At 36.5% G+C, this 144179-nt stretch overlaps 1 protein-coding gene and 1 non-coding gene across 2 annotated transcripts; both read right to left on the minus strand.

Annotated features, from left to right (window-relative positions):
• Window positions 1-10423: 10423 nt before the first annotated feature.
• HAPLN1 (hyaluronan and proteoglycan link protein 1) lies at window positions 10424-84788 on the minus strand. Its single transcript, XM_090278985.1, has 5 exons — window positions 84729-84788; window positions 41633-41758; window positions 20815-21186; window positions 13169-13471; window positions 10424-11175 (listed from the first exon to the last, which is right to left on the minus strand). The coding sequence occupies exons 2-5, from the start codon at window positions 41730-41732 to the stop codon at window positions 10886-10888; spliced, it is 1065 nt and encodes a 354-aa protein (XP_090135111.1). The 5' UTR covers window positions 41733-41758; window positions 84729-84788; the 3' UTR covers window positions 10424-10885.
• On the minus strand, window positions 22113-22302 carry LOC150008639 (U2 spliceosomal RNA). Its single transcript, XR_016511516.1, has one exon. It is a non-coding gene; the product is annotated as a U2 spliceosomal RNA (small nuclear RNA).
• Window positions 84789-144179: the final 59391 nt, after the last annotated feature.

Below are 144179 nucleotides of genomic sequence, written 5' to 3' on the forward strand. Positions count from 1 at the left end.
CAAGTCCTAGGTCAGAACACAGTTATATTCGTTTGTCTGGCAAACGCTAATTTTAGATCTTCTAAAAATGATTAATTAGAACCCTACCCCTAGAATCTCCTCTTCCATTAACTACCCAAACGGCATTCACTTCGCTCCACTGAGAGTCTAGTCTATACCAACACAGGTCCAGTCAACAGGTGCCCCAGGGTTATTACTTAAAGATATATCAAACCTTTCATGGATATAGTTGACAATGTACAATTTGAGATATTTTATTCTAATTTTGAATCCTAGAAAGAGGATCTTCACTTAATGAATAAAAAGCTTCAGTTGCTACAGAAAGCTTACTAAGCCATGAAAAATTATTTCTGGTTCAAATGTCACTGGTCTAATATTTTAAGAAACTTCAACTGCTCAGCCAATGCAGAAAACTTCCAAAGGAATATGTATGGCAAATTTTACATTGTGTTTGGTTTTACAACTCAATACATTTTTTAAAAGCATATATTTGTGCATAATTTTTGTAATTTTTTTGGGAAAAATACATTACCAGGGACAGAATCATTGTGTCAATTAGAAGTATGGGTACTACTTACAATTTTGACTACTGGGCAAGACTGTTGGCCTTAAGTTGATCATCACAGATTGACGAGAATTAACTTGCTTTATATAGAGCACGGTATATAGTCGACTAAGTGGTAATTATTATAAGCTTCCAGGCTCTAGTCTTTGGATAAAATTATTTGATATACAGTGCTTGGAAAGGAAATCACAATTCATGATGATGATAAAATTATTGATGATGAATATGGCATTTATTGAACAGTTACTAGTGTTACAGAAACAGGGGAGTCCAAAAATCCCTGGAGTTTGTGGCTGGGGGATGGGGAGAAGGAAGCAGCTTTCAGAATGCCTCCACACTCCTGAGGCTGGTGGCTGGTGTCTTTCATTATGCAAAATTGCTTGGATGCTTCCAAGGCCTCAGGTGGATGGGAGGAGTCTTGAACCAGGGGATGGTATGGAAAGCACACAGAGCCTACGTGGGGTTCTGTGAATGGTCAGAACTGTTGGCAACACCCACTGCGTCAGAGGACGCAGTCAGGGATATATAGGCAGCTGCGAACACTTTGGGGAGGGCACGCTCTGGGGCTGTCTCCCTTGCTGGCGGGTGTTTGCAGGGGTGCTCTGGAGAAGGAGAGGAGATCCACGCGGTTTACAGAAAGAAGACGGTTTGCAAGGAGGCTGAGAATCCCGGCGGTTTTGTATTGAGAGCTGAAGGGCACCACAGCACAGAAAGGACCTCCCCAATCAGATTGAATGATTGGCAGCCGCTGGTAAAGCTGAACTGTGTTTGGGAAGTAGGGAAATGGTGTTTCTGACCTTCCTAAAACTGGCTAGGTTTGGTAGGGAGGAGGCAAGGATATGTGTAACTGTTAAATAAACAATTTTCTTTTCACTCAACTGAAGTATTAAGAGTTGTAATTCTGGCGGCGGGCAATCGGGCCCCTAACTAAAGAGCCCATGGGTTTGTTTTCAATTGGAGCGGCCCCGGGGTTCTGTAACATTAGTGCCAGCCACTCTTAGAAGGACTTACGCATATTAATTCATTTAACCAACAGTAATCTTAACCAATGAGATAATCGCTGCAATGAGTTTCTCTCCTTATCTCGAACACTCATAAAGTGACTCTAGCAGGTAAGAGATTAGTATTGAGTAAAAGAGCCAGGGGATTCTTGGAGAAGTTCAACCATGACTGAGCCCCAGACATGTGGCTGGTTTAGGGAGGAGTGTACCCTTCCAGCTCTGGTGGACGTTATGGCAGGAGCTCGGTTGCAGCCACCTTATAGAAGATGTGACAAAGCCCCACTGGGGAGCATTACAGTTTCCTTTCCTTTCTACTCTGATCATCTGCCATGTAACAGAAGACGCAGGCATTTCTCAAGAAAGTCACTATTAGAGATTTAGGGAAAAGTATGTGGCATGTTTTGAGTTGTTACAATGATTAGAAGGGAGTAATCACCAGTAATGAGTGGCTGGAAGAGTGAGGAATGTTAAGTGCTTGAAAGGTGAGATAATCCCAAACAATAAAGGATCATTTTATCCAAAATGCCCATGGCACTTCTTGAGAAAAACTAGAAGTGATTCAGATCCTCACCAAGAATATCCACAAGGCTTTATGGTGGCAGAACTGGAACAAAGTATGATGAGGTGGGGAGGAATTTATAGAATCAAATTTGAAATATTTTCCAATTTGGGGGGAAATTTTTAGGCTCTAATGGGAATGTTAATATTGTGGCACATTAATTTCATAAGCATTTAAAAAAATAATATACCTTTGCTGTGGAAACTTTAGAAGAAAGAGAAATGCTAGTCCTCATGAACATGCTATTGTATTGCCTTTCAGGATTTACTAGGCATATGATTGCTTGCAGATAGTTGAGATCATAAAGACAACACACATATTTAACTGACATTTTTCATTTTTTCATTAAAGGAAATGTTTTATAACTTCAGATCATTACTGTATGCTTGTAAATTTTAGTTTTTTTAAAGGCTTCTATATGTGAAAAGTGATTAAATATTTACATTTCAAATAGAAGTAAGCTTTAATTATGTTTTAAGTGTTTTATTTCTCCCTGCATTACTTCAAACAACATTGGGAAGAGTTTATGTTACATGTCAAAACTGACTTGTGAAGTAATTCTTTAGCAAATAAGAGGAAGCATTTCTTCAGACCAGCTGTGACAAAGGCAGGTTTCCTCCATGGACTCTCTACACTATTAGGCAGCAGTCTCTAGACACTGTTATGCTGTACTGATTGTGTTTCTAAGTTTCCAAAGTTGACCCTGCTTAGCGCCCTTCCACCAAACCCTTCATAACCTGATGCCGGAACTGTCCAACACTGAGCCTTCACAACCAAGCCAGTTCTCAATGAATTTGTCATACGTCAGCAGTTTTCTGTACCTTTTTGGTGTCAACTGTTATATTGTTAGTACACTTTTCTAATTAATGTCCATTCTTTTTAATCTAGTTACATTATTATCTCTTTTTCTTTGGAATTTAGAATTATTATTCCTAGTGGAGGGAATACAAAATAGAACTTTATCCTTTTTGTTTTTTGCAATGGAGTATTCTGGTAAGAGGCCTTCTTGTTTTTAGCCACTAGTCTTTCTTTTATGTTGTCTTAAGCTAGGGAAGGAAAGAGCAGGTACTATCCCCTCTGCCAATGCTAGGCCATTGGCCTTTGTGCTCTCTGCAGGAGCCATAGAATTAAAGAAGCTGACAGATAGTAACAGATATTTCAAGCTAGTTTATTATTAAATTGTATTGCTCATATTTTTCACAACTCAAGTTGCTATACCAGACACATAAGCTGATTAGGAAATGATTATAATTTTATTATGACATAGTTGATACATCCTATATTTTAAAGAGTTGATTATTCAATTAATTAATTTAGCAGGTGTTTAAAATCTATATTGCTGATCTAATTTTTATTAAAAACTATGACTTATTCACATACATAATAGAAAATATGATATTATTAAACAAAATCAAACTTTATTTTTTCCCCTGGGTATTTGGAGTCATATTTCCTTTCTTTCTGTTATTTGTATTTTCCAGTATTTTTACTATAATTATTTATTAGTATGTGATAAGAAAATGTTATTAATTTTTAAATGACATTTATAGCACTATGCTGGCCTTTGAAAAGAGTGGAGAATTATTAAAATAATGTTAATAGTCTGTGCTTTTGTAAACTTACAATTTAGCTTAATGACCAAAAGTATATGCAAATAAAAATATTAATTATATATAAGATTTACATAGTAACAAAATGAACCATAATGATACTTCAAGGTAGTGTTTAATGATGTGTGATACTGAACTTAACTTCAAATAATCTCATTTAATTATGAAAAAAAAACTACTGTTGGTACTCTGATCTCTTTTTTCAGATGAGGAAACTGAGGCCTATTTGTCTATTTGACTTGTGTAGTGAAATGTATAGACTATAATATAATAAGATCTAATACTTATAGAGTGTTTACTATGTACTAGAAGCTGTTCCATCATTTTCTATGAGGTTAAGTATGGTGCAGTACTTAAGAGAGAGACTCCTTCAACCATGTCTTGATTTAAATCTTCACTTTACAAGAAGCAATGTTACTCTGAGCAAGTCCTTTAACCTCTTTGGGCCTTTGTTTCCTCATTAAAAAAAATATAGATAACAATATCTATGTTACAGAGTTAAGAAAATTAAATAGTGTATGTAAAATATTTAGCACACTATGGTATATTGCGTTAGCTATTATCAAAATATATTAACTCATGTAAATTTTATAACTCAATGAAGCAGACATTAATGGGACAGGGAAACCAAGGTCAAGAAACATTCTGTGATTTGGCCAGAGACAATATATGGCAGAGCTGGATTTGAACTCCAGCACTCTGGCACTAGAGTCTGTGCTCTTAACCACTGTATTGAATAGGGTCTTCCGACTATAAAACAGCTCAATGTCTTTTATTCAGTGAGTGAATTAGTGAATTAGTGATAAATAATAAGGAATGCATGTTTCCATATGGATGCCCCATGAAATAAATATGCTTTTGGAAAACAGCAGATTTATACATTTATATATTTTAACCTGTATACTTAGAGTATTAAAAAGTAAGACAGTTGTCTCTGACACCTGGTATCTTTATTTCATCAAACCATATATCTTTACTCAAGACAAAGGTGGATTTCTTTCTCCTCTCTCCACCTTCCTCCCTTTTCAACCATCTTCCTCCTTTTTTCCTCCACCGTCAATCTTCTTGTCTATTTCACCTGCATCGTGTTAGCTTTTTTTTTTTTTTTCTTCCAGTCTGAGGGTCCATGTTTTTAACGTGAAGTTCATAGTGGAACTAGTTCCTAGTTCTTTTATTTCTGAGATATAACTGAATCTCAGAAGCCATTGACTTTCATGTGGAATTTGATTCTTTTCCCCAAAATGTTTTATACATGTATTATAACCCCTGGGTTTTAATACTTTAGATGGGAAACAGTTTGATACCATAATAATATATAAATGATTTAAAGTCATTTTTACAGAAGTGACAATAATAGGGCAGGCAGATAAAGAGCTTATTACACATTTGATCATGGGAACTATCACCAAAAAAAAAAAGTAAATCAAATAAATCAAATATTTACGTTTGAAGAATATTCTAAGTTCAGTCACATTTACACATATTGCTTTAAAATTACTTTTAATTGTAAGCTATTAATATCAATATAATTCTATATCAATCAAATGGTTTTAATTTTTTTCTCCTAAATCTATTAAGACCAGCGGTTCTCAACTGTGGCCTCACATCAGAATTCACTGAGATTGTGGGAGGTTTAAAAAAATCATTATGTCCAGGTTGCATTGTTGACCATGATCTGTTGAGGAGAGACCCAGGCCTCAGTGTTCTTCTAATTCCCCCAGGTGATGTAAATATGCTGAATACAACTGCTTTTATTAGGTTACTGAAATTCCATGTATATTGAACTTAAAAACTGGCTTTTAACATTCTTTCAGAACAGCATAATTCTCTTCTCAGCCACTTGAAATTTGGCTCTCATCACAGGAGTATCTTTCCATGGAGTAAGGATGTTCAATTTGGCAAAAGTAGAGCACAGGAAGAACCCCAAAGGACTTTATTTATCTTTTCCCTGGGCTCACAGCAATCATTACACAACATGTTTGTTTATCAGAATAATAAATCAGTGTTCTGCAGCTCTGTTTTAGATTCACATGCGAAATTCTCAGCATCTTCAAAGAAGGGCGTTTCAAAGACTAAAACCTCAAACCCATTTTTCCTGCTCTCCACATATATAGTATATGAGTTTTGGAAGGCAGTTTTCATTGACAAAAATCACTGGGAGAAACATAAAAACAAAACAAAACATATTTCAAACAGGATGAAGAACTGGTGTTTGAGTCCCTTCCTTAGGAGAAAAATTACGGGAATAAAATATTCTTAGAATTTTTACATTTGTTGATAAAGCCAATAGTTTCATTGTTAGGTAATGGGAAATCTGAACTTTCTCTCCATCCAGGGGGATGCCCCAGAAGAAACAGCCCAGGCTGCAGTCAGATATCAGCTAAATGAAAGAGCCATCTCTTAATAGCTGAGGCTGGTAATACGGCACAGCCCCTAGGGACAGAGATAAGCTGAGAAAGAAAATTGGTGGATTTCAAGAGTGACATGGAATCACCCTCTGGGCTGACCCATGTTGTTTCAGATGATGAGTGGCCACGAAGGTGACAAAAGTTTATTGGCCTAAAAGAAATATAGAGAAAATAAATAAGCTTTATTTGGTTCTCTGTGACAAAAAAAAAAAAAAAAAAAAATGTGTGTAGTGCATTTCCTTTTAAGACTAGGGGATGTACCCTGCTGTCAGTTTCCTGATATGTCTATCACCAACAGTGAATCAAAGACTACAGGGACATTTTAAGATGTGCATCTAAATAATCCTAAATGGACAGCCCAAGAAATCATAACAAAAAGGGGAATATCTTTTTCTTACACTTTCATTGTCAGTTTCTTCTTAGTTCATCCACGTCTCCCTCATGTTCCCCAACAATCTTTTGCTTTAATGACTGTCCTTGCATATCTGACTGTCCTGGACAGGGTGCATTTTACTCAAGAATAGTCTCAGTATTAAGCTTTGTTACTTGGTTGGGAACTAAGGACATCACAACTAAACAGTTTAGCTTGTTTTTATTTAAGTATAATTAAACTCAATTGGACTCTTCAGTATTAGTACCAGGAGGTTTTGTGTATAACCACGTCGTAACAATAGATAAATTTGCTGGCAAGGTAAAAATAATATATTTCATCTGTGTGAGAATTTAAACACTAAAAGAAGATGCTTTAACTTTTGGACTTTCTTCTCAAGATTTTTTCATTGTATTCCAAAAAAAAAAAAAAAAAAAAAGGAAAAAATTTTAATGCATTTTCTGTTTGAATGTCAATAATTCAAAATGTTTTGGGTATATTGTGTTGAAGTCATTGAACCAGTAATAGACTCTTGCACCCAAGAATCCATTTATATATGCTAAGAAAATCCAAAAACTATTTTCTACATTGAAAATTCAAGAAAAGGATGAAAATATTTTAAAAAATATTCCTTGTTATTTGAGTGTAATGAATTTACTATGAAAACAAAAATCTTTTAATTCAGTACTAATAATTGAAGTCCTAAATTATCTCAAGTATTTTAATCTAATTAATACCACATATTTCTGGAATTGTTAACCAATGAGTAAAATAAATTATGCTTTGAATCATGTAAAAAGGAAAAAAAGAAAGCCAAAAGATTTTGGGATAGTACTATTGCCAAGTTAACACCACCATAGATGTACTTTTATTTTCCTTAACTTTACAAAAATCCAGAAAATGGAAATTTCTATGTGTTTGTAATTTGAACTTAAATGAATTAGAACAAAATTGGTTAAATATCTTTTCTTAAAATAAAGTATTTATAGAGTTTGACACAAAGAATAATAGCTAAGGTCATACAACTCAGAAGAATCAAAAGATACTTCAGTAACACAAAATTGTCTTTTAATGTTTATCAGTTCATTGTATCTTACAGAAAATGAAAACATTTTTTTTATGTAATACAGATTGGTTCTTTTCCTCAGATTTGTACTCAGTAGGTATTAAATGCTGATTTTCTTTTAATCAGATGGCTTAATGACTTTTTGTATTTTTTATTTTGTTGTACATCATTGCTGCTCTGGCAGTAGTGAGCTATGATACAGTTAATTTCTCAACAAAACTATCAGTTATCCACTGATTGTTCTTGATGCACTCTATGCTGAAAACTGATAGTAATTCCCTTTTAATCCTCCCCTCATGGTAGTCAGCTACTCCATGAGACCACCATATTCTTTGGAGCACTGAAATCAAGAAACCTAGTATGGCTGCCAGCAACCAAATTGGAATCTTTTTTGAGTCTACTTTTAATTGCCAAAATAATAAGCGACTATATCATTGCATAAAATAAAACGTTAACAGGTACCGGCCCCCTTTCTATGAGAGAAAGTTTAAATTTACAAAAAACATATCTGACTAAAAATTAATGTGATAAAATATGGCAGCAGTCATTAAAAGATGGCTTCCAGTGTTAATATGATTCACTTGTTTCCATTCCTATTCCCTTTTTATATGAATCATTTCTTATTGATGAGTTTTTAAATGTAGGTGTCTCAGTCAAACTTGCAGATAAACTTTGGTGCTTATATGGGCCACAAATGTTAATTATGGACAAAATGTTCAAAAGAAGGATTCCTAACCCAGAGTCCCATCTTATCTCTTCTTGGTAGTCTTGGAACCCAAGTTTGAGGGGCAATTTCTGAATTAGACAATGTTGTATTGACTTTCTTTTAGTAATTATATTAGGATAACTTGTCTTTTTCCAACATTCTTAGTGAAATATCTTGGACAATGAAGTAGGAAAATAGATATTTGATGAGAAAATGGCAAATGATAATATTAAAAAAAAAAAATACTATTCAAGTAGAAGTTCAAAGGGGTAAGGGAATCCTCATCCTTTAGGGGAAAGTCAGGAGATAAAAATTCTGCCCGGCAGTTTTTATTTTTTAAAGTATTTTTTTTTATAAGCTTGGAAAAATGGTGTGCAATCAATGTAAATTTTAATCAGCTAACAGTCAGTCCGGAGTTTTGGATCAGCACCAATTCCTATACTAGTAAGTATTCAAAAGTTAAGAAATGCTAGCTACTATGCTTAATATTATAAAGGTAGAGTTTTGCAGCAATAACTGAAAATTATATATCTGTTCAATATAAATTTGTTCCCACTTGCATTTCCAATAAAATTCTTGTAACGTGGGTAATAATCATTCAAGTATAGGCTTCCTCCAATCAACTCACCTCCATAGTTGAGGTGTTAAGAGTCACTCTTTTGGAGACAGTACCATCTTTAAATAACATATTTACCTTATTTGAGACCATTCAGGTATTTTTTAATTTAAAAGTTCAGGTCCTATTTATATCAGCAGTGTTTGAGTTAAACCTCACAATCTCTTTGGATTTATAATTGTAAGTTTTGTACAATTTGCACATCCAATCTAATGAAAAATGTGCATGCATACATTGTTATCTTTAATAATTAAAGCATCTGAAAATTTCCAGCTATGTTCTTGATAAAAGAAGTAATCTACCTTTATTTACAATATTTTGTTTGGATAATGTATGAATACAATTATGGTTTTATGGACCTCCAATTATTCTATACGTTCTGCAAATGTAACTCTATATTTAGAGAGTAAATTTATTAGAATTATTACAGCACTTTAAATGCAACCACAATCAATTCAGGAAACAGATTTATTTACTCATGTTCATGGGAAGAAAATCTACATAAAAACATTCATGAAGGCATGCCAGCTATGTCATACTTGGATCGTTATACTAAATCCCATTTATTAGAATTTGTGAAACAATGGGAAACCATAAAATGTAATTTGAATACAAATATTGGTCCCTGTGGGGTCTCAACAGTCATAAAAATATAGGAAAACAGAGCTTTATTTAAGATTGGAGCTGCTAATGCAAAAGTTGTTTTTCTGAAGCTATCTTTTTCCTTACACTCACAGCCCTGATGATTTTAGTGTAAACTCTTTGATGACAGCTTCAGTGTTTCATTTACACCTAATGATGACCAGTAAGGAGAGTGACTTCATTGACCAGGTTTTCTTATGGAGGAAGGTTTAGAACTACTGTGTGGACTTCCTTTTTTCCTCAACCACAGGCACCAATTGAGCTTTCTAGTGTAAATACAAATAAGAAAAATAAGAATTTTGAAAGTTGGGTGCTTATTTCTTGATTAGGAACATGTGTAGTTACTTATTTCTTTTATGAATTAAATTTTAAATGTAATGTAAATAAGAAGGAAATATTAAATAGTTTAATGTTACTTTTATAGGACAATAACATTTCATAGGCTAACATAAAATCAAGCTGCTAAATTTTACAATATTTCTGTCCAGCAGTTTATCTATATAACTGCCCTGAGTAGATACTAAATGCTGCTTAGCCAATGGCCCTTAGAATTTAAATATAACTCAGTAAAGCTACTCAAAAGATAAGACAATTCTTCTTAGACATGTATAATTTTATAAAGAAGAAGGTAGGAGTCTCTCATTGGTTAAATATTATCTGCTTAAATTTCATACTTCATATAAACAGGGTTATTAAGGAGTTTTAACTGTGCTTATTACTATGCATTGGAGTCCATATGAATTTCTTTTACTTTTTTTTTTTTTTTTTTGGTCAAAAAGGCAGGATTTTAAAAAGTAAAACATTCTATTGGAGACTTGAAATATTAACTTTTAGAAAAGTGTAATTATTTTCTTGTGAAACTGAGTTTTGTGCAACTTCTCAGAATCTCAGTTTATGTAAAGAAGCCTGCATTTCAAATCTGTTGCTTTAATTTGTTTATTGTAGTGCATTTCAAAATTGTACAAATGTGTAAAATTTGTGCTTGTGGAAGCTGCTGCTCTGAGTAGCTTTACTTTCCTTAATCTAACCCTAGCAATCCTCAGGTTGTCCTACGCCCAGTTCATAAAAGGATACTTCATTGGGATGATGTAGCCTAAACAGTTTGGCTCTAAAGCCTTTATGTAGCGCTTCCCTTAAAATTATATTAATTTATAATATATATTGAATGATAGCTTTACAAAAACAAATTAATGAATTGACCTTTATGAAAATGACTCTTTACAGTAAGTAAAAAAAGGGTTATCACAGTTTTGGTAACTTGCATGAGTTCATATTGAAAAAAAAAAACAAACCTTTCACATGTTCTTAATGACTTTGAACTTGCCGTGCTCTGGGGGCACGCTCAGTTGTATGCTCTGAAGCAGTAGACACCATACAGCTTATGCTTTTTGTCTGGGAAACCCACGAAGCGCACTGCAGCCTCAGTAGGACTGCAGCGCCTTCTTGGCCGAGAGATAGGGTAGCGGACACTGCCGTCCTCCAACCAGCCCGCATCGCAGCGGTCATAGCCCAGAAGTTTCCAGGCAGCGAATATCTGGCCCACTTTCGCAATCTGAGCACCGTTGTTGAGACACGCTTGCACCGCTTCATCATAGGTCAACTTGGTGGGGTGGATCAGGTAATAAACACGGCCTGCGGAGAGAAGGAGAGAGGTCAATGGGCCTGCGTGCGACTGAGCCACGCAGAGATGGAAGGGGCCCCAAACACAAGTGTTTCTCAGTGAAGTGGGAAATAGAGCCATGTCTGCAAAGTTTTTGGAACCTAGGATGTTCAATCAAATATAACCCCTAAATTGCTCTCCATTAAGTTAGGTGTTTTTTTTTTTTTTTTTTTCTGGCCCCTAATACATGTTCAGACATGCCCCTTTATAGCTTTAAAAAAGAAAAGGGAAATGACAGATGCAGTTTCTGTTCGCTAATTAGCGACTATAAGGGCCCTTCTGTGGCAATAGAGAAGACAGAATTCCATGTTAAAAGCAAATCCTATTTAAATTCTAGCAGTAGCAAGACTGAACCCCAGCACAAGTTTCTGGAGAGGCAAAATTTGAATGTGAAAGGATCAAAAAACATTCCTGACATAAAAGTCCATTAAAAAAATTCAAAGGCCCTCAAGTCCTTTTCATCACAGGTATCAATAAGACATTATTCTTATTCAAAGACTACAGTATGAAAATGAAAAAAAAAAAAATACAGGAAGACACTTGCCATAAATAATACTGGCTCAGAATGTGAACCTAGTCTGTTCACTCACTAGCAAAGAGGATGAATTTATTTATTTTCAACTTTCCTCTGTGGTAGCCTGATATCTAACCATTATTTATTTATTTATTTTTAAATTTCATAAGAAAGAACAACTTAGTTTCACCCACTTATTGAATAGTGTTAATTAGTAAGATTCCTTCAATATGTATTAAATATCCATAAAATGTATAAAATATGACATCACTGTCTGAAGTGATACATGCCGACTGAAGATTTTCTCAGACTTTTTATCAGATAGATTATAATCACTCTCTTATCTGATTACACATTAAATATAGATTATTGATGTATAAATTAATGCTTGCCAGTTTTTTTCTAGACTAAGATGATATGATTTGGAGAAAGGGTAGAGGCCATTGGATATTAGCTAGTTCTATCATCTACACCAGAGGTTGGCAGACTACAACACCTGAGCGAAATGAAGTTTTATTAAAACATAACCACACTCGTCTCCATTAATACTGTCTGTGGCTGCTTTTGTGTTACTATGTACAAAGCTACATTGATTGAGTAGTTGCGAAAGAGACCATGTGGCCTACAAAGTGAAAAATATTACTATCTGGCCTTTTACAGAAAATCTGTTGATCCCTGATTCCTTGCTATTTTTTCCAAAGCATGTCACTAGGGAACTAAAATATAATAATAGATAGGGCCAGGTTTTGCTTCATGGGTGTGTGACCTGTGCAGTTAGGCATGGCCTTGTGATTGTTTTAATGCCCTGTTGTCACTGTCTTAAAATTCTCAATAATTTTGGAACAAGGAACTAACGTTTTCATTTTGCACTGGCCTTCCTTTATGTAGCTGGTTCTAGATGGAGCAAAGTAAGGTCGGGGGTTATGCTGAATACAAAGCATCAGTCATCAACAATGAGCCAACATGGACCTCTTTTCTTCTGCTTTCACCTCCAGTGTTATTTCTACTAATTTTTCTTACAAGGTTCTTTTCATTCTGAACTTTGCTGATCATTTGTGAATATACTGACATTATAATTTAGTGAAAGAGAACATGACACAGAAGCCACGCTTACTACAACCGGGAGGACTATATCCTAGGGAGTGTATACAGGGGCAGCATCATCTTTGGCAACAGGAAGCAGACCCTAGACACCATCACATAATAACTAGTTCATAATAACAGGCAGATGCAATAAAACCTAGGAATAGTGAAAATACAGTTTTGCTTGACTTCTGTCAATTAAAAACAAATTATGACATCAAAAACTTATTACATCTTTTCAAAATGGAGCACTATGTCAAAGATTTTATCTTTTCTTTTTAAGTACATTAGACTGAAAATCAAGTGTAGTGTCATAGCACATATTAGTCTATGGTATAGAAAAGAAGGCAGCGTGGTTCTTATCTTACCATTGAAGTTGGATGTAAAACAGAACACATCATATCTGCTTTTCTCTTTATCCCAAAACCCGTAGTTCCTGACGCCCGGCACAGTGTTCTGGCCTCCGCAGGGCTCCCTCGGCTTGGTGATGGGGTACTGCACAGAGCCATCACTGAGCCAGCCGGCATTGCACCAGTCCAGTCCACCCCGCCAGGCATCATACAGCTGGTCGAAAGAGGCAATCACAGCATCCTGGTCCAGACAAGCCTGCTGTGCCTCATGGAAGTTGAGATTATAGCGCCCCAGTCGTGGAAAGTAAGGGAATACCACACCTGTCCACAGGAAAAAGCACGGGATCATTAGTGGCACAAAAAGTAACAAGTGTGAACAAATCCAACTTGACTGGTGAAAAAACATGATAGACTCTCCCTTGGATGAAGTATTTGTTTTTGGTAACTTGCAGTGGTTTCTCATGGTCTCTTTCCCCTTCAAACAGCCTCTCATTTCTGACCATGTCACAGCTCACTATGTGAGTTTGACAACTTCAGTGATTTACCTCTTTTGCTGAATTCAACCTGAACCTTGAAATTCTCCTTTCTAAAATAATTCACCTGCAGATTATATTTTCCACATAGCCATCCTTGAGAATTTACCATCTGCTACTGGTTACTAACCCTAAATATATATTCCTGAGCCCTGTTTGGGTAAAGTCAATGTTGAAAACTAAGCATGCTAGGGGTTGCAGAAATAGTGCTGAGAGAAAAGTTAACACAATTCATAATTTTTAAAAATTTCCTTTTTTATTTTTCTATTACAATTGTCCCAACTTTTCCTTATTGCTCTCCACTGAGCGCCCCCACCCCCTTAACTCCCACAGTCAATCCTCACCCTGTTGTCCATGTTCATGGGTCATTTATATTAGTTCCTTGACTAGACCCTTCCCCTCTTTCCCCTCTTCTTTCCCTCCCCTTCTCCCTCCCCTCTGATCGCTGTCAGTCTGCTCCTTGTTTACTTGCCTCTGGTTCTGTTTTGCTCTTTTGTTTGTGTTGTTCATTAGTGTCTTGTATTAGGTGAGATCATTTGTTATTTGTCTTTCTCTGCCTGGCTTAGTTCACTAAATGTAATATTTTTTCTTAGTAATTATTCTTATATACCTAGTAATTCATTTTATATTGTATTTTAAATCTATAAACAAACATGTTAAATTACTCATATGCTTTCTTTTACACTTGCTCCTAAAAATTTGCATATAAGTAACTAGTGGACATCTGATTTGGAGACACCCCTAAGTGACATCCTTTGCATATCTAACAAAAATCTAATTGGATGATCTTACTTCATCTTAATAAAGCAATTCTTTACAGTGAGTAACATTTCCATAAAAACATCATGGCTCTCTTATTTGTTTGTTTTTACTATAGCCCTTAAACATTTTTTTTTCCCTGTTCTTAAATAATGAAAATAAAATAATGGCTTTAGTTAAAAATATTTCCATTACTGTTTTTCCATTTTCATATTCATATACTGAAAACCAAAACTAAGCTTTTAAAAACATTTTTATTACAAATAGGAAAAGCAAAACAAAACTTCCCGATGCTTGCCTTATATAAGGTAGGTACAAAATAGACATCTGTTGATTAAGTTAAAGGCATAGAATTAAGTTAAATATCTTTAAGGCAAAATCCTTAGCAAATGTAAGTGGTGTGATTTGGCAGTTGTCCCGCCTGGGAAGATAAAATGGTTTTCCAAAAGCATTCTTTTTGGTCAAATAATCATGGGAGGTGATCAAGCTGTCTTATAACTTTCTGCAAAATTTCTTTAAAGGATAAGAATTACTTAAAAACAGTTACTTACAAAAGAAAGTCCACATTTGCTGGACTTTAAGAAGGATGCTATATCAAAATGTTTCCTCCATTGTTGATAAAAGACAATTTATTTAGTGTGATTATTCAAGTCCTTGCCTTGGATTTTTAAAAATATAATTAGAAACAATATTTTAGATGTGAAAAAAAATCCCACTGACAGAAATTTGGTGAATTATATCTCTTGTGCTATTTTTTTTTTTTTTTTTGAGACTGCAGACCCTATTAAAGATGAATGTACAATTCACTAACAGCGTAACCAGTACACAGGAAATGTTTTCTTTTATAAGTTGTCCTGGAAGACTCTACAAGAAAAAATTTCAATAGCCTAGATCAAGTCACATACACCGAAGGCCTCTGCAGGACAAGTTTGTCCCTCGAGGGTAGTCCAGCTGGCACTGTCCACTATAGGCAGAGATCCAGGAAGGCTTCCTGATCTCATCCTGCCTTCTCAGGTTCTTGGCTGAGCGATCTGTCAGCTGAATCAGAGCCAAAAGACAGGAGGAAAAGACTCTCTGGGTTGCCAGTGCCCCCTGCAGAGATGATGGAAGGGAAACCTGGAGATGGCTCTATCTAAGAAGAGCTATGCCCAGGCATCCAGCTAAGAACCCAGTTAGTGCTGGGAAGGAATTGCTACAGTGCTCCCTGTGCCATTGTGCCTTTCATCCTCTTTATTCAGCAACCCCACGAATGCCACTGTAAAGGAAAATAATAACTTATCCATTAGAGATCTCCTTGGCAGCTGGATATCAAGTAAGAGAAAATTTCAAATATGTCCATGTGTAGAGAGAAAGAAACCATATGGGTTGAATTTTCTTTCCCAAGTGGCTCAAGATGGTAACAGAGGAGAATGTAGAATATTTTTTTCCTTTTTTTATTCTTATTCTATTATAGTTATCCCAAATTTTTCCCCTTTGCCCTCCTCTGCCCAGCCCCCCACCTACTCCCACAGTCAACCCCATACCATTATGCATATCCATGGGTCATTCATATATGTCTTTTGACTAGTCCCTCCCTCTTCCCCCTTTGGCCTCTGTCATTCTGTTCCATGTTTGTTTGTCTTTGGTTCTATTTTGATCATTAGTTCATGTTGTTCATTAGTTTCCTCTTATAAATGAGATCACATATTATTTGTCTTTCACCGATGGGCTTATGTCACTTGGCATAATATTCTCCAGTTCCATCCATGCTGTTGCAAAAGGTAAGAAGAGTTCATTCTTTCTTTCTGCTGCTAAGTATTCCATTGTGTGAATGTACCATAGTACACTTAGGCTGTTTCCAGCAGTTGGCTATTGTAAACAATGCTGCTATGAACATAAGGGTGTGTAAGTTCTTTTGAATTGATGTTTCAGGATTCTTAAGGTATATTCCCAGCAGTGGAATCACTGAGTCAAAAGGTGGTTCCATTTAAAAAAAATTTAAAGGAAATTTCACTGTTTTCCACAGCGGCTGCACCAGTTTGCATTCCCACCAATGATGTACTAGGGTTCTTTTACTCCACATCCTTGCCAGCTCTTGGCGTTTGTTGATTTATTAATGATAGCCATTCTGACAAGAGTGTGGTGATATCTCATTATAGTATTATTTTCAAGAATACTTTAATTTATAATAATTTTAAAAACCAAGTAAATCTTTCAGGTTTAAATTCACTGCAGTCTATTTAGTATACTTTCATGGACATTAGAAAAAAATTAAAAAAATAATTTGTCCTTGATTAATCACTGAATGTTGCTGAAGTATGATAGACTCAGTCCCAAATCCAGTATAATATGTTCTTATTTGAGTTCCTTTCAAACTTAACATAATTTCAAGCAGGCATTTCCTAAAGTCAAACTGAAACCATATATCAAAATTTCACTATTTTTCCATCATAAGAATAAATGATCAACTTACTATTTTATTAACTTAAAAGATTTACGTACATTTTAATTAATATGTGATGATGCTGGAAAGAACACATTCCAAGTACATCAAGGTCAATTTCCATGTTTTACTTAGGCAAAATTTTAAAAGCTTCATTGTATTACACACATTTAGTGCATACATTTCAGATGTTTCTTAGAAGCAGGGGCATTTCTGGAACTACATGTTTTTTAGCATTTTAAAAATTTACTTATTTTACTTCCAGCTTGTTAAGAATTCAACATCTATGACTATGACTACAGAAACCTTCTTGGCTCTTTGGGAAAATGTGCAATTCCTACAGCTGAATTATGGAGCTAATGGTGATTGCTTTCATCCAGCACTTAAAAAAATAAGAAAATCCAAACTTCCATGGTTGAAAAGAAGGTTTAGTCATTTTCCAAGTATAATTATATGTCAAAATATAATAAAAAGCTCTTTACTTTTCCAAAAAGGTCTGGTATCCATCACTACAAAAGGGATTAATAAGGATAATACATTGTCACATAGAAATGAGTAAGAACAAATGATGTGCATAGTTTCACCAGTCAAGAATGTGTTTGAAAACACATTCTTCACTATTTATAATTTCAGAGCCTATTTCACCCTAGTTGCTGGCAAACATAAATTGTTAGATATATGAAAGGTTTTCATACCATGGTAAATATAAAAACTAAAGTAAATTTTCACAACTCCATAAAGTAAATATGTTTACTAACAAAAAGGCAGAGACCATACAGCACAGTTTTATCCTCCTCTATGCCTCTCATAGTGCCTAACAGTGCTGTGTACATATATAAAATTATTTTTCTATTTCTGAAAGTCCTCAGATGATATTTTTGTGTATTTGGCCTCATATCCAATGTTCGCAGATAATAATTTGAATCAGTAAAAACTGAAAGCACAAGATAACATGCATAGGGGGAAAAAGGGGATAACTGTAATAGAAAAACAATAAAAATAAATTATAAAAGAAAAGAAAAATAAAGCATTTGCATTAAAAAAAAAAAGATAACATGCAATAAGGTGTCAAGAATGAAAACTAGAACTTCCGGCTAAGATGAGGCCTAGACTGACACGCTCCACCTCCCTCCACAACTAAGAAGGAATACAACTACTGCAAAACCAAAAATAACCAGAAGTTCCAGAAAATAAAGCTACATGGAAGTCCAATGGATGAAGTTATAAACAAGTAGTGCTCATCTGGGCGGGTAGGAGGGGCAAAGCCAGGGCAAAGAGGTAAAGCTGTGCTGGCAGCGGCAGCTGCGGCAATGGTGGCATGACAGCGGTGAGCACAGACACCTGTATTTAAGGGGAGGCAAGAAGAACCTGGGGAGCACCCCCAGCTGCAGACCAGACCTGTCAGCTTGCAATTCCAACATGGGGGAAGGCAGACCCCCATTGCCTCAGATTGTGAGGGCTGGGGCTAGGGGGTGGGGATGAAGGAGGAGGCTCCTGGTCTCTCAGCAAAGAGTGAATGGCAGGAATCCACCTTGGACCCCCGCTACCACATGAAATGCCACAGTGTGGTGAGAAGGGTCACCTGGTAGTGACGAATGCACGGGGCTCCACCTCCTATAGCGTAGGAGGTGTGACAGCCCTGTCCAAGAAGCAAAGTTAAACACAAAATGGTCAGGATGGCACAAATCATGATAGAGATCCCAGTGATGCAGCTGACCAGACAGCAAATATCTAATCTAATGAAGCAGTAGATAGCTAATCTTTCTGAGGCATAGTTCAGAGCTCTGGTTATAAGAAAGCTTACACACCTAACAGCAGATCTTAAACAAGATGGGGAAGGAATGAAGGGTATTCCTGCTGAAATGAACAAAAATACATATGAAACTAGTGGTGAAGGAAAGAAAACCAGGGATCAAATCAACAAATTGGAACATAGTCAGCCAGTGCAGAAAGAGGAAACAAAAAAGTGAGGAAAATGAGGAGAGGCTCAGAAACCTATGGGACAGCTATAAGTGGGCCAACATCCAAATCACAGGATTGCCAGAAGGTGAAGAAGAACTAGAAATTGAAAAATTATGTGAAAAAATAATGAAGCAGAACTTCCCTAACTTGGGGAAAGAAATAGAATTACATGTCCAGGAAGCACAGAGTTCCAAATAAACTGGACCCAGGGAGAACCACACGAAGACACATTATAATCAAAATGTCAAAAATTAAGAATAAAGAGAGAATCTTAAAAGCAGCAAAAGAGAATTATGTACAAAGGGGTCCCAATAAGACTATCAGCTGATTTCTCAAAAGGAACTTTGCAGGCAAGAAGGGACTGGCAAGAAATATTCAAAGTAATGAAAATTAAAAACCTACAACCACGATTACTCTATCCAGTGAAGCTGTCATTCAGAATAGAAGGGCAGAGAAAGTGCTTCCAGGACAAAGTAAAACTGAAGGAGTTCATCAGATCCAAACCACTGTTATATGAAATGTTAAAGGGACTTATTTAGGAGAAAGAGGATCAAAACTATGAACATTAAAATGAAAACTGTATCACAACAACCAACAACAGAAACTAGGGAATTGAAACAAAGGCAAACTAAGTAGGCAACGAGAGTGGGAAAAGAATTATAGGTATGGGGAACATATTGGGGAGAGGCCAGCTGGGAAGGGGAAGGGGAGAAAGGGAGGGAGATAGAACAGGAATTAAGAAGCATGTTAGGAGGGAGAGGAGTGGATAGGAAGATGTTGAGAAGAACTATATGCACAACCAATGGTCATGGACTAAGGCGGGGGGGGCAACTGGAGTGAGGGGGGTCACTGGGTAGAGGGTAACAAAGGGAAAATAAATTGGAGTGAATGTAACAGCATAATCAATAAGCATATTTAAAAAGAAGAATGAAAACTAAGAGAGAAGAGAAGGCATAAAATGTATTTTATGACATCACATAATTTATTAGATACATAAAGCTAATAAATCTCCATACACATGACAGAGTTCTAAGGGTTCAGAGGTCAAATCTTCAATGATGTGCTAGTGGACTGAACACGTCCTTTTCCAAAGGCACAAATCCATCCTGGAATGTGAAAGGAGAATCTAACAAACCCACAGTTATAATTCATGTGCACAAGGAAGAAAAGTACTCTATCAATGCAGCCAAAATTCATCCTTCAGTGTAAAGAAACTCAGAAATTCATGAACATAAGAAGTTTTGAGATATGTGAGAAACCATGGAGAAAAGTTTCTTCACTGGTAGGGCATTTAGAGGATGAGCTTTGGGCACAGGAGACACAGGATGACAAAGACACTTTTATTGTTTAGCTTTCTATCTATTTTGGGTTTTGAACCTACTGAATGTATTACATATATAATAAATAAAATCTCCCTCCCAAGTGACCTGACCACTTGGTGTTCAATATCTATGAGAATCTTGACTGTTAAAACAAAATGACTCCTTTTCAACAATAGTTAAATAAATTTGGAGGTTACTTGTGTATTAAATTAAGTTTCACAGTTCCTTGACAGAATACAATTACATGTATTTTAGTTAGCAGATGTCCTTCACAAAACTTGCCATTATTTTGAAACTGAGATAATTTTAGAAGTACAATAACAAAGCATTGACTCTGAATTTCTCAATAACCATTTAATGAGATTTAAATTTTGAATAGCATAGGCAGTTTTTGAATATTATTAATTCAGTCCCGCTGCATATTTCTTCTTGCAAATAGCTTCAATTTTGCACATAAGCATTGTGTGTACATTTCAAATATGAAAGCTGGAAGCATAGACAGACTACAAAATACAAAATAATAGAAAAACATGCTATTCATGGACTTTTGGTTTCTCACACCATCATTTTGGTAACCACTAGATATCCTTAAAAAACAAAAAAGATATCTTGAAAAAAAAGAAAAAAATATAATTTCTAAGTCTGACATGATTTATAGATACTTACCTTGTAAATCTAATGCTACCACAGCAGTATCATCTTCTAATCCTTCAATCACCTCACACTTGTATTTCCCATAATCCTCTAGGGTGAGGTCTGTGATCACCAGAGAAGCATCATTTTCACTGCCTCCCTTCAGAAACACTCTCTCCTGGTAGCCTGCATAGGCTTTCTTGTGGTATCCCATTGAGACAAAAACATCCACTTCCTTAAGGTAATCTGAAGTTAGCTTGGTCCACTTAATTCGGATTTTGTGGGTTCCTGAGCCAAATGCTGTAGGGTCTCGAAAAAATTTACATGGCAGTGTAACATTGCCACCTCTATGTGAGAACACCTTGGCTTGTTCTGCTTCCACATGGAGATGGGGGCCATTTTCTGCTATAATTTAAAAAGAAAGAAAGAAAAGAACCATTAATATGCCTTTAGACATTTCTCTAGAGTGAAATATGCTACCTCTACAAGGTATCTGATGTACAGTAGCATTGGGTGATAAGCTTCTCCACATTTTTGGACAGTAATCTCTTTGAACCACATGGAAAGGTACCTCTGATACTTAAGGGTAGTCTATAAGGTGGCCATGTCTTTTAAGCCATTGAAAAGAGGAAGCATGTGCATTATTATCATTAAGAAATATTGGATAGATAATTTCATAATAAATTTATTTTTTTACATTTGAATGTTAAATATATAGAAACAAGACCAAGAGAAACGATAATGTGTCATGATTATTTCATCAATATAAACCAAAAAATTTGTAGGCAAGCTTCTCTCTTCCTAGGTGGGCTTTCTAAAATAACAAATTTGTATTACATTTATGGAAAAGTATAAAACAACATGATCAACTTTTATTATACTTCTGGTCAAAGAATTTAGAATAGCCTCACCTTTATGGCCTTTATTCAAATACATACCTGTGATTAAAATGCCATTCTAAAGCATTTTAAGCAATATGCATACATTTAATTTTCACAAAAGGCTAGATATCACAAAGGTATTTTTAGTGAATGCTTTATAAAACTTCCAGATTTCAAAATATATTCCTCAAAACTTGAATGTTAAAAGTGTATCCAAAATTATACTTATTTTCTGACTAACCAAATAATTACTTCTTTATTTTCTTAAATCTCCTTCTTCTCCCTCTCTTTGCTTCCTGTTATTTCTTTTTTCCTTCCTTCCTTTCTTTTTTGCTTTTCTTCCTCCCTCCCTCCTCTCTCTCTCTCTCTCTCTCTCTCTCTCTCTCTCTCTCTCTCTCTCTCCCTCCCTCTCTCTCTCTCTCTCTCCCTCCCTTCCTCCCTCCCTCCCTCCCTCCTTCCATTATTCCTGGAAATACTGCAATATCAGGTCAATGTGTGGAGTGGATGGAAAAAGCTCCTATTCCAACTCCTAGTTCCACAAAAATCCACTTAATATGTCATCCTCGGATAGAGGACATATCAGATATTAAACTGATAAGAACAGATACACTTGATCTTAGCCAAAAGGCCGAGAAGTGATGCTTTCTGCTATTTCTAATTTAACAGTTATCACATCCACCTTTCCTTGCCTTGCCCTTTTGTGTTCCTCCTCCAAGGACTTTATTGCCTTCCAAAGAGTACCGCAGCATTCCAAGCTTGCCAAGTCAGCAGGGCTACCATTCTCTTGAGAACCAGCTGTTATTTTCAGATTTTGGCTTTCTCTGGGGTTTCCCCTGGTTAGCTCATTGTGCTTCTGACCTTGACAAGGTCTCTTGAGGATGTGCAAGATTTGAAAATGAGAAAGTAATATAAGGGCTCCTGGACACACACAGCTTCTCATCTATATGCAGCTTTCAAAGGCTACCCAAAACTGCCTTTCCTGTAGCCCTTCCTGCCTTAGGCAGGTAGGTACTGTGTAAATCTGGGCCATGAATCTTTAAGATCCCATGAGTTGTAGCCACTCACCTCCAGACAGATCTAAAACTCAGCTATTTAATGGCATAAGTAAGATTCAGATTGAAAAATACAAACTACAGAAATAGATATAGTGGTTCTATTTTTATCATATAGCAATCAAAATCAGGTAATATTGAAAAATAAAATAAATTTCATGTATAAGTCACCCTCAGTCTTCAGAAGCTGAAAAGTTTAACAGTGCTGTCAATACCCCCCACTTTGGAGAGAGAGAGAGAGAGAGAGAGAGAGAGAAAGAGAGAGAGAGAGAGAAGCATAAAATGACTTAATTAAAATGAATCCAACTCATTAAGCCCTGCCTTCAGATTTTAGTTTTTACCTTATTTAGGACCACTGAATTTTAAGAGATGAAAGGTAATCTATCCAACTCTACCCTACATATAATTTTCCCCTACAATATGCCCAATGACTGCATCTAAGTTATACCTAAATATCTCTAATGTCTTCTTTCTGGGAGGAGAAAAAGGAGCTATTGACTAAGTTTGCTCAGTTATGCCTGAGGGCCATAGGGAACATCTCCTACCCAGACCCTTGGGAGGACCCCTGTGAGCTGGACCTTCTCCTGTTGGAAATTGAGTTTAAACATGACACAGAGCTACGAGAGGTTGCAGTTTTATGATTCTTTCAAGCTTTTTAAAGTCAAAACTGATGTCCAAATGCACTGGGGTAGGGGGGTATTAGTAGTTAGGAACAAGGACTTTAATATGATACAGACCTTGTTCTAACTTCACCTTCCTTACTTACTGGTTCTGGAGCCTTGAGCAAGTTGTGCAACTTCTAAACCCCAATTTTGTTATATGTGATTTAGGGGTAGTTGTATCTACTATATATTGCTGACCCAATAGACATATAAAGCACTTAAAATGATGGCTGACCCAAAGTAAGTGTCCACTTACTGCTAACTGTTCCTATTGTATATATACATTTTCCACAGTATTTCTCAAATATGATACTGCCTGATACTGAGCATAATTTTGGCATATATTAACCTTACTAGTTTCACTTATTTAAACAGTTTTTAACTACGTAGAGTAAAAATATACATAAAATGCCACTGGTGTTATATAGGAAACATGAAAATTATTGTATGGTTTAGCGTAATCATAAGGTGTTCCAGAATGAATACAAGATCTGAGTGTTTTATAAATTAAAGAGTTAAAGCAAAGATCAAAACTCCTGAGCAAAGGACTGAGACTTCTAATTTTTTTCTGTGGTTAACTGTAAATCATCTTGTAGTACTTTAGAAGTACAAGTTTATGATTTTTTTAGGTACTATTTACTTTTACTCCAGTATTGTGAGTAGATGATGACTTATGTGGTATAATACTGAGAAGGGAGCAGACACTAAAAATGCACTAGCTTTCCTCAAATAATGTTTCTAACAAGCCTGCCAGAGTATATAAATTTCTACCACTTTATTTTTACTTTGGGAGGACTGAGTGTTGGGCTAATAGATGACAGAAGTCCCTGACTGAAGTTCAAAGAATCCTAAGAAAGTATGTGTAATGTGTAACACATTTAGTGACTGAGATCCATTAATCTTACCCTACACCCGTAACATGGCCTGCTGAGAACACTGTATTCTATTTGCTTGTTTTTATAGAAGATCCACAGCACACATTAGACAGCATTGAACATTGATGGGGAGTGGCCTATTGCAGAACATGTATGATGTAGGCATGAGCACTGACCAGTGAGTCAGGAGCTCTGGGATCTATTACAGGTTCTACCAGAACTTAGCTACTTGAGTGACAGGTCTATGTCATGAGAACATTGAGTTTAAGAGTTTCAGATTCTTTTAAAATATTTTTTAATTAAAATAATTATAATCCTTACCCAAGGACATGCTCACTGATTTTAGAGAGAGGGGGATAGAAGGAGAAAGAGGGAGAAAAATATCAATGTGAGAAACAGCAATTGGTTGCCTCTCTTACGCACCACAACTGGGGACAAACTCACAACCCGGGCATGTGCCCTGACTGGCAGTCAAAACTGCAATGTTTCAGTTTACTGGGCGATGCTCCCACCAACTAAGCCACACCAACCAGGTGAGTTTAAGATCCTTATCAGGCTGACTACAGCAGGGTCATGATAGAGATCAACCAGGAAATACACTAAACTGGAGAGGAAGAGGGAAGTCACAAAAGGCAGAAAAGGGAACTGACATAGCTGATGCCAAACTTTTCGCTGTTTTGTCAAGAAGTCTTGAATCTGATCATTAGATACGAAAACCAGGATCAGTTTGAAATTTATGTTTAAATCAAAATTATTTGATCAATAATCAGTTGTAAAGCAAATATAATAAAAAGATAAAAATAAACCTTGATAATAAGAATGAGTATTGCTTGTTTTCCTTAAAAAAAAAAAGCAAAAAAAAAATAAACACAGGCGGCATATATATGCTTATTTAGGGAGGTCAATTTTTTTAAGTTCAATTTCTAAGTTGCTGAAATTTCATATTTCTATTAATGAGTTTCAGTGACAGTGACTTGAAAGATTTGATGTCCTTCAGATACCACAATTATCTCCAGGGGAAACAGCAGGGCCCTGTTATTATTTTACAACTTCTGCTGTGAAATCCAGGATGTGGTTCAATTTAACCAAATTATAAAAAAAAAATAACATGACCAATAACTGATCTTTATAGTACTATATAATTTAGATGATGTCTTTTAAACAATAGAACAAAAACAACTAATTATAGAAAAACAATATAGAAACATGATATGCACTATTTATTACCTATTGTTCTTAGTTCTATTAAAATGTAACCCCCCCTTTTTTTATTTTGGCCACTCCTTGTTAAAAAATACACAGATATTTTCTTTTCAAAGTGAATTGTACATTGTGCAAATAACCAGTCTTGGCTGGTTATTTGCTCACTGGTATGTAGATGAAGTAGACTACAGACTTTGACTTTCTAGACCAATAAAATGTACATAGACAAACAAAAAATTGGGGAATGTAATATGGCTAAATAGGTACTAAACTAGGACATTAAAAATATTCCCCTCTACCACCATCACTTGAATTTTTATTGTGATAAAATATACATAAGAGAATATCTGCCATTTCAACCATTCTTAAGTGTACGATTCAATGGCATTAATTACTTTCACCATGTTGTGCCACCACCACCACTACTTATTTGCAAAACTTTTCATCACGTCAAACAGAAAACTAATTTCACCCTGACATTCCAAACTGAGAGGCAGAGACTCAACTGTTAGCTCCATGATGAGTCATTTGAACAAATTGCACAGGTTTTAAAAATAGTTCCTTATTTCTGTGACATCTGTTATCACCGTGGTGGGTTTAGATGTGTAAGACGAACACTATGAAAGCTGTTACTTTCATGAGGGTAGCCAAACCTGCCTGAGGATGAGGAGCCAAAATGGATTGGTATCCTTACTGCTGTGCTTGCCACTGTCTACTGAAAACAATCACTGTCTCTCCTGCCATGTCTTGTCACATAAATAAGTCAGAAAAAAATGTAGTATCTTACTAATTAAACTTTAAGTGTTTATAATTATTTTGTTTCTCTCAAATTGGAATGAATAATTTTTCCTGAAGTTGCTCACCTGGAATCAGAAGTTCCCATCATTTGGTTATAATTCTGGCATGTCTGGTCAGCTTTGCATCAGAAACTTCATGAGGGTTCCCATCCTGGCCCCTGCCACCCCCTATACTATACCCACCTCCTATGCAGCCTTTACTGTCCTTTTGGAGAGCTGATTACTTTTAACTTGTCAGAGACAGAGCTTTCATTTTCCCCCTAGCTTCTCCTCAATGCAAAGGACCCTGAGCCTCTCTATGACTCGGCACCTCAGGAAGGGCGGGCCTGAAGTGGGCAGGAGAAGAGCTTTAATGAGGACCCATTTTGTTCTCTGCCCTCACCTACTTGAGTTGAGTTTGAAACCTTTTTGGATTTGTCCCTAGCCCATCTTTGTTTTCTTTCTTTCTTTTTTTAAATTTATTTTTTTATTGTTGTTCTATCACAGTTGTCCTATTTTTCCCCCATTACTCTCCCCTGCTCTGCACTCCTGCCCCCTCCGCCATTCCCCTCCCCAGTCAAGGAATTAGTATAAATGACTCATGGACGTGGACAACAGGGTGGAGATTGACCATTTTTGTTTCCATCTGAAGTTCAAACTCTGCCCTAAGAGTATGTGGTGCTTCTCACCATTTGTGTAAATTCAAAAGAAATAGTTATATATGCATAAACTATATTTGAAAGAATTCACAAGAAACTAACAACTTTGGTAGCCTGTAGAAAGCTGAGGTAGATGTCTGGGTACAGGAATCTTGGGAGACTGTCACTGTGTATACTTCCATATTTTTAAAAATGTGGACCATGGCAATGTATCACCTGTGCATAAATTAAATGAAAATGGCATAAAAATTAATTAAATAGTGGAGGGGATTTAACTAACAAATAAATAAAGCAAAAATCCTTATCTAGAGCATCTCCAAAAAATATACTAAGGAGCAGCAGCCAAGATTGCAATATATTGTTATCATTGAAAGATAAATTGAAAAATTACATTTTTTTTTGCAGAAGACCTATTGCTGTTAATAAAAATGCTATCTTTAAACATGTCTTTAAAACATGCAAAAGTTATCTCATAGTCTCTGTTCCTTAAAGATGCTGTTGTCAAATGTCCTGACTATTGTCTAGTTTTAAACTATAAAGGAAAAAAACCACATGCTAAAAACAGGGTAAGGACTGCTCTTTGCTCTCAAGTGCTCAGTGACATTTTTCATCATTTGTGACCCTGACTTTTGGTCTCACAGGTTACAAGAATTAACTCCTCTCCTCCACTCCACCCCCTACCCCTACCTTCTCTAACCATTGTAGAGTCTTTATGCCCTGCTAGTTCCCATCAATCTACAGCTGAACCAAATTGCCTAGAACAGTGTTTTCCCAGTTTCTTTAAATGGCATATGTCCTTTCTGTTGAGACCTACATCGCTGACCTGATGTGCCATGCAGCATCTTCCTAGGTATTGCCTTAAGCTAAATTGTTTCTCTAATGGGAAACAAACCAGCACCAAAATAGAGTATTGTTTTGGATGATGCTGACCACAATGCATACCATGTTATTATATGCAAATTTCAGAGTAAAAATTAAAGGATAAATGTTATTACTATATGTTACAGCCTAGAGGTTGATCTATGGCAATACATATTTAAAAAAAATTTTTTTTCTGGAACAGTGGAATTTTTTCTCCCCAAAGGATATTTTAGACAAATCTTTGAAATACAAATCTGACAAAAGGTGAGTTTCTTTGATTGAAACGTGCATCAAGAACCCTGCTAATCACTAGGGGAGAGTCAACTGAACATGGCTTAATAAAAAACCATTCTGAGATATAAAGTTGAAACTCTTAATATCCTGAAAAAATTCTCTTTTCTGCTCTTTTTTCATCTCTTTCTATCAGGGAGAAGTGTGATGAGTGAGTTTAGCTTTGTTCTGCTGATTAAGCTCTTTGTAGGTTTTTAATTTTTCCACATTCACTATTGTTTCATCTATTGTTTTTTTAACTGTGAGTATTTATTGGTTAAGTAAATACTCTGTGCTCCTTACATGGCATCACTTAAGTTCTCTGTGCCTCAGTTTCTTCACCAGCAAAATAGAGTTAAACCACCTTCTTCTCAGGGTCCTGGTGAGGGGTAAAGGAGGTAATGTGTTGAGAACTTCCTCCTGCCTTACAAACTGTGAGTGCCTAGAGAAGCTGGCTCTTACCAACAAGTAGTTACTGAGTATCCCAAAAGTGCCAGGGATATAGCAGCTTCTGTCTTCTATATTGCCTTCTCTCCTGTGCTCTTTTAGAGACACTTCCTCAAAACTACTGGCTCCTGAAAAATGCAAATCTCATCAGCTTTTAATGGTTCTCTGAATCCATTGCTTCTTACTAAAATAAGAGTGCGTTTCAGTACCACCACCGAAGAAGCCTTTCAAGAAAATCTATTTGTACCTATATAATCTAACTTCTTATTGCCGCCTCCTTGATATCCTTGGGGGTTCCAGATAATCATCATTTGGGGATAGGTGTATAATAAGTTTATTTGCAGATGCCACCCCACCCCCACCTTGCTCCACTAATTCCTCTGACGAATCACCATAGTGGCCCATAAGAAAAATTTCTCTGAACTTTTTTCATTGTGATTTGATTTCTCCTAGAACATAATTATGTTAATTGAATGGAATAAAAATGGCCAATTTACCCAGGGCTTCACTTTAAAAGTTCTAAGAGAGGACTTCTGGCCAAGATGGAGGCATAGACAGAGACACTGCATCTCCCTTTACAACTAAGGAATACAACTACTTCAAAACCAGAAACAACCAGAAGTTCCAGAAAAATCAAACTGCATGGAAGTCCAGCAAACAAAAATATAAAGAAGAAATACTCATCCAGACAGGTAGGAGGGGCAGAGCAGGGGTGGAGAGGTCATGGTGTGGTGGCGGCAGCAGAGGTGACAGCGGCAGGCTGGCAGAAAGCATAGTCACACGTTTTAAAAAGTAAGGAGGGACACCGGGGGAGTGCTCCCAGCTCCGCACCGGACCTTGCAGCTCACTGTCCCAGCACTGAGGAAAATCAAGCCTTATTGCTTCTGACTGTACAGACCAGTGGGCATTGGGGTGGAGGCAGAAACTGCCGGTCTCAGCAGAATCCGCTTGTTTAAAGGGCCCCCACAGTCCTAGAATGTCCACAGACCCATCCACTCTGGGAATGACAGCCAGGGCAGCAGCTAGAGGGGCACCATTCTGGTGCAGAAGTGGGAGAGGTGCCTGGAAAAGGGGCAAGTGCTGGGCAGGTGGCATTGTTCCCTCTCAGACCCCTCTCCCACATACAGCGCCACAATGTGGTGAAACAGGTCACCCTGTACTGACGAATACCTTACAATGTAACAGGAGTGACAGCTCTACCTGGGACACAGAGGCAAAAAAACACAGGAGCCTGTCAGAATGAGGAGACAGAGAAGTATGGCCCAAAAGGGAGAATGGATCAAGGTTCCAGTGGGAGAACTAAGCAACGAAGAGATAGCCAACCTAATGAAAGAGGAGATAGACAACTTAACAGATGCAGAATTCAAAACACTGGTAATAAAGATGCTCACAAGCTTGACAGATATGCTTGAGTACAGCAAACACATAAAAGAAGTGAAGGCTATGCTAAGTGAAATGAGGGAAAATCCACACAAAACCAATGGTGAAGGGGAGGAAAACGGGGTTCAAATCAATAATTTGGAACACAAGGAAGAAAACAACAGTCAACCAGTGCAGAGTGAGGAAGCAAGAATTGAAAAAAATGAGAAAAACTTCCCAAATTTTGCGAAGGAGATGGACATACAGGTCCGGGAAGCACGGAGGGTCGCGGGTGAGCTGGATCCAGAGGGGACCACACCAGGATGCATCATATTTGTGATGCCAAAGGTGAAAGATAAAGACAGAGTCCTGGGGGCAGCAAGAGAGAGGCAGAGAGTTGCCTATGGGGGGTGCCTATAGGACTATTAGCTGATTTCTGAGAGGACACTTTGCAGGCAGAAAGGGACTGACTGGCAAGCAGTATTCAATGTGATGAAAAGCAACCTACAACCAAGATTACTCTATCCAGCAAAGCTATCATTTGGAATGGAAGGGCAGTTGAAGTGCTTCCCAGACAAGGTGAAGCTAAAGGAGTTCATCATCACCAAGCCATTATTATATGAAATGTCAAAGGGACTTACTTAAGAAAAAGATCAAAACTATGAACACTAAAATGACAACATACTCACAACTATCAACAACTGAATCTAAAAAATGAAAACAAAACCCAACTGAGCAAACCAGAATAGGAACAGAATCATAGGCATGGGGATCATTTGGAGGGTTATCAGCTGGGAGGGGGGAGGGGGAGAAATGGGGAAATGGTGCAGGGACTAAGATGCATAATCAGTTGGTACAGAATAGAGAGGGGGATGTTAAGAATAATATAGGACAGGGTGAAGCCAAAGAATTTATATGCACGACCCATGGACATGAACTAAGGGGAGTGGGATTGTTGGAGGGAAGGGGGCTACTGGGCAGAGGGGAGCAAAGGGGAAAAAAATTGTAACTACTGTAACAACATAATAAAATATACTTAAAAAAAAAGAAGTTCTAAGAGAAGGTGTAGATGAGGATGTATGATTCCTGTGTGAGTTAGTAGCACAAGAACTGGTCTTCCTGAGTTTGAATCTCATCTTCACCTCATAGTAACCACATGACCTGAGGTAAGCTATTGAACCTCCTTCAACTTCAGTGAGGACAACCACCTTCATATAATGTTATGGGGAGGACTAAATGAGATGACTCAGGGAATGTACTTTCTGCTGTGTATCACACATAGTAATATTAAAATTATTGCCACTGGTAAGCCCAACACAACTGGTCCTAGAACTAGAGGCAATCTTAGTATTTTTGTCAATTCAGAGTTGTCTGCTTTGGTTAATCATTATTAGAATTTAGATTTTTCCATGTTATCAAGGATTTATGGATAAAAAGATACAACTCATTATTTTAGATTTAGAATAAAGGAAATTGTCTATCACAGTTATAGAGAGATTAAGGAATGCATTACAGGAAAATAAACTGGAAAATAAGATTTGAACATTTCACTAATATAGTGAAAGACATTCTTAATATAAACATGTTGTGCAGGATTTTAACTGTAATGGAGGCTTGTTTCTAAAGGTATGGGGAAACCTAAACATTAGCATGAGTCATTTTTCTTCATTAGGCTGTAATTAAGCACACAGTCCTTAATTATTGGAAATGTCTTTATGTGGTAGAGGGGTAGATCTCAAATTGACTTGTCTCCACTCAGACCACTTCCACTTTGTGGTGAAGTATAAGGTCAAGTTATCTGTAATTTACAGAAAGAACATGGTTGGTTTTATACACTGATATGGTTAATGTCTTCACTTAGTATAAAAGACATTAAAATAGTACTGTCCCAGTGAATCCTGGAGGCAGAAGGGATCTTGTGATTTTTTATTTAATAAAGAATTATGAATTGATAGCATTCAATGTGCCTAGTATTAAGTTTATTGCTGAAACAAAAGGGCAGGTAAATCAAACAGAAACGCCCAAGTGTGCAAGGCTGAGGGAGTGGAGAAGGCCCCATAGTGCTGAGAACAGCAGAGGGTGGGAAGGACATGCCCACTTTCAGACCAGGAACCGCTTCCCACTGATGTTGTCCAATGGGAATGTAGGCTGAAAAACAGCATATCTTTGGATTTTTCAACAGACACTAGAAATGCAGACTTCAATGCAAAAGCCCCTATTTAAAAATGTTTTGACAAAAAAAAACGTAGGTTTATAAAAACTAAATGAGAAAAAATGGCCACACATCCATAACGAGGATTCAGATTCAGGAAGCCTTTGCATCTGGGAACCTGTGCACACCCCTTCCCATGCCTGCTGGTGCTGAGGATCTCTAGATCTTAGCCCAGGGTTGGATCCTTGCCTCCATCTACATTTCCTTCTTTCTCAGGTGATCTCATCTAATCCTGTGGCTGTAAGTACCACTAGGTGCTGATGATTCCAAAACTTCCTAGCACTACACTTTCTTCCTGATCATTGGACTTAGTAAATCGAACTACTTGCCAGTTGTATATTGGATGTCAAATAGCTAACTTGAGTCCCCTCTCCCCTGCCCAGATCTGTTCTCCCAACCGTCCTTAGTATAGCTTAACACCTCCATCATCCATCCATTTGTTCAACCCAAATCTAGGAGGTGTGTTTACTGTGTTCCTTTCCCCTTTCTCTGTATCCAAGTGTGGCTACCTCTACCTGCATTTACCCCCCAAATTGGCTCTTTTCCATCCGTTACCATCTTGGTCGACACCACCATGATTTCTCACCCAAACTACCTCATGGCCCTCCTAAAGTTCTCCTCACTGTTACCCACTCAGCCCACCATAATCCACTGCCCATGTGGTCTGTTGTACACGAAAATCATACTATATTGCCCCCTAGCTCTAAACCTTGTAACCACTTTCAAGTACGTTTAGAATAAAATCTGAACTCTGTACTCTAAACCAAACACAGAGTACTATGGTCTCACTCCTGCCTATTCTTCCAATACTGTCTTAAACCACACCCTGTCCATTGCCAGGCTGCAGCTCTTCAGTTTCCTTCTGGTCTGAAAACACCAAGTTTATTCCCATCTCAAAGAATCCAAAGTTCTTACTCTTTCTATCTGGAATGCTCTGTCCCTGACTTTTGATGTGACTGGCTCTTGCTCATTATTTAGAACTCAGCTAAGTTCATCCCACGACCCCCTCAGGGCTCTCTCACAGCATTTTCCCCTTAAAACACTTGTATATTTATTGTTTATATGGTCACTTATCTTTGTGTATTCAATTATGTGTGCAGGCCAAATAAATAGTTCTAAGAGGCCAAAGTTCAGGAAGCTTGATTTTGAAGTATACGTTGTCTTTAATATATTCTGGAAAGTGTATAAAAACTGTTACTTTATCTGTTAAAAACTACTTATCTTTTAAAATTAGGTTTCTATTTACATGGAACCATCTCAATGAAGTATTTGATATCTAATCAGCTTTTTAGTATTTTAAGCTAATTACGACCCCTTGAGTGATAAAATGCAAAGCAAAGAGTAGACACACACACACAAAATCATATGCAGACTTTGGAGATTTAAAACCTGTCAACTTATGAGAAAATGAGAATTGTTTATACCCTACAATATATTGGGGAAGAAAACTTTAAAAATGTACCTCTCTATTGTTAAAAAAGACAGAAACAAAAACAAACAACAACAAAAACTCAAGAAAGTCTTGTGTGAAAGTGTTCATGATCTTTTACCAGCAACATCATAAATCACAGAGCATCATAAACCCGTTGTAAAAAATGTAATCATATAAGAAAATAAGAAATGTGTACATAGGTATTGTAATCCATAAGGAAACCTATCTATCTTTAATACACATCATTTGTTTCACCTGTGCTTTAACCACCATTCAGTAACTCTGAGACAATAGGAAAACATCATTTCCAACGACTTCCAGGAATAAGGCAAAGTGAGGAGGCAAACAAGCACTACAACAAACAGAATCATCTAGAGGTGGAATTCTCATTTCAACAATATGTTTTCAATGGTGTTTTTAAGCTTACAATCATTCTTTACAAACAAGATAATGCTCTTCATTATTTTCACCTCCTTCACCTAATCTACACACCTGATTGTAATAAATGCTCCTTGTTTTAACATGCTTTATTAGTTTTATGTATAACGGATTGTGGCCCTTCTGTATTTTTATCCTTAAAATTTTTGTCCCTTTTGAGTGGACCGCATTTGGAAAAGGTAGGGAAAATTCTTGTTTAACTTACATTTTTCAATACTCTTCACAGCATAATCCTTGAGCACAAAAAACATACTACTCAGAGTCAAACATGTGGTTATTGGGCCCTGAGTAAGCTTTGAAGTCAAGTAACCAACATGTTTAATTAAAACAAGATTAAAATGGCTGCTATTTGTACTGAGTACTTGATAATCATTTTTGAGGGCACACATGTTTAGTCCTACTACCTTGTGGCACTACAAAATACACAAAATGTTTTATAAGTAATTCCGTAGAATTTTAGATTTCTTATGCCTTCAGTGTCTTCATTTTGAAATAAAAAATATTTTTATAACAAAGATCCTCCCTCCCCCCAATATTATCACTATGATAATCTCTTTACTGTATATTTTAACTTCCTAGCCTTTTGGTAGATTTTCTATTCTAAAAGACTCTCCTAAAACAGTAATGTTCCACTTTACATTTAAAGTAAAGAACCAAAGCAATAAAGAAATCTAAATTTATTCTTTTTTGATATCTGGTAAAGTCAGAGAAACATAGTATATGAAATTACTTTAATGGTTAGTCAGTGCTTTAGCTGAGTCAATGTTGGTTCTTGCACAGTTGCAACCAAAGGGAAAGGCTTATCTATTTAGTAAATTTCTCTAGCTTTTTGGGAAAGTTTCTAAATAGTCGCTGGTTTCCTGCGTAGTTTATGGATTTCAGCGCCCAGGAAGGAACAGGGAAAATAATGACTGTTAGTGTGAATTTGTTGCTACCTGAAAAGATGATTAAATATAGGTTTTTATATCTGGAAATATCACAAAATTTATCCTTTTAACAGATGCATTACAAAATAACATAAAATTCAGCATTCTAGGTCACTCAATAATAAGTATAGAAATATTCTTAAGGTGTACTTAATGAGTATAGATACAAAGTTCTTAAGACCTTTTGTTTGGTAACTAATTATTGTTTTCTCCCTATTTCCACCTCTGTTTAACATCTCTTATGTTTTTCTTTCTTGCTACCTTTGTTGCACTGATATTATCAGTAAGCTCACTGAGGAGTTGGTCTGTTTTACCACAGAGAATAACTCAGTGTTTTTTGAAAGGAGGCCAATATTCAACAAATGCCCAAATGAGTAGGTTTTCTCAAAAGGACACACAACTACAAAGAAGACTAGAACATGGGCTAGCACATGCAAAGTTGGTATGAAAATAGATATATTAATGAATATTAATTAAGGGATTTACCAATGTTTTATATCAATCAATAATCATTTCACTCCTTGCCTTTTCTATTTATAATCATTGTGTATGTGTACATATGTATAACTATATGTGTGTGTATCTAGGTAGCAACTACATAATTGAAGAAAAAATACTACCATATTTGACTTATAATTTAAAGCTACTGTTTTTTTGAATGCTTCTACTTAAAGTAGTACCACATAATGTTATCTTCTCTCTGTAGCATGCCACAACTTTCCTCAGAGCAATTATCATAGTCAATAGTTGTATATTTGTAGTAATATCTGTCTCTTACTAGACTATAAGCTCAGTAAAGACAAAGCTGTGTCTTTTTTTTATCATTTTATTCCTAATGGCTATTTATAATAAGTGCTTTCTCTAGACTAAATGTTTGTGCCTACCGCACCAGCAAATTCATATGTTGAAAACTGATTCCCCATGTGATGATATTTGAAGGTGAAGCCTTTGGGGAGATGGTTAAGTGATGAGAGTGGAACCCTCATAAATGGGAATTAGTGCCCTCATAAAAGAGACTTGGGATAGGTCTTTTGTCCCCCTCAGTGATTTGAAGACACAGAGAAAACATGGCCATCTATGAACCAGAAAGCCAGCTCTCACCAGACACCGAGTCTGCCAGCACTATAATCTTAGACTTCCCAACCTCCACAACTGTGAAAAACAAATTTATATTGTTTATAAGTTACCTCATCAATGGCATTTTGTTATAGCAGCTTAAATAAGTATATATATATATATATGTATATATATGAGTATTTATATATATATATATATGAGTATTTTTACATATATATGCTTCTATATAGATTTTCCTTCTTTCTAGGATTCATTTTTTTACATTCATATAGTGATATTCTTGGTTTGACCAAATAATAAACCTGCATTTGATGCAGTAGGTTCTTAAGATCATATTTGGCTTCATATCCTATAGTAAACAAAATATTATAGTTGGTTATCTAATACTCATTATGTTGCTAATTTTTATAATTTCATGATCAAATTCTAATACTTTACAGCTAACAATTTCTAGACAGAATTATTAACATTGTATATATTTATCTAAATGCATTTTGGAAAATATACTTATATTTGTGGACTTTGCATTTGTGGCTACAAATAGTATACTCTGTCTTAAAAAGACAAAATAAGTTAATTTAACTTTTCTTAATAAACTCATAGGATCCAAAGGAGTTTTGAGTGGAAGAAAGAAAATTAAGCTGGATTAACACTTATCTAGTTGTTCCATTAAACTTTGGCTCAGTGGATGTTTTGTGTTCATACATTATTAAATTCACTTCACTTGTTGTGATCCACTCTGCACCACCAGGTCCTGACTCTGCAGATATTACATAAGGAACAGGATAGCATTGCAGTGACCAAATGTAAACTGAACACTCTTCGAAGCTGCATGCACACATTAGGAAGATTGCCACATCCTGCCTCTGGTGGACTCTGGCAGAGGGTAAGATGCTATGTGCAGTGCAGGAACCCTGCATTCGACCAAACAAAATTTTCTACCCAGTCTCATAATCCTCTTCTTCAACTGATGCTTCTCATTCTATGAACTGAACATATTTCCCTAAGATTTGAAATGGCTGACTAGGACTTGAATAGGAACAGTACCCAAATTTTTATCCTGGATTTACTTAATACACATATATCAATCACCTACTGTGTGCCAGATACTGATTTAGGTGACTGGGATACATCAGATATCCCAGCCCTTGTGAGGTTGACATATGCTCTTGTGGCAAAGATGGACACAAATTGTTACATAAAATAAGTAAAGTCAATAACCAGTTCTACAGAGAAAAGGAGAAGATGTGAGAGAAATCCGAGTCCAGAAGAAGGGAAGAGTGCAGTAGTCAGGCAAAATTCTTTAAGGTAAGAAATATGCCCAAATTTGAAGAAGGGGAGGGGATTAGCCAAGGGACACTGTTCTTCATTAAGATGCAACCTGGGACAAGAGACATAAAATCTCTGGGTCTTGATTTCTTCATTTGTACAATGGGTTGGGATATAGATCTGGATGTCATACACTCATATCCTTTTAAGTTCTTAAATTCTTTAAACTATGGTTTAGCTTTTGTCAACATTAGAATGAAATCAGTCATCTAGTTCATGTTCATTAAGCCTATGCAATGCGACATTGTATTGCTAAACGCCATGGATGCCACAGGATTTAAGAAATGCTCGTTATGATACCAATGATTTGGCTGTGTCTCATTACACTCATTTATTTATTCAACAAACAAATACATATTAAGCACCTACTATGTCCAGGCATTACTTTATAGCTGTGATGTTACAAAGCTGAGAGTGTTATGAGGAAAGAGCTATTTTAACAAAAAGTAACATTTTAAGCTGGAACAGAGGAGTTATTTGAGACCCACAGAACAGAGAAATCAACCCAATGAGTGGGGAGTGCTTACTTCTGCCAGGGGTTCTAGGTATACATTATTTTTTCTACCTGTAGAGATAAACTTCAGACAATTCTTTTTCAAAAATATTATTAATTATTGTTTTATCTTTGAGAAAGTGACAGTAAATTTTATTTATTAAATAGAAGGGAATAATTTTCCTCTTCTATTATTTTTTATTTAAAAGAATAACATTTAGCTTATTTGTGTTCACCTAGTAAGTATATTAAAGGAAAACTATTTAAGTTTTGAAAGCTTTTGTTTTTACAAGGAAAGTAAAAGGATCGGATAATGTTTAATTACTATGGGGGAAATTTTAAACTGTGAAACTAAAAGACAAAGAAGGCAATTGATAAAATGTTTACATCATCAGAGCTATGGTTCTGTTATAACGAATACATTTGAAAAGCATGAGCTTTTCCACCAGTCTTTGGGCTTCCTTTTCGGGGTCAGAGAGGAAGTAACAAACATGATGATAGTAACTACCATCTATCGGGAACTGATTGTGTGCCAGGCTCGGTAGAAAGCGCTTGTCCAGATATTATCTAATTTAATTCTGACAAAGCTCTGTGGAATAAACTGTCAGTATGCCCAACTTTATAGATGAGGAAACCAAGACTTGAAGAGATTAATTGTCTAATGCCTAAAGCCAGTAAGTGGAATTAGGGGAAAAACTCTTGAACTTGTCATCAGAGGACCTGTACCTGAACACCAGAGGCAGGAAGCATTGGCTCTCTGACCTAAATAAGGTCAAGCAGTTACGTATTCAGTATAACTATTGCTATTTTGCTTTTTATATTGTTCAATGAGAAAATGGTCATATAATTTCTCTGCTGTCTATGTAAGTGCTTTCCTAAAACTTGTAATTTTATAAAAGTATGTCTATTATCTCTGAACCTCTACTGGTAATTAAAAGTCTACACAAAGAGTTTTTGGATCTGATCCAAAATATTTTTAAAAATACACATTTGTGTGACTTGGTACTCCATATAAAATTCTTCCTAATGGTCTCAAATTTCAGATGATTCAGAAGCTGTTTGACTAGGCATATCATGAAACAAGAGATGTAATGCATTAGTTGAGAGTGTTATAAAGACAGCAATAACAGCAGCTCTCTCTTCCTGTAGCTGTAGTTGAAGAAATTACTATCCCCTACAGTGAGGACAGTATATGATATACAAGGTAATTTCTTAATTATACATTGTTAGCCAACTCAATTGACAAGTAAAGGTTGCTTTCTTGTGTAACCAAATTAAATAAAAAAAAATAAAAGGAACAAATTAGTACATGTGCATTTTTAATCTAAGGCTTTACCTTTCTTTATGGGAGGCTGGGAGAGTTTTCTTTTGTATAACCAGAAAACTGCTTTCACCAGAAACAGGGATCTACACTCGCAATTTCTTTTCTGATAACCTCACTTAAAAAAAAAAATAACAACACAGATTAAATATTTTTGTGCCCACATGTCTATAGACTCTCCCCCAACAAAACTTTGAGAAAGCCTTCAGGTAAATAATTAGGTAACTCTTCTGCACGAGGGATCATACTATCAAAGTGTTGAGCACTAAATCAAGGCAGCTCGGGGAATCTGAGAATGCTGTGCATATTTCCCTGGCGATACTTAGGCCTGGAAACGTAAGAGTATAGGCATAGAAATTTTATGAAAAATGGGAGAGAGAAAAGGCGTTTTTGCAGTAACATGAATTTTGAACAATCTTCTATCACTGAGAGAAGCTCATACTGCTTAGTACAATTCAGGAATTTGAGAGTCAGATTTACTAACTTAATCATTTGACTGCAAAATTCTTATAAAATTTTATGAGGGTTTCAGCTTCTTTAAATTCCGCCTGGGCCATGTTTGATAAATAGAAGTTTAAATATGAGAAAATAAGCTAGTATTTAAAATAAGTAACGCAGGTTATCTGTGTTAATGATTATTATGCTGCATGGTTTATTTTTGCATTATAAAAGAAAACTGAAATTACATCAGGCTACTTGGAGATGTTTCTCTGAAGGACTGAAGAATATGAATGTTGAACCTAAATGATATCATAAAGGAAAAATAAAACTTTTTATTAGATGAAAAGTAACAAAAACAGGTATTTGGAGCAATGTTAAAATAAATTAAGACTTATGGACATAGCATCATCATCCTGACCCAAGTCACATTTCAGTACTAACTTCCACAGGCAAAATGTAGGCCTGTGGTTTTATTACTTGAAAGCTATGAGCAACTTTCTAAGAATCAATTTACAATTAAAATGAAGTGAACTATCAAGTTATTATAAAAAAAAAAAAAAAACACTAGATAGCTTATGCAAACAATCTGGATAATTCTGATACCTTATGTCAGAAATTCCTTTGCATTATATTCCAACAGAGTATATTCGAATGGAAAGGCTGGAGCCACACAGAAGTTTTCCCTCTTGACAAAACTTAAATCTGACTTAGAGGCTCCCCAAGAGTAATTTTTTAAACGTTAGTATACTTTGAAAATAATGTTTTCATAGCCTGGGTGCAATTTAGACTAAATGGTTTGTACATAGCTCATGCTATAACAGGTATTTGTATAATAATAACTTGAAACACAGCTAAAGTTTATTTTACATCAGCTTTGAAATTGCTATCATTAATAATGAGTAGTTATTAACCTTTTGGCTTAATTGAATTATGTGACCGGATGTTAAAAAGATGTTATTTCTCATCATAAATCTCTATGTGTAAACATAGTGTTTAGGAAACACCTTTGAGTCTTCTACTGTATACATTTAAAAAAACTGCTGAGTCAGCAGCTTGCATAGTAAAATGTATGATTATATAATTCCTTTTCATGGCCCAATAGTGAAAAACATAAAGCTTCTGGAAGCAAAAAGAGCTGAAAGAGATACATCTAAAACAGCTAACTGTTGTCAAACTCAGAATTCTATTTGGGCAGTCCTAATATATACAGGAAAATGCTTCTAGCCAGACTTACACTGTCATTTGACCTTCACAAGTCATACTTTTCAACAGAGGATGCAGTTTTCTGAGACTACACTTTTTAATCTTGAAGATATAACTTGAAGTTTTATGTCTCTTAGCAAACTTATAATGCCTCTGGTCCCCCAAATGAGTTCACCTAAAATTAATATCATCATATGTTTAAATGGTTAAATTGTGTAATACTTCTTTTAATTATTTAGCATACGAGGGCAAAGAGGAGCTAAATCTCCTGTAGAACTATCTTTTCCTTCCTTATTGTGTAAGTCTCTTAGCTTTCCGGGAAGGATGTCCCTCATCTGAAACTGGGACTGAAGAAATAGCTGCATTGTACTGCAGCCCCAAATCTTGCTACACAGCTCTAAGGTTTAGGATTCAGCTGAGCTGAAAAGACATATGCAGAGGAATGTATTGGTCTGTCGGAACTAAATATTTACCAAAGGAGTTTATAATGGGGTAAGTTACTTTTTCCTGAGCCTTAGCTTGTCTGAACTTTCATTTTCAGTGTTTTCCTAAAATGATTACTCTAACAGCATGACTTTAAACTGTAAGTTTTACTTCCTATTTTTCCCCCACTCCCATCACCTTGCATTTAAATAACTTTATTAAGCCCTTTGTTCTACTTAAAAGATATCAACTGTACTAAAAAGCCTTGACTAATTGCATCAATTCCTTGTAGTTGGACATTCATAAGCCACTCTGCTTTAATTCCCCCCAATTCTTAATTCTACTGTAATGCTATAACATTCAAAAGCAGGGAACATATTCACCAATTAGCAGAAAGGAAAAGAGAAAGTCAATGCAGCAGAACTGAAATGAAGAAACAATAACCAAGCATCTCAACTCTAAGTAACTTGAAATTCATTTGACTTTCAAAAGAGAACCTGTGTTTTCTTACCTTGGATATGAATAACTCTGCCATGATCTAGAGTATAGTTGTCTGAAGGATGATCAGCCCAGCAGATTGAAATCAGCACCAGAAGAAGTAGGCTCTTCATCTTTATAGCCCAAAGACTCTTCTTCACTGCAAAAGCATCACATACGAAAAGGCTTGTGAGATTTGGAACCCTTTGGAGTGTTGCACTGCACAACTTATTACCGCCTTATCATCATAGAATGGTCTGTAAAAATATTTAACCCAATCTGTTCAGAAAGTTTTTGTAGCTGTCTTTGGAGCTGAAGACTGCAGCTTTGAACAATTCCAGTTTTGCTTATGTAGCCAGAGTCCAAATAGTGTTTAACTCTATCTTTGAAGGATTGTAATATTTAAGACAATATAGTTTTGATAACAGAGTTACAGCAAAGTGCAAAGACATGTGGCAAGGATATAATAGACTTTTAAAATTGTTTAAACCTCTTAAGTTGAAGTACAAATTAATAAAACAACAATTTCATATATCTATATATGAATATCAGCCAGTCTAATTAGAAACAGAATGTTAAACAAGGGCAAATAAAGAATATTTGCATGAACGTTGACATCATCATTCATTTTCCATGTGGCTTCCTAAGCAGGTTAGATTTGCTTGGTCTAAATGCAAGAGGACAAAAAAAAAAAAAAAAAAAAAAAAAAAGAATGATTAATCAGAAGCAGCACATTTGTTACATATTCACTTACCATCTTAAACACTGCTTGGGTCTATGGTGAATAGTTGAAAATTATGGACAAACTAGGTTCGAGTTGTACATGCTATCACTGCAGTCATCCTGATTGATTTTTCATTCATTTCCACCTAAAGTGCTGACGCACCAACTCTGAGCGCCAGGTAGGGTCTCTGCAGTGAGCAGAGCCACGCTGCAGGGAAGTCCCTGCCAGTCTCGCAGGGCAATTAGGCAAATGAAGAGCTGAAACAGACAGTGAGGAGCAGCTCTGGTCTTAAGTGAAAGAGGCAGAGCCATCACTTGGCTGTCGTTTATTGCAAGACCCACTGATACAAGGTAAAAGCGGACGCAATCAACCCCCAAACTTAGTCATTGGAAGGAGCAAAGTCATTCCAAGTGATACAAACCTCACGACCTTTGCAGTTTCTGCCGAGCAAGGGCTTCAGCGTGGCTGCTCTGTTTCAATGTGGAATCCGGGGCAAATATTAACAAGGGCTTTCTTTTTCTCTCGTGCACACAGCAGCCTTCACAATACTTGGCTATTTTTAAAACTGAAATTGCACAGTACTGGCTTCTCACACTAATTTGTTTTTTCCAGGAAAGCCTGACTCCCTGGAATACTTATTAAAGAGCTCTGAGTCTGTTCCTGGAGGTCCTCGCAGGCTAGCCTCTGCTCCAGAGCCTAATGCTCTATTTGCAGAAATCCCCTAAGTCTCCCTTGGGGCCACAGCACCTGTCAGCATTCTTATCCCCTCTAAAAATTGGCAGTATTGTGATGCTTATGGCTTTGGTTTGCTTTAACCCTTTACTTTTTCTTCATTATGCCACAGCAAGAAGATGGTGAATGAGCAAACTGAGAAACTTTTCTAGGAAACAAAGTGACACCTTCCAAATTCTACTGGATACACTCACCCTATTTTCTAAGTTCATTACTGGTTCGTTCCCCTGAGGACTTTTTTGAAAGGGTTATTTCTGATGCTACTGACTTTTGTCCTGGAATACACTTAAAAAAATATTACCTGTTTTGATCCTAGAACATGCTTTGGGTGAACAAATATAATAAAGATGACCATTTTGCAATGTGGGATGTAATTGGGACAATTATATACACAAACATAAGTTAATGGGAAAACCGGCACAAATTTATATATCTCCTTTAATTCCATACCAAAATATTAAAAATTATATCACTAAGGGCTCATTTCATTGAGGTAAGGTATTCACTGTCCAAGGACCCAATTAAATATGCAAACATGGGGGTTATAAATAACAATAATAATAGCAACTTTTAAAATGAATGTCTACTATTTGCCAAGTATTATCTATGCTAAGCCTGGTGCATACAATGGCTCATGGATCCTTTGCAAAAACACTCTGAGACAAATATTTCCAGTTTTCCTGAGGTAGTTTTTTGCTGAAGGTCATGCATCTAGGAAGCGGTAAAGCCTGTATTTGCTTTCAAACAAAAGCAACACCTACTTTGAGTCATGCTTGTTTTTCCAAAAAAGAAACCAGTTTTTTATTTTGTTGCCTTTTTAAATTTAGTCTCCTTAACTTGAACCTACTGTGATCTTAAAATTTTGACTTTTGTTAAATGTAAATATGAGCTCCTTTTCCCAAGACTTACGTGAAAGAAGTCAGATGGTGTTTTGCTTAACAAGACTATTCCTTGCCTGTTTCTAACACTGCCTTGGTGCCATGCACATTTCCTTGGTGGCTCATGGGTGTGTACATACATGTGCACTCACACACACACATCTTCAGTTTTAAAAACGCTGAGGATATTGCACAACTTTAGTGATCTGTGATTAGAATAGAGGCATATATCAGCAAACACTTCCAAGTGACTCAATGCCATTAATACCCTGCCGGTAGGGTAGAGTGGCAATTATCTTTGCCATGCTGGCAGCACAACTATCTCACTGAAAGATCTGAAACTAGAAAAGTGAACTTTAAAGACATAATCTTCAGGTCTTTCAGCACAGTATGACACGAGGTACCACACAGTAGACTGAGTTTCTTGAGGATGAGGGCTGTGACAGAGGGCTGTGCTTGAGTCCTCAGAGAAAAAGGGTGCTGAGTCTTGCTTATTTGCATTTCAGAATGATGTCTTCTCTGAATAGCTAGATATGTTAGGCAAAAAACTTTTATTTTTCGATATGGGTAAAATTTAGGGAAGATTGGGGACTTCTACACCACCAGCCTTGAGCCAGCACTCTTAATTCGCCTACAACTCACATGTTGACAGGATCTCTTTTGAACACACCAAGCCTTGCTGTAGTGATGCCACAGCCAGCTTCACTGTGAGTCCAAACAGAAATGTCTGTATTCATAGTCAAAGGCATATGGCAGGACTATAATCTTACAGTTCAGCTTTGGTAATAAATGAACCACTATTTGGAAGCAAGATACTTTGGACAACATAAAAGTCTAATAGTTCGATGGATAGAAATGAAGATATACTAATTAATACTAACAGTCTAGCACCAAGGTGGCCAATTGCTATTCCTTAACGACCTACTATTTAACATTATTCTATTAGACGATGGATAAATAGGTCCAAGTGGAAGGCATGCATACTTCTTCCTGTGCTTGGAGAGCTAATGCCATGTTTTTCTTGAGCCACTACTTTATGCTAGGCAATGGAAGTATGTATGTTAGAGTAAACTTGTCAGAATGGTGAAGTCCCAGCAGGTGAAGGGAAGTGCTTGGAATTGGGCAATGTACCCCAGAGCTGCACTCTCCACCCTTTCACTGGTGTCCTGTGTACCCCAAGGGATGTTATCAGCTCCCTTAGCCAGCTCTCATGACTCCTTCAAGGCCTTGCTCACACAAGCCAGAGTGCCTCCCCTCATTCTTCTCTCACTGGCTTATGTGCATGTAGCACTGATCGTAGCCTTGTGTGTGCAAGACATCTGTGAGTTCAAGTCTGAATGCTTTCCTCACTGCATGCCCTGCACCCAGCATTGTTTTGTGTGCTGAGAGGGAGACTGAATGGAAAATGGACCTGGGGAAACCGGTTACAAGGACTAAAGGAGTCAAAACTGAAGGGAGGTGTTATTCTGAAGATTGTGTGTGTTACTATATGGAGGATGATGAAAGCTGCTGTTTTCTCCATGGAGAACATAATGACATAAACCTGCTTCAGTTTAGCAGTTGACATTTAGTTTAAACGTTATGAGAATCAATTTAAAGGTTTCTAGAAATTGAATGAGCAAAGACACCATATAATCTCAAACCAAAGCATTTTTTTGGTGAAATTATTTAAAAATGGACTGAAACCTCTCCTCTTTGGTATCCTTTCAGTCTGATCTATTTACAGGCTCAAAAGCATTCACAATCAGTGTCTTCTAAAATCAGTGAAATGAACTGCAAAATGTACTTTTTCCATTGGGTTAAATTAACTCAATTTTAAAAATTGTTCTTATTTATCTGAAGTTACTTTTATTGTCATTTTGCTGTTAGAAAGACCTTTATTTTGTAGAATTATAAATTTTAGACTTTTCAAATTGTAGATTATTTTATCCTTACTTCAAAATTTTTGAAATGGATCATCAGTTGTTTTGTTGCTGGTGGTTAGCTTTGTTTTCTGTTTTGACTGCATGTAGGTAAAATACAGAAGTCAGGTCACTGACCCAAATGATGGCCACCTCAGCCTAATGATGCAGTTGAATTGTTCAGTGTGTGCAGGTACAACTGGTTCTTTATGTAAGCCCCAGGATTTACTGCACACAATGGTAAAGAATGCAGAACTGCTTGGAATATACTCAATGCTCAAGAGAAAAGCCATGACTGAAAAAAATCTTTGTTCAACTATACAAGAATAATTCCCCTCAGGGAGCTGGTCTGTATATACTTCAAGTGAACATAGCGTTCTTCATGTCACCTTGCATTGTTCTATCAAAGTACAAGCTACTGAACAAGCTGAAGGGCGTTTATGATGCCCCTAATTAGATGCCCAGCTGTAGACATCATGGTCACCTCCTCATCTGGTCCTGGTTCCTTGCCCTTGGCACGATCCTTTGGCAACCTGATAAGTGGAAAAAGTCCTAAATCAGGTAGAAGAAAACATGACTTCTACTCCAGGTCTCATATCTATCATATCAGGTCTGAATTTTTTCACCTATAGAATAATAATAATAATAATAATAATAATAATAATAAATTCTTCCCAGGGTGAAAAAGTATAAAAACTAGACAAACAATTGTTTTTGAGCTGGCATAACTGACCTCAAACCTGATTAATTTTTACGGCTAAATATAAAAATAGTGAGTGCACTAAAGATATCTTTGTCTCAGAAGGAGGTGAGTTCCAAAAGTTCACTATTTAGAATGAGTGCAGGAGTTGAAACAAAGTATGCAGTAGAAGCAGTACCAGGAAATGTGTTTAGAAAAAAAGCAAATTCTTCGGCCCCACCCCAAATCTCTGGAATCCAAAACTGGGGTGGGACCCAGCCATCAGTGTTTCACAAGCCCTGCCCTTCCTCCAGGTGAGTCCGACAGGCTCATATTTAGGAGCCACTGGTCTAGGCCTTTAAGGTTACCAGGTGTTCTTCATCTGCAGTGGAGCTTCAGAGTCCATAAATCCCTGGAAGCAATGTTTGTCTATGTTCATTTTTCTTCCCTAATTTTCCTTTTTTCTACAGTGCCCATGTGTTTGTTTTCAAAGTATCACATAAAAACACCAGAAAGTGATGCACGTAACATGTTATTTTCTTAAAATATCAGGCAAATGGATACTGTTACTTTATAAACTTTCATAACGTTGCTATGTTTATAAAATTAAAAAGGCAGAAAACTATGTGATTCAGTTTGGAAAAATGGCTAATGATTCAAAAACTGTATTTGACATTAAAAAGATAATTTGCCATGATTTATAGTCTCTAAATTTGGAATGACTGTCACATTACTAAAACAGTCTTTGATACTTTCTGAGAGAGTCTCTGGACTTTTGACATCTGATGCTGAGGTTCCCATGAAACAACAGCTCTGGGCCCATTGCTTCTCTCTGAAAACAATGTGGTTTCTCTTACAGGCTCATTGTCAAAGAGTGGAAAGTGACAGGGCTAGAGTGAAAAATAGAAGAAGGTATAGAAGAGATATGAGGAGAGGTATATAAAGAGGAAGAAAAGGTCACTCAAAAATAAGAAGGGCAATAAAAAAGTAGCAAAGGGATAATAAAGGAAATATTTGGCACACTGTCTCTAAGTTTGAGGAAATAAAAATGCCACAAGAAAATGAATATTGTATTGTGATTCCTAGATCCAAGAATGCCTAAAGTTGGCTTCTCTAGGAATAAGATTTGTGATACAGCCTACAATTACTGCTGAGGGAAGATCTAAGTACGTACACCTTAGACACCTGTAAAGAAATTGATTAGGTTTAGAGCAAATCATTTTAAAATGAGCACTTTGTTGTAGATGTTTCTACTATTTACTTGTGGTTTCTTTTCTAATTAAAAGTCTCAGAAATCTCAATAAGCCATGGATTTATGCCATGCAGATAAAACTTGAGAGGTTGAACTTAGGATCCTCATGACTGTCAGAATAAGCTGCATTTTAAAATTTATCAGTCCTTTTATTTTTCTCTTCCTCCTCTGCATTTCATGATTAGCCTATTTTTCCATCCCCCCTGAAAAATTTTCCATCCTTTTATTTCTCTCCATATATATATATATATATATATATATATATATATATATATTTCTTCATTCATTACCTACAAATCTGACTCATCCACTCTTCATTTTCCCTATGTTGTGTTATATTTATTACATTATTTGGTATTTGACATGATCACATGCCTTATCTGAACCAGGGCATAGAGTGAACAGGAGAACTATTTATAACTAGATAGGAAAACAGCAACATGTACATCGGGGCTGTCTCAGGGAGAGGAGTAGATATGGACTGTGTGTAATAGAGGAAAGGCAGAATTTAGTTTTATTTCTTCTGCCACTTTCTAGTTTTGGCCCATGAGAGAAGTCACTCAGGTGCTTCATGTTCAAGTTTTTCATCCATCAATTGCAATAGTTGATTACAAATGTCAAAGCCTTACACATATCGTTGTTGTTGTTATTATTATTACTAGAGATATCAGGTACTTCTTTTACTCATATTGCATTTTAGGACTATCCTCCTCAGCAACAACAACAACAAAATCATGGATTTTTAAAGGGATGATAACAGTAATGTTTGTTTAAGGAGTATTTCGATTCACTTATTGCTGTTGGTTGATTATTCTTTGCCAGCTCTCTCTTAGAGAATATTGATAGAGTTTAGAACAAACTCTGCAACCCTACACTTAATCAAAGCACATTTGCTTAAGCTGTTCATTAGTCTATATAAACCTGCTTTCTATAGTTCTTTTTTTTTTTTTTTTTTTTTTTACATTGTAAATGGCATAATCTTTATTAGAATCCCATTCTAATCTAAAAGTTCTTTTTTTTTAAGTAAAGATATATTTTTTTTATTTTTATCTTTTATTTTAAAATGTCCACAGCTGCTGTTGGGCCTTGAGGGTTCCTTTTTTTTTTTTTTTTTTTTTTGAAGCAATCCTTTTTTTTTTTTTTTCAGATTTAATGTGTTTTATTGATTAAAATATTACATTTGTGCCAATTTCCCTTCCCTCTGCTCCCCTCCACCCGGTGGCCCCCCTCCCTCCAGTTGTCCCCCCCTTTTAGATTATGTCCATTAGTTCTTGAGATAGGGGATAAACTTCTCTGAAACCAGCTTCATTAAAGGGTTCCTCAGTGGCTTTGTTTGAATACCTAGAGTGTGGGGAGAAAGCAGTGCGTATACATATTAGTGAGTGCAGAACTTACTGGGACTTACTTTTTGTTTCTGAGTAAATACTAGTCTGGCATTGCTAAATGCATAAATAAATAAAACGCATATAGCAGGATTCTGACACTGCTAGGTTACAAACTTTGTGTAACCCTACCCTAAAAGTGATGCTTAAGTGTTGTAAACATCTCATTCAACATTTATTTACAAATGATACTTTCATTTCGAATTGGATTCTCCAACCCAGTTCATATGAGTTTGGAAATGAAACTTACAGCTATAATAAATAAAGTATTGTAAATTTATTTTATATGTCATTTTGTAAGAGAGTGGACAGAAGCCTCAGAATTTAGAGCATGGGACACTGTGAAGCACATTTTCCTGAGAGATGTCTTTGCATATCTATGGCTGGTAGCTAGTTTCTTAGTTATGCAAATGGCTATGGCTGTTCCACAGTGTTAAGGAGATGGGAGGGGCTTTGATCATATAATGGTGATGAAAAAGCTTATGGGGCTTGCACTAGTGGTCTGGACCAGTCACCACACTGACTGTGTCACAGGCCATGGTTATGATTTAAAGGAAAGGTGGCAGCCATTGCAGGTTGGGCTTACATTATGAAAGACTACAGAGGGACCCCACCAGTCCACCATGAGGTCCGATGGGAAGAAGGGCTCCCGTCTGCCATGAGAAGCAGCACAATGGAAGAAGCATGTTTAGAGGAGCATCATGGAACAGCTAGGTAGCTTTGTAGGAAAGGCGGTCCATTATGAGAAGGAAGATGCAGCTATGCAGTTTAAAGTCAGGATCCAGCCATGCAGCCTGGGCCAGTAAGAAAGCAGACATGCTGCTGCTTTGATCACGCCCACTCCAGCTGACTCTGAAGCTGCCAAGGACTCCACCTTGCAGATCTGGACTCTGTCTGGACTCTTGGAACTCGGGACATGTGGAGAGGACACTCTCAGGATTTGTGCCCTTTCTGAACTTCACCGTGATCCAGTGTAACACGGTACATGCTTTCCTGGACTATTATACAGAGGCTGATGACAACATACTCCAGATTCTGAAGGAGAGAGCTGATAGATAAGGAATGGGAAACTATTAGGCTTGATTTGGGCTTATAACCTTTTTGGGAGCAAGGGAAGTGCTGGGTCTCTGGGGGCGGGGGGGGGGGGCGGCAGGAAACAGGGCTCTCAGCAGGAGTACTCCCAGCCCCACCCCCCAGGATGGACTATTGTAAATAAAGACCTGTTTTACTCAACACTAATTGATGGGTCTTACAGCAAAGTGCCACGTAAAGAAGCCCCACTTTGCTCGGTAACAATTTGACTCATTTTTCCAGCATTAAGAGAGTTAGCAGAGTAAACTATGCCTCTCCAATTTTGTGGTACGTCTTCTTCAATAAGAACTCTCTTCAGATGTGATAATACTATTGGACAGATAGTTTTCAAAATCCACTCATATGACAGGAAAGAAAGAATATAAGTTGTAACTATAGGAAAAATTAGCTTTCTTGTTATTGTATGTTCTTAGTGCCTTTTGTATGTGTAGCCATATCATATGAGTAAGATAGGCTACATACACAGAAACACCAATTCATTCTGACATATCTACATAAAAATGTTTTTTCCCCTATGCACTTAATTGGGTTGTCACTAAGACTCTCTTTTCAGACCGTTTTGAAGAAACTCTAGACTTGCTTTCAATATAGTACAATATGCTTGTTCTAACTTTAGTGGATAATTCACAATCTGTTGGAGAAAAAATATGGTATGATAGTTGGACAAAACTTATGATCTCAAAGCCTTAGAGTGTAGTAGAAGTTGGTACAGTAGTTTTGGTACATTTCTCTGAGCTCTGGCTATTTACTATCTACAGGTATTCTCACTAGCTACTCAAAAGTTCTTCAGTTAAATGAGATTTCTAAGTTTTTAGGGTCTGGAGAGAATCTGTATTCTATAATTAATAGTCTGATTCATAAACAGAGAGTTGTTAGTGGAGTAAGTCCATAAATACATGCTAAGCAGTGCATTTTGATGATAATGGTAATAGTAAAAAGAAATAAAAGTTTTAGCTTCCTTTCTATTTATCTCTGAGGCATTTATTCTACTTTTGATGCCTTACAAATATTGAAATTACCACAAAACATTAAAAACTAAAATATAACCAATATAAATATTGCAATGCTAGATTCTTTAAAATGCATCCTTTAGGGAATGAAAAAGAAAACATACATTTTCTGTCATTACACATAAAAAAAAACATCAAAAATAAAAGCACCTCATGAACTATTTTTAAAAGATAACTAAATCTGTCAGAATATAAATTAATTTTGTTACTTCTCAGACTATCTCATAATTTCTTTATAGTTTAATATGCTAAATGCTGTCACAGTGTATAGGCATTATAACAATTATTAAATTATGGAAATAAGTCCACATGCTAGATGTAATTTTGACTAAAATGAAAAACGAAAAAATTTTCTTTGTTTCTGGCCTAAAGTCAGTTTCACAAACAAACTCTAGCAAACTCTAGCAAAAATCTCAAAAGACTATGCTTTTTAGGCACGCTTGTATAGGAAGGATGTCATCTTACAGATTCATTCTGAATTCCGTGATCAAAGCATTATATTGAATAATATGATATTACACTCTACAACTACTTTTTTAAATGTATGAAATCAAATAGCTCATTGTCATTATTAGTAATAAGAAATTATTTTTAAACACTGACAAGGAATTTGACATTAAATTAAGAACTCTACAAAGGTGTACATATTTCCTAGTGAATTGCAACTCAAATAGAACTTAAACACAGTCATTTAAAAAAGACTGGAAGACCCCTTTTAGCCAATGATGTATGGTAAACAGATTTTTTTGGAAACATTATGAAAGTATGTATATGTATATATAAGGATATTAAGAACTTAGATTGTTATCTCATTGTTTCCTTACTAACAAATAACAAATCCCAAGTGAACACAAGCAAATAAAATAAAACAACTTCCATTTTTATTACTCTTTTACATCATTTTAAAACCATGAACAATAACTTCATGTTTTAAAGTGCAAATATGAATAATACTGAAAAATGTTAGGATTGCTTTTAAATGTAGGTTACATAAAAATGAGTTTAGAATCTAGCTCATATGTGCACAACTAAATGAATAAAAACCTTAATCCTAGGCTTTACAATATAAAACAAAGGTTTTTAAAATAACATATTTAGAAGTGAGGTTTATAGAGCTAGAAAAATGATCATAACATCAATTTCAATTAAATTACTTACAGAAATATTTCTAACTGAGCTAGCAAATAAATATTTAAAAATGCATTATATGTAAAATTTTAGCGTTTCTTATAATGTTCAAAGTTTCAACAGCTGTCAGTTAAACCCGATATTTACATTGGATCTAAAAATACAACTGCAAATCATCTACGACAGCGTTGGTGGCATCACATATGCGACAGTAACATGTTCTCTACATAAAACAAAAGCCCAAGTCTAAGCTCACCACTGCATCCTGTATGTAATCCTAAACTAGTTTACAAACAACAAGAATCAGGCAACTCACATAAGTGTTAAACGGTGATTAGACTCTGAGAAAGTGTAGCAAGATTTTAAATGTATGTCAATTCTGATTTTTAACTAAATACTGATCGATGATTTACTGAGGTATCTGATTGTCCTAAGTCATGATAAAAACAAAAATAAGTCCATTAATGATCTTTAGCAGTAAAAATTTCTTTCTCCTCTCCTCTTAACACAGTTCCCACCCCTTTTGGCTGTCACTTTTAAGCTGTCTTTCAAGACCCTGAAGCAGGTTTACTATTGATCCACATCCTATGTCAAAGCATGATCTCATCAGAATTCAATTTATTGGCTTTTAAGTACCAAAACCTGTTTCAGCCCAAAAGGCTGTGTCTACACAGCACAGAAAAGAAGACTACAATATTCTTCAATCAACTTGACAAATACTGGCAGATAAGCTCATTAAGTGGAGCTTCCAATTGGTTTTGTGATGCAAGACACAAACCAAGTATTTATTTTAATAGGGTTTTAAGTTATAGTAATCTTTAAAAGTTAAAAAAATATTTATTTATTTTTTTGTTTGTTTATTTACTTATATATTTTTAGAGAGAAGGGAAAGGAGAAAGAGAGGGAGAGAAACATCACTGTGTGGTTGCCTCTCACCTGCGCCCCCAACTGGGGATCTGACATCCAACTTTGTCATGTGCCATGACTGGGAATTGAACTGAAAGTTTTTAAAGCTTTTAAAACTCAGCAATCCTCATTTATATCTTTAGCTGAGGAATTTGTTCATTCTGAAAACAACTAAGATCATTTGACCAACCTTTTTTACAGGCTCTGAAGCTCAGTCAGTCAACTCTAGACTCCAAAATTCTCTACATAATTTGTAACTTTTATAAAGAAAAATGCCATTTAAAACTTTTATGTTATATAAGTATTAGGCTTACCTTTGACTCAGAACTAAATAATCATCTATGAGTATAATGCACAAAAATATGGGCAGTATTCTCACGAGAAGTAGGGAAGGTAGGTGTACCTAAAACTCAAAGGCTTTTCAAGTCCTAAATACCATAAAATTGCCACCCCCATCCTTCCCACAGACTCCTTTTCAACCTGGCTCCAAATCCCCACCATTAGAGCTACTAATACAAAGTTCCCCAAAGTCTTTTTTATTTCAAACTTGACCATGATTTTGTAAAATATGGAGAGCCTCAAATCCATGCTAGTGAGAGTGACAGAGTTCCTGGGTGGGTCCTGTCAATGTCAAGAGTAAAAAAGCAACCATAAAAACAAAGTTTCTCTCTTCTATAATTTTTAAACAAGAAATGGTCTTTCATGAAAAATTACATAAAAGATCCAAGTTCTCATCAACGCTGGGCAAGTGACAGCTGAAGTTTATTTGTGTATGAATGATCTTTAAATAAACTCTTTAACATTGTTAACTTTAGCAGTTACAGAGATGTATTTATATCTGGATGATGAAACGGAATCCTGAGAATATAGTCCTAGAAAGCAAGGGAAATGGTAACATATCCTCAAAAAAAGAACTGCTATTCAAACATTGTAGGAAAAACCTGGCATACACAGCTGTCAGTCATCATCCTCAGAACCTGGTAATGGCTGCATACCCAAAAGTAATTTTTAGTGCACACAATACTGCAAGTACTGGGAGAACCATGAACGATGGAAATGCCACGGGAAATATAATGCCGAAGACTGATTCAGAGACTGGCTTCTAAAAAAGGGTGCATTGGTAGGCAATTGTTTAAAAAGAGGAAGTGCCTACCACTGAGAAACAAGCAGAAGAGAACAAGAAAGAAGAGGAAGAAGAGAAGTAGGAGGGGAACAGAATATTGGGGGAGAAGGAAGGGAGGGGGAAGTAGAAAAGGAAGATGGAAGATGAGGATGAGGGGGAGGGGGAAGAAAAAGAAAGTGCAGCATCTGGGAAGAAGAGAAGGAGCAGCGTTCCTTAGTATTAATGGACACCTAAAAAGTCAGCCAGCAGCACAGCTACTGGTAATGGCAGAGATGACTTGAAAGACAGATACCAAAATAGAGAAAAAAACAGCTAGATAGGCTAAGGGAATGATCTGAACAGATGCAGGAAAAGAAAACCCAGCCTTTCATATCTCAAGAGCTCCTAAATTATGTACTATGCCATATGAAGGCAATTCAAGTCATTATCCATTGAGAACCACTTTATGCCAGGCAAGCAGAAAAAGGCTCAGCTTCAAATCCCAAAGTAGTCACTCTTTTGGGACGCTAAGAAGCAGCAGAACAGAGCGGGATGCTAAGGGACTGGGGCATAGTCAGAATGCTGTTGGAGGAAGAAGATGATCTCTCCAGTATACAATGGGAATGACACCCCCCGGAATTGTGCATAGCAGTAGCCTTGGCAGCCCCTCAGCCAGCCTGGGAGGACATAGAAACGGTTTCACAAAGAAGATGATTGCTCAGCTGGATCTGCAAGATGAGAAGGAGATAGAGAGGAGAGGGACAGATATTGCTATCTATTGGAATAACACGTGCAAGGGATATGAGCCGTGAGAGGGCTTTTGGGTTGCTTGTATGACTGCATGTAGCTCCGCATGACTGGAGAGTAGGGTAATTAGAATGGACTGGCTGGAGACCAGGCTGGTGCTAGCAGTTCTTCTAAACCAAGTGCTACCACCACTGCACATTACCTACTTTACCTTTACGTATCTCGCAGTCATACCCTAATAATACATATGTGTCAGAGCACATGACAAAGAGTATTTTCTTAATCATGTCATGTATACTCTGTTTACGGAGGAAGATGAATGCAAAACTAACTGTAAAAAGATTTTCATGTTTTTTTAAATAAGTAAAATGTAAAAATTTCAAAATATAACAGGCTATCTTTTAGTATTGGATTCTCACTCTTTAGAAAGGCCAGATTAATATAAATATTGATATAAATTCAATGATCAGCATAATTGTAGAGCACATCAAGAACTTAATACATTTTCATGTTGAGTTATATCAAAAGGCTGTCAAACCACATATTTTAAACTGGTTCTAGGAATATTTTATGGGATTTGAGAGCAGAATCCAGCCCATTGGGTGGATATATAACTACTGGAATGCAAACTCCAAAATGGTAGAAACTGTTCATCACAATATTCTCTCGCCCACAGTAGGAGGTCAGGGGTGCTGACTGCCCTGCAGGATGAAAGGCAGCCCCCTTGGTCTATAACATGCAACCCGCACAGCCATATGCTGTAGCCCTCTATGTGTTAGACATGTCACACACATACGCACACCCAATGAACAAATAATCACAGTCCACACATATATGGAAAATAATCACATAAGTTTCAAATGAATGAGGAAGCACCCGAAAGTATTTGATTTCATGTTAAGGTTACAAAAGTTTAGTCTTTGTAGTCCTGGCATCTGGTGAGCTTCCAGTGAGTATTCAATGAATAAATAAAAGAGACTGGCATTTCTGTGCTTCTAAACACAGCTGATGCAAGCGTGAATGAGAGTTAACTAAAGTAGTTGCTAGAGGAACTAACTCACTTTGTATTTTTGTTGATTTCTATGCCCCTTTCTGGCCTGCCTCAACCTCAGCTTGTCATGAGCAAATCTTTCAAGTTCCCTGCTCATTTGAAAAGTATAATCTACTCTGACATAAAAGGACCACTTTTGGCCAAGAGCATATGACTCCTACACCTTCTTGCAAGTGTTTCCACACAAGTTCTTGAAGTCCACTTGCAGGAGGACATACAGCATAAAAGCTTTTAAAAGGCACTTCCAGGGGCTCTTGTTGCTAACTATCCACCTCCTCTCCCTCCACTGCTAATCCCCAGCCTGTTTTTTTGATAGAATACTCTCATGCTTCTGGAAACAAACACAGTGCAAGCCAGTTGAAGGCTCAGTGTGAGTGGGATTGATTTTTCATCAACATCTCCTGTTTCATTTCTCCTGGTACTCTGCAGCTTGTTTGAAATTGTAGTACCACCGATGGCAGAGTCAAAACAAAATCAGGGATATAAAGTATAGTCAAATTCAGGGAGGGAAGGAAAGAACAAGATCGGAGGCTGAGTTATGTATCCTGTTTGTTCCTACTTCCTAATTTAAATTTTGCTTAAGGATAGCATAATTATTTGCCTACTATCTTAGGAAAGCTATGAAAGATAAAAAATAAAACAGCAAAAAACAAACAAAACAACAGTTGTGACTAGTGGTAAAAGGGTAGAAGGTGGAACAAGACCAGACTCTAACATAATGAGGCTTTTCTTTGCTGCTTCTTTCCTGCCAAGCTTATGGAAATCTTCATTGGCTTTGATGAGCAACAAAGAGAGTGAAATCTATATACTTTAATTCTTGTCTGAATTGGTAATAGTAATTAATAGCAGCAATGAAGTAAGAAGGTTCAATGTCATTGGACTTTAGGTAGTAATTTCTAGCAACGAATGATTTCAGAGGCATCCACGTCACCTGACCTCTTCATTCTGCTCATGCCGACTGAAGTGTAATGCATCAAAGCCAATGAACACACAGGCATATGTCCTGTCCCTCAACCCATCTCTGCCATCTGAGATACGGTCAGCAAGTGAACGTGGGAAAGCTTTCTGAGTCTACAATGCTGGGCCAAAGGGAGGGAGAAGACAGTAAAGCAGGTGGGTGCAAAGTGACACAAAACAAAAGAAGATGATTTAAATTTTGGGAAGTTCAAGGGCAGGCTAAGTTTATTCTTTCCACATCTGGAAGGGTGTATTTTTTTTGTTTTCATTCCTGAATTTCAATGGAAGATTTTAATACTGTAAAAATGCCATTACTAAAAATAATTAAAGAAGAGGAAATTAATAGCTTACGTTGGCTGTTTTATTTAAGGTAGTTAAGATGACAGGCATTTTGGCATATAAATAAAAGAGGAAATGTACTTAAAATAATATGTACAACATAACTGGTATTAAAAAAGGACAATGGTCATTAAAAAACAGCAAAGGAAAAAAAGACAATGATATCATTGAATCATTAACTTCATGATCCAATCTACTCAAAATCAATTTCAATTGTTAAAACCTGCATGATTGGCAAATATTCTGTCTGTATATGGTGAACGACCTAAGGATGCACTGCTTGCCGTTTCTGCCACTGAGAAGAGAAGCATGGCACTCTATTGGAAACCTCTTGACCACAATGTGCACTTTTAGTGGTAGCTCATGAAGACCTTTGCAAAATAACCCTTACAGAAAAAGTGTAACTTTCTGTTTAGTCATATGCATAGGCAGACAGAATAGCTATGTACTGACATTGTATTTAAAGCATTTATTCAACAGTATTTTATAGGCAAGTACATAAAATGAAACCCACATCCCCAAATATCTCTCACCATTATGGAATGACCAGAACCGACTGCTTTAAATCCCATTTGATTGCATTGGTGGCATACTAATGTGATTAGATACTTCCCCAACTAAGTGCAACTGCCTTAATCAAATCAATGCCTACATTGTATATTATCAGTCCTCGAATCTCCAACATGTGGGCTGGAAGAATGTTCTCATCACTATTTTGCAAGTTGTATCTATCATTTTTAATGTTTGGAACATCATATTGTTTAATCTACATGATGGAAAGAAAAAAAGAGAAAAACATCAAGAATTGATTAATTTTTGTGTTTTTGGTGTTAGAATATTTAAATTCTGAAATGCATTTATAGAGAACATTCTCAATTACTGCTCTTCAACTGAAATATCAAAAGGCTGCTTTTATCCCCTTGGTTTCCTTCATGTGCAAATATTGGATAGATGAGAAATTCTAGGTCACAAAATAGGCCAAATGGGACCAAGTAAATTGGCTCTCATCTCTTCATTTCTTCCCTTTTCTTTCTTCTACTTTCCCTCTTTAGAACACACTGGTATCTGGGACATTTTAGATGCTGACAGACCTGCCTTTCCAGGTTCCCACCTCAGACCTACTGTCAGGATCCACGTGTTAGCTCCTTTCTGACCCTCTCTTTTTTTGAAACCAACACTTCTATTTCTTTAGTCTTCCAATAAGTTCTTGCTTCTGATTCAATGGTTTATCTTCCAGAGTGAGCATTTAGGCAATGGGAGATATATGTTGTCCAAAAAGTCATCCTAATGACCACTGATTCATACCATCCACCTTGGCTGTCTGTTCTAAAACACAAGCTGTATTTATCTCTATGTAGCAGCATAGTCTCTGCCATTCTTTATTTGGTTCTTTTCACAAGTTAAACTTTCTGCACCCACAATGGACTTGGCATGAACTCACTGGCACAGTCCCCATTTTAAGAAGTCCTTATTCTCAATTGTAAAATAAAGTTGCTTCAAAATACTAGTATAATTGGCCAATCAAATTCTTTCCAATAATTAAACGCACATGAAAAGCAAATGGTTGTTGACCTCCTTAGTGGGCACCCATGATTTTTGGATAATTTCCTGGAGTAGTATTTGCCAAATGCAGCTTTCAGTCTTCTTCTTTTTTTTTTAAACTTTGGATAACGAGTATTTGAGGAAAGCTTACGCTTACTAAATGGGAGACAACAATATAGACTAGAGAGACACTAACCCTAAAAAAATGGTGCATTCAAGACAATGGTGAACAGAGTAGGAAACTTCTATCACTTTCTCCTTAAGTACAGTGAGGAATAGCTACTAATTATTCTACTAATAAAGTCATAAGCCAAGAAAACTAAGCTGCAGGCCATGACAGTATTTATTTGCCAACTAATGCCCACTTGGTCAATAGCTGATGAAACTCACCAGTGCCATGGGAAATTTAATTCAATGTTCTGTATTCAAGCTTAAGTATAATTCTCTGTACAGACATTGTGTTTCTGCAGCCAAAAGTTCATTTAGAATGAGCTTGCCTGGAGGATTTGCAAAGTCTACATAAGTGCTTAGTTTGTTTTATTCAAATTCGCTCAGTCTACTAGCCAATCATCCTAATTATTAGGTTCCTATTTGTAGAAGATTTTATTTTTTCATGACAGATTTAATTTGACTATCCTTCCTATTTGGGGTAGGTAGGGAGGGAATGTTTGGGGTCACTGGATTTAGTCAAAGTCAAAATAAAGCATTCTAAAGCCTAAATGCTGACTGTTTACACTGTCAAACTGTTCAATAGATGCAGTCAGTAGAGTAACAAAAATCACAGTTATGAGTAGCTGTGTAGTAAAGATCACAAATACTGTCAGTGTGCCATATGTTTATCTGGAGGGGATGGCAGCCTAAATAGATATTTTTGAGGACAGCAAAATGCAATTTTTTCTGACCAGACAAAAAAATGGAAAAGAAAAAAGAGTCTCTGAAAGAAAATGGCATGCCCAGAAAAGCAACTTCAACTAAGTTAGTATTTTGCCAAGGGCAAACTATTGTGTAATGGGGGTATAATATCAAGAGAACACACAAGGGTAGTTTCAGCCCTGAAAGAATCAAATGTGTGAACTAAGGCTAAGTAATGGTCAATTTTCTCAGATATGGAAAGTGTTTTTTATTTGCTATATATCTTTAGATATTTTAAATCTATTATTCACTAACTTTAATATACAATGTATTAAGTATGTGTGGGTATGCATCTATTTACATATTAAAAAGAAGCAACCCAAGTAGTTTACACACACAAATAATTAAACTTGGTTAATTCTAAGCCCAGTTATATACATATATTTTTTAAATAAAAAGTTTCTTCTATTGGATTTATATAGAATCTTTTCTTCTTAAAAGTCAGAGATAGGAAATTTTATATGAATAAACAAAAAACACTAAATTGCTATTCATTCTTTCTTTGCTTCAAAGTTAAAAGGCTAATGTGTGTGTGTGTGTGTGTGTTTGCATTTACAGTATTATTAGTTCACTACTTTCTTCAAAGAAGTATTTTTAAAAGACCACCCAGAAGTTTCAACTAATTGAGAAAATAATCTTTACCTTACTTATAAAGAAAGGGTGTATGGGACACATTTCTGGCACCAGTACTCTGTCGTATCTGTTTGGGCTGGATATAATGGAAGAGACAGTCTTAATTTTTTGTTCCTAAAACACACAAAGCAAGAAAATAATTTAAAATATCTGATACCTTTTTCAGAGGGATTGTTTCATAATTTGAGATTTAGAAATGCCAGGAAAAAAAGTGAGCCACCCAAGGAGATCATAAAAGCCAAAATCACAGATGTAGAAACAGGTTTTAGGCGTGTGATGAGTTTCTGAGTTTGGGGAACACATAAGATGTTATTCAAACTGGAGCACTTAGGCCATGGAATTCTCATTAGCTCTTTGGTCATGGAAGAAGCATCTATAAATGGGGACTAAGATTTTATAAACAATATTTGAGGAATACATTGGAACCTGAAGTAAGGAAAATGTTGGGTAAGTTATATTTAGAGCTAAGTAAATGCTACTCTAATAGGTACCATTATAATATTTGAGGATTTATTAATATGGGTTTTTTATAAAGAGTCACACGTTTTTCTTTTCAAAACAGATCTTTCCATTTTTTCTCCTAAATTATGATATTTGTGTTCCTATGATTTTATCCTTAGAGGGAGAAGTATCTGATATAATTTGGATGTTGATAAAGAAGTTGTAAACTATGTAGTGATATATTAGATATTGGTCATGGTAATATGATTAATTACCAAAAACATCTGTCAATACTACATTGCCTATTTTATTAAACTAAATCACATATTTTTAATATACTAAGTTTATATATATGTGTATACTATCTTAGAGATATTAGAAAAATAAAAAGAAGCAAAAATGTGAAGATAAAACTATCTACAACTCCAGTTTCTGATGAAGATGGAGAAAGAGTGGCAGGATTTACCTTCCTGTCTAAAACAAAGGATGTGGACAAAAGATAGAAAGAAACAGTACTCAAGATACTGGACATCAGGCAAAGAACAGTACACTGAAGTGAGCCATATAATTATCCCAGTTTATTACCTAAAGAAAGTTTTCGGCACAGAAAGATGGAATATATGTAGGACCTATTGGGCAACTTGCATTGAGGAGATGGAGCCCAGAGTTTGGTAAATCCAAGGAAGCTAGAGATCATAGGGCAGAATAATGGAGGAGAGATGAAGGGAGAGAAGAGTAAAGTAAGGGAGGGGAGGGGAGAAGAGAGTGGCCCAAAGAGAACATTCAGGAGATATATAGAATCTGTCCCTGAAATATTTAATTGAGGACCGGTCAGTGCTTGTGGTTGAGGAATCTGCTCAAATTCAGGGGGTAATCATCCTAAAAGATTAGTATTTACAAAACTCCAGCAATAGCACTTGTCTCCAACAGCTGCAATGGAAAACCTCCTGATTCATTGGGGCATTATTTTAGAGTCTTAAGAAGAATCTTACTCAATAGCGGGGGAAAATTCGTCGTCGTCGTCGGCAGCCGTCCGTCTCGAGAGACGATGGTGTAGCTTCTTAAGTGTCTATCTGCACCGCCGAGAATGGCTGTGCAGTCCGACTCGGGAGTGACACGGCATCTGTCTCCTCCCGTGTTGAATCGACATCTTGCGATGACGCTGGAGTGTCCTCTCCAGTGGAGCTGAAGCTACAGAGCCTGGGCAGGGTGATATGGAGGGTCCGCTGTTGCCCATGCAGCAGACCCCCCCTCTCTTCGCAGCTGAAGGGTCCAAGGGAAAGACGGAGTCGATACAGCTTGGCTTCAGGTGCGCCGCAGGAGTTGCCGGTGTTGACTACAACGTCAAACCGCCTTAGGGACTCCGGCTCCGGATTTTCTGTCGGGGTTTACTCCCTTAGCCTTTCCCCAGAAGAGGTATGCCGCAAGGCAGCGGAGGTTTTTTGGAGTCAGAGTTTTCCTTCTCTGAGCGGGGGAAAATTAACACTAAACTAAATGCAGCTCTAGTACCACCTAACAAAGCTTAAAAGAATGACCTGAAAGAATCAAACATCTAATTACCTTAACCACATCCCCAAACAAAGTATAATAATCTTGGGATGAAAGAAAAATATTCAGTACTAAATAAGGCAAAATTCAAATTTTATGGCACCCAAGAAAAAGCTATAAAGCATAAAAAGAAACAGAAAAATACTCCCCAAAATAATGAAGAGAAAAAATAATCAATGGACTGACCCAGAAATGATACTGATGACAGAATTAGTAGATACAGATGATGAATATAGTAGACAAAATTATTGAAATGCTATTATAACTGTATTCCAAATGTTCAAGAAGCTATAAGAATTATCAAACATTTTAAATAGAGGCTTAAAAAGACATTTATTAAAGACCCAGATAAATTATTTGGAGATAAAAACAACAATGTTCAAGATGAAAAATTTACTGAATGAAATTAATGGCAAGTTAGAAAACAGAGAAGAAAAGATTAATGAAATTGAAGATGTTAAAATAGAAACCATCTAAATTAGAGCAAAGAGAAAATAGACTGAAAAATAAAATAGCATAAACTACAGGCCAACTTCAAGTGTCTAAATAAATGTATAATTTGAGTCTTCAAAGAAGAGGAGGAAGGGGGCAGAAAAAAGTGAAGAAACACTGAAAAAATGTCAAATTCGATGAAAACTGTAAACTCACAAATCCAAGAATATCTGCACATCTCAAGCACCAGAAGCATGAAGAAAATTAAAGCAAGGCAAATAATAATTATATTGCATAAAACCAGTAGTATAGAGAAAAATATGAAAAAAAAAACATAAGAAAAAAGGTACAATATGTACAGAAGAATAAAGGTAAGGATCAAGGCCAACTGCTTGTCTAAGACAAGGCTGGAACAAGCTCTTTCAAGTACTGAAAGAAAATAATGGCAATCCCGGCATTGCAGGGATTGCAGATGTCCTATCTCTGAGTGTCTCTCTCTTCCCATCAGTTTGAGAGGACAGTTACTGGCCTGTAGCAAAACTATTATAATTCAGAATTTAAAAGTATTATCATATTCAGGAATCTCATTCTTAGCATGAATATTGTCATGCTGGTGCAAGCAAGGAGGGATAAGGGTGGCAAGGGTGGGTGTGGGGATTTTTTCCCAAGAATATACAGTAATGTAAATTAAAATCACTTACTTATAAAAGTAAGTTAGTATTTTCCTTTAATGTTTAGATCTCAAACTGGTCCAACTATTTTGTTTTACGTTTGGGCAATTATTGCATTACCATTAATAATAACTGTCAGCCCATGCTAGGTTTTGTTTTCGATATGACCTGTTTAAGGATGCAGGTATTTAATGATGGTACAATGCTCTCCTCATTCTGGTATCCAAAGATCACTTTGGAATAGTAACAATACATCATGAAATAAAGTCACAAGAAGAATGAAGATGATGTATGACTTCTGTCTTCAAAATAAAGGTTTTCAACTCTTCATTGACATTTATTTTCCACATCTCTTGCTGCAGCAGCTATTTGTTTAATAAAAGGAGACTTTTCCAGTGACAAAGACATTATTTTATTCATTTCTATAATTCTGTGAGCACAGTCAATTCAAGAAGTTTGCTTTCAAGTCATGTTATTATAAATGAGTTTTTTCCTTTTAGTCTTAGAATTTCAAGACTCAAAGCTAATACATGGGCTTTGCAATGTGGCTTGGAATCTAGAAAAAAAAATCTGCAGAGTGAAACTATGGGCCTAAAATACACCTTTACAAACAAAACATAATTTTTTGTATTTAGAAATAAATTGCCTGACTATGAACTAGGTAATATATTCAACTTATTCAATGTAGCTTTACAGGGCCAAACTAGAACAAATGAAAGGACACTAAGGAAGTCAATTTTGCACAATGTGAGTAAGAATTTTCTGGTAAGTCCTCTAAAAATGAAATGAATTGCTCCATGAAATACAAAATTCTTTCTGCCACTGCAGGTGTTGAAGCAGATCAACAAACATCTGTCAACTATATTACACAAGGGATTCCTATAGTGTGTGGAAACTTGGAATGGACCAGGTCCTTTGAACTCTGATTCCAAGTCTAACCCTTGAGGTCAGAACTCTGAAGGACATCTAATGGGTTAAACGATCTAACAAGGAGGCTACAAATTAGGAAAAGAGAGACACTTCAATAATTACCTACAGCAGTGATTTACAACTTTTCATCAATGGCACACATAAATTATTAAAATTCTGTTGGCACACCAAAAAATGTTGTTTTCTGCTGATATAAAATAAAAACCAGGTATAATTTTGATTCATTTACACTAGTACACTGTGGTGTTAGTTGTCATTTTTAAAATTTTATTTTATTTGGCAACCTAGGGGAAAAGAGGCCATTGCTCCTGGCTAAATAGTCAGGAATTGCATATTTTAAAAAATTCTGTGGCACTCTGGTTGAAAATTGTTGACTTACAGTTTAAATACATAGAAAATAATGCTAACTAAAGTAATGGTGGTAGGAATATTAAGAAGGGATTGAGAAATAAGTGACTAATTCCAGGTAGCAGTATAATACAAGGTGGCCTAAAGGAAGTATTAATGATACTAGTGTAAGCCCTATCTCAGGTCATAAGGATAAAAGCTAATGGGCTTCTGCCTGACAGAAGTGTTTTGTAAAGAATTAGAGGAGTAGAATTTCTTGAGTATTAGGGGAGAGAAGATAAATATTTTGGAAATGATCATAATCTTTGTGGTAAATTTGCATTTACTACCAAGACCTGCTTTTCAGTAATTATAATACTATAAAATATACTGTATAAATCATAAACTTCTCAATCATTATATTAATTTCCTCTTTGTAATATAAAATAACATGAAATAGTAATAAAGTTACAAAGTTAGGAAGCATCTTCCCTTACAAAAAAAAGATAATAATTTTTCAAGTCGTATACCTAGTTCGAATCTGCTCACAAGATCCATTGGGTCTCTACTTCAGTTCAAATAACTAACTGTAAAATGCATGTGGCATTTTATGTTTTTAGCATTACTTTATTTGAGTTCCATCTTTGAATTATTCTTTTCAGAATTTTTTTCTGAGTAATTGATGTTTGTACTTTCCACTTCTTGAAATATAAGGTATTCCAGATTAAAACAAATAATAACATTTTGCGGGAAAGATGGATGTAAACTTCCCAAACTGCTTCCATAATTTTTTCTAAATAGCAGTAGGACTATACAGCATCTAAAAATATGTTGTAGAAAATGAGTCTCCACTCTAATATTTATCTCAATCCAGCTTCTTCAGAGAACTAGGCACACCAATATCCCTCTGTGCTTGAAGATAGCTCTTTCAGAGAAAGTAGAACAAAGCAGATAATATCTACACAGAATATAGTCAAGCCAACCTGCTGATTTCTGGCATTTCCTAAAGTGGAACAAAAAAAAAAAAGAAAAATTTTCAACTAGCCCATTTTGCCACTTGCAAGTTGATCTAAAGTCTCATGTTTCTGGAACCTTTTAAGTGTCTCTGATTTGAAATCAATTTTTCTATGCCATGTCTGGGTATGGATTTTTAAATGTTTTTGTTACTCATTATTTATCCAGTTGGAGCTGTTGTACTTCTTGAATCAGTGACATGAAGAGTCACAAGCTATTATTCCTAAAAGATTGTTTCTGTCCCATTTACTATTTCTTCTTCTGGAATGCCAATGTCTCTATCCCATATACTGTCTTTTACTTCTTCCGCCACCTTTCATCCAGTAGTTTTGTTCTTTGTTCTCTCAGATTTCAGTCTGGGTATTTTTTTTTTCAAACCTATTTTCCAGTCAACCATCCCTTCAATGTGTCTAAATTTTTTGAGAAACTCATAATTTTAGTTGCTATATTTCTCAGTTCTAGAATTTCTATTTGATTCCTTTTCCTGCAACCCGTTGGCTTTGGTCACCCTGCTGTTGCCTTTTCTCGCCAGGGCCATGGCGCTGCCGTGGAGGCTGCGGTAATGGAGACCAAGCCTCATGGGGTTAGAGGCGGAAATGCTGGAATTCTCTTCTATTTCAACGTTACAGTCAGGATGAATAAATTCAACACATGCCCACGCTAATGCAATATTAAATAGAAAATAATGTGAAATTAAGTGGATATTACAAAAAATGTAAGGAAGACTCACAGAAAAGGACATTATTTAACATTACTAATTTTCAAAAGGAAATTAACTCAATTAGAACAAAGACCTCCAAATGAACACAAGATATAAAAGCTAAATATTGAAAGCCTGTTTAGGAGTACTTAATTTATATCATTTTAAGTTGTTTGGAAAATAAAGGTTTCTAATAGCAATATATAGTAAATATAAAGGCTCAAATCATATGCAAAAATCAGAGTCTTACCAAGGATTTACTAAATATTTCAAGTCTACACATAACTCCACATCAGAGAAGGAAAACTCTGATTCCAAAAAACCTCCGCTGCCTTGCGGCATACCTCTTCAGGGGAAAGGCTAAGGGAGTAAACCCCGACAGAAAATCCGGAGCCGGAGTCCCTAAGGCGGTTTGACGTTGTAGTCAACACCGGCAACTCCTGCGGCGCACCTGAAGCCAAGCTGTATTGACTCCGTCTTTCCCTTGGACCCTTCAGCTGCGAAGAGAGGGGGGGGTCTGCTGCATGGGCAACAGCAGACCCTCCATATCACCCTGCCCAGGCTCTGTAGCTTCAGCTTCACTGGAGAGGACACTCCAGCGTCATCGCAAGATGTCGATTCAACACGGGAGGAGACAGATACCGTGTCACTCCCGAGTCGGACTGCACAGCCATTCTCGGCGGTGCAGATAGACTCTTAAGAAGCTACACCATCGTCTCTCGAGACGGACGGCTGCCGACGACGACGAGTAAAATTCTCTCACAATCCAATTTCTTAAATATATTACTCACATAAAATCTGCATCTGAGAACTCTAATATTTAGATCTCCTATTTATCTGTTTCTATATCTTGTCTTGAGTTTTTTGGTTATTTGATCCTATTAGCTGGTATGCTGGAGAATTTTAGATGAGGAGAGTTGAGTCTGAGAAGGTTAGCTACAATTTATCACTGAGAACCTTTAAAATGGTATTAAATAATCTGGACTAAATTTTCACTGCCAAGAAAGGCATTGAAGGCTTAAGTAGACAAACATTTCCAGATTTACACTTTGGAAAGGCCACTCTGTCTTCAGTGTGGGGGAATGCATTCAAAAGCTACATGACTAGAGACACAGACCAATGGGTAAGATTTGTAGGAATTCAGGCAAGAGAGGATAAGGTTAATGGTAATAGAGATAGAAAAGGGGGTGTGTGTTCAAGAGATATGTATGAGCTAAAATCAATGTGATGATTCTCATGTTTCTGGTTTTGGAAACTGAGGCAAGAGAAAACTGAGCCATTTATTACACTAGATAAAATTGCGGTAAGTTCCAATTCAAGAGAAAGAAAAGTTGTTCCTTTGGGACCTACAGAATTTGAGATGTCACGAGTCCTCCTAGCAATAAGATGTTTGTTGTTTGGACACTCTGGAGAAAATTCTGGACAGATAACAGCGATCTGGGAGCCATTGGCACACAGGGGATGCTGGTGTGATGCACAGAGGATATGCAGAGTGAGGGCAAGGCCTCCCGGGCTATTAGAATGCAGGCTGCTGAGGGGCAGGTAGGCTTCTTCTTAGACACCTGAAGTGGAGATGGAGATTGAAGCATCAAGGACGTCTATGGAAAATTAGGAGAGTGTGATGTCACAAAAGCAAGAGTGTTGTGAAGGGAATACGGTCACCAGCACAAAATGCCACTAAGAAAACAAATTGAAAACAAATCTCTGGCAAGTTTCACGAGGAGCATTTATTTCAGTGGAGCAGGTAAGGAAGAGAGCCCATTGCAGTGAGATGAGGGGTGGAGTGGGTGACGTGTTAGAAAGTGAGCAGAGTAATTCACGAAGTTTGCTCCGGTAGAAGTAAGATTGGTGGAATGTATGTGAGAGTAGGAAAAGTCGTATATTTTTAAGACAAAAAGATTTGATCATGCTTAAATGCCAATAAGAAGAAATAACCTGAGTAGGAAAGGTTGAAGAAACAAGCGAGAAAGAGGCTAATTTATAGGGAATGATTTTGAGAAAATCAAGGATAAGGAATTTAGAGCTCAGGAGCAATGCTGTTTAGACTCTCAGAGATAAAGAAGACTTTTTTTCCCCCCTAATAGAAGGAAAAAAAGAACATAGGGGGCTGCTAGAGATCAGGGACTAGTCTGGGTGGCAAGATTGTAAGAGGGTAGTTCTTTACAGATGGCTTCTATTTTCAGGATAAAATAGGGAGGCTTGGACCTCTGCTACAGAGTTCAAGAAGCAAGCAAACAAACAAACAAACAAACAAACAAACAAACAAACAAACAACAACAAAAAAAAAAAACCAGCTGACCTAACAGCAGATCTTAAACAAGATGGGGAAGGCATGAAGGCTAGTCCTGCTGAAATGAACAAAAACACATACAAAACTAATGGTGAGGGAAAGAAAACCAGAGATCAAATCAACAAATTGGAACATAGGGAAGGAACAAAGAGTCAACCAGTGCAGAAAGAGGAAACAAAAAGGGAGGAAAACGAGGAGAGGCTAAGAAACCTATGTGACAGCTATAAGAGGGCCAACATCTCAATCATAGGGTTGCCAGAAGGTGAAGAAGAACTAGAAATTGAAAAATTATGTGAAAAAAAGATGAAGCAGAACTTCCCTAACTTGGAGAAGGAAATAGACTTACAGGTCCAGGAAGCACAGAGAGTTCCAAAAAAACTGGACCCAGGGAGAACCAACAAAGACACATTATAATCAAAATGTCAAAAATTAAGGATAAAGAGAGAATCTTAAAAGTAGCAAGAGAGAAGAAGAGAATTACATACAAAGGGGTCCCAATAAGACTATCAGCTGATTTCTCAAAAGAAACTCTGCAGGCAAGAAGGGACTGGCAAGAAAGATTCAAAGTAATGAAAATCAAAAACCTACAACCATGATTACTCTATCCAGTGAAGCTGTCATTCAGAATAGAAGGGCAGAGAAAGTGCTTCCAGGACAAAGTAAAACTGAAGGAGTTCATCAGATCCAAACCACTGTTACAGGAAATGTTAAAGGGACTTGTTTAGGAGAAAGAGAATCAATACTGTGAACATTAAAATGAAAACTGTATCACAACAACAAACAACAGAAGCTAGGGAACCAAAACAAAGGCAAACTAAGTAGGCAACGAGAATGGGAAAATAATTATAAGTATGCGGAGCATTTTGGGGGGAGGTCAGTGGGGAGGGAGAAGGGGGGAAAGGGAGGGAGGTGGTACAGGAATTAAGAAGTGTAGTAGCAGGGAGTAGAGTAGACAGGAAGATGTTGAGAAGAACCATATGCACCACCAATGGGCATGGACTAAGGGGGGGGGGGCAACTGGAGGGAGGGGGGATCACTGGGTGGAGGGGAACAAAGGGAAAAGAAATTGGGGCAACTATAACAGAATAATCAATAAAGCGTATTTTTAAAAAATCAAGTAAACTGAACATACATGCAGATACAACCTATATTTACCCATAAAACAGAAATTAACAGTACTAAATAACATAATTTAGAAATTATTTCAAGATTGATCTACTAGTTTACAGGTAATTTATTAAACTCCTAGAGAATATTTGCATTAAATGCTTGAGAGCTCTTTTTTGGTGTTAAAACATGACACTTTTGGTCCTGGCTGGTGTGGCTCAGTTTGTTGGAGCATAGTCCTGTGATTTGATTCCCAGCTGGGGCACATGCCTGGGTTGTGAGTTCTGTTCCAGTCAGTGTGCGTGCAGAAGGTGAATGATTGATGTTTCTTTATTGCATGATGTTTCTCTCCCTCTCTCTCTAAAATCAATGAGCATTTCCTCGAGTGAGGGTTTAAAAACATGACATTGTTGGGTAAAATGAAAAATATTAATCATTTGAGGAATAATTTTAACAGGACCAAATTATCAATCTGGTATAACAGGAGAATATACTGAGCTAAATTGTCATACCTTAAAACATCACAAGGTGGCAGCACATCTACAGTGTAACACAACAAGGGAAAAAGATCCTTTTCAGATATTCTGCAGCTAGAATATGAAAATTTATATTCATTGTACATTATATATATACATATATATATTTATGAATGTATGCTTTCTCATTTAAAAACTTTTTACCATTATTGTCAACCTGACAAGGTAAAAATTTAAGTTTAATTGTTTAATGCACATTATTTTAACATTTTAGAATAAAAAATGACCAGTAATATACATTTATGGCATTCTTAAGAAAGCCATTAGTATATAGGATATAGAACACCATAGTTATAATAATTTTATTTAGAGTATCTCTTTAATACATTTATCTCATTAGTGAAAGTAAGCCAGTGACTTCAGTTGTTGACATTCTGAAGGAGAGTTCAGGAGTCTCATAAAGAAAATCTTTTTTTTGGCCGTATTTTAGATATAGCAACTTCAACTAGGGAGGTAGGGTTATTAGATTTAGCCCATAAAAAATACAGGACACCAGTTAAATATGAACTTACAATAATCTATTGATTATTGTGAACAAATAATCTATCTAGCATAAGTATGTACCATGAAATATTTGGCACATGTGCATACTAAAAATTATTCAATTATTTACTGTATTTTATATGGCCAACGTAGTGGGCTATCATGTGCAGTGGGATGAAGAGTTAGAAGGAAAGCAAGTTTTTGAGAAAACCAGAGAAATTTAGGATCTGGTCTTCAAATCTAACCTAAATTTTGAGGTCTTCATGATTAAGAACTAGGAAAATAATTTTAAATGGATTTTAGGTTCCATTCTGTGGTAAACTCATTTACATGTTAAGCTAAACAACATGGGTTAATCAAGTACTCTGGTGAATTACCACCTACACTGTACATTGATTACTGATTAAAAAAAAAAAAAAAGCAACAACATATATTTAAAGCTAGCATAGTATTGGGCAAAACTGGATAAATAACTACAATTCAGACATTTTGGGGTCTTACTCAGGTTCAGGGTTATCATTATGAAAATCTTTCATTAGAGCACCAAGGCTGGGAAATGACATTGTAATTTCATTTAATTCAACAAACCTGTCTGATACTTTCTCTCTGCAGATGACTAAGACCATGAGATATAAGAATTAATAAAACATTAATGTTTTCCAACTCAGTGGGTATGTATAGTTGATAAAATAAAAGTAAAAATCATGCAAAAGTAAAGCAAATGCACTCTTACCATTTTTTCCCTGAGTTTCAGTTGTTGGTCCCTTTGCTCTTCCCTGAGTTGATATATTTTCCTGGCTCTGGAAATCATATCCCTCCTTTTGCTATATATACTCCTCTGAGACCTAGCCTTCCCTCTGGAAAATCAGCAGAAGACAGTTGCCTGGCCCTGGCTAATACTCACAGCCTTGGGGACCTCTGGCAGACTAAAGATAACATCTTGATCTAAGTGATGTTTCAGTTCCGGAGCTCTAAGAGGAGCTCAGACACTGGGATGCCTGAAAGAAACACTCAGGGCTGTCCTCAGGACTTGAAAAAATGATTCATTACCCTTACCACACCTTTGATGAGTCAGCTCTCAGCACGACCCCCCACACCTAATCCACAGTTTCTGTGATTTTGCTTGATATAATCTGTAACCTATATGTCATTGGGGAGTTTAAGATTTGAGCATTAACTTCCCATTCTCCTGGATGGTGCCATTTATAATAAAATAGCCAATCTTTTCCCCCTGAAATCCTCAGCGTCTAGTGTTTGGCCCTGCTGGTGTTACCATAAAATAGAGCGTCAGGGAGTCCTCCTCATCCTCCAAGCGGAGGCAATGGGCGGTTCTTACACTGAGCATGCAAAAAGCTAGTGAAATAATTTTATAGAAAATAAAGCCCTTCCCACTCTCCCCTAGTACAAGATTGGAGGTGGGACCAGGGGAAGGTAGGCTAATAAACCATGGAAGTCAAACTGGTGGAGGGGGCGTTGCTGGACCAAGGAGGTCTGTCAGTCTTGTCTGGGGAAAGAAGGGATTGGTTGGGAGGTGGACCCACCTGAAGCATGCAAAAGTTTGGGATTTAATTTGACTTGGTTTTGGGATCATCCTAATGGTTATATTAGGGAAAGAACCCAAAGCATTTTCACATCTCAGCAGACCTTGAAGGAGTGGGAAGCAGAAGCTTGACCCAGCCATGGAATTTTGTTTTTAACTTGAAACCCATTTTGAAATTGGTCTAAACCTGGCAAATTAAATGTGAAACTATTGTATGTGGGGGGTGGGGTGCATGAATGTGAATGAGTGAGATATGTTGTTGATATTTGTTTTACTGAATGCAAAGCTTCGATCATCTGATCAAAATCTTAAATTATCCCATCTGTTGGAAATGTAATTTGAATCTAATTTTTTTTCTAGGTTTTAAATTGTACCTGAGATACAAAAGCTGGTGATTTAAAAATTAAAGCTATGCGATCTCTGTTTATGTTTATTTGTATGTTTATGTATGTTTGTGTATGTTGTAGATGATAGTATATGGCTACTGATAAATAATATTGCTTATTTCTAATATTAAATTGGCTTAAACAAATAAGAACTTATATGAGAATCCTTAAAAATAGAACAGACTAACTCAAATGCTTTTCAGAACTACATTATTTGGGAAAATATTTGATATTAAATTTGGTCTGAGCTGATTTGGTTATATAAGCATCTTTAAAATTATCAGCATTAAATAATGCTTTTGTTCTACCAGGGTTTATTAGTCAAATAAGTTCAGTCATCTGTGTTGTAAACTTTGTCAGCAAGAAAAATAACTTGGTATGGTAAAATTTTCATAAGCAATTAAACTTAATTGTTAGAAGCAAGTTCATTAAACAACTGTAAATGAAATTAAAAATTTCTTTTAGGTTACCTCTTTAGCAATAATTATATTGTATGTGTACTCAAATAGTTGTCTAAATCTCTTTAATAACTTGAAAGTAAAATTTTACTAAATTAAAGCATAAAAATTATTCAATGTCTAGATATTTCCAAATAATATGAAATACTGAAACATTAATTGCTAGATATATCTAAGTTTAGTTATTTTTGACCTCTTATTACAGAGAAAAATAAAAGATAAATTTACATTTGTTAATGAAAATGTATTGTGCCTTGCCAATAAAATAATGTATTTTTCTGAAGTCTGAAGAATGATGAGTATGCCCTGGCCGGCATGGCTCAGTTGGTTGGAGCATAGTCCTGTAATCAAAAGGTTGCAGGTTCTATTCCTGGTCAGGGCACATACCTGGGTTGTGGGTTCAATCCCTGGTCCAGGCACATATGGGAGGCAACTGACCAGTGTTACTCTCTCACATTACTGTTTCTCTCTTTCTCTTCCTTTCTCCCTAGAAGCAAAAAATCTCCTCACATGAAGATGATAAATAAATAAATAATAAAGAATGCTCATTACTTACATTTTAGTTGTCAGTAAAAATTAAGGTTACAAGGGTTACAAATTCTAATTAATATGGAAGGAAATGATGTTTGTTTTCAGTGAAGAAGGATATAAGGTATGGAAATACATCTTTCAAGGAATTACAAGAAAGTTGTCATAAAATAAGATTACTTACTTCTGAATAAGTAAGAAGAGACAAACTAAGGGTGTAGGAAAGTTGTAGAGGTTTATGGAAACGAAATACTAAGGAAAAAAATTTATGCATGGTCAAGCTAAGATTAAAATCAATTTAACAGAGTAAGTTAATTTAAGTACCTAAAGTAAGCTAATACAGAATTGGAGTCTGGTTGTCTTTCACACTGTCAAAAGGACAAAGTTTTCCTACACTGTTCTGCTCTAGATAAGATATTATGAGAATTTTCCTAAGTAGACAGCAAGGATTCTATATTTTATTTAAGTAGTTTTCTGTGTTTCTTATTTTCTTCATCAGTTATTGATCACTCAAGAAAACAATCTCCTCAATCCTAAGAACTAAGGCAATGATAATAATAGGTAACTTATATTTATGTTGGACATCTTTTACTTTCATTTTTAATAAACGGACAATTTAATATTGTTTCATAATGACATATAATGTTTTTGGTCAAGTGTATTTGGCCAACATCCCAGGGTTCAAGATGCAAAGGATTTTTTTAAACCTAGAAATGGATTTGGATAATTCCAGTGGGGCCTTGGTATGCCTCAAAGATTTGTTCTCTCTCTCTCTTTATAAAAGATTAAACTAATTAGGCCTACTTAATATACTAAAATTACATGGGAAGTTTGGTCAAGTAAAGAAATAATAATTATATTGTATTTGTATTCAAATATGCTTATTACTAAAAATAAATTTTCTGGAGATTACAATCTCCAAGAGTCCGCAATAGTCTGCTATATATTTTCATTTTTAATTCTAGTTGGTATCTTCAAATGTTATGTTGGAGAAATAATAAAATTTCTTTGTCAACTGCATTATAATTAGATATATAAGCATATCACTTAAAGTTTTTGTCGTTTACAGACAGTCATTATTTTACTCTGATACTTTGGCAAATATGTTTCATCTTCAGAAAGATAAGGAAGATTCCTTCTTCCAAAATACAGGTCTTTGAGAATAAACTTTTGGATTGTAACTTTAAAATGGATAAATATTTACAGAATTCTAAGGGATAACTGTAATCATGAAATGCTGGCAGGTGATCAAGATAAACATAAATTGATTTTATGGCACTAAATGAACTGAGAATGATTATAATTTTTATGAATTTTTGTTTAAAATATTGTTGATTTAAGAAAACAACAAAAAACTTTTGTTTTCCAGGTAAAAGGAAACTTGTTTCTCTTAACCTATTATGATTTAGCAATTTGGTAAATTACACTTTTGCAAACAGAACTGAAACATTGATTTTTTTCTCCCTACTTAATCCTTCCAGAATTCAGAAACTAACTCTTAATGAGTGTTTTTATTTTCATGGCAATGTAATTATTTGCCTGAGTTCAATAAGAATCTGTTCTCTTTATAACAGGACATAATTGGAAAGTGGTTTTTATTATCAAGAGTTTAACTAGAATGGCACGTTTGAGTGGGAAATGCAGACTTAGAAATGACCAGACAACTTCAAGGAATTAAGGCTGACTTATGGAAACCAATAAAAACTGTGGGAAATATTGGCCTGGTACATTGCTCACATGGTGCCCAGCAGTGTTACCATGTGAGTAAAGAATGTCACTTTTTGGCAGGTGCACGAATCTTGATATATTTTGGGAGCTCAAAAAGAGAGGATCTCACCCAAAACCTATAGGTATTGCAGGCAACGTCTGATGAACAGTCTTTGCCTTGGCCTTTTTGGCCTTCACAGGCCATTTAAATACAATCTAAAGATGCCTCATGAAAGAGTCCAACAGAGCACACCTAAAAGTGCCTATATGGTTAATTAATATTCTTGCTGGGCTTATACAAATAATCAGGCCAAGTTGATTGAAACTAGACTTATTTTGCAAATATAAATTAGTCTTAATTTGGCTATGTTTGGTAAAAATAAGGGTGACTAGAGACAGAAAAACCATTTTTTTAATACAACACTGTAATATAAAATTATAATAGACCTTTGTAGATATTAGATTCTAGTGATGTTTATTGTCTTTTGGATTTTGTTTTGTTTTCTGCTTGTAAACTGGGTGGATTCTGAATCCTTCTAGTTTCCTCCAATATCTGCCTATGACTCTCCAAACGTGTTTCCAATTTATCTCTCATCCTTTGACTAGGAACCATTGAGGACTAAAACTACCATTCTCCAAAGTCACGCAAGCTAAAGATGGACAGCATGATCTAAAATTCAGAAAATTGCTGCAACAGCTCACGCTTCAACAATCTGTGACTGATGCTGTGTAAGCCATGCAGAAAGTTTACCTGAGCACCTGAAAACATCCTCAGAGACATTTCAAACTACAAAAGATACTCCCAGACTTAAACCTAGAAATCTCAGCTTCCAACCTTAAAAACTCGGAAGCTGGGTTATAATTTGCTCTAACCATTAACCTTTGTTTTTCTTTTGATTTCATAAACATATTTTTTTTATTAAATACCTAATATTATGGAATTTAATAGTCAGTCACTTAACCTATTCTACCACTCGAACTCTAAGACTCCAATAGACATCTTTCGAGTCCTCAGCACATGTGGGTCCTTAGACAATAGGGTTGCTTTAGATTATATACTTGCTAGAAAAACAAGGAGCAGTCTATACTGCAGCTACACCTACCTTAAAACCTCTACGGAAGTTAGACTCAGAAAAATAGAATCATGCCGAAGGCTACTTCGTTATCAGATGCGAGAAAGAAAGACCCCTTAGACAATCTCTTTTCCTGGCTACATTCAGGAATGGGAAACCTCTATTGTGGGTTATTATAAAGGTGCATTATATTAATAATTCTTATCATATTATGTTTTCTAACTGTTATAGGTAGTATGTCTGACTAAATATCTAAATATCTCCTATTTAGGCCTAATATCTCTTGTTTAGGACTAAATGCAGGGCTCCAGGGAAAAAGCAAATATTATAGTAATAAACAATATTCATGGTGAACAAAGAATGAAAAGCTATTTTCAATGAACTATAAGACAGTTTCATTCTTCTAATCCTAAACTCAGCTCCTGAATTTTCAGCTGAAAGCAACCAGAATGATCTTCACCTGTTTCCCTCAAGACCAAGGAATGATCAAAAGAAAGAGAAGAACTGAAATTTAGTTTTAAATCCTAGCTATAAAAGTAATCTATTTTTCTTCTCTCTATCTATACCCTTTAGAGGTCTAGCCATTTCTGTGGATAATTGGCAGAAAAACAGAAGCCCTGACCTGATTGACTGATCCTCACAGGGTGTGGACCTCTGGCAGGCTAAAGATAATATCTTGACCTGAGTGATGTCTCAGTTCCTGAGCCCTAGGGTAGAAACCCCCCTGGCTACTTTCCCCAGAGATAAAACAGGGAGAAAGTGGAAAAAACAAACAAACAAACAAAAAACCCCTCAGAACTGTCCTCAAGACCTGAAGAAATAATTCATTACCCTTACCACACCTTCCACAGGTCAACTCTCAGACCCTAATCCACGTGTTTTTGTTTCTGTTTTTTTTTTTCATTTTGCGATTTGGCCCTATGTCATCTGTGACCTGCTCGCCACCATGGGGGAGTTTCAGCTTTGAGCATTAGCTTCCCATTCTTCTGGATGGTGCCATTCATAATAAAATAGCCAATCTTTTCCCACTGCAATTCCTAGCATCTAGTGCTTGGCTCTGTCAGTGCGGGGTAGATGACTCTGTTCCACAAGACCTTGCATAGGATTTTTCACTCCCATTTTAATACCAAAGACTTTCAAGTGGCTATTTTCAGCCATGACTTCTCCCCTGTGCTTAAGATATGCACAGCTCAGATGGGTGCTTGGCTCTCCCACTTCCTAAATTAGACTCACCTTTGTCTGCAGGAACTTTCATCCTTCTCTTATTCCCAACCTTAGTTAATTGCATCCCTTTCATGTTATCTTCCACCCTTGAAACATTCACAATATCCTTGCCTTCTCTCCCCTACCCAATAGATGCACCCTTATTAAAACATGCCCATACTCTCTAAACTCATTTCCCACCTCCAGTCTCACTTTTCTTAAGTTTTGAGATTTATTAAAATGATCAATTAACTTTATTGACATTATATATTTTATATTGATTATTATTATTTTAATATGAGAAGAGTTCATAAATTTAACAACATTGAAAGATAGGAAGATGACTGATAAGGAAATAAAGACAAAGTCAGGGAACAGCCTGGGCTTGGGAGGTATTCAGACATCTGAAATATAGGCAATTGGGACAGAAGAAAAGGAGCCTGCTGGTGACTCATGTTCGGTGCTGTACTGGACACCAAAAGCAACAATAGGCATTTAGAAGGCACCTATTGCATGCCCGGCATTTAAATCTCCTGTGTGGTGAATAATGCAGGTTAATGATCCCTCTCCTCTGGGCTACAGGGTAGAAAGGGAAGGAAATCAACTGTCTATTTGGGCCAACAGTCCTAGCAATTTAGAAAGTGGGAAGTGCATTTTTATGTTAGAAGACTAGATCTGTATCTGCACCAGACTATAGTGGCACAATCAAAGAAGTGGAATCAAAGAGCATAAATAACTTGAAACAGCTAATATAACATTATGCCATATGTTAAACATAAAATGGGAAGGAATTTAAACAAGTGACTCTGACTAGTGTTACTTTTATAAAACCAAAGCAAATTTTCACTGTTCTTTTTTCTGCAGTTAATTTTCCCGAATCTATAATCAGCATCAATTTCAAAATTTCTCTGAAACCAATTGCAGTTAAGTACCTGGCCACATCTTTCAAAAGGCTGTTGGCTTTGAATCATATTTCAACATGATGGCTAAATCCTGTGCACATTCCCAGCTTCCTCCTTCAGCGCCTTGACTTAGAGGAATTCTTGGACCAAATATGTGGATTCTCATTGCTCCCTCCCTCGAGACCCCAGATATTTTGGATGACATAAGGGCTCAAACAGTAGAAAATAACAAGCTATAGGTGCTCTACCTGTTCAAGGGCAGCAGCCCAGTCACGGTAATGGGGGTGAGAGGCCTTGCAAGTAGGTTATGGCAAAGTGAATAGGAAGCTTGCAAAAGAATGGGTTTGGATGCCACCAGGATGGATGGGGGCAGGGTGGAAGGACAGGTTCAACAGGCTCAACAAGAAGGAGCCAGTAGTTAACAGGACCCAGGGTCCTTCAAGTTTCTGTAAACAGGCCTTGAGGGAATCCCTCTGGTCTTACATTAGAGTGGGGTTCACTGAGCGATTGAAAACTGTAGATGACTAAATCAGCTTAATTATACCTTTTGGTGTAAAGATGGTTAAGCCTCCAGATGTTTGAAATTCTTTTTACAGAAAACAAAACATTTACTTTAAAGGGATGAAAGGCTTGAAATGTAAATGCATGAGTGAAACTTATTCACACTTACATGTGTGATCAGTCAAGAAATGAATACACCAGAGAAGTATCAGGTCCTCTGGGTTGAGGAATGGAGAGCAGGAGGTAGAAAGGGGTGGAAAGTGTGGATAAGTTCAAAGGGAAAGGACCCAGGAGACTAGGAAGACAAACTGCACCTACTTGGCAAATTTTACTAGTGATTCATGATGTGTGTCCATCTGTCTTCTCCACTAGCTTGGGGACTCCTCGAGCCGATTACTCTGCAACACCTAACATGGTACCTGGTGCAAATGCTAAGCACTAAATCATTCTGTGCTCAATCTGAATTTTAGTTGCAGAGTAATAGATGGCAACTATGTGCAAATGAAGTTTTGCTTTTCCTGACCATGCAACTAGACATATTATTGGACCCCTAACCCTCCTGGGGCTCTGAAGTCTCTGAACTGCCCTCCCAGGCCCATCTGTGCCCACACAAGCAAGAAACAAAGCTTGTACCCACTCTGCTAGGAGATGGCAAATGGGAAAATGACTTTCAAGATGTATGCTCAAAGTCCTCTGAAACAAAAACTATAAGCCTAGAACTTTTTGGTTGTTTCTGTTACTCAGGATCTTGCAATACTTAAGATTCATTATCATCGAAGACTTTTCAATTTTTTTTTAGAATTACTTTTTCAAGGTATAAAGTGAAAGCCACAGCACATACTGCTAATACAGTGACTGGCAAAGAGCAAGTATTTGATATAATTTTTGCTGAATGAACAAATGGATGCATGAATAATTAAATGAGGAGATCTCCAAATTCAAAATGAAAATAATTCACATAATGTAGGTGGAGACTAAGCCAAGATATTATTTATAAAACTTTGTGATAAGCTTTTAAAAATTCAGAAAAAACTTAAATGTACTTAACTTAATTGGAGTTTACTTAGTATGTACAGTAAAGGCAGTTGGAGTATAGTAAGTGGAATTTAGTAACCATTCAAGTAAATCACATTCCCTTTGGACAAAAATGGGACATTTCTATTGCCCTTGCAAGATTGAAAACTGATCCCTGAATTTATAAGTTTTCCAAGTGAATTTTAGACTCTGTTAGCTTATTTTGTTTGTTTTTGTTCTGCCTTGTTTTGCAGCCACCCTCCTGACTTTCTAGCATTTATTCTGTTTCAGGTATCACTTCCCCACCCCCAGTTAAGCTATAGAACAGTGACTAGAAGATCAAAAATAATCCAGCAACATTTGATATTTTAATACATCCTGACTTTAACTAAAATATAGCTAAGAACTCTGCAATACCAGCCAGACTCCTGCAGGTCTCCGACACTGGAGAAGCCATTACGTGGAGCTACTACAGTATAACCCAGAACCCAGTAGCATCAGACCATTTCACAGAGCTGGCTGATTCTCTCTTGTAAAGATGGTTCTTTTCTACAATAGCATCATTACATCATTAGAAATCATGAAAACTTGAGAGAGTTTCCCAATCCATGACTAAGTTTCTACATTCATGTCTTTTGACTCTTAGGCAACCTCTCACTAGCTCTCTCACTGGCATGAGTTTGTGACTCATTCAGAATCACAAGGATGATCAAATGACATTGTCAACAGAAGGGCTTGTTTCAGGTGAATAATGCCTTAGTGAAAAGTACAAATTAAGATAATATGCTTTATTTTACACAGCTGTTAGTGTTTCCAGCCATCATCACTGACCAGTTGAAGCTATAATTTTGCAGCATTAATGAAAAAGAACTCAATGAGCAGCTTCCTCCTCTCACCACTTAGGTCTTACTGCCATACCTAAAACCAAAGTTTCTTAAATAGGAAACTTCCATTCCATACTAGCAGGCCTAACTTGATTTATGGATTATACTTCTAGACTCAGCAAGTAACAGATTAATCTTTTTTTTTTTTTTTTTTTCCCCGACTGAAGCATTTTTACCTTCCAATTTGAATTTCAGAACTGGTCTTGATTAATGCTGATGTGCTGAATGAACACTGTTACCATTAAGTCATATATCTTGCAGAGAGTCAACTGGAGTAAAAGTTTTTCAAAACTCTCAGTTTAATATTCTGATGGATTAATCTTCCATGATATCCTGATGCTTCTTTCAAACACTGACTTTCCTTGTAATTGGTCCTGTCTAGAATTTTTTTCTATCATGGCAATTTAATGGAAGCAATGTTCCTGCTTCAAAACTGCATATGAATAAGAGATATAGAAGTTGTCCTATATGCTAATTATTAGAGCTTGAGCACAATATTTTGTAAAAAAAAAAAAGAGAAAAAAGAAAAGAAAAGAAAAAAAGAAAACCTCATTACCCCAAAGCAATTTTTAATATTATCCTTTTATGTATAATGAAAAAAACCTAAACAATATGTAGCAGTATGTATTACTGTCTGTGTGCTAACCTTTTAAACTAGTAATTATTTACCCTTTTAAACTTGAAAACAATAAATCTTACAAACATGTATTTCCATTTGAAAAAACAACAATTCAAGATGCAAACTCTACCCACCCCTTTTTTGTACTAGGTCATGACATCTCTGCATAAAACAAGCCCTATATTAGTAGCAAGTTATAGTTATTAAACTACATCCACATGGAGGCAGAAAGTTGATGGTAAATTAACCAGTAAAGAGTAAACTGGTTTTAAATGCAACCACTGGGAATTTAATTAACTTTTAAGTGGTACCTCGGTTTTTAAATTATATAAAAGTCACTTGCTGTAGTTTCTACTCTGAGCACCTACCCCAACGTCTGGCATACAGTTTGCATTCAATGTTAACAGAATGAAAGTCTCAGAATTTTTTAGGAGGCTGGTGTGAGTGCCTTCTTTGACACATCCACTAGGTGGCACCGAGGGACCATGCTTCACACACTGAACCATCATGACAGACCTTCCTATTCATGGTACAAATAAAGAGCGGCATTATTAATTTATACCATCACGTCCACTCTACACCTAATATTTATTTAACCAGCTGCTTCCTCTAATCCTCCTTAAACACTATTGATTAAAAATCCTAAGTATAGTCAAGTTTCCATTCCTCCCTATTTCCTCCCAACAACATTTTGTTACCTTTAAATAACAAACTGACTACACTTAAATAATATAGACCAGGTAATACGGTTGCTAATAGTAAATTCAGGATTTTGGAAAAATAACTAGAGGCAATAGAAGACTATAATGTAAAAGTATTTTTCAAATTTGCTTTGCATTTTGTTGGAATTTTAATAGATGGACCACTATTACCTTAAAAATATAATCTGAAAATAAAACGTGCGTAGAGTAAAAAGAAAACTAGTACAGTACTTTCAGCAAAAGGGAGTTATTTTCTGAATATGACCCTTGTTCATCTTTACAAAGGTGAAGTGCAGCGCCACCTAAAGGTTCAAAGACTTGTTCAACTCCTCAGAAAATACCAATATTCCTCACCCAGGATGCTAAGAAGCAGGACTGTGTAGCAGACCACCTAATCAAACTCTGCCTCCTCTGAATGTAGAAGGTATTTATCCTGGAAGTGTTACTTGCTCCCAATGGAATGAGAAGGATGTGAAACCACTAGGACTATAATGAATTGATTCTTCTCTGAAAGTCTCTTCAGTGCTTCTAAATTACAGTGTCAGTCATTCCTTGGAGAGACAGGGCAGTGCTAACATAAATGGCTCACTGTATAAGAGCATGATGTTCCCCTCTTTCTTGTTTCTTGTAGAAAGCCCGGGCTCACTGGACACTCCTGCTTGCAATATTGGACTCTGGTACATTCTTCCTGGGGACCAGGGGCCTCTGGAGGCACTTGGTTTTCTCTTGCTCATTTCATTACATTTAAACAAAATATTTCTACTAATCTAGCTTTTCCATTTACGCTGTTTCCAATTTTGTGAAGAGACTACCCAAAATGTAAAGTCATTCTCTCTTAGCTTAAACAATTAAATTATTAAATAGCAGCGCCATCCCCAAATAATTAAAGACTAGAGCTTAAATGCTCAAAAAACCTTTGGCATACATTCTATTTTATTGAGTGGCAGGAAAAACTTCTTTGTTAGTAGAAATAAATAGGCTTGAAGTTAAAAATTATTGTAAAGATTAAGAAACAACACATTAAAAGTAATTCAAAGAAAAATACTATGATATATTTTTAGTAGAACAATATTCCCATTTTATGATTCCATTAAAATATTGAAGCATAAAATATTGAAACTATTATTTACAGAAATGTGTATAAAATTACTGCAAATTTAGTATACTGAAATAACCAAATAAAAATGGTTACCAGAAACTACATTTGTAATGAATAAATATTACATTTCATTTAGAAATTAATTCACAGGCTTTATTTCTTAAGAACCGTTAGCTTCCAAGAAGCCAGCCAGTATGTTTGATTTTATGACATCATGCTGGAACATGTACAGGAACACTTTCCACCCTAAAAATTCCCAAATGTACTGGCCACTTTGTGTATTTTTCCAGTGATAAATGAAAATAAAATAACCTATTTTCAAAATAATAAACCATCTTATTTTCAACACAACAGTCATATTCAATGGAAGAAAACAACTTCATTTAAGCCCCAAGTAGTTCAGACTTGCTTAGGGTGAACAGTCTCAACACATAAAAAATTCCTTTAATTAACTTTTAAAAGTAATCTTAACAACTATTCAAAAAATTTTTGCATATTAACTTTATCCATCAACATGATTCTCTATATAAAATGCATTACAATTTTATGATCTTAATTTTAGAGTTAACTGGATAAGCCTGGACCAAAATTGGTAACATCTCAATCTAACAGCTATTATCTGTAATTACAGTAACTTTCATTTTCATGTACATCTATGTATTCCTTAAAACATAACTCATAAGTCTGAAATGGACAGTCCCATACCTCAGCATTTCCTTCATCTTATACTATTCGTTTTTTCCCCTCAGGTGCTATAAAAATGCCTATTGAAATACAGATGGAAAAGCCACCGCTTGGAAAGCAGACATCTACCAGATTTATAGTAGCAGTCGCAAACGCCAGGGTACTAGTTAATCCTTGCCCCAATTCCAGACTGAGCTTGTTTACTGCAATACACTATTTTATCTGACATGAATCCTGAAAAAAGTTGACATTGTGTTAAATTCAAAAGAAAATAATACAAAAACTTGTTTTAATGTATACATATTGTGATGTGTATTGCTTTCTGAAATCTTAAAGGCACCAAGGTCTGGCAGAAGAGTAAAAAAAAAAGTTATGGAAGTTTTACCTTGTCCTGAAATCCAGAAGTTCAGATGCTTTCAAATGCTGCTGAAGTTGGAGGCTGGAGATCAAGTGAAGCTAGAGCTCTTTCCCCTCACCTTAAGTTTGTCTCTGGGCAAGTGTGTGTGTGTGTGTGTGCGTGCGTGCGTGCGTGTGTGTGTATGTGTGTTCAGAATGTTTCTTTGTGGCGCTGGATGGCAGAGGTCCTGGTCCCGAGAAGGAGGCACTTTCTCACCAAAAGCAGAAGAGCAAAGCGTCACCAGGAAAGTTTTCCTCCCAGATTCCCTAATTACAGCCTAACATGCTCTTCATGCAAACTTCAGGGAGGAAGGGAGGGGCAGCTCTGTGCCCAGACCTCGTGAAACAGCAGCTTTTAGATGACTTTCCCCTCTGCCCGGATCCCCAAGTGCAGGGAAGGCAGCAGCTCCAACCACAAGCTCCCACCCACACCACACCTCCTGAACCCCCATCACTCTTGGGTGTGTCCAGAGTGGATGGGGCAAGGGGTCTGTGGAATGATCTGAGGGGCAACGGTGTGAGGCAGACGCACCAGGGCAGTGAATTTGCACTCTGTTTTTTAGTCTCTGCTTAAAAGGAAAATTCAAGGATAGAAAAGGTTCTGGCTTTCTTGCCTCCTTCGCCCCAAAGTAGATCCAGGGCAACCAGGTAAAGTGGCAATTATGCCACAGTAGATAACGCTTCCTAAGCTGGAGGTGGCCTTCCACTGCAATGGCCAGAAGTGCATTTTCTTGTTTACAGAACTCCGCATCGTTACTGGGTTTGAATCTCCCTCAACAAACAACTGCTATTGTACCTCTGGATGACAGAGCTCAAAACCTGGATTTATTTATAGCGTGAGGAATGCGAGGAGCAGACGGGATGGGTGGGGTTGGCTTATGGATCCACATCCAGGATTAGAACCAGATGGGCACGGGGCACCCGCGGACACACACACTCGCCCCTAAAATAACCGCTGGGGAAGATGCTGGGACACGCGGGAAAACACCTCCTGAACAAATAGACATTTATTTATAACTCCTGAGAGAGTATATAGGTCCATTGATTCCCGCCTTGAGTAACCAAGGGTTTTGGAGAGGAAACGGCTTCATATTTCAATAACAGAGCCACCTTTGATGGAGCCTTGGAGGGGAAAAAAGAAACACACCGCAGGAAGCAAACGGCTGTTGAAGCAGCGGGGAGGAGGGAGCGGGGCGGCCTGGGGACGAGGACAAGCAAACAGGCCCTAGGGGCCCCTAGCCAGGGAGGAGGCCGGACGCTGGTTGGCGGGCGGAGAGGCGGGGGTGCAGGGCACCCTGGGCGCGGGGCGCTGGGAGGTGTCCTGGGGCTCGTGGCGAGGCTCCCGGCTCTGGCCCGCCCGCCTTGGGGAGGCGCAGGGCCGACTACGGGCTCGTCACAGGCGCTGCTGCTGGGACGCTGGCCGGGCACGGGCACCGGTGGAGAAAAGGGTCCGGTGGACCACGGCCTGACGGAGCAGAGGGGTGATGGGGCGGGGGCTCGTGAGCAGCTGAGCCAGTCGGGGAAGCAGGGAGAGCGGACGCAAGGACGCGGGTGGGGCAGGTGACTCGTATGAGAGGCAGGTGAGCTAGTGAAGCAGAGGGACAGGTAAGGCAGGGCCGCGAGAGAGCGCGCTCAGCCTGAGCTGCACGGGAGGCGGCGAGCGGCGCTATTGTCTTAAAGATGAATCCTAAACCGCCGAGGCTGCTTCCTCTTTGGAGAGAGGCGGGAAAGACGTCTAAGAAAAAAAGCCTTCCCTCTTTTCCTTGACGTATTTCACCGGTCCTTGTGCCCGAGTTCGCCCTTGCCTGCTCTGCATCTTTGGTAATATAACGCGTGCTTCTTGGAAAGATTTTATTTCAAAGATAAACCAAAGACTCACAAACCATCATGAAATGAGGACAGTTCTTTTCGAAATTAAATAATTAAAAATGAATCCTCCAACAGACAATTCATCACTTTTCTCTAAATTCCAAAACCTGGGCCAGATGCTTTTTTCGTTTTTTCCTGTTTCTCCCCCACAGGCCGCTAAAGGTTTTAAAATTTTATGTCGTTAAGTCGTGGCTACCGAGATGGTTGTTGGAATACCTTAACTGCCAGTACAAATCAAATGCATCTCTCTTTTTTAACTGTAAAAACTGTTAATGCAATTTCTTTTAAATGTTCAGAATGATATGTATTTTTAAGGAACATAAAGGAATTAGAGTTACAAACGAATATCCTACAATTTTTATACTAAAGCTCCATAAAGATGGTGAGGCTGGTGGTGTGTGGCTATGAAATCATATAAAATTAGTTTAAATACTGATCATGTCCCCTCAGCTTAAAAACCTCATTTCTGGGAATTGCCTTGGGAATAAATCAACTGGCCCATGGATGGTCCTTGTTCCCTTGCCCGGTGTCTGCTCCATACATTTATGCCAACAGAATATTAAGAGAATGCAGTGCATCCTCTTCATAAAATGTTAGTTCACCACACAAACCATCTGTTTTGCAGTTTAGTCAGACCACAGTGAGCTACATTAGAATTTTTTTTTTTCAATTTTAGGTATAAACTCAATTGAGATAGGCTTCCAGAAATAATGACAGTTACTTACCTCTGCTGTTCCTTGTCATTCCTTCCTCACCTCTATTTCCTGCCTTCCCTTCCAAGTTGCTGAGTTACGAGTGTTTGTGAAAAGATATCTAGTATTTTTTAATCACAAGTACTTAACCTGTCAATAGTGTGTGCTTCAACTGTTATTCAGGCTTAATTTAATTATTAATATACATTTTTCATTTTGCAGGGGTTCACATTGTTTATTAATTATTTAAAATTTACATTGCACCCCTACTGGTGTGGCTCAGTTGGTTGGGCCTTGTCCTACAAACCAAAAAGTTGCTCATTCCTTTACTAGTCAGGGCACATGCCTGGGTGGCAGGTTTGCCCCCAGTCTGAGTGCTTACCAAAGGCAAATGGAAGGCAAACAATCAATGGTTCACACATTGACCTTTCTCTCCCTCTCTTTCTCCCCTCCTTCCCCTCTCTCTGAAGTCAAAAATAAAAATTATTAAAATTTACATTGGAATTAGCTTCAAGTCTTTTACATTTTTGTGTGTGTTTTGTTAACTTATATTGCCCTAAATAAGTATATTATACTTTGATCAGTCATTATAATTAGGCACCAAGGCAAAATTATAAGAAGCTTTGGTAAAAAATATCAAGCAAGTAAATAAAATACAAACCTATTCTCATGATCAACTATTTTACAAAGATGTGAGTTGTAAAAAAACAAAGGACTAAATATATTTTCAAAGGAAAACCATAGCAAAAGAGTATTCTGTATATGAAGATTCCCTCTAAGTATTAATAATATTAACTCATGTGGAAACTCATGTTCTTCATTGCATATTGACATGTTTTTGTTTTTACTTTAGAGAAGGCAGAGAGACCAACTACTTTTAGTTTCAATAAAAAATATTTTCTTCAATATTAATTCTTAAAATGACTTATGTGCTTGAAAATCATGTCCAGGCCTTACCTTAAATTACCTGACTAATGCTGAAGATACAAAGCCTAAAAGTCAAAGTTGAAAATCAAGGCCAGTTCTGAAAAAGCAAACACAATTTTAGAGATAATGGATAATATATGTATCCGCACATCTTGAAAAATCTTATTTAACATACTGCAAAAGTATGTTTAAGAATGAAAATTAGATCAGAATGGTGTTATAAAAATATAACTTTGCATTCTTTTGTTAATTTTAGAAAATTTGAGTAATCAGATTAAATGGAATAAAATGGAATATTCAAACACTTTTCATCTATTCAAAAAGACAATTTCATCTGGCTTACCATAATAGAAACTTAGATATGTGCAATCTATAAACATAGCAGGAACATTTTCAATACTTAAAGACTATCAATCTAAAATATCATGAATCTATAAAACACAATAAAATCTCCAACAGAATGGTACTCCTTCTGGCATATAACACTTTGAACAAAATATACATTTATATTCAAATGGAAATTATCTAAATTCATCTCCTCTTCCAACTCTGAAAAAGGCTGCTCTATTATCCACTGAATTCCAGAGGACTCGTTCCATGCGAGTTGAGTTTCCTGGAATTTTTGCCCCGGGCTAATATTGTACCTGGTTCAACATCTGCTGGCACAAAGGTGCAGCTCTGTGCACTTTGAGGTAGTGCAGAGGAAAGCCAGTTGACCTTTTCTGTTTGAGGGCTCAGAACTTCATTAAAGCATCCCTTGAGATTGCCAGCCTAACCATGAGAAAAATATCATTTGTAATTAAGTCCTTCCCACTGGCTATATTCCTGTTCAACTCAATGATTAAAATACAAATTCAATATTGTAAATGGTCACAAAGCATTTGACAAAAGGTTATTTTGCTTTTAATGCAATGGGGAGGGGGGTGACATTCCAAGGGCCTACTTTTTGTGCTATCACTCTGGGAAAGTGTCCTGCAGAGAGACTCCTCAAAAGGGCAAATGAAATAATTAGGCAATAAATTGGTCAAATGTTAAGAGCAGGGCCATTCAAGAGCTAGTGAGGCCATATGTGAATATCACACCAAATGATACAATTGCCTCAACTCCTGAGAAGTAAAAACTAGCTTTTCCCCTTCTGGTCTGCTGTTCAGTTTTGGTTTCACAGTACCTTTCTTGTATTCTACTGTTCTCTCAGCCCATTCCTTTTGTCCAGAATGCTGAAACTCTTTTTTCTTTTTTTTTTTTTTCAATAAGTTGGTGTCTATCATTATTAACTAGATTCTACTCATTTTGCAGTAAGCCCCAGTTTTAGTCCTTTGCCATGCTGATTGTCTTAATATTAGGAAAGCTATACCTCCCTCACAGTCCCATATTACTGCTAAGAACACCCCCTTGCCACTTTTATAATGCTTTGTATTTTATTTTTATTTTCACATATTTAGGTGTTGTTTTTAGTCAGGTGTACCGTAAACTCTATTATTCATATCTTTGCATTATTTGTTTCTAGCACACAGCCTTGCTGTTAGAAGCTGACCAAAAAATGTTTACCGTTATTGTTTGAAGATGATGATAAAATTCTTTATAGTCAGAGGAGAAAATAAAAAAAAAGTGAGGAGAGCTAGTTCAATAAAAAAGAAAATTCCTCATAGACACAAATAACAATATGGTGATTACCAGAAGGAAAGAGGCTGAGGGAGCACATGAACGGTAAAAGAGAGATAAATGGTGATGGAAGGAGACGTGCCTTGGGGTGGTGAACACACAATACAATATACAGATGATGTGTTATAGAATTGGACACCTGAGACATATGCAGTTTTATTAACCAATGTCAGCCACCCCAATAAATTAAATAAAAATAAACAGTAGATGATACCACCATAAAATAAGCTAGTTCAAAGTATTTTGCATCTGATAGCCAATGGCATAAATAATAAATCATCAAAGATTGATTAATAAGTTATGTCATTGTTACTGATCTCATAGAATTAAAAGAAACATAATATATATTTTTTCCATGCTTGCTTGATGAGTGATTGTATAAATGATAATCAACAAAGGTAAAATATTTTACTGTTTTAAGAAACTAGGTTAAGGCTAGTGACAAAAAAGGGTTTTTGCTTAGAATTACATCAGCCACTAGAATATTGACTTTTTTGACTTTCTCTTATATAGCTATTTTTATTTTAAACCGATTATAACTATCAGTAAATGTATTCCTTATTGCATTTTGTCCCTGCTCTTCTTTTCTTATAACCTTCAGAGGAAAGGATGTCAAGTTTAATTGGGCTGGAGTAATTTATATATAGTCCTTCTTAGGGTAAAACAGGTGTAAATTAGCTAATGCATCAAGGTTGGCACAGGCCAAGACTACTCAGGAGAGACCAAAATGTAGGGCTTTGATTGTTTGGAAGTGAAAAAAAAAAACAGTCTAGAGTTGTCAGAACAATGGAGAGAAAGACAGGAATACGTTGTATCAGAAGCCTTTGAAGAATTTCAAAAGGGATTATTCAAGGGCCACGCTTAGGGACAGTTCTTCCAGAAACCTAGAAAAGAATATTAACATATACTTAGAACAACATTCCTCTTAGTAAATTTTAATTTAAATGCTTTTAAGTAAACATCTGGATGTTTTTGACATTTTTATAGTCTAGTCTATGTTAAACTTGATAGGTAAAACCAAATATTTCCTCATCTCACCAGAGGTATAGAATTAATCTTTTCCTTACATTCAACTTTTAGGCAGACACTTAGGCAGTATTTAGAAGAATAACTAATGTACCTGTCTATATCTACATGTATACATAGACACATAAATCATGTGTGTGTGTGTGTGTGTATGTGTATGTGTATATGTGTATGTGTATTTTTTGCATTAAGGTCACTACAAAGCTCACTCTGGTTTATTTTAAGCACAGAGGAAGTAAAAGGATTTTGGAAGAAATCTTTGAACACTGCATGTGGAAATAGCTTTACATGAATTTATCTTGAATACTTCCTTTCACAGACTAGCCCAACCAATTGATTCTCCTGTAAATAGGAACTCTGCACTTCTTTCTTAACTACAATCAAGTTGTTACAACATATGGCTCAATTAAGTCACAAAAGGTTAAACTGGAAGGAAGACTCTATGAGTAAATGAAGAAAAGAAAAAGAAGTATTTCTCCATATGTCTAACTGCTAATAGCCTTCTTGCTAAATGCCCAATAATTCCTCAGTAATCCTGCCCTAAATGTCAACTAGATGGTGCTTTCTGGTGCAAGTACTTGGTGTTGGATCTCTTTAGAACTTAAAGGCAGGTAATTTGGGAACATGAAAAATTTCAAAAATTTGCAAAGTTCAAATGACTATCTCTCAGCTTCAATGGAAGGAATTGTCAAGTAACTTCAGAATCTGGTGATCTCTAGAAAGTCTTTCCCTGTTAATATTCTCTACTTTAAACTCTCCTTATCCCCTTCCAATAACACTTAAATAGTAGAAAGTTGTTTGAATTAAAAGTAAGCTAAAAATGATCTAACAACAATCCTTTACTTTCTGGATAAGTAAACTGAGTCTACAGATTAAGGAATTGTCCCAATGTCACCCCGGTATCCTGATAGAAGTCTATAAGTTTTCTAAGCCACTCATTTCTGCAAATCTGGACTATTTAGGGTGCAGTTGTAGTTAATGTATTTTTTCCTAGAACACAGCTAAGAATTACCAGATTTTCTGCACTATAAGATACACCTGACCATAAGACGGATCAAGGTTTAGAGGAGGAAAACAAGAAAAAAAACTGAACCAAATGGTGTACTAAAATATTTAATAAAATATGACAATAATATTTCAACCGTGTAAAGTTAACAGTAGTGAACAGCGGTATTAAGAACCATCATCACTGTCATTAACAAAGGAGGAGAGACTTTAGGTTGAAGTACTCTTCTAGTTTTCTGGGAACCCCAAGAACTCATCATTGCTAGTGTCAGAATTTATGGAGGCCTTTAACAGCAGGCATTGAGGGAGTTAAGAGTTATCACTAGTTGTAACAGTCACAGAGAGTATCATTATCCTAGTTCCAGGTTCTGGCAGACTACCCCATGTCTGTGACGGCTAGTGATCCCCCTTAATCCCCTCAGTACCTATGTTACTACTAGAATAGTGACCCCACCATAACTTCCTTTACATACTACAAACTTCAGCATTTATGGCTGCTCACCCAGTTACTGCTGGCCTCACACAGAAATCTGGTGTGCACTGAAAACAGTATGGAGGCAGACCAGACAGCTGTAGCATCTAGTGGAGCCAGTAGCTAGCTGACAACATGTTACTTCAGCTCCACCCATCTGCCTCCCATGACTGGCAGAGCTTAAGACACAGTGATTGGTGATTGGAGAAAGTTCTACTGATACAGACCCCACCCAGTGTCAAAGACAATTGGCAATTAGCACTGTGCCTCACATGTGTTATTAGCCTCAGCTGATTTGATTCCACAGGTCAGTGGTTGTAGCTGGGAGTCTCAGACAGCTCTCTGCACTCTCCCAGGTCCTGGGTGATGGGTAGAGGCAGACGGCAACTGACCAGACACCCTGAGATTCAGCAGTAAAGTGGGACATTTAAGCGTCCCCAGGAGTTTCGCGTGGGCCCACCACTTCCTCTCCTAACAGCTGTCACCACTGCTGACAGGTCAGGTAATACACATCATGGTCTGTGATGCAATATTTGCTCCATAAGACACACAGATATTTCCTTCTGCTTTTGGGGAAAAAAAGGTGCGTCTTTTGGAGCAAAAAATAAGGTAATTATTTTTTCCTCATTGTTTATTACCTTATATCTCTAGTATGAATTCAGCACAATTAAATTCACCAGTTAGGCATATATTTATCTCTCTCATTATACCATGAGCACATTGATTGCTCATGTCTAATTCATTCTCCAGCCTTCCAATGTTGCCTCCCAACCCACCTCAAGCAAAATTCCTTGTACATTTAGGGACAGAGAAAAGTTTGTTGAATTGAAACACAGTAAATCATAGAGAAAGTATGTTATCAAGAAGAACTTGTAAAATGATTCTAGTCCAACTTTTCAGGTTTATATTATATAAAAAATAGCACTACATTTTGATTTGGGACCTGACTTAACTCATGTTGATGGCCTTTGGTCATTCCCTCTTCCCTGTTAGTTTCTCTCTTCAGCGTCTTAATGCCTAGCACTACAAATGTTTGCTCTTTCCTGTAAGTTGGAAATGATCATGTCAGGATTCTGCTGACTATAAAAAAGCCTGAAATGTTTCTCAAACCTGTCACCTTTTTCTCATTTTGAATAACCCTTCTTATTTGAATTCCAGTCTGTGTAGTAGCATCTTACTTGTCCTCCATGACTCTTAGCTCTCTTTCGTAGAGGCCCATTCCTATATGTCTAAAATACTATTTCATTCTGTCATAGCTCTGAACATAACACTTCCTTCATCAAAAACTTTTTTTGGCAAGGCTGGCTGGATAGTTGAGCTCTAAAAACCTGAGATGCATACAGGTATCTCTTGATTTTCAAAAGTTCATGTTGTGTCAGTTTGCTTTCATGAAAGACCTATATTAGTATCTGTTTTCTCTGCCTGAAAAAATATGAAGAGGATTTATGCTTTTACAAAAAAAAAGACAAAAAATAAAGCTTCCAGCGGTTGTTTGTTTTGCATTGAGTCATTATAGAAGCAGTGTGCACCCCAAACAGTGCAAGTGGCACCTCAAGCCCCTCCCCTGGGAACCACACTCTGCATCTTAGCATCAAGCCACCATAGCTTTGGACTGTGAGCATCTGTGCTTTATCTCAATTTATATTATGCATCCATTAGCAAATGTGTCCTAAGGCAGAGGTCCCCAGCCCCCCGGGCCACAGACTGGTGCCAGTCTGTGGCCTGTTAGAAACTGTGCCACACAGCAGGAAGTGAACTACAGAGAAGAGAGTGAAACTTCATCTGTATTTACAGCGATTTCCCATCACCCACATTACTGCCTGAGCTCCGCCTCCTGTCAGATCAGCAGCGGCATTAGATTCTCATATGAGCATGAACCCTACTCTGAACTGTGCATGTGAGGGATCTAGGTTGCATGCTCCTTATGAGAGTCTAATGCCTGATGATCTGATGTGGAGCCGAGGTGGTGATGCTAGTGCTGGGGAGCAGCTGCAAATGCAGATTATCATTAGCAGAGGGGTTTGATTGCACACAGACCATAATAAATCAATTGCTTGAAGACTCATATCAAAACCCTATCAGTGAGTGGCAGATGACAATTAAGCTGCATCTGGTGGCAGGCTTTAAGTCAGAATCGGACACTTATTTTAGTTCATGCGTGGCCCCTCCATAATTTTACTCACTACTTCCAGCTGCACCTCTTTCTTACACTGAGCACTTCTCTCAGCCAGTGTTGGTAAGCCCACATGCTCACCCTAGCCAAAATGAGTAAAAAACAAACCTTACTGGAAAGCTTCTTTGAAAAGGGGAAAAGAGCCAATGATGAGACAACAGAAGACTCTAAGACTCAACAAAAAGAAAGCTGCATTTAAAAGAAAACACCAAGAGTGGCTAGAGTTTGAGTAATGAGAGCCACTCCAGAGATTTCTTTTAGAAAAACAGTCTCCGCTGACAGCACATTGCAGTGATACAGAATGGGTCGCCAAACTTGCTTACTTGTGTGACATATTCAACCTGCTCAACGAACACAATCTGTCACTTCAAAGGAGAATGACAACTGTGTTCAAGTCGGCAGATAAAGTGGCTGCATTCAAAGCCAAACTGGAACTATGGGGATGACGAGTGTACATCAGGATTTTTGACATGTTTCAAACATTAGCAGAGATTTTGAAAGAGACTGAGCCAAGGCTTTTTTTCTCCCAGCTTTCAAAAGGGTTTGCTCATTACTTCTTCATCACAAAAGACACCCAGACTGGGAAGGAATGGATCTGTGACCCATCTGTGAGTAAGCCAGGTGAATCGACTTTGTTGGTGCTAGAAGAGGATCAACCGCCTGAGATCGCAAATGATGGTGGCCTTAAAAGTATGTTTGAGTCAACTTCAAATCTCCATACATTCTGGATTAAAGTCAAGGTGGGATATCCTGAGATTGCCACAGAAGCACTGAAAAGCCTGCTTTCATTTCCCACGTCCTATCTTTGTGAAGCAGGGTTTTCTGCAGTGACAGCAACCAAAACAAGATTACAGAGTAGACAGGACATACGCAACACACTTCGGGTATCACTGTCTCCCATCACCCCCAGATGGGACCATCGATCTGTAGGAAAACAAGCTTAGGACTCCCACTGATTCTGCATTATGGTGAGTTGTATAAGTATTTCATTATATATTACAATGTAATAATGAGAGAAATAAAGTGCACAATAAATGTAATGCACCTGAATTGTCCTTAGATGAGCCCCCACTCCACCCCTGGTCCATGGAAAAATTGTTTTCACAAAGCCAGTCCCTGGTGCCAAAAAGGTTGGAGACTGCTCTCCTAAGGTAAAGGAAAAGGCTAAGGGTGTTATACTTAGCATAAAACTAGACATGATTAAGTGTATTTGATATGATTTGATAGGTTATTTTTGGAGTCTGGGAATGCTCAGACAGTTTTCCATATAAATTAATGGTAATTGCTTCTTTGCTTTATGCCATTTTGGCTTACAAAATGTTTCACAGAAGCACTCTATTCTCAGATAGCAGGGGAACCTTTATTTGGTTTTGTGACCTAGACTTTAAAATTTACACTGCTTTACTATACTTGGCCTGAGAGTGGCATTCTTTACTCTTTGAATTAATTGTTTGGAGACAGTAGAAACTACCTTTGAATCAAGTTGAGTAAATATAGTTTATTATCAGACTCTGGTAACTCCTAAAATATATTTTTTGATTATCTAAATTACAATGCATAACACTTTCTTAAACACAGAGATTTGTGCTGAATACAATTGTGTACTCCAATTTTATAGATAGTCATTATGATTCATTTCCTTATGTCTGGACTCATAAAATAATAGACAAATATATGTAGAGCAAAAAATATACATGATAACTTTGTTATGGTTTGATCACTGTGGATTTTCTTGTGGCTGTTAGGCTTTGTTCTACATATTATCTGCATACTCATAATAGTGTGTAGAGAGTTCAAAAGCCCCCACCCTCAACTGGAATATCAGTTAAAAAAAGCTATCTATGTATGTTGTCTTATTGAATTTCTATTTTAAAATACTTAATATTTTTATAGCAGTTTTAAGTTCACAATAAAATTAAGAAGAAGTTGTAGATATTTCCCCAGACTCATTTTGTCCCCACACATACGTAGCCTTCCCCATGATCAACCTTCCCCACTAGTGTATATATTTGTTTCAAATGATGACTCTATATTGACACATCCTTATCACTCAGAGTCCATAGTTCACATTAGGGTTCACTCTTGGTTTTATACATGTCAGAACATGGAGGCAGCTGGAATGTCCACCCAGACTTTTGATGTATGCAAATGAACCATATGCAAATTAACCTGGTCCTAGCCTCTCCCACAGGAAATAAAAATGGACTTGTCTCATTCCCAGAAGAAACACTGATGGACCTAGCATGATATATTGACTGGCCTGATGGGGGAAAAACAGGAAAATGTAAATAACCTGCTGAATATGTTGATGCGTGAACTCACCCTAACTGAAATGTGTGTTTGACAAAGTGTGGAGACAGCGCCTCCAAACACACAGGGAAGCAATTCCTATGGGTCCATGTGGGTGACCAGGAGTCTCCATTTCTCATTCTCCCTCCTCTATTCCCCCTTTCCTTGCCCCGACAGGCCTCGTGAGGTGGACTAGGAGTCACCTTTCCCCTGTTTTCCTTGCGCCTATGGGTCCTTGAGTTGGCCCAGGAATCTCCTTTTCCCTCTGCCCCCATTCCTCCTCTTCCTTCAGTAGACCTGGTGTTTAATCCTAGAATGGTCTCTGGTGATTTCTCAGAGCAAGGCTACCTGACAGTACATTGTAAGGATTTTGACAAATGTGTAATGACATATGTCTACCATTATAATATTCAAAATAATTTCATCAAAAATTCCTCTGTGTTTCACCTATTTATTTCTCCTTCAACCAAATACCTGGCAACCACCGAGTTTCCAATTTTAATGCCTCTAGATATTTTAATCCAGCTAACGGTGAGCTTCTATGAGATCTCATCCTGAATAAAAATTTATAGTCCTTGCTACCATTTAAAATACAAAAAAGTACAAATTTGTGGGATTTCAAAATATATGTTATTTATTTCAAAATGTTCCCTAATATTGTCTAGCTTCTACATAGAAGCAGATAAATTAAAATTTTTGAAGTAAAATATTTCAGTGCTTTAGTTGTATATTCCTGGCCTTTTACTAAGAGTAAAACCTGGCTGGTTTAGCTCAGTGAATTGAGCGTCGGCCTGCGAGCTAAGTGTCGCTGGTTCGATCTTCCAGTCAGGGTACATCAGAGAAGGAAAACTCTGACTCCAAAAAACCTCCGCTGCCTTGCGGCATACCTCTTCAGGGGAAAGGCTAAGGGAGTAAACCCCGACAGAAAATCCGGAGCCGGAGTCCCTAAGGCGGTTTGACGTTGTAGTCAACACCGGCAACTCCTGCGGTGCACCTGAAGCCAAGCTGTATTGACTCCGTCTTTCCCTTGGACCCTTCAGCTGCGAAGAGAGGGGGGGGGTCTGCTGCTTGGGCAACAGCGGACCCTCCATATTACCCTGCCCAGGATCTGTAGCTTCAGCGTCATCGCAAGATGTCGATTCAACACGGGAGGAGACAGATACCATGTCACTCCCGAGTCGGACTGCACAGCCATTCTCGGCGGTGCAGATAGACTCTTGGGAAGCTACACCATCGTCTCTCGAGACGGACGGCTGCCGACGACGACGACTAAGAGTAAAGCTTCATTTCTGCCTCGTGGACTACCATGCAGGCTGCTTCACTACTACTGATAGTCAATAGTTAGCTTTCTTTAAGTCTTTATTAATGGTGGTATTATTTTCTATTTAGTAATTTTGCTATGAAAAATAATGAATTGTTTTTATTAAATTTTATAATTTCATGTGAAATTAAGTTTCATAGCATTATTTTAATTTCAATGTAAAATATGCATATCATTGCATGTTATTTTGTGCCTACCCTTTTAAAAGTAATAATTGAACTTGTAGCATATTTTGTCTCACTGATTCTTCAAAGTTCTGGCTGTCAAAAGCTATCTTGTTCCCTTAGGGTTTAGTAAAAACTAAGACTCATAAGATAAAATATGTACCTAATTTTAATGTCTGCAATCTTTCTGTATGCTGCTATTATCAAGAAATAAGAAAAAATAATAGATCCATGGTTGTAATTTCCTTTTTTTTCTTTACATGACCTCTAGGAATGGAAGAATGTGAATAATCCATGTTTGTTGTTTTGATGGGATGATAATTTTTGTTAAGATTTTTGTTATTTTCACTTCAAAATTGAAGCATATTTTACTCCATATTTTGGGTTAGGCAATCACAATTGATTGATTAATCAATAAAATAAAAACAATATGTTCTTAAGGCTTTAACTTATCTACTTTGTGCTCTTACATCATCAGCAGTTATTGAAGCTATTTTGCCTTATTTACTTGTCATACATATGATGGAAATAATAAATATTATATATATATATACATATATGTGTATATATATGTGTGTATATATATATATATATATATTAAGAACTAGAAAAGAGTGTACTATGATACATCTACATAGTTTTGAGGCCACATGCTTAGTGGACTTCTCCTTTATATACCAGTCAGATCAGACTTTATAGAAGTCTTTGTGTCCTGTTCAACAGGAGCACAAGTTCTGTCAAGGAAAGGTGTATACTTGAGAATCTTTGGTGCTTGGAAAAGTTACAACAGGACAGTTCTTCAGAACCCTAATTGCCTTACCAGACAAAAAAAATTTTTTTTCAGACACATATGATTCGTTCTTGCTAAGATGTGTTTCCCAGCACATTGATACAAGAAGCTGGTATGATTTGTACTTGAGAAATAGTTTTAGGAAAAAACACCCACTTAATCTGCCAGAATACTGAAAGACCTCTGCTTATGCTGTCTCTGGATTTCAATCACTATAAAGTTATATTTTAAGTTGGCTTTAGATGCTGTACTTATAATACAAGATTACTACCTCCTAAATTCTAACCATTTTTAGAAATTAAGAGTGAAGTTACATACTAATAAGAGTCAGAAAAGGACCTCAATTAAATTCTTTGTTTTCAAATGTATTTCCTCACAATACTTTTTCTTTTAAATGTGAGGAATGATAAACTATGGAAACTGTAACAAAATTGGGAGGAAATGATATCTAAGTTTTTTCTTCTTAAGAATTATAGCTTCAGTTTCCCTCTCATTACCCCCTTAACATCTTGAGTCCCTTTATATCATGTTTTTGTGATGGTTGAAATCTGTTTTCCTTGGTAGAATTTAAGCTGCTCTATAACACAAATAATTGTATTATGTTCACTGTTTTATCTTTACCTAACACGTTGTAAGTTATTGACAAATAGTTGACAAAAGTTTTAAAAATGAAGTTTTATTTTTAAAGTAAAAACGAACAAACAAAAAGAACAGAAACTTCATAGCTAAAGTTAGATTTTATGTCCAAGGTGTCGTCCTTAATTGACTCTGAATGGCATTGACACTTGAGAGAAAAATGTTTTCCTACCCCAATTTACATATTCCTCTTCCTCCACATCTATTAATAAGAAATAGTATTGAATTCTTTTGAGCTTGGATGATCCTACTTATAAACAGAGTGGAAAGCAACATCAGTGGTATAATCTGAGGGACAGAGAGAGGCCTATGAGTTCAAAAATAGTTCCAATCTAGTTGCCACAGTATTTGGAGTTCCTGTCTTTATAAAGTTTTGTTGTTGCTGCTGTTGATGTGTCCCTGGGAGGCCCTTATTAAACTTATTTATCCTGGTTGTTGTAAAAACAAAATGATATACTAGCTTCTTCATGGAACAGGACTTTTAATTTAGACTTTTTTTTATGTGGAAGTTTACCTTTTGACCAGTAAAATGACATATGATGTGCTATCATTTTGTTATATAGGCACAGATGATCCACTTGAAAATTTGAGAAAGAATAAAATAAAACTCTAAAAATATGTTAAGCTTTAGGGAAGGACTGGAATTTACTCCTCAAAGGAGGGAAAGCAGGTAAGAGGTTGAACAATATCAACTACAAGATTCCTTCTGCAAAGTTTAAGGAAAAAGAAAAGAAATGCAAAATGAAATATTCATAAAGCATGGAAAAACCTGTGTAATGTGGAAATTCCATGTGTTACTTATATATTTTTATTATGGAATGGATAGAATGACAGGGCCAGAGTTTGGTGAGCGGTGACAAACTGGGACAGACATGGGTGTAAGAAAAGGGAGTTGCTTAGCAACCCAAAGGCCTTCAAATCAATGAGACTTTGTCAGAAGAAATACTTCATTTATGAAACTACTACCTACCCATTTACCTAAGCCTGGAAACAAAGGGGAGGTGGGTCTGCAGATGGTGCAGATTTCCCTTGTTTTACTTAAGGGTGGATGTGATAGTGTGAGTGTTGTGATAGTGTGAGTATTTTGATAATAAAAAAAATATACACAGTAACTTCCCCCTCCCCTTTATCTGCAGTCTGCTTTCTGTTGTTTCAGTTACCTGCTATTGACAGCGGTCTGAAAATATTAAATGGAAAATTCCAGAAATAGACAACTCACGAGTTTTAATTTGTGCACTGTCCTGAGTATTATGATGAAAGTTTGCATGTTCTGCTCTGCGCTGCCCAGGATGTAAATCATCCCTTTTCTCAGCATCTCTAAACTGTTTAAGTCCCCCACCTGTTAGTCACTTAGTAGCTGGCTCAGCTATTAGATGGCCTGTTGCTGTGTTGCAGTGTTTGTGTTTAAATAACCATTATTTTACTTAATAATGTCCTCAAAGCACAAAGGTAGTGTTGGTGGCAATTCAGATCTGCTAAAGAGAAACCATAAAGTGCTTCCTTTAAGGGAAAAGGTGAATACTGTACAATGAGATATTTTGAGAGAGAAACCACATTTATGTAACTTTTATTTTAGTATATTATTGTAATTGTTCTACTTTATTGTTAGTCATTGTTAACTTCTTTCTGTGGCTAATTTATAAGTTAAGTGTTCTATTGAAAAATACAGTCTACATAGGATTCAGTCCTATCTGTGGTTTCGGGCAGCTGGTGGGGGGTCTTCAAGTATATCCCCCATGGATAAGGGGGAACTGTGGTACTTGATCTTCATCCCCATTTTTGCCACAGAGTTCCTGAAACTCTTGGAATCTTCTAAGTGATAAGAGTAACAAGGACCTCAACTAAGGATGTGGAGATGTGGGGAGAGTGTCATGCTCGGAGAGAGCATGGAAGCTCCCTCTCCCTTCTCCACACCCTGCCTTCCACATCTCCTCATTTGGCTGGTCCCGAGTTATATCATTTTATAATAAACCAGTTATTCAGTAAGTAACATGTTTCTCTGAGTTCTGTGAATCATGCTAACAAATTAATCGAACCCAAATGGAGTTGTGGGAACCTGTGTTTCGTGGCCAGACAGAAGTGAAAGTAACAGCACGGAGGTGAGATTGGTATTCTGAGTTGGAGGAGGCCACTCTGACCTCTAGTTTGCAGCCATTCGATCAGAAGCACAGGCAACGACTTGGACTTGGGACTGGCATCTGAAGTGAGGTGGGAGCAGCCTTGTAGGATGGACACTTGACCTGTGGAATCTGATGCACCTGGCAGATGGTGTCAGAATGGAGTTAAAGTCTAGCACACAAGGTTCTTGTCCCAAGCATTGCTTGGTGCTATGGGGGGAACACCTCACCCCAATAGAACTGAGTGCTGCTTGTCGGTGTGGGAAAAACCTCCACACATTTGATGACTGGAAGTGAAGGGTTCTGTGGGAGTGTGGTCATAGTGGGAGAGTAAAAGAGAAGCATGGGAGGAAGGACTGGATTTTCCCTACATAGGTAGACTGCATAGAGTTTTTTAAATTTTACTGACTGTCTTGTTCTATGTTTACCTTTCTATTTTCTGCTTGCTTTTTGAGAAAGGTGATAATGTGTTCTGCAATAACATTAAAATGTAGATAGTTATACAAAAACAAAACTGCCTGAGGGCTCCAAATTGCATCAGGAGGTGCCTGCCTCACTGGCTCAAATATGGGAGGAAAGGAAATCTTTGTTTTCTGACAAAAGCGGTATTTTATTGGGCATGTTTTCCTCCTAGAAGATTTGCCATCATGGGTGGTTTATGTTTCACATGAGGCAATGCCAACAAATGACAAAGATCTTAGAGAAATGTAATGAACTGTAATCTCAGAGAATTTTAACTACTACATGCTAAATAATTGACTTAAACAAGCCATGCTAAGCAATCTGATTAACCACTCACCTTCTGAACTTCCTTCTTAGACTCTTTTTTTTTGGTCTAAACTTGGTCACTGTTTCAAAATTTTTACTTGAGAATTTTGTGACAGTAGATTCTTTTCTTCCCCTTTGCTGCCCAACCACTGTAAACCTGCTCTGCCTCATTCACTTGACTGTTGGCACTGGGGGTTAATGCCACCTATTATGTCAACTCAAAAATCAGTGGAGGCTAATCAGTGCTTCTGTGCTACTTTTGATACTGTTGCCCACAAAACTTGTTTTTCAAATTATTTATTCCCTTAGCTTTTGTGATGATACTCTCCCCTTTACTCTCTCCTTTTTCTCATAAATATCTGACCACTGCTTCTTCGTCTGTTTTGCAGGCACTTCCTCTCCCATCATTCTGTTAGTCTGTTTCCAAGTTTCAATTCTTAGCCTTTTGCTCTTTTCTCTTTACATATTTTTCTTAGATGATCTCATTCATCTACCCTATGTGTCAATCACTCCTGAATCTGAATCTCTAGAGTTTAGATTTTAATTTTCTAACATATGTCTGACCGTATGTCCAAAGTGAACATTCACCTAAGCCAGCCCCACCACAAATACACTCAAGTCTATTTCCTGCCTTGGCTTATGGAATCACCATCTGCCTATTCGCCTACACCAGCAAGCTTAGGAATTCTCCTCAACTGCTCTTGCATCATTCCTCATATCAAACAAATCCAGTAAGATTTACTTACTAATATATTTCAATTAGATCTTATTGCCTGCATCTTTAATGACATGAGTCATCATGTTTTCATTATATGCCCATTTTTATCCTTTTAATGATGATAACAAGCCCTTAAAAGGCACTTACTACACTTCAATCTCTGTTCTAAGTGCATTATTTCTATTAACTCATTTAGTTCCCAAAACAAGCCCCAAAGTAGGGCTATTTGCCTTTTCTAGATGACATTATTGAGGTACAGACAAGTTAAATAACTTGCCCGAGATCAGAGATGATAACAAGTGGTGGCAAGATGTAAACTCAGGCAGGGAAGCTCCAGAATTCATCCTCCTCACTATTTTTAGAGTGATCTATGTCCAAGGACATTTAACTGTATAGTTTCCCTGCTGTGCCTAGCCCACAGAATCTCTTCAATGCATCTGTATAGCTTCACTTGTTATCTATTTCACATTATATTCTAGCTACACTAAACTCATACTATGCTCTAGTAATACATACAACAGTCATGATCAAGTCTATGCCTTTGTATACTAATGATGCAGCTTGGCACTCATTTTCTCTATTCTTGTATTGATACATTTCTTAAACACAGAATTTACAGATGCTTTAAAGGCTTAGCTATCTTGTTAAAGGGGTATTATGTCAGGCAGAATTGTAAAGTACCCTTCCCCAAATTCTTGGCCCCTGGTGTAAGTACAACTCTCAGTTACTTAAACAAACACTAATCTAGGTACTGTTATGAAGGGATGTTGTAGATGTAATTAAAGTACCAAATCAGTTGACTTTATAATAAGAAGATTATCTTGGTGGGCATGGCTTAATCACGTGAGTCTTTTAAAAATAGAAATTTTTCAAGATGGAGGTGTAGGTAGACACACCACATCTTCCTCCACAACTAAGAAGGAATACAACTACCTCAAAACTAAAAATGACCAGAAGTGCCAGAAAATTGAGCTGCATGGGAGTCAAAAAAACAAAGATATAAAGAAGAAATACTCATCCAGACATACCACTCCCCACATACAATACCACAATGTTGTGAAATAGGTTGCCTTGTACTGACAAATACCTAGGTTGTGCCCCTTACAATGTAACAGGTACGACAGCTCTACCTAAGGCACAGAGGCAAACACAGGAGCCTGTGAAGTTGAGGAGTCAGCAAAGTATGGCCCCCAAAGAAGGAACAGATCAAGGTGTCAGTGGGAGAGCTAAGCAACGAGGAGATAGAAAACCTAAAAGACACAAAGTTCAAAACACTGGTGATAAAGATGCTCACAGACTTGACAGATATGCTTGAGTATGGCAGAAGAGAAAAAGTGAAGGCTATGCTAAGTGAAATGAAAAAAAAAAAAAAATCCACACAAAACCAATGGTGAAGGGAAGGAAACCAGGTTTCAAATAAATGATTTAGAACATAAGGAAGATATAAATAGTCAGCCAGTACAGAATGAAGAAACAAGAATTGAAAAAAAATGAGAAGAGGTTTAGGAACATCTGGGACAACTTTAAACATGCCAACATCTGAATCATAGGGGTGCCAGAAGGAGAAGAGGAAGAACAAGAAATCGAAAGCTTACTTGAAAAAATAATGAAGGGAAAATCTCCTAATTTGCCAAAGGAAATAGACATACAAGTCCAGGAAGCACAGAGAGTCCCAAACAAGCTAGACCCAAAGAGAACCACTGCAACACACATCATAATTAAAATTATAAAGATTAAAGATGAAGAGAGGATATTAAAAACAGCAAGAGAAAAAAAGAGATTTATGTATAAAGGGTTTCCTATAAGACTATCAGCAGATTTTTCAAAAGAAACTTTGAAGGCAAGAAGGGACTGCAAGAAGTATTCAAAGTGATGGAAAGCAAGGAATACAACCAAGATTACTCTATCTAGCAAAACTATCAGTTAGAATAGAAGGGCAGATAAAGTGCTTCCCAGACATGGTAAATCTAAAGGAGTTCATCATCACCAAGCCCTTATATGAAATGTTAAAGGGACTTATTTAAGAAAAAGAGGATCAAAACCATGAACATTAAAATGACAACAAACTCACAACTATCATCAACAGAACCTAAAAAAACCACAAAAGCATAAAAAAAAAAAAAAAAAACCTAAGCAAACAATCAGAATAGGAACAGACTCATAGGTATGGGGATCACTTGGAGGGTTATCAGCTGGGAGGGAGAGGGGGGAGAAAGGGGGAAATGGTGCAAGGATTAGGAAGCGTAATTGGTAGGTACAAAAGAGTAGAGGAAGTTAAGAATAATATAAGAAAGGGTGAAGCCAAAGAACTTATATGCATGACCCATGAACATGAACTAAGAGGGGTGGGATTGCTGGAAGGAAGTGGGTACTGGGCAAAGCAAAGGGAAAAGAAATTGGGACAACTGTAACGGTATAATCAATAAAATATACTTAAAAAGTAAATAAAAGAGAAGCTGGAAATTTGGATTTCTGAGATCTCCTAATATTTTTACATTAGCAACTGATCTAATTTTTTAAGGCACTGTGTAGAACAAGCAAAGCATTTCCTAGGGCTGCATATAGAAATTAAATCATGGCAATAACTGTTAACTCAGTCTTCACTTCTCCATTTTGTCTATTAAGAAATCATATGATAGTTTGGTCAGATTTCTGGTGAAAATCCCAATCATTATGTCTTTATTGGATCTCAACCCCATTTTGTAATGAAAAGACCACGGACTTGGGTGACAGATAAGTCAAGCTTAAGATGCTGGGTCCACCTTTTACTAGCTGTATGGCCTTGGGAAAACTACCAAACATCTGCCCCTCAGTTTCCTTACTTACAGAATAGGATCATAATGCCCACAAGATTTTGTAAGGGTTAAAATTCACAAATACTAAACTTTCTGTGAACTTGTACACTCACTGAGTACCAAGTTTCTCTTTTGTTCCTTTCTGAGCTATGAATTTTGTACCCACTTCCAAAGAAAGTGCCAGAATTGATAATATATGTGATAAGTTCTGTAACATTCCAGAGACAGTCAAACTTTATGTGGAACGAGCAATCAAGGAAAACTTCCTGGAGGAGAACTTGATATAAGCTTTCTGCCAGTGAGCCCCAAGCAATTCTGTTCCATGTGCCAACCTCCTGGGGGCCATCAAACCATTTGATGAGGCAGGGGGTGTTTCAGTAGCTGGTGTTCCAGGACCAGAGGTCGTCCAGAATGAAAAATAAAAATAAAAAAAGGAAAAAAAAAAAAGAAAGTTTTCTTTCTAGATGGTCACAGAAAAGGAAGTTAAGAGATATAAAACATGAGAAAGATTTGGAGTGCTGTTACTGGCTTGGAAATGGAGGAGATCCCATGGCAAGGAATGAGAGAGTCCTCACGTCACCGAGATGGTAAAACCAGCCTCTGGCTGAAAGCTAGCAAGAAAATGATAACCGCAGTCCTGTATCTGCAGGGAACTGTATTGTGATAATAACAAGAAGGAGCTTGCAAGCCATTTTAAAAATATAAGATCATGTCATCTGTGAATAAAGATATTTCAGCCTCTTCCTTTCAAATCTGTGTGTATATTATTTCTCTCTCTGTCTTATTTTCCTTAGTAGATCTCATACATTGTTGAGTAGAAGTAGCAAGAGTGGACATACTTGTCTTGTTCCTGAACTTAGGAGCAAAGTCTTTAGTCTTTCAGCATTAAGTATGATGTTAGCTTTGGATTTTTGTAGATGTTCTTTATCAGGCTGAAGAAATTCTCTTCTATTCCTAGTTTGCTGAGTGTTTTTACTAATTATAAAAGGGTGCTTAATTTTGCCAAATGATTTTTCTGCATTGATTGAGATGATCATGTGATTTTGTTGTTCAGTCTATTGCTGTTTAGTCTCTTTTTAGTCTATTGTTGTATTATGTTAATTGATTGTATGCTGTTAAGTCTATTTATTTCCTGAGCTAAATCCTTCTTGGTCATGGTATAAACTTTTTTATATGTTGTTCAGTTTAGTTTGCTAGTGTTACAACAAGGATTTTTGTGATTAAATAAGGAACATTGACCTGTAGTTTTCTTTTGATATCATTGTCTGGTTTGGGTATGACAGTATAGGCCATAATAGAAGGAAATTAGAAATCAATAACATAATAAAATTTAGAAAATTCAAAAATATGTGAAAATTAAACAAAATAGTTATAAGTAACCAATGGGTCAAGGATGAAATCACAATAAAAATTTTATTAAAGACAAATGAAACAAAAACACGACATACAAAAACTTATGCGATGTAACTAAAATAGTGCTTAGAGGGAAATTTACTGTTGTAAACATCTATATGAAAAAAAGAAGAAAAATCTCAAATCAATAGCCTAACTTAACACCTATAGAAATAAAAAAGGGAAAAACCTATAAACTAAGGCCAACCTAAACTGAAGGAAAAAAACAATTATGAATGTAAATTAATGAAATAAAGAATAGGAACTTTGAAGAAAATCAATAAAACCAAAAGTTGCTTCTTTGCAAAGATCTATAGAAATTATAAACCTTTGCTGAGCAAGAGAGACTCAAATTACTGAAATCAAATGAAAGAGAAAACATTGTATCTGAGCCCTAATTTCCTCATCTGTAAAATGAAAATTATAATATATGTATCATCAGGTTGTTGTAGATATTATATGAGAAACTACTGACCACTGTACTTGGAGTGTAGTAGCTTTAAGAGTTGTTTCTCCCTTCCCTCTACTGTATTTCCAGTTCATTTTACATGATTTAAATCCTTCCAAAGTCTATTGAAAACCAGAGATGATTATTCAAACTTGTTAAAATCTGCTACTCTGCTTATCTTTCCAGTGCCTTCCATATTCTAATCCTAATTAATCTTTCCTTTTATGGTCCTTCCTATACTGTGTCATTAGTGCTTAGCTTTAGTCAGGCTCTTTCATTAACTTTTCCTTAGATTGCAAATGATGTTATTATTTGTTTTCATGTATTTATCTATTTATTTTCTGGATTTGCTTTTTCTGTATTGCTGCTCTTTTGCTGGTACTCTGTAGATTACTTTTCCCCTCCAGCCCAAACCAGAGCAGAATCAATGAATCGAGGTGCTTCTTACTTTAGTGAAAGGCAGAAGCATTGGGCTCTTCTAGTGGAATAGTTTCTTCTCTCTCCTACCCTCTTATTTAAACAGCCTTCAAATGTCTTCCTGATAATATACACCTTTCAGGACCTCATATCCTGTCTCCTTCTTTAACTCTTCATTCATGTCCAGTTTGAAGCTCAGTCTATTTCTGCATGTGATTACAATCAATTTATTTAACTAAAATATCTTTTGGCCTTTTTAATTGGTGTATGACCAAAAATGTATCAAGGCATGTATATATACCAGTGTATCAGTACAATGTTACTTTGGGTTGAATTATAAACAACAGGAAAAAAAAATTTAAAAAGGTTTGAGTATAAAAATAAGCAATATTACAGAGAGGTTTATTAAAAGGAGTTTTTATGGAATTTGTTCCTGCACACTTTTGCCCCCAGCGTCTAAAATAAAAGTGAGTTATTTTTTAAACAATGTCATCAGGAAACAGTAACTTTAGACAGTATCTATTAAATATGTGCTGTAAAAGATTAGGAAATCAATACACGCACATCTTCCCACTTCCTGTCAAACAACTTTACCTTATTTTTCTGATATATATTACTTTTTAAATATTTTCAAGGTTTATAGTATATACATTCTTAAACTGGACTTTTAAACTGAGCAACACAATATCTACATCCCTTTAAGAGGTAAATATAATTTTTCAACCTTTGGTCTATGGTTGCATTGTATGGCTGTACCATAATTTATGTATCAAATATCCTGTTATAGGACATAGGTGATATTATCTATTTTTCCTACATAAGCAATATTCTAATGATTATTCTTATAACTAAACTTTTGCTTACACTCTTTTTTCCATTCTTCCCAATTTATGAAGAAGAAAAATGAAGACAATTTTCAAAATTTAAGTCTGGGTAATCATTGGCTCTCATGTTGACCAAGCACAGAGGAATGCCAATTAATGTATACTAAACCTACTGTAGTTCACCCATAAAATTAAAATGAAATATCTTTTCTCCCCCAGGGTTTTGAAAGTGCATTTAGATTGCATCTGAAAAAGATACGCTGTCAAACAGTGCAGTGTAGTACCAATTTCATTGTTGAAGCAGTTTTATGAAACCACACCAAGACAGCACAGCTTTTATGTTTTATTACCTTTAGACGTAAATGAGTACTTATAAAAACTGAAAACACTTTGAAAATGTCAGAACAGTCCTGGGTTCTACATGTCCCTGGCTTGATCTAGCAGATCATGTGGTTAGGAATTCCCAAGACACATCTTTTTGGAAAAATAAATGATAATAGCTTTTCAAATATTTCATTTACTGACTATTGTATTCTAAGTTATAAATCTAAAATTTTAATATGTATATAATTGTTTCCCTAATTACAGTACAATCTCATCAATTACAGTGATGGCATTTTTGTGTACTCAAGAAAAAAATTTTGTCAGAGGCTCTGCATATACACCGTGAATATAGATGTTAAAATAATCACTGTTAGCTAGTTACTACCTTTCATAATTATATTTGCAAATGATACACTGAAACACATGACTTCACAAAAACCGCTTAAGGTTGGAGGAGTTTATTTTTAAGAATATGTGCTTAGGTTAAAGGAGAGGTGGAGTGCATTAATGATTCCAAATGCTGCCATTTAAACTTGCCTAATTAAAAAAAGGCTCTTCACGGAATCTGTTGAGTGGAGTGGAGTGTCTAGGTGTTACTGAAGTCTCTGCACCATTAACTTTCCTCTTCTATTTAGAAGTGTTTAACAGAGAAGCAAATGCTATTGTAAATATGCCATGGCTTTGCAAGGAGTAGACAGTTAAACATTTATTAAGATCCCACTATGGAGCAGGCGCTATGCTAGGTGCTAGAAGCACCAAGATCAACACTTTGTGGTTACTCTCTCTGATGAGTTTATGGATTAGAGGGAGAAATAGACGCACAAGCAGGGCATCTCAATATGATCATTTTAAATTAATATTCAGAAGAAAGCATTCACGGTATTTTGGGGAACAGAGTCTGGTGAGGAAAGGCAATGCCTTCGCTGAGCCTTTGACGATAAAAGGCACCTAGATGGCAGTCCAAGCAGCTGGAAGGATGTGAGCTATTTCAGCCTGCTTCTATCTAGTCCCACCTGGGCCAGTAGGCTGAGTGTGGTTGTGCAAGCCACGCGCTGAAGTCAAGCCAGTGCTGCTCTGATTTGTACTCTTGAACCTTTTTATAGTTCATCTGTCCAGAGGTGGCAACTTTTTGTAGTTTCTCTATTGAGAGTGGTGCCTTTTTATGTTTGTTCACTCAGAAGGGGTACTTTTCTGCAGTTTTTACAAGGTGCTGCACTTTTAGCCTTGCACTGTTGGTCAGAGGGCAAGCTGTCTTTTCACAACATCTTTAGTTCACAAGCACCTTTTCTAAGAACCTATAACAGCTTCTTACCCTCTCTTCTGGAAGCTTTCAAGCATCCTGATCTTTCTGTTGTCAATAGCTATCAGACTTAAAAGCGAATGGAGAGTCTTGGTGTGCACTCTGGGTTGTCCCTCTGTGGTCTAGATCAAAGTCAAAAGAAACATGGACAGCTGGCTGGCCACTAAAGGGAATGACTCCCCAAAAAGAAAAAACAAAACAAAACAAAAACTAAAACAAGAAAACTGCACATCGAGTAAGTTCTTAGGGAAGTTAGCTCCCAGGGACTGGTGGTTTCTCCACTGTCCTCTTTCTACCTGGGGACTCCCCATTGTTTTCACTAGTTGATTCCATAGATTCTGCCAGTGGACATTTTCCTCTGCCATAAACCTCCAAATCTCTGTCTCTCTTGCATTGTTCTCAGGCTTTGTTTGTGATTCTGCAGTAGGTGATTCACATTTGCCTATCTCTGTGCAAGCTTGGGAGAGGTAAGAGATCTCTGAGAAAAACAACTGAAAGAAATCACTAAATTCAAGTGTATAAGCAGGGAAAAACATTAAAATTTAGAAATTCTATTATGATATTCTAGAAATCACCTTCAAAATAACAATTTGGAAATACCTAGGATAGAGACCAACACATGTAGTCACTTAGTTTAACTGATTCATATAAAACAATTCTCTGAAAAGTAAATCAGGTACTGGTTGGTAATGAACAGTGTCCCAGTCAGATATTAGAATTCCAGTAAGCAAAGATATTAGTTTGATCTTTGAAGTTGTTAGGCAAATATTAACCTCATAGATAAAGGACTGATAGTAAGTAGTTTAAGCTCCTTTTCTACTCTTTGGGGGAGACTTAAGGAGGCCCCTAAGTGTATTCAAAAGCCTTTAAATTTCTGGTTGGGTATTTCTAAGGAGCTCCAAAGAAACAGTTGCAAACTGGGAAGCATGGCTTGGAACAGAAATTATGTGATCTTCGGGGAAGTCTCAACCCAGTGAAGTCCTGCTTTTACTTAGAAGTTGGATGAAAAAATATGATCTTTAGCCAAGAAAACCAGCAGTAGTTATTCAGCAGCAATCAACTGGCAAGTAGAAAGAACATCTCAAAAAGGAAAAGTGCTGGGATAAAATTATCCAGACAAATCGGAACAAGAGTTCATTGGATCAGGGCTTCTGGAAAAGGTGGATTGGATATTGAGATGTAAATCTGAGCTAAAGAGACAGAACAAATACTGCTCCTTAGAATAGACAAGTTCAAGTTAATTTTTGGCAAGGTGACCAAAGCCTGCAAACACTCGGCCACCACCCCATACACCAGCTTATGACAGTGCCTCATAGGTGGAGGCTGAGCACACTTGCACCACAGTCACCTGGGGTGTGTCAAATACATCAGGTTCCTGGATCCCACTCGGGATTTACAGCCTAGATATCTCTGAAAGGGCGACTCAAGGATCTGTTTTTGTAATGACTCTGACTAGTTTTCAGGTTCATTACCATTTAGAAATCATTAACTTATAGAACACAATGTACTGCGTATTGTACTGACAGACAAACATATAAGAGTTTTCTACACAAAGATGATACAGATGTAGATATAGAAATTCTTTTTTTTAAAGATTTTATTTATTTATTTTTAGAGAGAAAAGAAGGGAGAGGGAAATAGAGGGAGAGAAACATCGATGTTCGGGAGAAACCTCAATTAGTTGCCTCTCTCATGTCTCCAACTGGGGACCTAACCTGCAACCCAGGCATATTCCCTGACTAGGAATCGAACCTGCGACCTTTCTGTTTGCAGAAGGGTGCCCAATCCACCAAGTCACACTAGTCAGGGCATATATCTCTTCATGGAAGGACTATGATATATTATACTTCTACTTACAAATAAGAGCCTAGCTACCAAGCCAATATGGCTCTCATATAGGTTTTTCTTCCGTTTTCTAAAAAACATTTTTTTTTAAACAGAGAGTTCTATATAGATAAACTGGAATAAACTGGGGACGGATAGATGAAGAATAAGGAAAAAAAGTTTGGTGCTCACATAATGGCCTGTTTATAATAAAGGCCATAAACATGGTTAAGTAAATTGCACTGTTTATTACGGTGATATGCTGGTAAAGGTTAAATCCCTTGTTCTTTGGGAACAGGTCTGCTTTATAGAATTTACTTGTTTTTGTGGTACAAATACTTCCATACTAGTCAATTTCAAGCTACCAATGATATAACAACTGGCTAGAAAAGTTCCTAAAAATTTAATAAGTGAGTTCTTGTGAATTAATACTAGCCACCTCCACTGGTTTTATATATAAACTATTTTACTTCTACCTATTTTTCAAAGTTAACTGTGTAAGTTACTTATTACATTGAACAGTACATATTTTCCATCCATGTCACCATCATCGTTTATATTTTCTTGTATTTTTCTTTTTTTGTTGCTCTTTGTGCATTATTATGACTTTGAGATGTTAACATGGGCAGTGCATTTTCAAATTGTTTTTCTAGAATCACATATTTTTAATGTGTTTTGAAAAAGAAATAAAAAGACCTTAAAATAATAATGGAAAATTAACAACTATTAAATGAACTAAGTTAAAGTTTTTTTTAAAGGTATGTACAAAACAGAATGGCATCAATGTATCTGATCCATTAAATTTTTTTTCTCTTTTGTAAAATAATTTGGTTTATAAAAGTGGGAGGCTCAGTTGCTAGAAAACTTTAAATAACTGCTTGGTATTCACTGAGAAGTGAAAGCTGATGTGCTCTGGCAGCTAGTGGGTCTGGCAGAGAAATAGTTGGATAATTTTCTGAAAAGAGAGAAAAGGCTTGGGAGAAATCTAGGGAGATATTTTAACAGTATTCAAAGATATCCACATACAAGTTTTTAGATTTGGAAAGCTCAGTGAGAAGGGCAGGTTTGTTTTGAGGCAGCTCCCCATGATAATTCTGATTTAATTATTATGTAAGTAGTATTTAACTACCTATAGGCTCTGCTCCTTGTCTCTGCCAGACTCACCCTTCCTTAAGAAGCACTTGGGTAAAACACAGACAAAATATTGGATTAGAGTTATAATTAATTTGGCTCTACCTGAAAATACTATTTTGAGAGGAAGTTAAAAAGTGGAAATTTAATTTCTCGAAGTACCATTAAAATTGTTCTCCTAGTGAATAATTCAGCTAAACTAAGATGAATTTATTAGTAGGCAGGAATATTGTGGTGTCTTGGTTAAAAAATGCTAAACAACTAGATTATATGTTGTTATAGACTAAATTGCATCCGTTCAAAATTCATAATTTGAAAACTTAACACTCAATGTATTTGGAGACAGGGCCTTTAAGGAGGTTTTTAAGGTCATATAAGATCATAACATGGGGCCCTAATCCAATAAGATTGTTATAAGAAGTGGAAGAGATGTCAGAGGTATCTCTCACTTCCCTCTCTGAAACACTTGCCACCGTCTCCCTGGTCTGTGCACAAAGGAAATAGCGAAAAGGCTGCCCTCCGATAGCCAAGGTAAAGACCTCACTAGAACCCAATGTGCTGGCACATTGATCTTGTACTTCCTTTATCCAGAACTGTGAGAAAAGAAATTTCTGTAGTTTAAACCACCCAGCCTGTGGTATTTTGTTATGGAAGCTTGAACAGAATAATATATATATATACACACACACACACGCACACACACACACACACACACACACACATATATATTCATATATATGGATGAAAATATATGTGTAATAAAATGATATATTTTGTTAATTTAAAACATAAAATAATTTAAAATAGGCCAAGTATTCTTTTAACCATTACTATTATAATAATACAGAGAAGGAAAACTCTGATTCCAAAAAACCTCCGCTGCCTTGCGGCATACCTCTTCAGGGGAAAGGCTAAGGGAGTAAACCCCGACAGAAAATCCGGAGCCGGAGTCCCTAAGGCGGTTTGACGTTGTAGTCAACACCGGCAACTCCTGCGGCGCACCTGAACCCAAGCTGTATCGACTCCGTCTTTCCCTTGGACCCTTCAGCTGCGAAGAGAGGGGGGGGTCTGCTGCATGGGCAACAGCAGACCCTCCATATCACCCTGCCCAGCCTCTGTAGCTTCAGCTTCACTGGAGAGGACACTCCAGCATCATCGCAAGATGTCGATTCAACACGGGAGGAGACAGATACCATGTCACTCCCGAGTCGGACTGCACAGCCATTCTCGGCGGTGCAGATAGACTCTTAAGAAGCTACACCATCGTCTCTCGAGACGGACGGCTGCCGACGACGATTATAATAATAGCTTAAACAAATCAAATTTGTCTATTTATTTGTTTATGGCAGGCATAATCTCAATTTTTCCTGCTAGTATCAATTTATTTAATCCTCACAAGGTTACTGAGATACTACCCACTTTATGGTTTCCCTTGTATTACAAAATGAGGAAACTGAGGCACAAGAGTTTTAAGAATTTGCTCAGTGCCATAGATCAAATAAGTGGTAGCATCTTTGAATCCATCATTCTGACTCAAGTGTCCAAGCTCTTACTCGCTGTGCTGTAAGAATAACTCATTTGTAAAATAGAATTATATGTACTTTTATAAACTTTTGTTTTACTACAAGCAAATTGTTCACCTAAATTGCTTGTCATCATCGTCCATGAATTTACCATTTGTGCACATTATTCTCAAGAGGCTGAGGGTGAAGGGTGACATTAGAAATTCACCTCTGTTTTGTAAAAATCCATTTTTCCTGACCCCATACCCTCAGTTTACCCATAGTGACCCCCAACTGCTGATAGAGCTGTAGTACATATTCTGAGTCCAGGGAAGGGAAATGTTTGAGAACCACTGGTTAACATCATTAGACTAATAAATTTATAAAGTGGGATCTGAATGAAATTTCAGCCCACAATCTGCCTACTTGATGACAGATATAGAATATTCAGAAACATTATTACTTGAATAACAACAGTGTTTTTGAACATTCAGCATTACTAGCATTACCAGGTAGGTGGTATGACTAAATTGGAAAAGTAAATCTAAATGTGTCTTTATTGAGTTTCCATCACAGTCAGTGAGAAAATTCTGATGGACTTTGGAAAAAAAATTATATAAAGAAAATATATCTTAAGATAAAAGTGGAAATAATTTAAGGCAGGATTCTATTGATCAATTATCTGTATTATTTTATTTTAAGTATAAACTTTACTCTTCAAAAACAATTTAAAGTGGATTTTAAAATAAACATGTAGATAAGTATCATAGGTTCTTGTATACATTCCTATGTATGGGAGCATTAAGGATAAAAAGTGAAGTAAGAAATCACATGGTAAAAGGAAAAGTAGTTGTTCTGCCTATCAGGGATAAGATGGTCCATAGAAGTACCCATTAAGTTGACTCTGGGAGTCTTGATATCTCAAGGAAAGAATAATCTAATATCTTGTACAGATCTCTTTGCTGGTATTATTTACTTTGCCAGGTTGTAGTACATTTTATTGTCCAAACTCTGGTTAATGTTCTGCTGTAGAATGGAAATAGTTTATTTCTATGAATGAAAAATGATTGATCTGTAGGGTTCCATTGATTTACTCTGGTGCAGTTTTTCCTTAAGGCCCTTAGCTTGCCCTTAGAGCTAGCTGGGTGATTTCAGTATCCCACATGTGCTCACTTCATGAAAAGAAAGAAAATCCTGACTAATGCCCTATTTTTTGTCCTGGCTAAAACAAAGGATGACTTCAGTGCTTATCAAGATCTTTCCTGTTTTTGTTATATGTGGTCTCTTCCTGCATTCTTCCCTCTGGTTCCTCAGCCCCTTCAGATCCCGTGTTGCCATTTGCTTGAACTTTGGACCTTCCATCTGGCACCCTTGCATAGTAGTCATGCTCTTGTCTGAGACTGTAAGATCTTTCGCATCTTTGAAGATTCTTCTTTTCTTTTTTTCCATTGAAAAAAGCTATTCAGAGATTTATTTTGGAGTCCAATAATTAGAATTCAATTTTTTAAAGTCACAATTTAAAAATTTAGTTTTTCTTTAAGCATAAATTCTTATTTTAAGCTTATAGATCTTACTATTGTAATTTATAAGTCTAGCAACTTTTAACTGTCATTTTAAAGTACTTTGGAATAGTATTTTGTTCATTTAAAATGTAATTAATGAACACTTTCAAATATACTTAGCTACCTTATAAATTAATGTTCAATATTCTTCTTAAATATTTCAATTGTCTGAAAGGAAATAGATATCCATAAAAAGATCATCTTCTTGCATAGTAAATATTTCCAATATGACAAACTTATAAATACTTTCAAAATCCTTAATATTTACATAAATTTATAACTTTAACTGAACTCTGTCAGGCAACACCTTACCCCCAAACACTGAAGCTTTCTGCTTGGGTTCTACCTGTCTGTCATGTGCTGCTAAGAATTTTCTCTAGGGGAAAAGCTGTCTAAATAGGAATACTCCTCAGTGCAGCACCCATCTTCAGTTTCTACCTGTTTTTGGTTTCTCTCCACTGCTTTCAAATAGTTGTTTTTTATAATTTGTCCAAGGTTTTCATTGTTTTCTGTGGAGGAGTTAGTCTGATACCAACTACTCTGTCATTAGCTGAACTGGATCTTTTGCACCAGAGGCTCTTGATTTGTTAACCTGTTGATGAATATAAGGTAAAGGCTGGGGTAAAAAGATATCGTAGATAATTACCCAACAATATGTTTTCTCTCATAGGCAAGGCTGAAAAATTATGTGTAGAATTCATATGTGCTTTTTCATTTGTGTGACCAGCAGTGCTTTGGAGATGGCATTGGTCCAAAGCTGGCATTTCAAAACTGTGCCCTGGAACCCTTGTTGTGTTTTGTTCTCCCTGAAGTGGCTCAGATACCTGACAAGTAGCAGATCATTGATCTTTTAGCCAGCAAAAGTGAATGGATATGCCTTTAGCATATTGAGACGCTTATGCAGACTGTAACTGTAAATTCTGAGTTTAAACCTATAAGAAATAGTCATTACTCCATTTGAAACTTATAGTCTGTTGAAATCCTCATTCAATGCAACCAATCAAAAGTAGAAAGGAACAAGTACAGATAAGGATGGTTGATGAGAAGATAATTTTTAACCAAACATTATACATAAAATGTATCTTAGAAAAAGAACAAATAAAGGTAGGGAGATGAAATAAGCACTTAAGCTAGCTAGGCTGGCCAGCAATGTCACCTCAGGTGAATAGAGATATGTGGGAAGCTACATGTTTTTTCCCCATCTTCATGTTATCTGGTGGTATTTTATGATGAAAGCAAGTCTTAGCCTAAACATCTGTTCTCTCTAATATACAAATACTTATCAGCAAACAGGAGCAAATACAGACATATAATCTTTTCTTTTTTCTTTTTTAAACCTGAAGAGAATTCATCTGTCTGTCTTCAACCCCTCAGATAGGTTTCCTGCATGAAAAATTCAATATGAGGTCATTGCAATGATATTTTGATGGCAGGTTCAGCCAACGTTTCTGGGAGTCAAATAACAGAGTTGTCCTTGAAATGGAGTGGTCCAAAGCCTGTGGAACCCTGAATTTTGAGTGAGTGTCAGTTTTGGTTCTTGAATTTTTATGCCTTCTTCATTTAGTCTCAGATGTTCTTTCTAGACTATCATACATTTCAGAAACCATTCATTTTAGCAATGAAAACTTCTTGCTAAGATTTCTTGAAGCTTAACAAAACTTCTAGTAAAGATTTTGATGAAATATTTGAAGTGATCAAGCGCACTTCCTGAGGGTGGATTCCTCTTTTATCTATTTCATATGCTAACTGAATGCCCTGACTTGAGGATATATCTATATACATTACACTGCTTACTGATGGATTTAAAAAGCCATTTGTTACATAGATAATATAATATTCTCAATGACAATCATATATGTCTAAAATTCCTTAGCCCAAATGAATAGATTTGGATCACTACCCTTGCTATGAGGGTAGACATTGCTAATGAATAATTAACTGTTTTTCTGTTAGGATTAAATATAGATTCACATTTTTCAGCAGCAAAGGCAGCCCCTTCCAATCAGAATTTTCAGTCAAGATATGACTTATTATTTTAGACAGTCCTTCATCAGTTTGGTCTCAAACATTTATTTTATTTAAACATCTAGGTAATAACCAAGGTTTCCATTTCATATATTGTATGGCAGCAGCTTCAGTAAATACACATTTGACATTTATAGTCATGAAGCATTTTTTCCCCTAAGAGAGACAGAAAGATCAGATGTTGTTCAGTTCTGATTAACACAGCATTAAGAGAAGTCAACATTGCAGATGATTGCTTAGAAGTTGTAGCAGAGAGAGCCCACCTATGAGGAAAATAGCAATAATTACAAACAACAATCACAGCTGTTAACAGCAGCACTCATAACACATCCTCAGCATGAAAAGATTGCAACTAATGCATCACATGTCAGCCACATGGAGTCCCTGTGTTGGACCCAGAGTGGAGACAATCTACAGACAAGCTAACTCTAATAGCAGGTGTGGTCAGAATTAAAATCCACAGCTTATCTTGCATTAAAATTTTTATTTATGTCAGAATTAAGGCCTAAAGGTTTATATTATTTTACATAAGAAATATATTATCTAAAGGTTGCTTATCAATCAACTGTGCAAGATTTCTTACCATACTTTAACATTTCCTATAGATGGCACTTGAACCATTATGCTTACTTTTCCCAACTGCAGAAAGAAGCACCTCTCATGCAGATACTGTGCTCTGCATTTTGTAGGTCTAAAGAAAGACTTCATTGCTGCTAAGTAAGTACTTATAACTTTCAGTAGGCAAGGGCTAAATTATGTTGGACTCTTTTCCAGAAAAACAATTATTATTTATTCAAGAATATTCATTTCTTGGAAACACTTATTTCATTTTCTATGAAGCACACTTAATATTGGGAATGTTTAATAAATGTATTTTTTCTCTATTTTTTTGCATTAATTTCTTACTAAGCTCACAAAATAACCAGCGACCATGAGTCAAGTAATACAAAAAAAAAAGCATGCTCAAAAATAATACTCGCATGTGTCCAATACATTATTCAAATTCTGATAAAATCACATATAATTTAAACATACTTCATGTACTTAGAAATAAGCAGCATCATTAGGATGTATTACAATTAATAATCAAGGTCAAATAAGATAACATTGCCATCATTACTTTTCTTTGTGTCCCAAATCTGCGTATTCTGTTAACAAGAATTACATGCATTTAAAATGTTTATTGTCACACACAGAAAAGATATTTTGTTTTTGGCAAAGTGTTAGTATATAATGTGTTTGCTTAAGGGATACTGACGTGCAGAAAAATGTTAATGAATTCAGTTTTTGTTTGCAGTGAATGATGGTTAGCTGGTCCGTAGTGAGATTTAGCTGGAAGTATCGATTTGAGACACAAAAGCATACAGATTAGTTGCAGCCTTGGCCAGAAATGAGCTCGCACAAAGCTGTATATAGGAACATTTCCTCTCCTGATTACCCAGGGAAGCGAATCATGATGTGTGTAGGCTTACATAACTTAAAGAGGAGTTCTTGCACCTTAGCTTCTATTTTCTCTTAAAAGAAAGGTGATGTCATTTTCAAAATCCATAGTGACAATTTCTCTGTAGAAGTCTAGAAGGCAGCTCCATTTTTTTTTTTAACACTTTTTCTCCCCTAATCTGTTTTCTCTTGTGCTAATGGAGGTTTTGGAGGGAACTTACTAGAAAAAGTTACTTTAGCCATATACTTGGACTCATATCATTGTAGGATGAGGCACGATTAAAGTGATGGCAGTTGGAAAGTCTGATTTCACACCTTCTTTTCCCCCACCTTCCATCTGTGTTAATTAAGCAACTTTTGAGTATATCCAAATGCGTTCTACACATCAAATATATTAAGTTTTCAAAGCATTGTCACGTAAAATATTTTACCCGATCTGAACAGTAATCCTAATTGTAGAAAGGGAATACATTCTCATTATTAATAAGGCACTAATGGTATCTCATAGTTATAGAGCATCTTATAATATGTAAAGTGTTTTCATCTAATTTTCTCATTCCAGTCTCAAATTATCAGAGTATCAGGACAATTTTCAAGAAAATAAATATGAGTAGTTAGTATTTACAGAAGAAGGCCAAGGTCACTTATGACCAATAAACTATAAATTAAAATGACCAGAAAACATTTTCACCTGTCAAATAATTGAGAGAATAACAGACTCAATTTTGTCAAGGGCCTATGTTGGCAAAAGGGTACTGCTATATGCTGTTGGTGAAGTTATCTGTCGTAACATTTCTGAATGACATTTTGGTACTAGAAATTTATTATGAGGAACAATAGGAGGTACAAACAAAGGTTTACATGTATATTAATTTATGAGTTATTTATAATATAGAATATTAGAAACCACATTTATTTGGGCAAATGTAGTTTGAGGCAGTAATCTTGGAACGAGTACATATCTTGCACATGGAGACCTTTTAAAATGAAACAAAAGTTGAAAGAATGGTGGGATCACATCTCTAGAGCTTCATATGAGAAAAATAAAATGCACTAGTCTTTTGGGATTAATTTGTTAATGACCCAACCCAATTTTAACTGGCATAGGTATACTTGATGGTTTATGTATATATAAATGCATCTATTTAATATCTAAAAATGTATTTTAAGACATCTCTCAAAGAAACTGCGTTATTAAGTAAATAGTAGGAAAGAGCGTACATGGGAATGACTGACTTGGTCACCCATAGCAAAACCTATAGGTATTAAAAACTAAAGTTATTTTAAAAACTATTGAAATATGTGTCACTGATTAAAATGGCTTAGGTAATATCCTTTTTCTGATTCTAAGATTTGATGATGCTGAAATTTCTTTCAACTTTATGAGTCCATGGTTGATTTAGCAGTAACATTTATTATTTGAAGAAAGCGAGAAAGATGGTGTTAAATGTTCCTCAAAGTGGAATTGAGGTTATAATTATTATACGACATATGGGAGAAAGAGACTGAACAGCTCAATACCAAGCCAGATAATTTTTCAATGAATATTTAAAAATATAACTGTGACTATTCAATTAGGAAGCTGCTGGTGTTTTGTTTATTTGCTTTAACTGGGCAAAAATAATATGGCCACTGAAGTCATCACAACACTTCCAAATTAATAAAAAGAAAACTTCTTGTAAAGTACTGATTAATGCTTCCTTAATTTTCATTTAAACAAAATTGGTGCTATAAAACCATGTAACATTTTTGGCTAGTCTACTGCAGGTGTATCATTTGCAATTAAGTTAAAGGCCACCATAGCAATTAATAAAATTTGCAAAGTTAAATTCAGTGTATTAAGCTGTAATGTAAGATATTCTTAAATTTCTTTTCTTTCTGAATAATTATAGTGAAGATAGAAGGCTTCTTAACTGTCAAAACAGCTGTTAAATAAAACAGCATCTCTCTTCCTCAGATTCCCTCTCAGAAGACCCTGTCCTTTTTATTGCAGGTGACATCCACATGTTTAAATTTTCTATAGCATCTTACATTATTTAATATTTTCTCCTTTCTCCCCCCACTTCCTCCCTTCTTTCTTTCCTCTTTTCCTGCTCAATTATTGAGATCAAAATGTTGATGCTATCATAGATAAGGACAATGGACAATTGTGGCTTTATGTGAGCAGCCACATGTATTAAAATACTCCAGCAAATGAATGTACCCACCAAGACACTGCATAGATGGGTCTGTGGGGCAGAGGATACCTGTACATCCCAAGGACACGTGGTTCTAGAGCAGAGATCTGTCCTGAAAACACCTTCCGCCCTTGGTTTCTGTCACAACTCAGCGTCTTGTTCCTCTCTTTCCTCTCCATGCCTCTTACCCATCTAGCTTCTTTCTTCATTGCTGCCTCCTCTTCCTCTAGCTTGCTATCCTGAGACTTGGATATCCCTAAAACTCAGTCTTCTTCCTTATAACCACTCCCTTCAGGGTCTCTTTTTGCACCTGTGGTGTCACCTAATAGCTCTGCGCAGGCAGACATCAAATATATTGCTCCAGGTCTCGCCTCTGGGCTGCTCTCTGGCCATCAGGACTAAACTTGTTTTTAAAATCAAACTCATTCTCTTTCTCTCCACACACAGCATCTCTTTGATGTCCACATTTTGCTACTCTATCACACTTTTCCAGTCACCCAGGCGCAGAAGGCTGTATCCTTTTCTTTAATCAGACATTCCTTTGCCATATCTCCTGCATTAATCCTTTCCTTTCCATTCCCACTGAAACATGCTGGCTCCATTCTCTGTGAGATCAATTGCACTGAATATGAAAGGGCCACACAAAGATTAGTTTACGTTCCTTGTGTTTTCAGTCTTTCCCTCATCCAGTTCACCCTGTGTACATCAATCTTCCTTAAGGTTAATATCTCTTGCCTTTGGGATTAAATCTCTTTATACTGCACTTGAGGGCTCACACACAATTTACTTTTTATATACCTTTCAGCTAATCTGCTTTTCTCACACAAACCTGCCATTCTTATCCAACCTAACTAATCACTATTCCTTTAGGTTGTTTTTTCCCCACGTCTTTGCTCACTTATTTCTCTCTGCCTAGAGGATTTTCAACATTTCTCTATCAAAATCTTACCCTTTCTGACCGTGGCCAGGTGGTTCAGTTGGTTAGAGTGTCATCCTTGATATGCCAAGGTTGCAGGTTTGATACGCAGTCAAGGCACATACAAAAATCAACCAGTGAATTCATAAATAAGTGGAACAACAAATCAGTGTGTCTCTCTCTCTACCTCTCTCTAAAAACTTAATTTTAAAATATTACCTTTTTTTTAAGGTCAAGTTAAATTAAATTTCAGCCTCTCTCATGAGCTGCTCTCAACATTAAATTATATGTACTGCCTTCTAAACTCAACAACTTTTTAATAACAGTTTTAGTTATTTAGCAATTTTATGATGCTTTTGTTGTTATATATATTTTAATATGTTTTATCTTTAGTTAGATTATAAGCTGTCTGATTGCCAGGAGTTTATTAGTATTTTTCATAATTAATAGGAGAATTCAACACATCAGTATATTAATTGCTCTCTGAAGATTGTCATGTATTATAAAAACTTTTCAGTTCCCCTCCTTTCATGAGTGATTCTGAAAGTTAATATTCAAAATAGCTACCTATGTAACAGAGACTGAATGTTTCTGACATATGTACTTTGTTATTTTCTGCATTTGCCATGCCAGTGTGGGTTTCAGTCTATGATTAATTTTATTCCAGTCTTGGGGGTTCTTGGGGCCTTTAGAGTTCTAGGGTTCTAATTAACTTTAGTAAATAATACTATCATGAACAAAAAGTCAGTCTCATAAAACCAGCAAAACAAATGTTCTCATTGTATAACCACATGCAAAACTGCCAGATTTAAACTATTAGAGTACAGGGTCTGTCCCATAAGAAGGTTTTTCTGTTATAATCTTTAAAGCTTTGAAAAAATTTCCAGGGCTAACACATAGTCAAATTGGGGTCCAGCAAAACTAATGAAAACGCTTTTCCCAGAAAGATAGTGTGGTCACTTTGTCCTAGGAAAGAATCTTTTTTTTCCTCAAAAGTGATGTGTTAATAGTAGATTCCTTCTCAACTTTTGAAAATAAGCTTTTGGAAGCTGATGGTAAGAAAACCAGAGAAAATGAAAGCAACTGCTTAATAAAAAAAGCCATATTCCTTAAATTTCAGCTGAAAGCAAATGTTTTAAATACATGGAATTCATGTTCTAAAAAGCAATTCCCATAAAATTCCATATTTATAGTATTCTTTTACCAAAAGAAAAAAGAAAGTGTAGGAGAGCATGACCTGAAAATGATTCCAATGATGACAGAGAAAGCTTCTTGTTTTCAAGTGTGAAGTAATTTAGACTTTTTAATATATTGAAAACAGCATTGAGTTATAGCAACCCTGGAGTTGTAAAGATTTATATAATCCTCCCTTTAAAATAATTTCTTTATTGATTCATTTATAATCAGAAATATTAGAATCCAATTTTCTACTAACTACTTTCATCTGATATCTCTGACAATATTCTGTGCAAATTTCCCACAGTCTCTTTTTCTCTGCTTTCTCTTTTCTAGGTAAACTGCATTACTAACTGTTCATTTAGTTCAAGTTCCCATTTCTGAATCTCTACTTTCATTATCTTTCCATCAGAAATCCAGGAAAATGCAGTACGTAGACAACCCAATCTTGTGTCAGTTAAGACATAACTAACCACACCTTTCCTTGTAGCAGACAAATATGAATTTAAGTTCACCATTAACGTATATCACAATCATTTAGCACATACTCAATTCCAGCTACCGGTACTTGATAAACATCATCTTATAACTAGAAAAAGAATACATCTCCTTTAGAGATATATCTGTGTTAAAATAGTGGGTGCACAACCCACTCTTTCAGTTCTAATGGAGACCTTAGGAAAAATATGACTATAATTTTTGGATCTTAAGATATTTGCTAAAAGGACAAGAACGTATAGTTTTTTAATACCGAGGCTTCCTTTAAGGATTCCATACAGCATTTATTACTGTTAATTTTTTATCCTCATCCAAGTACATTCTTTCACTGCTTGGAGAGGGAAGCAAGGAGAGAGAGAAAGAGAAAGAGAGAGAGAGAGAGAGAGAGGTCAGAAAGACACATTGATTGATTGCCTTCTTGTACTCAATCTGACCATGGGATTGAATCCACAACCTCGGTATATGCCCTGACCAGGAATCAAACCTGAGACCTTTCAGTCTATGGAGTGATGCTCCAACTACATGAATCATACTGGCCAGAGCTCCATATAGTGTTTTTATAACACACCAAGTGTGAAATTATTTAGATGACTGTTTATGGCCCCTGTCTCAGCCAGTTCAAGTGGAGGTTAAAACTGACCGCTACAATGGAGTCACCTATTTTGAAGTGCGAAAATTTTCTGTTCTTTGGCAGTGTATGACTTTTAGCAATTTAGTGTATTGCTTGCATTCTGTGTTTTGATTGTTAAGGTTTGTTTTTGAAATATAAACTTTTAATTATTTCTTTGAAGGTCCTAGTTTTAACTGGTCATGTTTATCATGTGCTTATAAAGAAAAAAGGAAAGAAATAGCATCTGATTAGATCTTTGAGAGATTGCTGAATAAAATGCAAAAATCTAACTTTCAAGTAAATACGTGAAATTTTAGGATTGAAATTGCTTATTTATGTATATAAACTTTTTCAAAAATAGTGCTCACTTTGGCAGCACATATTAAACTTTTAAAAAATAATTGTTTTAAAAAAATCATTGTTTCAAGTACTTGGCTGAAGTTATTTTACATATTTGTCATGGTTATTCTAAAATAAGGATGGGTAGACCATTTCATGAACATCTGCTACTTTGTGAATTGCCTTAATCTTTTTTTTTCTTCTGAAACTAGCCCTCCATGTAATTCTGATAGTACAGAAGCTAATTGTGTCTTCACCTCCATGTGACATAGATCAAATCTGCCAGTCTGTGCCTAGTCGCAGTAGCCAAAGTTACTGTCCCAAGGGTGAGAACACAACACAAGAACAGCCATCAAGAATCCACATTGAAGATCATGTGTCTCTTGGGGGAGCCATTTTATATGGTTTTTCAAATATCAACAGTGTGTATACTTGGGATAGCAAAGGCCCATCTTTGCTACTCCAAGAGAAGGATCTTCCTGCAAAGGAAGCCAAACCAGCGGAAAAAAATCAGAGCCAATAAATTGTGTTAGTTAGATTATTATTATTATTATCTTAAACCAACTTTAGTAGGGTTTCTGGCTTTTATAATAAAAAGTCTAACTATTATTTCTTCTCAATTTTACACACAAAAGATTACCTGACTTCCCTAAACATCCACAACTAGTATGTGGCAGGCCCAAAATTTGAACATTTGAAATCGATCTCTCTGAATCCAGGACCATGATGATAATAGGCCACAGAGAATAACTTGGGGAATCTTGTGAATATTCCATTGCACAAATCGTGCAAACCATTTTCTTCCCAAGAGGATTTTGTGTGTCTGCAAATGATAAGGTGGATAGTTTTTGAAGCGTAGATATAGGCCAACAGATCCTAACACATACATCTGTTTTTGTTAAGACAATCTGGAAGAATGTTTGCTTATCTTAACCTTGGCAAGTGAGAATGTTTTATCGAAGCTGACTTTTCCCCTTTATCAGTGTTGGCTTGCACTGTTATAAATCCTGATGTTTACTGTTGTATAAATAGTCGATATAATCTAGTACCAACTGATGGGAGCTGCTGAGAAAACCCTTATTTTGGACGAAGTTTCTGCCCAGATGGTGTGGGTAACTATAACATGGGAAAGTTGCTTCTCTGAAGTCTGAGACATTTTGCAAAATCTTATAGTCTGATAAACGTTCATGGACCACTAAGTATATCCTCTTTGGTTGAGATAAAAACAACTGTAGAAATCCTTTTTGAACAAGAAGATTCTAAGACTTATTCTAAAATTTCCTCAAATAAATATTGTGAAAAAAGAAGTTGAAATGTTGGGCTAACTGGCATGATTCTTAGTTGTAAGAAGACTTGCCTTCATTTCCTTCCAAAATTTAAATTGTTTTACCATAATTTATGGGGAAAGGGTTGCAGGTATTGAATAATTTGTGCCTCACACTCAGGGAATAAAGTGTGAACTTGAGCATGATGGATGTTTTTGTCTCAGATGGTCAAGTTATAGTTTTATTTTTTGGATTCTTTTTTATTTTTACTAAAGCAGAAATAAAACCTTCAGTACACTGATTCCATAAGTTAGGTTTCAAATGTTTAATATTTATAGAGTAAACATTTTAAACTCAGTTTACTCAAGTGTCAGGACAGAGGCTGAGTTAAATATCTTATCAAAATTACTTTAAAATAGATTTGTACTGCCTGATATCCATTTCTATTTAGTTAAAGAAGACTCCAATTCGGTTTTTAGAAAATCCAGTGTTTAGGGATTGTAATAAATAAGCAGTCATGGCTAACTTAGCCTCAATATTTAAAGGCTTTACAAATAAAACTATGTAAGACCCATAAACATAAACAGTGGTGTGGGGATTGACCTAGGAAATGGGAGTCAGGCTGGATAGAACTGGGCAAAGGGAGAAAAATTGGCACAATTGTAATAGCATAAATAATAAAATATTTTTTTTAAATAAATAAAAGCATATTATAAATTGCAAATTGGAAAGTTCAACACATGAGTTGAAAATGCAGTTTCTTCTGCTCTTGCCTGAAAAACAGCAATAAAATGACAGTAGAGGTATTTTTGAAGGTCATAAATGAACAAAGACAGAGACAATGGAAGTGAAGATGTCAGTAATGAAATGATGGACACTGAAGAACAAATGTAAGAGCGATAGCTGACTTAGCAGATCCCAGAAAGCTGAGTCATAACCTTACAATGAAGACAGCAAGAGGACCAACTAATTTGTACCTGGGAGCCTCCAAAAAGCCTGGAGAATTACTTATATGGAGAGTGTTGGAAGCGGAGATTAGAGTGGGCTGAAAACAAGTTTCAGTATCAAGTCTTTTTAAAAAGTTAAGCTTTGGCTCTCTACTCTGTGCAGCTCATCGCTATTTCTCCCAGTGCTGTCAGGCTTGTTCTCTAGAGAAGGCCTCTGCCCTCTTTCTGATCCAAGGCACATTTAGAATTTCACACTGTACAGAGGGAGATGAATTCAAGATTTATGTACTCTGTGTTGACTCTCCAAGTCTGGCTGTTAGCATTTTATCCTCAAACAGGAATTAAAGAAACTGTCCCTGGTGAATCTGAGTCGTCCCCTAAGTAAAGACACTGAGTATCCTCAGTGGACTAATTTAGACAGACATTACTAAAAATAATTCACATTCAACACCCATCTGCCTCCATCACATGTAAATCTCCAATTCAACATTTTATGACCAACTCAGAAATTTGAGCAGTCAAGGATTACCCAAGTGTTTGAGAAATCCCCCAATGTGCAAGGCATAAATCAAAATAACAAACAAAATAAGTAAAACAAATTAAATTAAAGATAATTGGAATAAGGAGAAAAACAACAATGACCAAACCTCAACAACTCTCGAAATATTCAGAGATAAAAAATATTTTATTCATAAAATAAGAACAGAATGCCAATAAAACAAAACAAACACTTTTTATAGAATATGAGAGCTGTTAGAAAAATAATTTTTAAATGCAAGAACATGAAGTGAATAAAATACTTAGTTGAAGAGCTGTAAATGTTGCAAATCTTTTCCAGAAAATATAGCAAAAAGAAAAAAGGATCAAAAAAAGAATAAAATATAAAATTAGAGGACCAATATAGGAAGTTAAACATCTGTAGAAGTTGGGGGGTTGAAAAAAGTGAGAGATGATCATAAAAGAAATAATTCAATAAAATTCTTACCATTGAAAGTTATAAGTTTATAGATTTAAAAATCTATAGGGTACCTGATATAAGGAATAGAAAATAAAAGCCTCATAATTAGGCACAGTATTTTGAAATTTCACATTAGACACAAAGAGAAAAAACAAAAAATTACTTCAAAAAATACTGATGGAAAATAGTTTCTAATCTAGAAATCTGTTTTACAGCCAAAATATCACTCAGCTTTGGAAATAGATTAAATCCATTTTCAGAAATATAAGACCTTAAAAATTTTAGCATCGATGCTTACTTTCTAGAGGGATTAGTGAAGTATGTGTCTAAAATAAAGGAATTAACCAAGAATCAGAAAACATGGGATCCAGAATAGACATCTAATATATGACAGAAGCAAAAAAAGTCTCCTGGAAAAAATTCAAGAGAATAATTGGGTTTTATTGAAACATATCAACAGACTCTAGAAAAAACTTTTTCTAGAAAACATATTTGAACACCTAACATGTTTAAATGAATTTAAAGATTTATGTAATGGTGGGGGAACAGTTTAAGAATTGACTAATAATGTTATTAGATAACAAAGCATAACAAACAAGGTATTTATTAACAAGAAGAATAATAAAATAGTCTGCAGCAAAGGAAAAATAATCATGGTATACTAAATAGTATACTATAGCTGAAAAATAAACATTCTATATAAAAATTATTTTGATTATCTTATGAGAATGGGAGATAGTATGAAGAGGTATGTGAGCCTCGTCTTCACAGTGGGAAGTCAATAGTGTCTAAAACTCAAAGATCAAGAATAAGCAATTCAAGTAATTTACTCAGAATAATAGAAATTAATAAGGAATCAAAAATAGTTGCCTCTGAAAATGAGGAAGTAGTGGCATATGGGAGGTCAGAGGCATGCTGTTTTTATAAATCAAGAGCTTTTAACTCTAAACTGTGTTTATGTATACTGATTACAAAAATAAAAACCTAATTAAAAATAAAAATATACTATATGCTGCAAAAAATTTCAAAAGATTCATAAGTATTTGAAATGCATTTTTCACAGACACCTCACCATTTTATGGTATAATAAGTAGTCATTATCTATTTATGCATATATATGTTTATGCACATATATAGGTCTGTCCAGAAGGTATCCATCCATATAATATGAAAAACAGAGACATTTGTTGAAGAAGAAACTAGATACAAGAAACATGGTACATAAGATAATGATTCCTCAGTCCCTGTCAAAGTAGGCAGCTTGGGACCTCACACAGTTCTCCCAATCACCATCAGCTGTCCCAGTGTATGTCCTTGAATCTCATCGATGGTCTGATTTTAGTTTTGGGAAAAGCCAGAAGTTGTAGGGTGCCAAATCTGGGCTGTAGGGGTGCTGAGTCACCTGGGTGATTTGATGTCTCATCAAAAAACTGCACAAGACATGATGCATGAGTTAGCTCATTGTCATGATGAAGCTGCCAATTACCAGTTGCCCATAGCTGCAGCCTTCTGAATCATTCAAATACTGTACTTTCTGCTGAAGGAATGTTTAAGATTAATACAAAATCTGATGCAGATTTGCTGCTCTACTTAGTCATTTTGAATGTGACGGCCACACAGTACACATGCTCACTCAACAGCATCTACTACCCCCACTGACTAGTACAGTGAAGTTGTCATTGTTCACGCATGCACATTCCAGTCCACTCTCCTTGGCTGCCAGTTTACACAGATGTTGCGCAAACCTTCCTCATTCTATTAACAATGGCTGAACTTTTTCTGGACAGACCTCATACACACACACGCACACACACACACACACACACACATCTTCTGTTTACTAATGAAAATGTTTCAGGGAGACCATAGTTAATCACCTAACTTTATTCATAAAATTTTTACATATGTATGCATACACATACACAGTGATACACATATCTAAAAAATAACCTTGTGATTTAGAAAGGAAGATTTTCAGAAGGAAAAACAACAAAGAACCTTCCAAACTGCACCATATTATCCTCTGGCACACGTAAAGCATGAGTGTTCAACTGTTACTTGTATGCTAAGGTCCAGCTGAAATGGCACTTGATCTACAAGCCTTCCCTGACCCATCCATCTGAAATTGGATGGTCTGCTCCTTTAGCTCTTTCTTATTTTTTGCCTTCTGCCACAAATGATTGTCTTTTTGTTCCTTGCCTTAAATCTTCTGTGGCCACTGATAGCTCCTGAGCTTCAGGTCTCACAAACTCAATTTCTTGGAAATACTGCTTGAATGTTTCTTTGGTTCCAAGTCTAAGACCAACATGGACCATGTAACTTGTTCCTGTGGCCAGGGCTTAGAGAGGATTTTGTTGAAAAAAGTGGTGCTTCAGATACTTGTGTGTATGGAGGAGTAAGGCTGTTTCCATAAGAAGGTCAAGGCCCTGGGCAGGTGCTCCATTGCCAGTTTTCATTATTATTACTTTGGGAAAAAGAATGAATAATTATTAATAAAATATATTGGGTCAAAACTGTTAAAGTAAGAAGGTAAAAAGTATCTAGAGACTTGGTAAAGAAATTGGCCCCTTACATTTTAGCCCAATGTTGCTCTTTTTAGATTAACTTGCTCCTTTGTTGGGTTTAATTAATATCATATATCATTCTTTTTTAACAATTAATTTCTATTTAGTCACATATAAATATGGTAGTCATGGTAATAACTTGATAAACTATTAATTCTCTTTACTAATAAAATATATCCAGCACTGCAATCTTTATTGGGTGTTCTACAGTGCTTAATTCTTAATTTCTGTAGAAATTCCAGTGGAAGATTTGGATGAATCATTATGGAAATATTAGATTAAACCAGAATCTGTTTACTAGAGAAAGGGATATGACTGTAGGAAACAGAAAACATCAGAGGAAATGTACTTCATACCTGTTTATTGTAGTAGTAAAATTGTCTAGTACAACTCATTGAATCAGGTATTGTCACAGCACATTCTATAACTGAGCAATGAAGTATGACGAGAGCTCTTAGAAAATCTATGTGAGGGTTAAGTTATAAATTGAAATACCAGCTCATAGATATCAACCCTTTTGAGGGCTACTCATCTCACTAAGAAATGATGCATGTGAATAACTATATTCAGATTTGTTAGCATTTCATGATTCAGTTTTTGAAACTGGAAATACATTGTCCTTTCTTTGTCTAAACATATGTCTGTTTATTTATACTTAGCCCTGGGCAGAAAAAAAATAACATAAAAAATACTATGACTTAAATATCATAATCTTCTTTAAGGAAAGTTTTATTCTGTGGGAAAAGTTGGATTTTATGCTTGATTCCTTTGTAGTTAATGTATTAAATTTTAGCTTCTCTTTCTTCTGCACAAGTGGGTATCTGATTGCTTATGTATTCAGAGTACATATTCTTAATTTAAAATACAGAACTTAATCAACCTATTTCCCCTGCTCTGGGAGACTTGCTCTCCTACTTAACCATTCATCATTGGCCTTAAAATTGCTGTAGACAAGCAGAAAAAGATTTCTTTTCTTTACATTTTCTTAATATTTTTTAACAGAAAAGAAAATTAATAGAAGTATAAAATACTCCCTTAGAAATTTTGTGGCTGCTGCAATTTAGAAATATTATTGCATTGGTAAAAATGTATGAAATAAAAAAAACAATGATTAAGCTAAAGAAACCTGCAGTTTAGCTTTTTAAAATATTTCTGTTGTTAGCAGGAAAAAAAACAAGGCTCAGGATGCCAACCACAGAGCTTCAAAACCTGCAGCTAAGCAGGGACTGATCCATTCTCATACATCATCTCACTAACAAAATTGTTAGAGGCTAGTGGCAAACGCAGACACACCCAATCTCATCCTTAATGGAAGACAAGTAAATTACAACTGTAATGAAATACTGTTTCCAGCTATCTGACTAGAAAAGATTAAAACATTTGCTGATTGATACACATGGGTGTGGGGGAAACAGCTTTGTACCTTCTCACACTGTTGTTGGGAATGTAAGTTGGTATGACCTTCCTAGAGGGCAATTTGGCAATATTTATAAAATATAAAAGTGCTTATGGCTCTTGGCCTATATTTTTGCTTCTAAAAATTTACTCTTCAGAATATATATATATATATATATATATATATATATATATATATATATATATATATATATATATATCGTATCGGCAGCCGTCCGTCTCGAGAGACGATGGTGTAGCTTCTTAAGAGTCTATCTGCACCGCCGAGAATGGCTGTGCAGTCCGACTCGGGAGTGACACGGTATCTGTCTCCTCCCGTGTTGAATCGACATCTTGCGATGACGCTGGAGTGTCCTCTCCAGTGAAGCTGAAGCTACAGAGCCTGGGCAGGGTGATATGGAGGATCTGCTGTTGCCCATGCAGCAGACCCCCCCTCTCCTCGCAGCTGAAGGGTCCAAGGGAAAGACGGAGTCAATACAGCTTGGCTTCAGGTGCGCCGCAGGAGTTGCCGGTGTTGACTACAACGTCAAACCGCCTTAGGGACTCCGGCTCCGGATTTTCTGTCGGGGTTTACTCCCTTAGCCTTTCCCCTGAAGAGGTATGCCGCAAGGCAGCGGAGGTTTTTTGAAGTCAGAGTTTTCCTTCTCTGATATATATACACACACACACACACACACACAAAGATATTCATTGTGACTTTTCCTTTTGCAAATAAAATAAACATCTATCAATAGACTACTGGTTAAATAAATTATGGTAAATTTATGATAGGGAAAATTCTGTACCACATGCAAGAGGCATTATTAAGTGCAGAACAGTCTGTAAAGGTGGAACACTACTATTTGTGTTATTTACCTTGATTTTTCCCCTTATTTTTAAGGATTTATAGAAAGCTACATGAGGAACTGGCTACAAATTTTCCTTCGGAAGGGAGGCTTAAGGAGAACTGGGGTGGTCTGTTTCCATATATCTTTTTATATTGTGAAAAAGAAATTATGTGAACATACTTTTTTTCTGCTGAGTTTAAAACCGAAAAACAAAATAGCAAATGCAGTTACATGGGCTCATTTTCCTCTTCACCACTGAAGCTCTAAACTGTAACAGGTACCCCTAAATGTCCATCAGCAGGCTCCAGAGCTGAAGGAAAGATGGGAAAACAGTTGGATGGAGCAAATATTGTGACATGAGTAACATTAGGAATGATGGTATTACCTCACATTGTTTCAATAGTTACCAAGGGCCAGGCTCTGGTCCAAGCATTTTTTATGCATTAACCTGTTAATCCTCACATCTGTCCTAGAAAGTAAGTATTGTCATCATCTCCATTTTGGTGACATAGACCTTAAACTGAGAGGTTGAGGAACCTCCCTAGATCACATTATTAACTGAGTGCCCACACTTTCAATGCCTACAAATGCTGCACTGAGCCAAGCAGAGAGCTCCCTGCATCACCACCACAACTATCTTGCATTTTATGAACAACTGGAGTCCCAGTCCAATTAAAAAAGGTATTTTCTCTGTTTATTCTCTAAAAGAGAGGCTGGTTTTGGTTCACTACATAAATCTGCAAATATTTGTAGAGACTCTTTGGACTCTATTAAAACAATTTAATTTCTTGAAACTTGATACTATGCAAAATTACAATACAAGAGGAAGATTTTAAAAACTGGCAAAATATTAAATTTCCACAATGAAAAGTATCACAGCCATGAAGATTGAATCATTAAGTAAAACATAAAATATGCTCAACCAAAGATATTAAAAATTAAAGAAGAGAGATCCAAGATGGATGCAGAGAAGCTGGAAGCTCCATCCACATGCTCCCAGACCTGGACCAGCCTTGCACCTGAACCACAGAGCCATCCACTCAAAAACCCAGTGGAGAGTGAGTGAGAGTGTGTCTGAGTGAGTGAATACATGCACAAGAGTATGGGGAGGGTGGTGACTGGGCAAGAGCTTTTCTGCTTGCAGGGTACCCAGGAGTAGGTGGCCCAGGCTCCCCAAGGAGAGCAACTGCTGCCACTGTGACCCAACCCAGCAGTCCAGGCAGCTGCAGATCAGCTCAGGAGCCTCTACTGCTGGGGGCAGAGAGAGGGCCAGGGAAGTGCTGGCTCCAGAAACAAAGTGGTGGGACCAGGCCTGCCTGAGGCTGAAAAATCTCTGGAGGGAGCTGGGATAGCACCCCACCGCCACCCATTGTTATGGTACAGCTGTGGGGTTCTTCCCAATGCTATCTGGGAGACATCCAGAGAGAAACCTTATCTAAAACTGTCAGAGGCTGTGACAGGCAGCAGCCAGCCCTGACCAAAAGAGATTGTGATTTTGGGGGCAGGGGAACATGTGGAGAACAAACCCCACAGAAATTATTTTAAAAGAGGAGTTGAATTGAGTCTCAAGATTCAGCAGGGACCTGCTGCTTTCACACGCATGAGAAACAGCTCAGCTAACAAAGAACTCAGAGGGACAGAGTCACACTTAAAAACTGTGGGACCCACCCCTGCATGGCTGGTGAGCAGGGAGCTGTTCAGAATGAGAAATTCAGGCCAAGCCTCTTACAAGAGAGCAGCAGGATGGGGACTGGAATACCAGGAGCTGAATGCCTGAGATTTGAAGCAGCCAGACAGGTCCCCTCATAGACAGGTGAGCCCAACCCACACCTACAGGATTACAGGCCCAGCAGATCAATGAGGCCAGGCTCAGGAGCTCCCTCCCAGGTGCATTTCCACAGGAAAAAGAAGAAAGAGTTCAAAAAGGTCCCTTTACTGGACAATACAAGCTACACTGTTCCTTGGGCCCTGATCCACTGAAACCAGCAGAACAGAGATTAGAGAAATGTACAACAAGGGGGTTCAGGGCCCCACCCAGCCTTGGCAACTAGACAGAGCTGCTGTCTGCACCAAGCAGGGAAGAGCTGCCCCTTTTACATAGATTGGCCCCTCACAGGAAACATCAAACAGAGAGGTAATTCACCAGAAACCATTATTGGAAAGAATCTAAGACAGACCAGGATGTATGCTGAGGGAATGGGAAAACATTCCCACTATCTTCCCTGGAGACTGAATAGTGTCCCCCAGTGGTGACCCAGGATTCCCACCCTCCCAATCACACCAGAGGTCCCCTCTGGAGACTGGAGAAGAAGGGACTGGCAGCCCTCTCAGGTCATTAAATGAGCCACTCTTGAGCCCAGGGCTGATGGAAAGCCAGCAAGGCAGAACAGTGTGGTCCAGCCAAATCTGAAGGAGACATGCCCAGACTGTGGATTGGCTGGTAGTCTCTAACAGGCTGCCTAGATAGACCCAGACTAGGACAACATCAGAAATTACCAGGGATGCACCCAGAAAGAGAAAACAGTGATAAACACTGTATTCTACTGAGATGAATTTCACTGTGGTCTTCTTCATGACTGGAGTTATTTTCTCTCCTGCATAGTTTTTTAACATTCATTTCTTTTCCTTCAAGTTTGTACCTATAATGTCACTAGTTGTTACATATTAGTTTATTTCAAATCTCATATTTTGCTCCTTCCTTCTCTTACTCCATTTTACCATCTTCCTTTTCCTTCCTAATTTTGTTTTAAATATTATCTTTTCTCTCACTAAGACTTTACCCTAATCCATACTCTATTTCTCCCCTCTCCAGCCTCTCAAAACTATTTTTCTTGTTATTAGTCATCTCATATTCTTTTTATTGTTCTTAAAATACCCTTATTCTCTCTCCACATTTATCAGGCTTTGCTCTTTGATTGTGGATATGGTGGTGGTTGTTGCATTTCTTAAATTTTTTTTCTAGATCTTCACTATTTTTGTATTTCAAATCTCAAATTTTTCCATTCCCTCCTCCTACTCCATTTTGCCCTTTCTTTTTTCACTTTAAACTTTATTTTTTTCTGTGTCCTGGAATGGTTTTCTTTCCTCATTCTTAGTATTTCTTCTCCCTCTATCCTTTTAATATTACTTTTCTTTCCCCTAGACAATCTCTTCAGATTTTCTTCCTTTTTTGCTTCTTATTCCCATCCCACCTCTATTAATCTTTGCTCATTTTTTGTTTATATTGCTGTGGTGGATCCTTTTCTCCAATTTGGTCCCTATTTTTTTTCTCACTATATATTTAAAATTTTTTGTTTAAACCCAATAGTATATGCTTCCCTTCTCTTATTCCATCTGCCTCTTTACTACCTTTTTAATTTATGATTAAGATATTTTTTCTTTCTCTCTTCACTTTGTTTTTATTCCTTACTCTTATTATTTCTCCTTCTTCTATTCTTTCAAAATCATTTTTCAGTTAGTTATCCCTTATTCATTTTTTCTTTCACAATAGCATGGAAGGAACTGAAGCAAATTATGCTAAGTGAAATAATCCAGGCAGTGAAAGAAAAATAGCATATGATCTCACCTATAAGAGGAACCTAATGAACATAACAAATGAACAAGCAAAATAGAAACAGAGGTATGAAAACAAGGAACAGACTGATAGTGACCAGAAGGAAAGGGGGAGGGGTATATGGGTGGAAAGGAGAAGTGATTAGTCAAGGAACATGTATGAATGACCCATGGGCATGGACAACAGGGTGGGGATTGACTGTGGGAGTGGTGGAGGTGTAGGGCAGTGGAGAGCAATGGGGGAAAAATTGGGAGAACCATAATAGAACAACAATAAAATATCCAAATAATTTTTTTAAATTCAAGAGGAAATGGGCAAAATTACAGTCAGAGTGACACATACCCATCTGTCTCTGTCATATCAAACATTCATACAGTGAGCTTCCATATCTAAGGGGGATATATTCTAAGACCCTGAGCAGATGGCTGAAACTAAATAGTATTAAACCTTATATATTATGTTTTTTCCTATATATACATACCTATGATAATGTTTAACTTATAAATTAGGCACAGTAAAATATTAATAAGTATAACAAATAATCAAAAATAACAATTTTAACATTGTACTATAATAAAGGTTATATAAATGTGGTCACTCTCTTTCTCTCTGATAACTGATCTGATAACTGACACAGCTACTAAGTGACTAGTGGATAGGTAGTATATACAATGTGGATAAGCTGGTACAGGGAGGGATAATGTGAGATTTTTTCATGCTACTCAGAATGGCCTCACTTTAAAACTTATGAATTGATTATTTCTGGAATTTTCTATTTTGGGAGCACATTTCGAGTAACTAAAATCACAGAAAACAAAATCGTGGATAAGATGGGACTACTATAGCGACAATAATGCTATAAATAATAATCAATGGCTAAAAGAAAAAGAATAATTAAAATAAAATAAAATAAATTTAGTGGCTTAAAATGATATATAACTCTGTATCTCATAAAATGAGAAAATGCGTTTATTAAAATCTTTAGCAATACAGGAATTTTGATATTACTGTAACATGGTGAAATTCCTTCCCCTAAACACTTTCTTGATGATAGAACAAGTAATTTTATAAGGTAATAAAAACACATAAGCACATCATAGGAATTGTGTTCAGATGCAGGCAATATTAGTATTCTAAATAAGGTAGAGGAAAGAGACTCTGCTAATAAAGTAACAGGAATTGTGCCATAAAATACTGCCAGTCTTAGAAGTAGAAAGATATGTTTGTCTTGTAGCTCTTTCACTTTGATGTTAGACCAGGAAAAGTAGAATTTTTAAAACATCCTCCTCCTACAAACAGGACCTGATGAAAGCATCAGGTGGAATCAAATGACTGACAACCTGTCAGAGGCCACCCTAAAGAAGCAGCAAGATGCTGGTAGGAGGACAGAAGGAGTAGAGGACCATGGAGGAAAAAACCACATTTTTATGTTTGTTGAGCAGTAGGATTTCTTCTTTTGTGAATTATCTAGTCCTATTCTTAAATCCACTTTAAAATTAGGTTATTTATGCTTTGCTTTTTTGGTTTACAGAAGCTCTTTATATACTATTGGTATTAACTACTTTATATCCAAATGTATGTATGTATTCAAATATTTCCTAGTGAATATTTTGCTGATTTTTGTGTAGTTTTTTTTTTTCTTCAAATGTATTTGATATAGTGATCTGTGCTTATTATCTCCTTTATGGCTCTGATAAAACAAAGGTTTTATTAAGTAGTATTTCATAATTACTAAGTATAATTTTTTCTCCCCAATTGGAATTTCTAATCTATATTATTGTAGCTCAACTTACCACCTCTTAAGTATTTTAATTATTACATGGACCTCCTTTAACATCTGCACCTATTCCTTGCATTAACTTCGTGATTAATCCCTCTCTGTTTAGAGAATTTTCTTGGCAACTTTTCTCTTCCTTGTCCCAGGATCAGGTGCTTCACCATCTCTGCTCTCCCTCAGCTCTATGTGAAACGCAGTCTGCATTCTGTTCTGAGGATCATTTTCTAAAACCTTCCAGAAAGGAAAAATATAACCCTGGTAGCCTTGATCAATAATGAGATACAGAATATCTTCATTTCTGTCAGATTTTACTTCTTCTTATTATTATTTATAATATAAAAATGTCCGCTACATAAGCAACGCATCTGTAAATATACAATCACATTAATTCCCCCTTTATTTCTCTCCTCCTGTGGGATGTCCCCCCTGCTATAAGTCCACACTTCTTGCCCTTCAACTGGTTTTGTTAAGTGACACCTGTTACCTCAAGGGGGTGGCAAGTGTTATCTCTGTTCTCACCCCATATTGGACCCCAACACTTTTTAACACTCTGTTCTCTCACTGATCTACCAGACATACATTTTTCTGCCTGTTACCACCTTTAATCTTCATGGCACCAGAGCTTAAGATAGGTCAGCAGAGTGAAGCAAAGAGCCTTTCCCCCTTTTGTATTATGTGCTGTTATTGGAGTTCAAAGCTGAGATACTCGACCCAATGATAAACTAAGTTCAGTGAGTATTTTAGCTTGGGTTCCTTGAAAGCAGGTGAAGACTTGAGAGCAGGTGGTTTATTTGTGAAGCATTCCTGGAAGCATGAGTAAAGGAGTGGAGGAAAGAGAGGGAAGGAAGAAGTGCCAATAAGGATGCATCTGTAGCTGATTATATGGAAGACAAGAGCTCACTAGGACCTATTGGAGAGATTGGGTGAATACACTTCAGAATAGTCCATTGGGTGTCTAGGAAACTTGGGTATTTATATGCTAACTCCCATTTCTCATTTGTTGAGGGTGTTCTTGGGGGTATAAAGTCTCCAGCATTTCTGGACTTTCCTGTAATACAAGACAAACTGCCAAGGCTCTGGAGAAAGACTTAAGACTGAGAAACAGATACAGTCTCTGAGGTAAACTGACTGCATTTATGAGAATGTCTACTACAGATGTCAGTGGATGGAGCGGGCGACCACAGCACCCACCACTGAAAAATTGTACTTTTTAAAAATACTTAACACTTATTGAATCCTCAATGCAAATGTATATAGTCTACCATGTTTTCCCAGAGCCAAGTTTAACATGAGTGATGCTGTTCATTGTAGAACACACTTGCTGTCTGCACACTCTCCACTCTTTCCCCCTTCTCTCTCTGATACACTCTGTCAGCCCCTCCAGTTTTCCAGACAGACCTGAGGATGTCTGATCCTCATCACTGATACAGGTTCAATTATGTCCTTAAGAGTCCCATTAGACTTTCATGCAAATAGGTTTCCCAGTAGTTCCCACGCTATGCCCAGGATGCATTTGAAATATCACCAGTGGCCATAGCCACCCTCAAGCTGAAAATCACACGGCACAATCTTAACATAAAATGTTATTTTTTGGTCTTTTTTCTTTCCTAGCCTCTGCCAACGCATACTTTACTTCGTCTATAAAATGTGTCATAGATTTACTTACAAACAGTTTAACTGATTTCTTAAGACTTGCATTAAAATGACAGCATTCCTTTGAAAAGGACAGGAATTTAATTGGTTCTATTATGTTTAGATCACCGCATAATTATTGTCTCTTTATTATAGACAGCCTCCTCCATTTATTTACTTACAATGGTTTTGGAAGAAATCCCTTAAAGAAGCTTTACTTGAGCAAGTGACATTCTGTCAGAACCATTCCAAGGGCAGGAGAGAGTTACTGGGACTCATACAATTACTAAAATCCTCTCTCTTCTATTGATTTATGTGAAAGCTCCAGGCAAGTAAGCCAGCTCCTCTATGTTGCCTTTTCCTCAGTTTTAATATTAAAATACTCATGTGTTGAAGGACTCCAGGGAAGGGAAACCAGAGGAGTGAAGTGAACTGCCCATGGCAGAATGGGAAGTGGAACCACTTAACAGAGGGTCAGTGTATCAGGGTTTGTGGACTTTTGTTAACAACTGACATTTGGTGAGATTAACTTGTGTGGGAACACCCTTCCAATTAGCTGTGCATCTGTAGTAGCATCTTGTGGGGCTTAAGCACTTGTTGTTTGGGTTGTGTGAGTTCCAACATTGATTCATATGGGTTCCAATCTGATTGGTGTCTCTCTCAAGGACTCAGTTTAATGCTTTATCCATGGTGTACTTAATAAATCCAAGAGATGTATTGCCAAACACTGAGATTATATTAAATAGTCTCAAACACTTATTTGATATTTTTCTTCATATTCAGGGGAGAGGTGTGATTAATTCATGAAAAAAATACAGAATTTCTCATCTCCATCTCCTGTAGCTGTATAACTAAGAGAAGACTAAGAAATCAATTCCTCTTTTCATTTCTCATCTGTATGTCTCTCTTTCTACCCATCTCTTTTTCAATTTCACACACATACACTCACATAAGCGCGTGCGTGCACACACACACACACACAATTTAGATTCTCTTTACCCTTCTCAATAAGCTCCTGACCCTTCAAGTTCTCTTGACCTGTCATACCCCTTTGAGAGCCATGAGAGGGGCAGTGTGGTGTAGTGGAAAGCACCTGAGTTTTGACAATAAAGAAACATAGTTTTGAATCTTGCCTCTCTTATTCAGCTATATGACATGCAAGTTACACAAACATTTTTGAACTTTAGTTCTCTGAAGTTCAAAATATTTGCTACTCCTCACATTGAGAGAACAATACATCCCTTCCCATTGCATGTGGTTTGTAGTACATCTGCCTGAGATAGGATTAGATTTTGAGCCATTACATTATACTTTGTCATGTGGTTTTCTTTAACCTGAGGTTTTAATAGCCATATTGTGGTGTCACAAATGATCTTTTTCTCTATCATGACATTGCTGTGCTCCAGAGAGTAGTTGTTCCTTCAGCTCTGGTCCAGAAAAACAAAGGACATGGAGCACAGACATAGTTAATCCATGATGAAAACCCATAATATGAACAGGACATAAACCCTTATTTCTGTAAGCCACTGACCACACGCAATATCTTAAGCTAAAGAGATTTAGGCATTTCCTCACATATAGAATAAATACAGTATTAGCCATTCTGCAGAGGTAATGTAAAATAGAATGGGATAATGCATATGAAAGCTCAGCAATTGGTATTCAAAACAAGTCTTGGAGATCGCAGTTTCAAAGTTTTGAGGGATGGAAAGGAGGGATTTTGGAGCTTCTACTTCATTATTTTTGAAGGTGTTTATAATAAAAGGAAGGGACTTATTTCCCAAATAATCTCTTTCTTCCTTTCTAGGAAAATATCTACATGTAATTCCAGTCACAGTTGTAATTTCATATCCTCTCTAAAGCTGTACCCAACCCTCTGTGCCTATGCAAAATCAATGACATGTCCATATCCGTAAGAACATGTGTTATAAATTTTTACATGCTGAATTTCCCACTAGACTGTGCAGGCCTTTAGGGTAGAAATTTTTTTAATATTAAAAAATACAAAAACAATGGGATAGGTAGAAATTATAGTGCAACTTCATCATGGAAACAATGTTAATTTATGCCAAAAAACACAACAAAATTTGATATGATTCTATTATCTTGTACTGTAACAAGCACATCCAGTAATGTGCATTCAAATGATCAGGTTTATATTATAACAGAATGGAGCAAACGCTGCACATAAAAAAGATGCCTTAGAATTTTTCACCCTGCTCTTCATACCTAGAATTGGAAGCAGAATGGTATGAATGTCATAATATCTGTATGCAGAGTTTCCTTTTGTCTTTTTTCAGTCTACCCTAGTGGTTCTCCCAGTGTTCTCTGTATAAAAATGTTTGTACTGCATGCATAACTTATGTATATTTATTACATTATAGGGACAAGTTCATGGGCTTGCAAAGGAAATTTTTTAACAACTTTGCTGAGGTAAAATAGACATACAATAAACTGCACAGATTTAAAATATGCAATTTGAAGAGTTTTGCTATATGTGCACATCCATAAGACCATCACTACAATCAAGATAGTAAACATACCTATCAGAGCCAGAAATTTTCTTCTGTGCTCTGTCGATCTCACTCCTATAACTCCTCACTGGCCCTTTCAAGCCTAATGAACCACAGCCCTGCTTTCTGTTCTATAAATTAGTTTGCTTTTTCTAGAGCTTTATATAAATAGAATCATACAGTGTGTACTCTACTTTTTTTTTTTTTGGATTCTTTTACTCAGTGTAATTATTTTGAGATGAACATTGGGGTTGTTCTCAGTTAGGGCAATAGAGAAAAAGCTCCTTTGAACATTCATATACATGTCTTTGTGTAAGCATATGTTTTTATTTATCTTTGGTAAATACCAAGGAGTGGAAGGGCTAGATCATATAATTAGTTTGTATTTAACTTTTTAAGAAACTGCAAAGCCATTTTCCAAAGCGGCTGACCATTATACATTCCATGAGCAGTACACCAAAGTGTCACTTCGTCTACATTTTTATCAACACTTGATATGTATGGTCAGTCTTTTAAAGTATAGCTATTCTTTGAGGTATGTATCCCATTGTAGTTATAATTTGCCTTTCTCTAATAACTCACAATGTTTAACATTTTTTCATATGTTTCTCATATATTTTATTTACAGAAGTGTCTGTTCAAATAGTTTTTCATTTTTT

This window comes from Furipterus horrens, unplaced genomic scaffold (genome assembly GCF_987537825.1).
Source record: "Furipterus horrens unplaced genomic scaffold, mFurHor1.1.pri manual_scaffold_5, whole genome shotgun sequence".
Lineage (NCBI taxonomy): Eukaryota > Metazoa > Chordata > Mammalia > Chiroptera > Furipteridae > Furipterus > Furipterus horrens.

Coding starts and splice junctions, on each gene's coding strand:
- HAPLN1 (XM_090278985.1), bottom strand. CDS start 41,732: ATGAAGAGCCTACTTCTTCTGGTGCTGATTTCAATCTGCTGGGCTGAT. Junction 13,472..20,814: donor GGTAGCATTAGATTTACAAG/GTAAGTATCTAT, acceptor TCCTGTGGACAG/GTGTGGTATTCCCTTACTTT. Junction 11,176..13,168: donor TTTTACATCCAACTTCAATG/GTAAGATAAGAA, acceptor TTCTCTCCGCAG/GCCGTGTTTATTACCTGATC.